At 44.8% G+C, this 144,179-nt stretch overlaps 1 protein-coding gene and 1 pseudogene across 1 annotated transcript; both read right to left on the bottom strand.

Annotated features, from left to right (window-relative positions):
• Positions 1–9,403: 9,403 nt before the first annotated feature.
• On the bottom strand, positions 9,404–80,604 carry Cwh43 (cell wall biogenesis 43 C-terminal homolog). The gene is made up of 14 exons (XM_045161239.1): positions 80,568–80,604; positions 78,292–78,498; positions 68,343–68,538; positions 65,744–65,832; positions 64,896–65,153; positions 59,760–59,885; positions 53,993–54,072; positions 47,765–47,870; positions 44,789–44,924; positions 39,090–39,239; positions 30,468–30,612; positions 25,593–25,654; positions 18,897–19,052; positions 9,404–9,482 (listed from the first exon to the last, which is right to left on the bottom strand). The coding sequence occupies exons 2-14, from the start codon at positions 78,458–78,460 to the stop codon at positions 9,404–9,406; spliced, it is 1,752 nt and encodes a 583-aa protein (XP_045017174.1). The 5' UTR covers positions 78,461–78,498; positions 80,568–80,604.
• A 51,961-nt stretch (positions 80,605–132,565) lies between these two features.
• Positions 132,566–133,721, bottom strand: LOC123453265 (annotated as a pseudogene).
• Between the last annotated feature and the right edge of the window lie 10,458 nt (positions 133,722–144,179).

A 144,179-nucleotide genomic window follows, 5' to 3' on the forward strand; every position in this document is an offset into this window, starting at 1 on the left:
CCCATAGTTTGTTAAAGCACAGTAGGGTTGAGATAGGACTGAAGAATTTGCATTTCATTTTTATTGATTTTTATTGTTTGTTTTTTTTAAGAGAGCAAGAGTGATAGCAAAAGAGAGAGAAAGAATTGGTGTACCAGGGCCTCAGCCACTACAATCAAACACTAGATACTAGCGCCACCTAGTGGGAATGTGTGACCTTGTGCTTGCCTCACCTTTGTGCATCTGGCTTATGTGGGATCTGGAGAGTCCAGCATGGGTCCTTAGGCTTCGCAGGCAAGCACTTTAGCTGCTAAACCATCTCTCCAGCCCTTTTCCTTTCTGTTTTTTTTTAATTCTTTTTTGAATTTGCATTTCTAACAAGTCCCTAGATCTCCTTTGAGAGCCATTGCTGCAAAAGTAACCCACAAGCAGACATCCAAAGTATTAGAATACAGGGGATAAAATAGTAATTCTACTGAATATTTTTTTTTTTCTTGCATCCTAGAGATCTTGGGCAGATTGAGAAGCAAGCGGGGTTTTGAAAACCATTACACTTAACCTGAGGCACACACTAGATTCCTGACCAGAGAGGCCAGCTATGTAGATGGTTCAGTAAGGCAGACAAAGAAGGGCCGCAGACAGGCCCAGCTCCTGCTCCTTTTGGCACCCCTCCCCCCTCCCCAGTGCCATGGCCCTCTGCCTTTTCTTCTTCACCTAATTCAGCCTTCATTTTTCTCCCTTTATGATAACAGCCAGCATCGCTTTTGAGTAATGCAATCCAGCGCGTCTGTTGTTCCCTTCATGGAAATTCTAGCCACTGTAAGTGCATGCGCTACTTGATAGCCACAAAGCAAACGGGGGAAAAAAAGAAAGAAAGAAATGTTCTGAGTGAACAGCGCTTTGATTGAACCTGAATTGGCCGTAACTTTGAAGTCCTGGCCCTGCGTAAGTGATGTGCTTTTGCACAGCCTCTGGCAGGACGCTCTCCCTCTCGCAGATGGTCAGATTTCCAGGTATTCTGCGGTGCTTTGGGCCATTTGGTGAAAAAACGAGGCAGTAAATAAAGCAAACCTCGGAGCTTTGAAGGAGAAGGGAGAAGTATTTGTAAAGATCGAGAGCAGGAATTTAAATTTCTGCCAAGAGGCTCTGCCTTAAGAATGAAGGGACATTTCCTTTGATATTCTGAGATAAAGGGACATGGAAACATAGTTTATTAGTAAGGGAAAAGGGCCTCATGCCACAGATAACCACAGGATTTCCTACCGCCAAATCTGAGAAACAGAGCCCATGTCTTGTGTTGGGAGGTGCTTCTGCAAAAAGCTGTTTGTGCCAGGCATGGTGGTTCAGGCCTGGAATCCCAGCCTTTGAGAAGCTAAAATGGGAGGCTTGTGGTGAGTTCAAGGTCAACCTGGGATACATAATAAGTTCCAGGCCAGCCTGTGAAACCCTGTCTCAAAATAAACAAATAAATAAATAAGAATAAGCTATTTGTATGTGCAAGAAAACAAACTGCTGGAAAAAAATGTGATGTTGCTTTTATTGGACAATGGACAAAGTCTTAATTTAAAAACCAGATACTGAGGGACTAATTGGTTATTACGGTCACAAAAGGCTTCATACTTATTTCTTCGCCCCATAGCCATTTGCTGCCTACCTTCCGCCCCATCAGCCACATAAACAGTGCTCATATTTAAGTGGTGGGAGCTCCTTGCTCACTCAGAACTCAAGGTAATCTTCACACAGCAGCAGACACTGACTCTCGTACCCCCAACTCCTATGGAAAGGGTCTCATTTCCACTGTCGAAAGGCCCGTAATAACAAGGAGAGAGAAGAACCAGGGGAATGTGTCAGACATAGACACATAAGGACCCATTTGTCTCCTTCATGGTGCTTAGCACAGGATCTTTTTTTTCCAGAAAGAGGATTCCCACTGCTATCCCGTGTTGAGCACTGTTCATGTCGGTTCCCTTTGCTGGGACAAACACAAGACCAGAAGCAGCTTATAGGAGGAAAGGGTTTATCTCATGCTTACAGATTCCAGGGTGTTGCAGTCAGATTCACATTGCTGGCAGAAACCACCCGACCAAGAGCAGCTTTTGGGGGGAAAAAGGGGGGTTTATTTTGGCTTATAGGCTTGAGGGGAAGCTCCCCAATGGCAGGGGGGAAATGATGGCATGAGCAGAGGGTGAACATCACCATCCCAGCCGGCCAATATAAGGTGGACAATAGCAATAGAAGAGTGTGCCAAACACCGGCAAGGGGAAACTGGCTATAACACCCACAAGCCAGACGTAATAATACACTGCCTCCAGGAGGCATTAATTCCCAAAAATCCATCAGCTGGGGACCTAGCATTTACATGCATCTGGAGTCCGTTCAAAGTGGCTGGAGGCCCTGGTGTACCCATTCTCTCTCTCTCTCTTTCTCTGTCTCTCTCTCTCCCATTCTCTCTCTCTCTCTCTCTGTCTCTCTCTCTCTCTCCCTCTTTCTCTCTCTGTCACTCTCAAATAAATAAACTAAACTAAAGAAAGAACTGGGGCTGGAGAGATGGCTTAGTTGTTAAGGTGTTTGGTTCTAAGGGAGAAAACGCACTTCATTGGCCCCTACTGTATAGAACATGCTGTTATGGAGGTCCAGTGCTGCACAACTGAGACCATCAACTCACAGAATGTGAGGCAAAGTTTTACTGGGTAAAAAAGAAAGAAAAGAGGGCTGGAGAGATGGCTTAGTGGTTAAGAGCTTGCCTGTTTAGCCTAAGGACCCTGGTTCAGGCTCAATTCCCCAAGACCCATGTTAGCTAGATGCACAAGGGGGCGCACGCGTCTGGAGTTCATTTGCACTGGCTGGAGGCCCTGGTGTGCCCATTCTCTCTCTCTCTCTTTCTGTCTGTCACTCTCAAATAAAAATAAACAAAAAAAATTTTTTTAAAGAAAAGAAAAAGAAGAAAGCCTAGTATACAATGCCTGCACCCCAGAATCTCAGAGTACAGCCCTGAACTGTTTGGAGTGTCAGCTTTTATAGAAAAAGAAACAGGATGGGAGTTAAACCATAAATCACAATTCACACATGACAGTTACAGCCATAAAAGTAAAAAAAGGGACTTGTAAACAGCCCTGTTGGTCAGTTACAGGAAGCGCCAGGGGGGTTCGAGGCAGGCCTGTGACCAGGAGTCCCGCTTATCTTAAGGAGTTTGCTCCACAATGCAGGCCCCAGGTAATGTTATTCAGACCAGCAGAGCCTCCTGTTCACCTGCCATTAGCTAAATAACTGTTTCATTCCATCCTTTTATGAGCTCCTACAAGGAAGTGACTTCTATTTTTCTCTAACCTAAGTACAAAAGAATGTAGAGAAGCCGGGCATGGTGGCACATGCCTTTAATCCCAGCACTGGGGAGGCAGAGGTAGGAGGATCACAGAGTGTTCGAGGCCATCCTGAGACTACATAGTGAATTCCAGGTCAGCCTGTGCTACAGTGAGACATTACCTTAAAAAAAAAAAAAAAAAAAAAAAAAAAAAAAAAAAAAAAAAAAAAGAAATGTAGAGAAATATAACATTTTGCTCACTTTACAATGTAACTTCGGGGAGTCTAGTGGCCTGACTGAAGGGAAGCATCCCATAGCTGTCATGTGCAGCCATGAAGTGTCATGGAAGTATGGGAGAGGAGACAGTGGTCACCACCACGTAGGAAAGGTGGTGCTGGTGTAGCTGTCACTGAGTCACTGAGAGTCACACTCAACCCACGATCCTTCTCACAAGTTTAACCTGTAAACATCTGTCGCACTCAGGTTCGCATTGCTGGCAGAAAACACCCAACCAAGAGCAGCTTGTGGGGAAAGAAAGGTTTATTTTGGCTTATAGGCTCCAGGGGAAGCTCCACGATGGCAGGGAAAATGATGGCATGAGCAGAGGGTGGACGTCATCTCTTGCCCAACATCAGATGGACAACAGCAACAGGAGAGTGTGCCAAACACTGGCAAGAAGAAGCTGGCTGTAACACCCATAATCCTGCCCCAACAATATATGGCCTCCAGGAGGTTTTAATTCCCAAATTGCTATCAGCTGGGGACCTAATATGCAGAACACCTAAAATTACGGGGGACACCTGCATCAAACCACCACATTCCACCTCTGGCCCCATAAATTGATGACCATACATGATGTCAAGTGCAATGCATTCGTCCAACTTTAAAAGTCCCCATAGTTTTGTGGTGGTGGTGGCTGTTGTTGTTTTTGTTTTTCAAGGCAGGGTCTCACTCTAGCTCAGGCCGACCTGGAATTCACTCTGTAGTCTCAGGATGGCCTCAAACTCACAGTGATCCTCCTTCCTCTGCCTCCTGAGTGCTGGGATTAAAGGTGTGCACCACCATGCCCAGCTGTCCCTATTGTGTTTAATCAACCCCATTGATATTCAAACATTCACATAGACCAAGATCTTTTAACTAGGCCATAAAGTAAAAAAAAAAAACATAATGGCACCGAATAAAAATTCACACTGCAAAAGATGGCATTGGGCATAGCAAATAAATATTAAACCAATACAAGATTTAAAACAACAGGGGCAAACATCAAACTCTGTAGTTCCAAGTCCAACAACTCTAGTCATTGACAAATCTCCAAGTCTAATAATTCTAACCAATGACAAGTCTCTGGAGTTCCTATTCCACCCCTCCATCTAGGCTACTCACAGTCCAGGAAAACTTCATCTAGTGCCAGCAGCTCTCCTTGGCAGCTATCTCATAGTCCTGGCATCTCCACTGGGTCTCCACTGCAACCAAGGGGTCAACCTCATGACTCCATTAGGCTCCTCACAGGTAATTCAAAAAGCTTGCTTCACACTGCCCATGGCCATTTCCAAAATACAAAACCATGTTGCAAATTTGATGATTCTCTTCCCTGCATTTGTTATACTACATAATACCAGGTGGGTTGCCAATTTGTTAGTCCAGGGGAAATAAAACTGACTTCAAAAAATAGGATACTCCTTTAGTACTCGAGCCTCTTCCAAAGAGTCTACATTCTTCCTGTTCTCCTGATGTAGGTCAGCTGGTCTAATCTCAAAGGTTATAATCTCTTTTACAATTGCAGTTGAACAGGTAGCACTTTTGGCCCAAAGGTTTCTTTCTTTATTTCTTTTTTTGTTATTTATTTATTTAGTTGAGAGCAGCAGACAGAAAGAGAAAGAGGCAGAAAGAGAGAATGGGTGCACCAAGGCCTCCAGCCACTGCAAATGAACTCCAGACTCATGAGCCCCTGTACATCTGGCTAACATGGGTCCTGGGGATTCGAGCCTTGAACCAGGGTCCTTAGGCTTCACAGGCAAGCACTCAACTGCTAAGCTGTCTCTTCAGCCTCTTTTTTTTCTGTGCTATATTCCTCTGCTCACACTAGTCCATTTCTACACTTTGCAACCCTGCACAAGTTCTCAGGACACAGCCATAACAGCAAGCCTCTCACACAAAGTGCTTCTAGCCCAGTCCATGCAAAGATCTTTCTCACAATCCATAGTTCTTACTGCCTTCAGGTCCTTCAACTCTGACCAGAATAGTCCATCAAGCTGTACTTACAGCACTGCAAAGCATCTCTTAGGCCAAGGTTTCAAATCCTTCCACATTCCTCCTGAAAATCAACTCCAGAGGGCCAAAAGTTACACAATCAGGTTTCTAGCAGCAACAATTCCACTGCTGTGTACTAACTTTACTGTTGAAGTCAGGTTCACATTGCTGGCAGAAAACACTTAACCAAGAGCAGCTTGGGGGAAAAAAAAAGAGGGGGGTTATTTTGACTTATAGACTCCAGGGGAAGCTCCATGATATCAGGGGAAAATATGACATGAGCAGAGGGTGGACATCACTTCCTGCCAAACATCATATGGACAAAGCAACAGGAGAGTGTGCCAAACACACTGGCAAGTGGAAGCTGGTTATAACACCCATAATCCTACCCCCCAAAATATATGGCCTCCAGGAGGCTTTAATTCCCAAATTACCATTAACTATGGACCTAACATTCAGAGCACCTAAGTTTATGAGGGAACACCTAAATCAAACCACCACAACATTTTTGCCCTACTTCCTCTCAAGAAGGATTTCAGGCTGCCTGAGTCTTTTAAGCAGTTCTTCCAGTCAATCAATAAATCAATTTGCTATTTTAAGCATTAAAAAGCAAGTTATGAGCTGGCACAGTGGCGCATATCTTTAATCCCAGCACTGGGGAGGCAGAAGTAGGAGGATTTCGATGAGCTTGAGACCATGCTGAGACTATATAGTGAATTTCAGATCAGCCTGAGGTAGAGTGAGACCCTACCTCAAAAAAAAAAAAAGAAAAAGAAAAACAAGTCATGGAGCTGAAGATGAAGGTGCTTGCCTGCAAAGCCTAATGACCTGGGTTTGATTCTCCAGTATCCACATAAAGCCAGATACACAGGGGGTACATGTACGTGGAGGTCATCTGCAGTGGCAGGAAGCCCTGGTGTGCCTATATTCTCGCTCTCGGTTGCAGTCAGGTTCACATTGTTGGCATAAATCACCTGACCAAGAGCAGCTTGTGGGGAAAAATGTTTATTTTGGCTCAAAGACTCGAGGGGAAGCTCCACAATGGCAGAGGAAAATGATGACATGAGCAGAGGGTAGACATCATCCCATGGCCAACATAAGAGAGACAACAGCAACAGGAGAGTGTGCCAAATACTGGCAAGGAGAAACTGGCTATAACACCCATAAGGCTGCCCCCAACAATGCACAGTCCTCAGGAGGTGTTAATTCACAAATCTCCATCAGAACACCTAAATTAATGGGGGACACCTGAATCAAACCATAATGTTCTGTCCCTGGCCCCCATAAACTGATAACCATCCATGATGTAAAATGCAATGCATTCAGTACAACTTTTAAAAAGTCCCAATACTTTTTATCAATACTAATGATGTTCAAACATTCCCATAGTCCAAGATCTTTTTTAAAACATATTTTATTGATTTATTTAACAGAGAGAGAGAGAGAGAGTGGGTACACCAGGGCCTCTAGCCACTGCAAACAAACTCCATATACACACGCCACCTGTGCATCTGGCTTACATGGGTCCTAAAAAGTCGAACCAGGACCCTTTGGCTTTGCAGGCAAACACCCTAATGGGTAAGCTATCTCTCCAGCCTAGTCCAAGATCTTTTAACTGAGCCATAATACCAAAAAATCCACACACAAAAAAACACCTGTAATGGCACAGAATAAACACACTGCAAAAGATGGCATTGGGCATAGCAAAGAAATATTTAGCCGATACAAGATTTAAAACAACCAGGGCAAACATCAAACCCTATAGCTCCAAATCCAACAACTCTAGCCAGTGACAAGCTTCCAAATCCAATAACTCATCCTCATGGTCCCATCGGGTCTCCACGGAGGCAATCCTGCTTCACACTGCCCACAGCCATTTCCAAAAGATAAGACTGCATTGCAAACTCAATGACCTCTCTTTCCTTCATTTCTTATGCTCCACAATACCAGGTAGGTTGCCAATTTATTTCTATTGCCCCAGTGCAGGTAAGCAGTTCATGTAAAGATTTCATTTTTTTCTATGCCGTATTCCTCTGTTCACACCAGTCTGGTTCTACGTAAAGCAACCCTGCACAACTTCTCAGGACACAGACATAACAGCAAGCCTTTCATACAAACTGCTTCTAGCCCAGTCCAAACAAAGCTCTTTTTCACCCTCATAAGCCAAATCTCACAGTCCATAGTTCTTACTATATTCAGGTCTTTCAATTCTGACCAGAATAGTCCATTAAGCTGTACTTACAGCACTGCAAGGCATCTCTTAGGCCAAGGTTTCAAATCCTCCCAAATTCCTCTTGAAAATCAGCTGCAAAAGGCCAAAGTCACACAGTCAGGTGTCTATCAGCCAGTGACAGCACTCTTTGGTACCAACATTACTGTTGCAGCCAGGTTTGCACCCCCAACAATACACTGCCTCCAGGAGGCATTAGTTCCCAAATCTCCATCAGCTGGGAACCTAGAATTTAGAACATCTAAGTTTATGGGGGAAATCTGAATCAAACCACCCCTATCTCTCTCCTCTCTCTCTGTCTCTTTCTCTCTCCTCTCTCATTCTCAGATGAATAATGAATAAAATACCAAAAAAGTAACTTTAAAATTATTTTACCTATCCAGTAAGACTTTCTTACATTATCACATACTCTTAAACTCTGTCTCTCTGTCTCTGTCTCTGTCTGTCTCTCTTTCTCTCTCTCCCTCTCCCTCTCTCTCTCTCTCTCTCTCTCTCTCTCTCTCTGTGTGTGTGTGTGTGTGTGTGTGTGTGTGTGTGTGTGTGTGTGTGTGTATGCATATGTATGAGTGTCCATGTGGGGGTAGGTCAAAGGACAACCTCAGATAACTTCCATAGGAACACCTTCTACCTTTTTTGAGACATGTTCTTTCACTGAACCTGGAGGTCACCAATTAGGATAGACTGACTGGTCATCAAACCCCAGGGATCCTCCTGCCTCGATATCTCCAGTGCTAGGATTATGAATGTATGCCATCACACCTGGCATTTAAAAAATATCTATTTATTTATTTATTTATTTATTTATAAGCAGAGAGAGACAGAGAGAATGAATGCAGCAGGGCCTCCAGCTGCTGCAAACAAACTCCAGATGCATGCCCCACTCTGCGTATCTGGCTTTATGTGGGCACTGGGGACTTGAATACAGGCTGTCAGGCTTTGCAAGCAAGCGCTTTTAACCACTGATCCATCTCTCCAGCCACAACACCTGGCATCTTTATTTTTATTTATTTATTTTTGTTTGTTTGTTTCTTTGAGGTAGGGTTTCACTGCGCAGGCTGACCTGGAATTCACTACGGAGTCTCAGGGTGGCCTCAAACTCACGATGATCCTCCTACCTCTGCCTCCCAAGTGCTGGGATTAAAGGCATGTGCCACCATGCCCGGCTACACCTGGCATCTTTATATGGGTTCTGGGGATCAAGCAGGTTCTAATTCTTGTGGGACATCTCCCCAGACCATATATATCATTTTTAACAAAAAAAATTTATGAAAAACAATTGAGATAAATGCTTTTTATTAAACAACATATTTTATAAGTCAATGGAATTTCATCCCTTTTGAAAATTGAGGTTTTCATTAAACTCTTATTTTTTAATATTTATTTATTAGAAGGAGAGACAGAAAGAGGACATTTGGATATTCCAGGACTGTCTCTAGCCGCTGCAAACAAATTCCAGATGCATGCACCACTTTGTGAAGCTGGTGTTACATGGTACTGAGGAATTGACCCCAAGGTGTCAGGTTTTGCAAGCCAGCACCTTTAACCACTGAGTACCTCTCCAGCCCAAAACTCTTCTTTTTTAATCTCACACTTTTTTCTTACACTTGCCCAGGCGATGACTTCTTGCTTTAAATATTAATATTTCATACAAAGTATTTGGGAGTATTCATATGAAAATGATGATTGTTCTCATAATTATGTCCTTCTTTGTAGGATCCAAATCTAAAAGATGAAATGATTGACATATGAAAACTATGTTAAAAGGTATAGTCTTATGTGCAATTTCAACCATAATTTGCTGAGGTCTTACCTATGATAAAACTTAAAATGATGCAGTCAACTTATAAAACAATGAACTGAAAACCAAATGAAACAGAAATAAAAAGGAGCCAGGCGTGGTGGCACATGCCTTTAATTCCAGCACTTGGGAGACACAGGTAGGAGGATTGCCATGAACTCTAGGCCAGCCTGGGACTACAGAGTGAATTGTTACAGGTTGTTACCATTGTTACAGTTTAGGCTAGAATGAAACCGTACCGCAAAAAAACAAAACAAAACAAAAAAAAAAAGGAACAAAACAAAAATAAAATAAAAAGGAACTGGGCATGGTGGCACATACCTTTAATCCCAGTACTCGGGAGGCAGAGGTAGGAGGATCGCTGTAAGTTTGAGGCCACCCTGAGAATACAGAATTCCAGGTCAGCCTGGGCTAGAATGAGACCCTACCTTGAAAAAACCAAAAATAAATAAATAACTAAATAAAATAAAATAAAAATAGACCCATGGGAAAGACAGATTAGAAACTTAACCCCAAGGCTCTCTTCCATTACTATGGCTCATTTAAAAACACAGTGCAGGGCTGGAGAGATGGCTTAGTGATTAAGGCCCCAGGTTCGATTCCCCAGGACCCAAAACCAAATGCACAAAGTGGTGCATGTGTCAGGAGTTTCATTTGCAGTGGTTGGAGGCCCTGGAGGGCCCATTATCTCTCTCCCCCTCTTCCTCTCTCAAATAAATAAATAAATAAAAATTAAAAGCACAGTGCTTAGGAATTATTAGCTTATAATACTGCTGAAAAATAAGTCTTTTTTTTTTCTATAGCCCTGAGATTGAATGCTCTCTATATCACAGGTAAAGGGATCACAATATCTGAAAGCCAACTGCTGTTGCCTTTGCACATGTCTAAAATGTATCTTAGCTTGACTTTTCTAATTCATCTACAAAGGCTCATGTGTTGCACATATCCATTTTTTTTTTAAATTTTATTTTTTCAAGGAAGAGTCTCACTGTAGTCTGGGCTGACCTGGAATTCACTTTGTCTTCTCAGGCTGGTCTTGAACACATGGCAATCCTCCTGCCTCTACCTCCCGAGCGCTGGGATTAAAGGCGTGCGCCACCACATACAGCCATTTTTCCTCCTGTTGTCCTTTTTTCTCTCTGCTGATGGGTCACTCACCACATGGCCCTGGCTGGTGTGCTGACAAACCAAAGTCTCTGGAAGCTGAGGCCTGTCAGGCAAGTGAGGCCATGGATGCCCTCTTCCTCATTAGCAGACACAATTTCTATCAAACCTCCACAGTGTAAGAGATGGGAGATCTATTTATTCTATCCTCTCAAGGCCACAGTGGTAAGGAATAGTAAAATGCTGTAGAACCTTTGACTCTGTTGTTCCAAATCTACAACTAAATCCCAAAGAAGTAACCAAGGAGATTCCCAAAGATACAATAAGAAGTTCTTAGAAGACCTTTTGTAATAAATTAGAGAATGAATGCACTAAGTCAACTAAACTACATGCTTAAAAAAAATTTTTGTTCCTGAGACTCCATAGTGAATTCCAGGTCAGCCTGAGCCACAGTGAGACCCTACCTCAAAAAAACAAACAACAAAAAAATGTTTATTTTTATTTATTTATTTGAAAGCAACAGACAAGAAAGAAAGAGGCAGAGAGAGAGAGAGAAAATGGGGGCGCCAGGGCCTCCAGCCCCTGCAAACGAACTCCAGACACGTGCGCCCCCTTGTGCATCTGGCTGACATGGGTCCTGGGGAATCGAGCCTTGAACCAGGGTCCTTAGGCTTCACAGGCAAGCGCTTAACCGCTAAGCCATCTCTCCAGCCCCAAACTACATGCTTTAAGAGCAAATATGGGGAAAGGAACTTCGTAACACATGACTGGGATTTTACAAAGCTTCACAGATAGTATGAATTTGGGGATAGATATGCATACATAGGGGCTTCCTACATTTACAAAATTGGGAAAATAGAAGAGGAACAAGTGGGGAAGAGGAACACAGTCAGCCAGAGCAGGAGGAGGACAAGAGAGGTTAATGGGAGGTGAATAGGATCCAATACAGTACGTGCAGGGGAGACACTGTCACAAGAGACAGAGGAGATCATTAATGGCAAAGGGTCAACTCATTAATGCAACATAGCAATTATACATCCATGTGCACCCAACATCAAAGTGCCTAACTATATGAAGGAAATTACAAAAAGATTCATTAGTAGTAAAGGACTTCAATATTCTTTCAACAAAGGATCCAGACCAAAAAAAAAAAAAAATTAATGTGGACAAAGTGGCCTCAACTGAACACTATACTTCAGACAAAGGAACTAATAAACATTTATACAGATAATATTCCATCCAACAGCAGCAAAAGGAACATTCTTTCAATCTCACATTGAATATTTTCTTTTTTATTTAATGTATTTGAGAGAGAGAGAGAGACAGGTAGAGAAAGAAAGAGAGAGGGAAGGTGGGAGGGAGAGAATGAGCACATCAGGACTTCTACCACTGCAAATGAACTCCAGATTCATACGCTACCATGTGCATCTGGCTTTACGTGGGTATTGGGGACTCAAGCCCAGACCCTTGAGCTTTTCAGGCTAGTGCCTTAACCACTGAGCAATCTCTCCAGCCCCTCACACTGAATAGTTTCCAGATAGATCCTATGTTAGAACATAAAACAGATCTTAACAAATTCAAGAATACTTTAATTGCGCCAAGTATCTTTTCTAACAATAGTATGAAATAGGAAGTCAGCAGCATACATAAAATTGGAAAAATTGGGGCTGGAGAGATAGCTTAGCGGTTAAGGGAGCTTGCCTGCAAAGCCAAAGGACCTTGGTTCGATTCCCCAGGACCCACATAAGCCAGATGCACAAGGTGGCGCATGCATCTGGAGTTTGTTTGCCATGGCTGGAGGTCCTGGTACGCCCATTCTTCCCATCATTCTTTCTCTCTCTCTCAAACAAATTAAATAAAAGTAAAATATATTTCAAAAGATAAAATTGGAAAATTTACAAATATTTGGAAACTAAACAGCACACTCATGAAAGACCAGTGTCAAAGAGGAAATTAAAGAGACAGTTCAGTCCATACAGTGCTTGCCATACAAGCATGAGGCCTCGAGTTTAGATTCCTAGCACCCACATAAATGCCAGGAGGGTGTGCTGGCCCACCTATAACATTCAGGAGGCAGACGGGGGATCCTTGGGGCATCCTGGCTGGCTAAACCAGCCAAAGCAGTGAGCATGGATTCAAGTCAGAGACCCTGTCTCAACAAATAAGCTGAACGATCAAAGAAGGCACCTAATGCCAACCTCTGGTCTACAAACACACATGCAAACATGAATCCACACATACACCCATGAAAACACGAATCCACACATCATATACACATGCAAAAATAGTCTTGACATGAATTAAAATAGAAACAAAACACACTGAATTTAGGAGATATCACAAGCATTTTTAAAAAAATTTATTTTTATTTTTATTTATTTATTTGAGAGCAACAGTCAGAGAGAGAAAGAGGGAGAGAAAGAGAGATAATGGGTATGCCAGGGCTTCCAGCCACTACAAACGAACTCCAGATGTGTGCGCCCCCTTGTGCATCTGGCTAACGTGGGTCCTGGGGAATCGAGCCTCGAATCGAGGTCCTTAGGCTTCACAGGCAAGCGCTTAACTGCTACGCCATCTCTCCAGCCCACAAGCAGTGGTCAACAAATGTCTGAATTAAGAAAAGGAAAGAGGAAAGTGGGGGGGGGGAGGGAGGGAATTAACATGGGATATTTTTTTATAATCATGGAAAATGCTAATAAAAATTTAAAAAAAAATAGAGCCAGGTGTGGCAGCACTTAAAGAGGCTGTGAGTTTGAGGCCACCCTGAGCCTACATAGTGAATTCTAGGTCACCCTGGGCTAGAACAAGACCCTACCTTGAAAAACCAACAACAAAAAATTAATTAAATTATTTAAAAAAAAATAGGACAGGAGAGATGGCTTAATGGATAAAGTACTTGTCTGCAATGCTAATGGAACCAGTTTCAATTTCCCAGTACCCACGTAATGCCAGAGGCACAAGGTAGCAAATGCATCTGACTTTGTTTGCAGTGGCTAGTGGCCTTTCATGCTCATTCTCTCTCTCTATCTGCCTCTCTCTCTCATAAATAAATAAATATATATTTTTTAAACCAAAAAAAAGAAAGGAAAGGAAAGAGGGCTGGAGAGATAGCTTAGCAGTTAATGCACTTGCCTGCAAAGCCTAAGGACCAATGTTCCACTCTCCATGTTCCACATAAGCCAGACACACAGAGTGGTACAAGCGCTCAAGGACATGCACACTAAGGGGCGCACACGTCTGGAGTTCAATTACAGCAGCTGGACGCTCTGGCATGCCATCTTAATCTCTCTCTCTCTCTCTCCCTCTCTCTCTCTTTCTCTCTGTCTCATTCTCATTCCCACTCTCACTCTCTTGCATTAAAAAAAAAAAAAAAAAGCCAGTCTGTTGGGGCTTTCCTCAAAGAAAAGAAAAGATTTCAAGGAGTCTAACTTTATATTTTAAGAACCTAGAAGAAAAATAAACCAAGAGTCAAAAGCAGGGAAAAAGTCAAGATCAGAGTAAAAACTGATAAAAGAATGTAAAAATCAATGATCTATGACAAATCTTTAGCTAGATTACAACAAAGAGAAGTCTCAAAAAGATAAAATTATCAATGAAATAGGAGACATCACAACTGATACCACAGAAACAAAAGATTTTCAGAGATGACTAAAAATAATTGCACACTAACCCTGAATAATCTAGATGCAATGGATTAATATGTAGAAATGTATAACCTAATAAAACTGGATTATGAAGAGATGTAAACTATGAACAGTTAAGGAATGCGCAGGGAGATTTAATCAGCCATCCAACGCTCCCCAACAAGAAATCAGCCCAAGACCTAATGACACTGGTGTCATTTATGTAACATTTATAGAAAAATTAAATCCGGCCCTTTTCAGACCCTTCCAGAACACTGAAGAAGGCATAACTCTTGTGAGTGAATTTTGTGGGCTGGCATTATCTTGATACAAAAGCAAAGGGCCTGAAAAGATAATGTTCAGAAGAAGATACCCAAATGTACATGAAAAAAATATTATACATTATTAATCAGGGAAATGTAAAATAAAAATCACAGAGAGAGAGAGAGAGAGAGAGAGACTACTGTATAACACCAAAGCAGAAGAAAGGCTATGAGGAGTGGGGAACAAGGTCAAGGCTGGAGAGATTGCTCAGTGGTTAGAGGCACTTGCTTACAAAGCCTGATGGTCCAGGTTCGATTCCCCCATCTCCCATATAAACCAGATGCACAAAGTGGCACAAATGTTTAAAGGTTGTTCATAGTAGCAAGAAGCCCTGGTGTGCCTCATACTTTTTCCGTCTCTCATTCTCTCTCTCAAGTAAATAAATAAAAATACTTTTTTTAGTATATTTTTAAGGGAGGGCTACAGAGATGGCTTAGCAGTTAAAGGTGCCTGCTTGAAAAGCCTCATGGCCTGGGTTTGATTTCCCAGAACCCACATAAAAAAAGTCAGGTGCACAAAGTGGTACATGGTTCTGGAGTTCATTTGTAGAGGCAGGAGGCCCTGGTGTGCCCATTTTCTCTCTTTCTCGCTCTCTCTCTTTCTCTTTCTCTATTTTCAAATAAATAAATAAAATATTTTTTTAAAGACTTAGGTTTCTTATTTTAAAATAGAAAAGGCTAGGTGTGGTGGCGCACGCCTTTAATCCCAGCACTTGGAAGGCAGAGGTAGGAGGATTGCCATGAGTTCGAGGCCACCCTGAGACTACATAGAGAATCCCAGGTCAACCTGAGCTAGAGAGAGACCCTACCTCGAAAAAAAAAAAAAAAGCATATTCAAATATCAACAACAAAAAAATACATAAATAAGCATGACCACAATGTCCGAAAACTTTGGGATTTGAATCTAAGAATACACAGGTTAGAAGAAAGAGCCGAGATAAAAAACCAGAGGCATAAAGAATATATCCTGTGAAATTATGATAGATAATTTCTGGACTCTAGAGAAACAGACACCCAAACACAAGATCATACAAGATGATCTGTAAGGCATGTTGACTGCATGCAATAATAACATATGATTGAAACAACTCAGAGCAGATCTGAAATGCTCTGGCCATAATTTTCCAATGAAAATTTGAATGTCATTCTTCGAACTAACTGAGTGGAAAAGCAGATCTCATTCAGTCACAGTTGCCTTGGCTCAACAGGCAATTGTGGGTAGCCAAAAGTATTTTATTTGGATTTCAACACATTCCTCGTCTATAAGGAATAAAGAAAAAAGTACATCTTTTCATCCAAGATTTTCTACCCTCCATTTAAGAAGTCATTTTAATCAGCAAACTTTTCACACCTACTGTTACCACCACAAACACCACAGCTGCGATGTGAACGCTTGCTGGGCATGCTTCTGAGAAATTTCTGTGTCATTTGACCCTCCAGTCGTCTTAGGAGGCAGAGGCCACTATTGTCACCAGTTTTAGCTGAGAGACCTGGGGCTAAGCAAATGGCTTACTCAGTCCCTGGCAGTAATACAGAGCCTGACTCGGGGAACTATGTTCCACTTACACAGAGCAAGAGGAGCACAGCAATGGAAAGAAAGCAAGACTTGCTCTCCTGACATCCACTGCCTACAGTTAGTTTTTCTCATAAGGGGAGACAAAGATGGAAAAACGTGTTTGTTTGTTTGTTGCTCCTGATAAGGAAATCTGAGGGCTGGGGAAATGGCTTAGCAGTTAAGGTGTTTGCCTGTGAAGCTTAGGGACCCCAGTTTGATTCCCCAGGACCTACGTAAGCCAGATGCACGAGGGGGCACATGCATCTGGAGTTCGTTTGCAGTGGATTGAAGCCCTGGTGTGCCCATTCTCTCTATATATATATCTGTGTCTTCCTCTCTCTCTCTCAAATAAATAAATAAAATATTTTTTTTATAAAAAGAGAAATCTGAGAAATTTCCTCAGCTACTAACTGGAAAGGTACTAGAGATCTCACATGACAATAATAACTTCCAGGACATGTTCAGGGTTTGATTTTATGTGGAAGATCCATCTCATTAATTACCCATGACAAGAATCACATACTCCAAATCCTATCTGCCTACAAATAGAGTTTGCAGGTAATCACTTTTAAAAAACCAAGCAAAAACAAGATGGGTGTGGTGGCACATGCCTTTAGTCCCAGCACTCAGGAGGCAGAGGTAGGAGGATTGCTGTGAGTTCGATGCCACCCTGAGACTGCATAGTGAATTCCATGTCAGTCCGGGCTAGAGTGAGATACTACCTCGAAAAAACAAACAAACAAGTAAAAAAAAAAAAAAAAACCTAAGCAAAAACAGAACAAAATTTGGGCTGGAGAGATGGCTTAACAATTAAGGCATTTGCCTATGAAACTTATGGACCCAGGTTTGATTTCCCAGTATCCACATAAGCCAGATGCACAAGGTGGTGTATATGTCTGGAGTTTGTTTGCATTGGCTACAGACCCTGGCATACCCATTCACTCTCTCCATCTGCCTCTTTCTTTCTCTCCCAAAATAAATAAAATATATATTGTTTAAAACTGACCAGGGTTGGAGAAATTGCTTAGTGGTTAAGGCACTTGGCCTGCAAAGCCCAAGGACTCATGTTTGATTTTCCAGGTCCCACTTAAGTCAGACACACAAAGTGACGAAAGCACGCAAGGTCATACATGCACACTGGGTGGCACATGCGCCTGGAGTGCGAATATAATGGCTGGAGGCTTTGGTATGCCAGTTCTCACTCTCTCTCTCATTAAAAAAGAAAAGAAAAGAAAAGAAACTAACCAAAATGAAATCCAGCATTTTGTTTTTGTTTTTTGAGGCAGGGTCTCACTCTAGCTCAGACTGACCTGGAAATCACTCAGTAGTCTCAGGGTGGCCTCGAACTCACGGCGATCCTCCTCCCTCTGCCTCCCCGGTGCTGGGATTAAAGGCGTGCGCCACCACGCCCGGTTGAATCCAGCATTTTTTACATGATACAATATCTTCAATGCACTTCTAACTGCACATTAGAATAACCTGTGTGAGAATTCTTTAAGCCTCAACCCTAGGCGTGGCTACATAGGGTCCTGATGAATTGATCTGGACTGGGCGAGTTCAAGTGATGGCTTTTATTTTTTCAAATATTCTTTGGCTGAGCCCAAAGTGCAGCAAGCACCGAGAAGCCCGCCGACCCCACAGAGCTAAAGGCCCCCTTCCTCCTTCCCAGCGCTGACGTGAAGCCGGGTGCAGTTCACCTCTCCCACCCCGAACTTCCTCATCAACGACACAGTGGAGCCCAGCCAGTGACAATGCAAGAAGGATCTAGAACACGGCTAGCTGGGGTGTGGGAACACGCAGATATTTACCCCTGTGATGATGCTAATAGTGACGAAGCTGATGATGGCTGGATGAAGATGTTGTCACCGTTACCACCGCTGCTGATTGTAAGGAAGCTGATGGAAGATTTTGTTTTTTAACCTGAGGCCATAACTTTCTCCAGTTCAGAAACCAGAGACCATGATTTCTACCCAAACCGAATTTTGTAGTTTCTTTTTAAAAAATCTTATTTTTATTTATTTGAGAGAAAGAAAAAGAAGCAGAGAGAGAGAGAGAAAGGGCATGCCAGGACCTCTTGCATGTGCCACCTTGTGCATCTGGCTTACGTGGGTGCTGGGGAATTGAATCTGGGTCCTTTGACTCCACAGACAAGCACCTTAAACACTAAACCATCTCTCCGGCCCAGAACTTTCTAATTTTTACCATGGGTTCCCCATAAAAGTCCAACAAGTCTCTAGAACCTACCACAGTTTTTTTTTTGTTTTTATTTATTTATTTATTTGAGAGCGACAGACACGGAGAGAAAGACAGATAGAGGGAGAGAGAGAGAATGGGCGCGCCAGGGCTTCCAGCCTCTGCAAACGAACTCCAGACGCGTGCGCCCCCTTGTGCATCTGGCTAACGTGGGACCTGGGGAACCGAGCCTCGAACCGGGGTCCTTAGGCTTCACAGGCAAGCACTTAACCGCTAAGCCATCTCTCCAGCCCTGTTTGTTTTGTTTTTGAGGTAAGGTCTCACTCTAGCCCAGGCTGACCTGGAACTCACTGTGTAACCCCACACTGGCCTGAGACTTGTGCCAAATCCTCCTAAGTGAACCTTGCAAGGGCTGGGACTAACGGTGTGTGCCACCATTCTTGGCTCCTACCACAATTTTTAGTTCATTTTGAGGAACGATCTGGATTTTAAAGGGATGTGATACCTTATTGATGTAGCCTATAGCATAAAGGAACTCACCTGGGATTGAAATGAATTTTCTTGGGAACTTCTCTGTGATCTATGACCACTCTCTGGTTATCTCTATAATTAGCAGGATCATCAGGGATCCTAAATTTGGCCATCTGAATTTCAGAATCACTCAGTCCAGCATGAGAAATTCTTGCATAGCCCAACCTGGAACAGAAGTAGGAATAGTTTGTAAAGGTTTTATTAAAAATCTGATGAATGAACAAAGGCCAAGGGTTAATCTCAAAATTCAAAATATAATAGATAACACCCCGATATTATTAAGCTAGTTTTCCACTTCTAACTTGACTAAGATTAACATATTTATTACCTTAAATATTAAAAGAAATTTTGCTTTAATAGGATAGTAAATGAATAAGGGATATGTACCTAGATAAAATTAACTCCACTTAGCAGACACTACTCCACTTTTGTACAGTAATGAATATTTTGTCTATACAAATTGCTTTCCATATAATAATGTTTTGAATTAATAGCAGGATCTCATCAGAATGACAAAAGCGCATGCGAAAATGTTCTTACCTTTAAAAACCTAAATATAAAAGCCAGGCAAGGTGGAGCATGTCTTTAATCTCAATACTCAAAAGGCTGAGGTTGGAGACTTGCTGTGAGTTTAGGACCAGCCTGGGCTATAGAATGAGTTCCAGGTCAGCCTAGATTAAAGTGAGACCCTGCTTCAGAAAAAAACAAACAAAAATCCAAATACCACTTGCATATTTTCTGGCACACTTGCTAGCCTAAAGTCAACATTATTATATGTGTGATAAAAAACTCCACAATCCTGTTTTGGCTTAGAGTGTTCAATTTGCTGGCAAAGTTGAAATAGGTTCTTTTTTTTTTTTTTAATTTTTATTTATTTATTTGAGAGCGACAGACACAGAGAGAAAGACAGATAGGGGGAGAGAGAGAGAATGGGCGCGCCAGGGCTTCCAGCCTCTGCAAACGAACTCCAGACGCGTGCGCCCCCTTGTGCATCTGGCTAACGTGGGACCTGGGGAACAGAGCCTCAAACCGGGGTCCTTAGGCTTCACAGGCAAGCGCTTAACCGCTAAGCCATCTCTCCAGCCCTCTTTTTTTCTTTTTATTGTTTTTTTTGAGGCAGGGTCTCACTCTAGCTCAGGCTCTCCTAGAATTCACTATGTAGTCTCAGAGTGGCCTTGAATTTATGGCGATCCTCCTACCTCAGCCTCCTGAGTGCTGCAATTAAAGGCGTACGCCACCATACCTGGCAAAGTTGAAATACTTTATACATGTGATCCACATAGTTCTTCCTGAAGCTCTCAGATGGAAAAATGGGAGAGTCACAACAACCAATAACTCATTTTGATTTATTTATATTTTGCATCTTAAAATAAAAACAAACAGGGCTGGAGACATGGTTTAGTGGTTAAGGCATTTGCCTGTAAAGCCTAAAGACCCAAGTTCGATTCCCTAGGACCCATACAATGCAGATGCACAAGGTGAAGCCTGTATCTGGAGTTTGTTTGCAGTGGCTAGAGACCCTGGCATGTCCAATCTCTCTACCTGCCTCTGTCTCTGTCTCTCTTTCCAATAAATAAATAAATAACATTTAGAAACCAACAACACTGCATCAGTTTCAGTCACTTAACAAAAGATGTACAGCCTTGTTCTAGGTACTGGGGACAAATGGTAAACAAAATGAAGTCCTTGCCATCTCCAGTTTTTTGCTGTAGTTAGAGAAGATAAATTAAATGAGTGTGGATATGTACCATCTACACGGTGGTGACCATGGGAGAAACGCACAGAGGGCAAGGAGTCTCGGGTGGCAGATACTGCTATTTTATGACGATGGTCCCATATAACTAACTCCCTGAAAGGGATCACTGGAAAAGCAAAATGGAATGAAAATTGAGGGAACAAGCCACACAACTTCTGGAACGCTGGTGTTTTCAGGGAAAGGAGTGACAAGCAAAGAGCTTTGAGATGGAAATGGGCTTGGTGTTTGGGGAACCAGTTCCACCAGGACTGGAGTGATGGGAGACGTGAAGGGGTGGACTTAGGGTGGATAACACAAATCCTTCCTTGTGGGCCCTTCGGATTCTGTCTGTGAGTGAGATGGGAATCCACCAGAGGGCTTCAGGCAGGGATCTGCCATCACCACAGTAAAGAACAGCCTTCATGGAATGAGTAGAAGCAGGGAGACCTTTGAAGAGGCCATTGCCATAATTGAGGTACAAGACCATGGTGACTGCAGCCAAAGAAGTATCAGAAGGAGTCTTGAAACAAAGCTTTGATTCCCCAGGACCCACGTAAGCCAGATGCATGAGGTGGCACATGCATCTGGAGTTCATTTGGCGCAGCTGGAGTTCCCTGGTGCACCCATTCTCTCTGTTTCTCTCTCTACCTCTCCCCCTCTCTCTCTCCCTCAAAAATAAATAATAATATACAAAATAAAACCAACAAAGTGAAATAGACACAACCCACAAAATAGAAACAGAATCCTGCAGTCAGAGCAGGCAGAGACAGCAAGTCTATCGACCACTGAGGACAGGAGGAGAGCAGCAAGTGAGCATTAGCTATGGATTTGTGCTGTCGGACAGGGAAAGGTATTCCTCTATGCTCACGAACTGTAACTCCACGTAATTGGCTTAGGCCACTGTCTCTGATAAATCTAGGTTATCTGTTTCCCAGATCTCTGAGATCAAAGTTCTAAGCTGTTTCATGGACACCACTTCAAGGATATTCCTTGTCCTGGAGGACAAACGATGTGACAATATAAACCTCCCACTAAAAATAGGAAATCTGTATTTTTATCCAATTAGTTTTTCATACCTACCAAGTGAGAGCAGTAAACTGGGCAATTGAGACCAAGCACTAGACAGGTAAGTACAAGGAAGGACCTATGTACCCATGACAAGGAGGTGGCTATGTCTCACCCAAGGGTGGCGTTTTCAGCAGACAGACATTAACCTGGCTTTGATCTTTGAGGTACAGTCCCTAGATCTTGGGGAATATGTAAATGACTTTTATTTAAGCCACCCATTTTATGATATTTTACTAGGGCAGCCATGGTAGATAAATGTGTATGTATGTATGTATGTATGTATGTATGTACATATATATGAAACTACTTGCCATTTTGATACATAGGGAATGGTATAAATATATATGTGCTATGTAGCAGTTAGTTTCTCATTACTGGGGAAAAATACCTGAGCAGAAGCAGTTTATAGAAGGAAAGGGCTTATTTCAGCTTATGCTTTTGAGGGGAAATGCCCATTGGTCGGAGCAGACAGCCAGCGTCACACCTTCACACCAGCAGAGAGCAAGCAGAAAACTGCAAAGGCACCAAGTGAACATGAACTATAACACCCCAAGACCTGCCCCCTAAAGACACACCTCCTCCAGCAAGGCTCCACTTTCCCAAAGGCGCCACAAACTTCCCAAATAGTTGCCACCAACCAGGGACCAAATAATTCAAACATGTGGGTCTGTGGGGACATTTCACAGTGACTGATAATAACAGTAATTTTGGCAATATGAAACAATTATCCACTTAATTCAGTTGACATGAAAAATTTCTTTCTAGGCCTGGAACGTGGCTGAATAGATAAAACTGTGCTGCTGAAGCCTGGATATGTGAATTTGGATTGCCAGACCCCCATGTAAAAGCAGGAAGCAAGGGAAGTCCAGAACATCTACGGCAAGAAGACAGACACAGGCAAGGAAATCGCCTGGAAGCTCACTGACCTGCTAGCCTGGCAAATGAAGTGGTGGACAAAAACCAGCGAGGCACCCTGCCCCAAACAAGGTAGAAGACAAGGACTGGCCCCAAAATTACCTTCTGCCCTCCACATGCAATGGCACCCATGAGTACGCATTCATAGACATATGCATACATACATATTATTCACATACACACCCACCCAAAATAAATCAATCAATAAATAGTTTATTAACATTCTGATATCCCATTAAAACAAATACTTTTTTTGTTCATTTATTTATTTATTTATTTATTTGAGAGTGACAGACACAGAGAGAAAGGGAGAGAGAGAGAGAGAATGGGCGCACCAGGGCTTCCAGCCACTGCAAACGAACTCTCCAGATGCACGCGTCCCCTTGTGCATCTGGCTAATGTGGGTCCTGGGGAATTGAGCCTTGAACCGGGGTCCTTAGGCTTCACAGGCAAGCGCTTAACCACTAAGCTATCTCTCCAGCCCAAAGCAAACACTTTTAACAGAGAATCAAACAGAATATTTTGTTTGTTTGTTTGTTTTTGTTTTCTGAGGTAGGGTTTCACTCTAGTCCAGGTTGACCTGGAATTCACTATGTAGTCTCAGGGTGGCCTTGAACTCACAATGATCCTCCTACCTCTGCCTCCCGAGTGCTGTGATTAAAGGCGTGCGCCACCACACCCAGTCCACTCTCATCCCTTTCTATGATGATAATGATATCGTGCAATTAGATATCACCTTTGTCATCCACCTTCCCTCTGCAGGGAAGGGGTCTTCTGGGCTGTGGCTTACTGGGAAACATGGTGTCCGTTGTTCCCATCAGTAGCTGCAGGATGACAGGCTACAGAACAGGAACACCAAAGAGGGTGACTCAGAACCGAACTGCCCTGCCATGCCCACTGGCACCATCGCTGGCTCTGTGGTTGTGGGACATCCCACGAAGGAAGCCATTGTCTTCCGTAAACACCGACCACAGATCATAGGATGCAAGGTTACGCAGGGGGCATCAGTTCAATGCCAGCCACTGTCATCAAGCAGGCAGTGCCACGGTGCTTCTAGGGAATGCACTGTATGGACGCAAGAGAGACTGGTCCAGAGGACCCATCTTACATGTCCATTCCAGGGTACCACCTTGTTCCTGGAGGCATCCTGTCAACTACCTCCAACCTGCTTCAGAAATAACAAGATGAAGCCAGGCATGGTGGCACATGCCTTTAATCCCAGCACTCAGGAGGCAGAGGTAGGAGGATCACTGTGAGTTCAAGGCCACCCTGAGAATACATAGTGAATTCCAGGTCAGCCTGGGTTAGAGTGAGACCATACCTTCAAAAACTCAAAAAAAAAAAAAGAAAGAAAGAAAGAAAGAAAGAAAGAAAGAAAGAAAGAAAGAAAGAAAGAAAGAAAGAAAAGAAAAGAAAAAGAAATAACAAGGGGAGCCCATAAGGGTCAAGGAAGCTGTGCTCTCCACTATGAACCCCACAAGTGAAGGGATCTGTGTACCAACCCACTGTCTATACATCTGGGGGTGACCTCTTGGCTACCTCCCTTGGGATACCTCCATCCCACTTCATTCCTAACACACTGGCTTCCTCATCATTTCCTAAGAACACCCAGCACTTTGCTTTCCCCGTTTCTGTTCCCTTAGCCAAGTGCCCATGCAGGATTGGTTCATTTCATTCAGGATGCCCCCAGACATTCTGTGGAAGCCAACACCACCTCCTACGCAGTGGGCTAGATTTTCATTCTTATTGTTACCTGCCACACTCTATCATTCCTTCCTTGCTTATGTTCTGTCTCCTTTTATCAGAATGTAAGTTCTATGATAATCAAGAACTGGGGGGTCTGGAGAGATGGCTTAGTGGTTAAGGTGTTTGCCTGCAAAGCCAAAAGATCCCGGTTCGGTTCTCCAGAACCCATATAAGCCAGAGGCACAAGGGTACACATGCATCTGGAGTTCGTTTGCAGTGCCTGGGTGCCCTGGTGCGCCCATCCTCTCTCCCTCTCCCTCTCCCTCTCTCTCTCTCATTCTCTGCCCGCCCCTTCTCTCTCAAATAAATAAATAAAGTAGCCAGGCATGGTAGTGCATGCCTTTAATCCCAGCATTCAGGAGGCAGAGGTAGGAGGATCACCATTTGAGGCCACCCTGAGACTACATAGTGAAATCCAGGTCAGCCTGAGCTAGAGTGAAACCCTACCTCAAAAAAATAAATAAATAAATAAATAAATAAATAAAAATATTTTTTTAAAAAAAAAAGAATTTTGTTTTGCTCCTATAATGTCCCCCAACTACCTACAATGCCTGGCACATAATAGATATTTAATAAATACTTCTAGAATGAGCAAACGAATGGAGACTTTATTTGCTTGGGTATTAAATGGCTCCCCACTTTACTTAAAGAAAGCCTGCCTCCAAAGCTACCGGGGGTTACACAGAAACCAAATGAGCTTAAAGTCACACCCAGGACTGTCTTGTTCCACAGTCCGTGCTGTTTCCACCTTGACATGTAGTCAAAAATGGGACCATGTCCTGGAGAGATGGCTTAGCGGTTAAGCGCTTGCCTGTGAAGCCTAAGGACCCCGGTTCGAGGCTCGGTTCCCCAGGTCCCACGTTAGCCAGATGCACAAGGGGGCGCACGCGTCTGGAGTTCGTTTGCAGAGGCTGGAAGCCCTGGCGCGCCCATTCTCTCTCCCTCCCTCTACCTGTCTCTCTCTGTTTCTGTCGCTCTCAAATAAATAAATAAAAAAATTAAAAAAAAAAATGGGACCATTCTTACAGTGTGTTCACCGGGCACCATCATGCTTACCCGCATGTGGGGCTCTCATGACATCACTACATTTGCTCAACCAGGAGGCCATGCCTTGGAAAATGTTAAACAATTGAATCAACAAAATTAGCGCTCACGTTCATAAACAGGAGCAGCAAACACTGATCGCTTCCATAAAGTTTTACCTTCTAGGATTAATAGATCATTAAAATACCTGTGCTCACCTGATGAGCCCTCGGTACATGATGTATTCGCACCATCTGTCCCGATCTGAGCTGTCGATGTCCTGCGAAGAACAAAGAGGAGAAGATTTACAGAGGAGCACACAGGGCTGCCAAGACAGTTCAACAGCTAAGGCACTTGCTCGCAAAGCCCGTCGGCTGTGGTTTAATTTAATAATTCCCAAATATCCATGCGAAGCCAGGCTAAGAGTGGTGCCTGTGTCTGGAGTTCATTTACAAAGGCAGGAGACCCTGGTGTGCCCATGCATATACCACATACACATATGTGAAATAAATTTTTTTAATTATTTAATGTATCATTTTCCTCTTTTTTTTTTTTTTTAATTTTTTGAGGTAGGGTCTCACTCTAGCCCAGGCTGACCTGGAATTCACTTATGTAGTCTCAGGGTGGCCTCAACTTACAGCGATCCTCTTACCTGGGCCTCCCGAGTGCCGGGATGAAGAGCATGTGCCACTATGCTGGGCTGATTTTATTTTATTTTTTGAAAAGATAAAACATGATGCTCTGTTCTGAATTGCCCCAAAAGAAAAAAAATGTCTTAATGACTCCTACTGATCCTTTACGGTGCAGATTCATTCGTTCACTTTTTCTCCAAGCAGCCATCCCAGCCTATGCTCCTCACGTGCCAGCTACACCCAGTGCCACAGCGTCTCCTTCTCGCCCTCCTGGGCAGAGGGGCCGCCTGGTACTCAGCAGAAGCCTGACATTCAGCAGGTGCCTCATCTGTGCACATTCAATTGGATCATTGAAATGATCCAGAGGCAATCAGGTGTCCTGTGGCTGGTGGAGGCTTGGAAGAAAGGCTCATTTTTCATCGGAGGATGAGAACGGAGCATATTTTTCCCACAATGTATTGGAGAAGCTATAAATATGGTGTTTTATGCTGAAGGAAGAAATCTCTATTTTCTCCTTTTCAGATATCCTATAAATAAAAACACACTGGACTTTTCCCACTTCTGAATCTTACTGTGAATTTTTATTTTAAAATACATTTCATATCGTTAAAAGAATAACACCATCGTTTATTTTTTTCCTTGCTATATGGAGGACACCTGAATGCCTGCTTAATCTTTATTATTATTTATATCATATGCACTATTTTTAAATTGTTAAATTCATTTATTTATTATTTACAAGCAGAGAGAGGTACAAGAGAGAAAGACAGAGAGAATGGGCACACCAGGGCCTCCAGCCACTGCAAATGGATTCCAGATGCATGTACCACTTTGTGCATCTGCATTTATGGGGGTTCTGGGGGATCAAATTCGTGTTGTCAGACTTTGCAGACAAGCACCTTAACTGCTGAGCCGCCTCTCCTGCCTCCCCCCCCCCCGCTTTTTTCCTCTTATGTGTGTGTGGTATGTGCATGTGTGTGTATGCATGCCCACATGTGTGGGCACACGTGTGTGCAGGTGTGTGTGGAGGTCAGAGGTTGATACTGAGTGCCTGACTCCATCACTCTCCATTTTATTTACTGAGGTGAAGTCTCACTTGGACCCACAGCCCACAGATTCTGCCAGTCTTGCTAGGCAGCTTGCTTCAGGGGTTCCCTGCCTCCACTTCCTGAGCACTGGGGTCCCAGGGGCGCACCTTGCCCACTGATGCCAGTGTTCTGAACGCCAGTCCTCACACATTTGTGCTTTATTCTCTGAGCCATCTCCCCAACCCCTGCACCTACCTTGTATACACATGGAAAAGAATGTAAATAAATCTTTAAAGTTACATTTAAAGTTTGTAATAATGATAAAAAGCAAATACGTTTTAAAAAGCATTATTCTGTTTTGCCTTGGGAAGAGATAAAAATTCAGCTATATCAGTTGGGAATAATAGACGATGGGTCTACTTAATGATTACTTTATTAGGTTTTGTAAAGATGCTGTAAAATTTTAAGACCTCAGGATTTAAATACTCATTTCTCAGAGAGAAAAATCATTCATCCAGATATATATGATTAAAATTCCTCTTCACACAAATACATTTCCCAGTGAAAAATCAGCATAGGAACCCACTGCCAATGTTTTTATAAAAAAAATTTTTTTTAATTTATTTGAGAGAGAGAAAGGGAAAAAATAGGCATACCAGGGCTTTCAGCTATTGCAAATGAACTCCAGACTCATGTGCCTTGTGCATCTGGCTCATGTGGGAGCTGGGGAATCGAATCTGAGTCCTTAGGCTTTGCAGACGAGTACCTTAACTGCTAAGCCATCTCTCCAGCCACCACTGGTAAGCTTAACACAGCTTTTGGACCATGCAACTAGAGGCCAGCAGAAGATGACACAGAAGTCAGGCCTTGAGGCAGTTTGTTACGCGGTGGATATAGCCCAGGTTTCCATATCCTGGGCTTTCCTTGGACCCTGCTGAGTTCTCCTGGGCCTCTTTTTTTTTTTTTTAATTTTTTTTTAAAATTTTTTTTTTTAATTTATTTGAGAGCGACAGACACAGAGAAAAAGACAGATAGAGGGAGAGAGGAGAGAGTGGGCGTGCCAGGGCTTCTAGCCACTGCAAACGAACTCCAGACGCGTGCGCCCCCTTGTGCATCTGGCTAACGTGGGACCTGGGGAACCGAGCCTCGAACCGGGGTCCTTAGGCTTCGCAGGCAAGCGCTTAACCGCTAAGCCATCTCTCCAGCCCTGGGCCTCTTTTCTAAAACAGTCTCTCTCCTCTACCCTCAGTCGCCACCCCTTTGACAGCCATAATTTGGATGTGATTTGAGGGCATCCCCCAAGGACTTTGTGGTAGTTTGAATGGATGCTCCCCAATAGAGTCAGGAGTTTATTTAAGCTTGTAACTTATTAGATTTGTAGCTGCCTGGCTGGAGGAGGTGTCACTGTGGGCAGATGCTAGGATCCAATCATAAGGGGTGCTTGGGGGTGGATCTGAATTCCAGCCTAAGATATGCAGAGTGCTTCAACTCGGCCCTGGAGTGCGCTTGCTTTTTTCTCTCTGCATTGACCTGTGAAGGGGGGCCAGCTTCTTCTGTAATTATGGAACTTCTCCTTGACCCATAGGCTTCAAGAAATACCTTTTTCCTCCCATAAAATGTGGCTGGTTTGAAGTTCATCCTAGCAACGTGAAGCTGGCAGGCTCCTAGGTTGGAAGCCTGGCCCCCAATATTGTGGTGTTGGTGGGAGGCCTGGCGGAAAGAGATTATTAGGTCACAGTGGGCAGGTGGGGGACAGCCACCATCAGTGGGGATAAATGCTGATCTTAGACACAGAATCACAACTTGCTAGAGCGGACGGTTATTGTGGTAGTTTGAATGGATGTCCCCCGATCGATTCAGGAGTTTTATTCAAGTTTATAACTTGGTGTCTCTGTGTACAGACATTTATCACACCATGTTGTCACCTGTCTTTCCAGTGTTACATTTTAAAATGAGTTAAAGGAGGAAAATCAATATAAAATGCCTGTTTTATTTCTTGGCAGACATTCTTCAAACATAAAGTTAATACATAGTGTGGGGGGGGGCAGGAAATCTGCATAGATCTTAATTAAATAAACAATTACATTTCTCATTATAAATCAAACGCATTTAGTACCCTGATGGATATACAAGTCTCTTAAGGATTTGATTTGCATTTAATTTCTCTTGAGTATGATTATGTCTGGGTACACTGATGAATTCGAGTGTTTTAGACCCAGAAAGCTAAGGCTAAACTGTGTCACTGGTGAGGCTCTGTGTGGGTCCCTTGACCATCCTCTCTACCTGACCTTTCATTTCCTTTCTTTCTGTTAGCATCATCATTAACTTTCACAGTGTGGCGGGCTGGATTCGCTCAGCATGGCTACAATCCCTCACTTACCATACAGTAGTATAATATCACTTCGATATTCTGCCCATCAAGGGGCAAGCTTTGTGCCTCTTCTAGCGAAATGTGGTCAGACTTGTGACAAGAGCAGAAGAGATGCAGAGACCCGTACAAGGCGCAGTTCCCTCTCGGAAACTCATTCTGCAATCTAGAGCTACCTTGAAAGAAAGGAAACTCAAGCAGCCCCTGAACAGAAATCAGGATCCTGAGTCCAAAGCACAGCTGATCACCTGTGATCTATAACAAGGATCCTCCAGTGCCCGGAGAAGCATTTCACCTGCCCTGTGGGAAGCAGAGCTGATCTGTCCCCACTGTTACATTTTACTTTTGCTTTTTTTTTTTTTTAATTATTTATTTATTTATTTGAGAGCGACAGACACAGAGAGAAAGACAGATAGAGGGAGAGAGAGAGAATGGGCGCACCAGGGCTTCCAGCCTCTGCAAACGAACTCCAGACGCGTGCGCCCCCTTGTGCATCTGGCTAACGTGGGACCTGGGGAACCGAGCCTCGAACCGGGGTCCTTAGGCTTCACAGGCAAGCGCTTAACCGCTAAGCCATCTCTCCAGCCCCACTGTTACATTTTAAAACGAAGCCCACTTGAGGCTAGTCAGAAGAGAGTTTTGTTTCTCCAAATCAGTATGTTTGGTGATGGTTTTCTTTTCTTTTTTTTTTTTAATTTTTTTTTGTTGTTTATTTTTATTTATTTGAGAGCAACAGACAGAGAGAAAAAGAGGCAGAAAGAGAGAGAGAGCGCATGCCAGGGCTTCTAGCCACTGCAAACGAACTCCAAACATGTACGCCCCCTTGTGCATCTGGCTAACGTGGGTCCTGGGGAATCAAGCCTCGAACCGGGGTCCTTAGGCTTCACAGGCAAGTGCTTAACTGCTAAGCCATCTCTGCAGCCCGGTGATGGTTTTCTTTGCAGCAATAATAGAAAACAAAGTAAGTTATCAGACTGGATTTTTTTGTTTTTGTTTTGTTTTAGGCATGAAAGACACAGAGAGGCATTTTAATTAATAAATCAGTTCCTGCCGAAATTACATTACCTTCACATTGCCATGTTCTGTGAGCTGTAGATAATCTCGGGAGCCAGGTGCTGATGTGATATATCCCAGAAATATCACTTGATTGGAGCAATTTTTCAGTAGTTTTGAAACAGCAATAGCCTGCAGCTTCCTGTCAAGGTCGTCTCTGAAAACATTTTTTTAAAAATTTGCCTCTTTATTTTATTTGCCAAACAACTTCTTAAAATAGGTAACTGAGTTGTGAAAGAACACACTGAATCAGGGTACAACCCCAGATCATTTCCTCTTTGGGTACATCCATGCCATGGGCAAGGATAGATACAATACTGCTGAACAGGCTGCACACTGTTACATTAAAAATAAAATAAAATAAGGACTTCACAGATCATTTGGGATGAAGTTTTCTTTTTAAATATCAATTGTAGGAGCTGGAGAGATGGCTTAGCAGTTAAGGCGCTTGCCTGCGAATTCTTTTTTTTTTTTTTTAATTTTTTTTTTTGTTCATTTTTATTTATTTATTTGAGAGCAACAGACACAGAGAGAAAGACAGATAGAGGGAGAGAGAGAGAGAGTGGGCGCGCCAGGGCTTCCAGCCTCTGCAAACGAACTCCAGACGCGTGCGCCCCCTTGTGCATCTGGCTAACGTGGGACCTGGGGAACCGAGCCTCGAACCGGGGTCCTTAGGCTTCACAGGCAAGCGCTTAACCGCTAAGCCATCTCTCCAGCCCGCCTGCGAATTCTTAAGACCCATGTTCCAACTGTCCATATCCAACGTAAGCCATACGCACAAGGGGATGCAAGCGTGCAAGGTCGCCCATGCGCACAAAGTGGCTCACGCAACTGGAGTTCAATTGCAGAGGTTGGAGACCCTGGCACGCCAATTCTCTCAGTCTCCCTCTCTTTCTTTGCCTCTCTGTCTCTCTGTCTCTCTCTCTCTCTCTCTCTCTCTCTCTCTCTCTCTCTCTCTCTCTCTCACGTACACACATAAAAGGCCAGTCTATTGGGCTTGCCACCCTCCGCAAAAAATAAATAAATATCAATTGTAGGTATAGAGAGATGGCTTTGCAATTAAGGCACTTGCCTGCAAAGCCAAAGGACTCAGGTCCAATTTTCTAGGCTGAAGTCCCTGGAACACCCATTCTCCCCCTCCATATCTATACATACATACATATATATTTTCCTCTTTCTCTCTAACACATAAATAAAATATTTTAAAACATCAATTGTAAATACAGAAATTTGTTCAACCTTTCATTGGAAGAAATCGTGGCACGTCTGGGGACACGGTGCAGTGGTGGAGCCCTTGCCTCACATATGCTTTCAGTCCTAACATTGTGAAAAAAGTAACTATGGGCTGGAGAGATGGCTTAGCGGTTAAGCGCTTGCCTGTGAAGCCTAAGGACCCCGGTTCGAGGCTCGGTTCCCCAGGTCCCACGTTAGCCAGATGCACAAGGGGGCGCACGCGTCTGGAGTTCGTTTGCAGAGGCTGGAAGCCCTGGCGCGCCCATTCTCTCTCTCTCTCCCTCTCTCTCTCTCTGCCTCTTTCTCTCCCTCTCTCTCTGTCACTCTCAAATAAATAAAAATGAACAAAAATATATATATATATAAATAAATAAATAACTACATCCATGAAAGAAAACAGTGTGGCAGTAACGTGAGACCTGCTCATCACTATTAAAGCTTGTGAACTAGTAGTCAAAAGATTCAGGGGTAAGAAGGGGAGTCCTAACACTTATAGAATACCCCAGACTTATGGAACTGGGGTGGTGATTTTGAATGTAATTTTGCGGTTAAGTTTCCAGCTTAGTTCCCAGCCATTGGAGCCTCTGGGAGGTGGAGCCTTGCTGGGGGAGGTGTGTCTCTAGGCGTAGACCTTGGCTCACTGGAAGGTCAGCGCTAGCTCACTCTTGCTGTTCCCTCCCTGCTGCAGACACGTAACATTGTGAGCTGGCTGGTGTTGGAGCCTCCCTTCAAAACTGGGGAGCTTGAAATAAACCCTTCCTTCCCATAAGCTGATTTCTGGTGGAGAGACTTGTCCCACCAATGAGAGGGTGAACTGCTATAGTAACAGTTGCCTACCTACTTCCCTTGACTGAACGCTTGCTGAAATCCCACTTCCGCTCTTCTCCTACCCAAACACTGGCCAGAAATGTTGCTTTGATTACACTAGTCACTGTAGACAGAGAACAGATAAGTAGGCAAGTTTTGAGGAGTTGACAATTAGTCTGGGGGGAAGGGGTAGAATAGGACAGGATAGTTTACAAGATCCAGGCAAGAGGGCTGGAGAGATGGCTTAGCGGTTAAGCGCTTGCCTGTGAAGCCTAAGGACCCCGGTTCGAGGCTCGGTTCCCCAGGTCCCACGTTAGCCAGATGCACAAGGGGGCGCACGCGTCTGGAGTTCGTTTGCAGTGGCTGGAGACCCTGGTGTGCCCATTCTCTCTCTCTATCTCCTCTTTCTCTCTCTGTCTGTCTCTCTCAAATAAATAAATAAAATTAAAAAAAAAATAAAATTAAAATTAAAAAAAAAAAGATCCAGGCAAAAAAGGCAAAACACTTCAAGGGTTTCAAACAAAATGAAGTTCATGTAAGAACTCAGCTGCTTGGGTGATGGGAACAAAAGCTAGCAACAGCCCAAAGATGGACAAGCAGAGGTGGTAATAAGGAGTTTAGAAGCCAGCACTGGTTGGAGGGAGACGAAATATTGAAGGGGTGTCTGTGGAGGCGCTGGAGACCAGCCAAAGCAGAGCTGCAGCCACAGAAGAGACTTAGCCACTGCCAGGGTCGCCAGACGCAGGACGAGAAACATCCTGGCTTTTCTGCCTTCCACCCTTGAGCCTCCCATTGGCTAAATCCACCCAGGAGCCAGAAGGCTAGGGACTTTGGGAAATGCGACTCCCTACAATGCAGAGCCAAGAGGAAGAGTGAAGAACGGCTCTGAGGGTGAACAGAGGGTAGACTAACTTGGGGATCTATGTCCACCAGAAACTAACAAGTCAGTTAAGGAAAGGGTTACGGAAAAAGCTAGAAGGAGATCACTAACAGCCGAAACTGGAGAAGCCCCACTGAACGAGGCTCTGAAGACAGGACCGAGTTGAAGAAAGGTGTGGAAATAGCCAGCTGCTTTTGAAATTCATCTCATGAAGCAGAAAGGGAAAACCAACATGGGTTAAACAATTAGGTAGCAAATTCTCACAATAGGTCAGCACTCCATTGTTACTTCTGTTTTTGTTTTTTAATGAGAGAGAGAGAATTGGCACTCTAGGACCTCCAGCCACTACAACTGGACTCCAGATGCATGCGATACCTTGAGAACATGTGTGACCTTGAGCACCTATATCACCTTGTGCGTCTTGCCTACATGAAGCCTGGAGAGTTGAACATAGGTCCTTAGGCTTCACAGGCAAGTGCCTTCACTGCTAAGCCATCTCCCCGGCCCATCACTCTGTTTTTAAGTGAGGCTAAGTGTCTCACCATGATTATTTTCTGTTTCCCATGCCCAAATCCATTCTGCATCTCTCTGTAGGCACTAGAGACTACTATGGACTTCACCTGTTGCAGATAAAAGTGACACTTAACTAACTAAAGATCCCCACAAATGACAAGGTATGAGGACAGTGAGCCAAAAGGGGCATAAAGTCTCCAAGCAGCAGGCTCTGTACTGGTGTCTCTATGTAGATGATGCAAATTGTTGACTACCTGATAGCTCAGTTAAAGACCTAAAACAATACCAGTTTTTCAGTTATGGTATTCATTTACCTAAATGACTTTTGAGAAATGCTATTAGTGAGCTGGAGGGATGACTTAGTGGTTAAGGCACTTGCCTGCAAAGCCTAAGGACCCAGGTTTGATTCCCCAGGACCCATGTAAGCCAGGTGCACAAAGTGGCACATGCGTCTGGAGTTCATTTGTCGTGGCTAGAGGTCCTGGCGTGCCTCTTTTCTCTCTCCCATAAATAATTTTTTAAAAAAGAATTATTGCTACTCAATACGCCTTAGGTTTAAAAGCGATATTCTTGTAGTTAGTAAATTAAATTGAGCGTCCTTGTTGTATTAGCTAATAACATGTGCAAGCATTCTGTAATTCATTCCTAATAGGATTTTCACACAGTCACCAGAAAATGAACTCTCTAAATATTTATTCACTTATGTTGACTATTGTAGGATCAGGCAAGTGGCATGCAAAATGACGGCTCCACAAATTGAGGTTTTAATTAGCCTGTCATTTGTTGGGATGCTACTGTTCATGGACAGACTTTCTAAGAACCAACAAGAGTCATATCACTAAGGACAAAGACTATTCCTGTCGGATAAATACATTCTTTTTTTTTTTTTTCAAGGTATGGTCTCACTCTAGCACAGGCTGACCTGGAATTCACTATGTAGTCTCAAAGTGGCCTCAAACTCACGGCCATCCTCCTACCTCTGCCTCCCAAGTGCTGAGATTAAAGGCGTGCTCCACCACGCCAGCAATACATTCTTTTTTAAGCTCCCCAATGTACCTCGTACTTAGGGTTGTCTGGCTGGGTTTAGCAGTAGCCTGTGTTAATGGGACGCCTACTACAGTCATGTAGCTTATCTAAACTAATACATCCTATGTTATTTTTTCTCAAGAATCTTATGAACTACATTATATATTTTTTTATATAACTTACAGATAAGGAAACTGTTTCAACATAGTTAACTGGGTGAGGGATAGATCACAGTACTAATTTAGGATTCAAGCCAGACTGATTCTAGGGCCAGGAACCCCATGTTCCTATCCATTAAATCTCACTGCTTCTCTCTTTGGAGTTATATGTCCTCAAAAAGTGAAATGTATTTCCAGGTGTGGTGGTGCACACCTTTAATCCCAGCACTTGGGAGACAGAGGAGGATCACTGTGAGTTCGAGGCCACCCTGAGACTCCATAGTGAATTCCAGGTCAGCCTGGCCAAGAGTGAGACCCCACCTCAAAAAACCAAAAAAAAAAAAAAAAAAAAAAAGTGAAAGCTATTGCTACGATTATATTTTATATTATTCAATCAAATGAAAAGATAGAAAGTAAGGGAAGAGTGTAACTAGAGAACTTGAGTGTATGATTTTTTTTAAATTTTGATTTTTCTTTTAATGCCAGAGAGCAAGAGCAAAAGTAAGAGAGCAAGAGAGAACTGGCGTGCTAGGGCCTCCACCCACTGTAACTGGACTCCAGACACGTGCACCACCTTGTGCGCATGTGCAACCTTGTGCACACGTCACCTTGTGCTTCTGTGGGATCTGGGGACTGGAACATGGGTCCTTAGGCTTCACAGGCAAGCGCCTTAACCACTAAGCCATCTCTCCATCCCCAAGGATATGATATTTTTATAGGACATTACAAAAGCCAATCCTTCCCTCATCCAAGCATACCTCCAAGCCTGTCTTTGAATCTTCTCTTCTGTTTAGATTTAGTCTTTAATTTCTTTTGGAGAAGGGAGGGGAGGTAGCTAAGGAGAAGGGAGGAAGCAAAAGAAAATAGGAAGGCATAGGATTGGCTGTTTCTTAGCATCACACCTTGCAGTCTTTAAACATGAAAGCATCTATCTTTTTAAAAGGTGAACCCATGGGCTGAAGAGATGGCTCAGTGGTTAAGGCACTTGTCTGCAAAGCCTAAGGGCCCAGGTTCAGTTTCCCAGTACCCACATAAGCCAGATGCACAAGGTGGCACTTGCATCTGGAGTTTGTCTGCAGTGGCTAAAGGCCCTGGCGTGCCCACTCTCTTTCTCTCACTTCCTCTCTGTCTTTCTCTCTTGCATAAGAAAATGAATAAAATATCTTTTTTAAAGTCTCCTTTCTTTTTAAAATATTTTACTTTTATTATTTATTTGAGAGAGAGAGAGAGAGAGAGAGAGAGGGAGAGAATGGGCACACCAGGGCCTCCAGCCACTGCAAATGAACTCCAGACACATGTGCTACCTTGTGCACCTGGCTTATGTGGGTCCTGGGGAATCGAACCTGGGTCCTCTGGCTTTGCAGGCAAGTGCCTTAACTGCTAAGCCATCTCTCCAGTCCAAATATCTTTATTTTTCAAAGAAGATGGACCCAATTCAAGAGCAACATACACTTGTCTAGATGGATCTTGGGTGCCTGTCAGCGCTTCATGGAAATTACTTGGAGAAATAGAGGCAATGCTCCAAACAGCTTTTGAAAAACATATGGACTGTCCCTGGCTTCTGTCCTCTCCACTCGTTTCTTTCTAAGGAGGCAAGCAAGAGCCTGATGGTGAGCAGTAAATGCTAATCATGTCTGGATGACTGGTTTATATTTCTAACACTCTGACCTATTTGAGAAATCACTCAAGTGCACAATCACAGATTCTTCCTGGCTTAAGAAAAAGTGATGTAACCACAGCCATTAGGGCAGTGGGCAAACTGGTTTAGTCCACGTGAAACCAACACCGTTGTTTTCCTGGTGCTTTGCCGGTTTATAGTTCTATGGCCTTTTGCGTCATTAATGTGGGCAGGGTCTGTGTTATTGCACATTAGCACTCTGGCCCTAGGCTTTAAGTGACAATGGTTTAGCATGGTAGCATATGAACTATAAACTCTATGCTACCATTGGCTGGTTTGTCATTACAACATATTATTGACATGTTTACCATGGGTCCGTGAGGAACTTGGGACTGTCGCTGGTCATTACTGTGGTCCTCAAGGGCTGAATACTTTCTTTGCTCTTCCAGGTGGAAGGACTGGCTTTGGATGTCATCATTGGCCTCTCTCCACCCTTAACCATCAGGAGGACTTGTCCAACTAACTATGCTTAGAGGAATTAACTGAAAACGGAGAGGCTCCAACCCTTTCTCTCTCTTTTTTTTTTTTTTAATAATTTTTTAAAATTTTTTATTTCGTTATTTTTTTTAAATTTTTTATTTATTTTTATTTGAGAGCGACAGATACAGAAAGACAGATAGAGGGAGAGAGAGAGAATGGGCGTGCCAGGGCTTCCAGCCTCTGCAAACGAACTCCAGACGCGTGCGCCCCCTTGTGCATCTGGCTAACGTGGGACCTGGGGAACCGAGCCTCGAACCGGGGTCCTTAGGCTTCACAGGCAAGCGCTTAACCACTAAGCCATCTCTCCAGCCCAATTTTTTATTTAGTTATTTGAGAGTGACAGACACAGAGAGAAAGACAGATAGAGGGAGAGAGAGAGAATGGGCGCACCAGGGCTTCCAGCCTCTGCAAACGAACTCCAGACGCATGCGCCCCCTTGTGCATCTGGCTAACGTGGGACCTGGGGAACCGAGCCTCGAACTGGGGTCCTTAGGCTTCACAGGCAAGCGCTTAACTGCTAAGCCATCTCTCTCCAGCCCCCTTTCTCTCTCTTCTCCTTTGAATCTGTCATCTTTCAGACAAGGTATTTTTCCATCCTTCTTCCCAACAGAAAAAGAACTGCAAAGGGCAGGTTGTGCCCAGGCAGGGAGGTTTGGTGACATTTGTTCCAGGTACTGTCTAGGGATGCATTAGCATGCCCATGTGTGCAGTGGGTACATCACCTCCACCTAATACCTTTATCTGTAAAAAGGAGCTATGAGCACTCTACAGACTGAAGATGAAAAACACAGCCACGCACTTGCAGAAGGCTCCTCACGATACTATCTCTAAAGTCTGAGGGCTGGAGGGATGGCTTAGCGGTTAAGGCATTTGCCTGCAAAGCCAAAAGACTCAGGTTTGATTCCCCAGGACCCATGTAAGCCAGATGCACAAGGGGGTGCATGCATCTGGAGTTCGTTTGCAGCAGTGGGAGGCCCTGGTGTGCCCATTCCAATCTCTCTATTTCTCCCTCTTTCTCTATCAAATAAATAAATAATTAAAAATATTTTAAAAGGGGCTGGAGAGATGGCTTAGTGGTTAGGGAGTTTGCCTGCAAAGCCAAAGGACCCAGTTTCGATTCCCCAGTACCCATGTAAGCCAGATGCACAAGGGGGCGCATGTGTCTGGAGTTTGTTTGCAGTGGCTGGAGGCCCTGGTGCGTCCATTCTCTCTCCCCACCCCCCCCACCTGCCTATTTCTGTATCTCTCTCTCTCTCAAATAAATAAAAATATTTTTAAAAAATATTTTAAAAGCCAGGTGTGGTGGTGCACACCTTTAATCCCAGCACTCGGGAGGCAGAGGTAGGAGGATCGCTGTGAGTTCAAGGTCACTCTGAGACTACATAGTGAATTCCAGGTCAGCCTAGGCTACAGTGAGACCCTGCCTCAAAAAATAAATAAATAAATAAATAATTTAAAATGTATGGAAAAAATATTTTAAAAGTATGATTGTGGGCTGGAGAGATGGCTTAGCGGTCAAGCTCTTGTCTATGAAGCCTAAGGACCCTGGTTCAAGGCTTGATTCCCCAGGACCCATGTTAGCCAAATGCACAGGGGGTGCACGCGTTTGGAGTTTGTGTGCAGTGGTTGGAGGCCACTCCCCCCCCCCTCTCTGTCACTCTCAAATAAATAAAAATGAAAAAAAAAATTTTTTTAAGTCTTTTTGTTACCACAGGCAACAACACAAGGAAAAATCACTTGAGAGGTTAAAAAAGAGCAGAAAGCAAGAAGGGGATATTTCACAGAAATCAAAGTAATATGCTACCACGATTTCATGGAGATTATATGCTATTAAATAAAAAGAAATCGAAGAAACCCACTCGTGATTTCCAAAGTGTGTCACGACAAAATCCACCAGGTTGTCAGAGATGTTCACCGTCAGGGTGATGGCCGGCGCAATCTCGCCCTCTGGCGACGGCAGGAGGTGATGCTCCGACTTCACAATGGGGTACCTGGACAGCACCATTATCCTGCGGGCCAACGAGAAGGCGCGGCGGGCCAGCATCAGTTTTGGGCTTATCGAATCTGACCATCTAGCACGTCGGGCTGCGAGGACGCGAGATGGGCAGCGCGGATAAAACGCAGAACCCATTTCGCTTGCATCGCCCCTCTGGCAACACCTCTGCACACCCGACTCTATCATCCATCAGCACCTAGGGGATGGTATCTGGCCTCTGAGGTCGCAAAGGAACAGACTTACAAAATTAGCAACTACAGGCTGGTCCACGGACACGGGTGGTCCGCGTCACTCGGAGCCAGAGCTGCAAATGAGGTGACACTGAGCTCAGAGCTCTGCGCCCCTCTCTGCACGCGTGCCACGCTCCGCGCTTCCTCCATGGAGTCCTCACAAGTCCTCTGGACGCCTGCCTGCACGTCTGTCTCCCGCCCGTCCTATCCCGGCCTGCTTGGCCCTCCAGGCTCTAGATTCGACATCACTTGAGTGTCCTGGAGCATGTCACACTTAGCTGTCCTGGGGACTCCCATCTCATTAAGGGAAATAGCCCCTCACAGGCTTTCCAGTGCAAACCCAACACTTCTCCATCCCTGACGCCCAAGCCCGGCAGTTAAGTCCTGTGTTATGGCAGCAGATTCCTCAGCTTTGAAGAGAGGAAGGAGAAACTGAAACATGCCTTCCTGTGGGGGAGAGGGTGGATGTGGTGGTTTGATTCAGGTGTCCCCCATAAACTTAGGTGTTCTGAATACTAGGTTCCCAGCTGATGGAGATTTGGGAATTAACACCTCCTGGAGGGAGTGTATTGTTGGGGGTGGGCTTATGGGCTTTATAGCCAGTTTCCCCATGCCAGTGTTTGGCACACCCTTCTGTTGCTGTGGTCCATCTTATGTTGGCCAGGGGGTGATGTCCACTCTCTGCTCAGGCCATCGTTTTCCCCTGCCATCGTGAAGCTTCCCCTCGAGCCTGTAAGCCAAAATAAATCTCTTTTTCCCAGAAGCTACTCTTGTTGGGTGATTTCTACCAGCAATGCGAACCGGACTGCAACAGTAAAGTGGTACCGAGGAGTGGGGTTGCTGCTAGACACCTGACTGTGTGGCTTCGGCCTTTTGGAGCTGATTTTCAAGAGGAATGTGGAAGGAGTTGAAAGCTTGGCCTAGAGATGCCTTGCAGTGCTGTAAGTACAGCTCGATGGACTATTCTGGTCAGAACTATAGACTGTGAGGTTTGGCTTATGAGGGTGAGAAAGAGCTGTGCTTGAACTGGGCTAGCAGTTTGTGTGAGAAGCTTGCTCTTGTGCCCATGTCCTGAGAAGTTGTGCAGGGTTGCTTTGCGTAGAAATGAACTGGTGTGAGCACAGGGATATGGCACAAAAAGAAAAATCTTTGGGTGAACTGTTGCCCGTTCAGCTGCAACTGAGAGATTACAACCTTTGAGACTGGGCCAGCTGACCTGTGCTGGGGCAACAAGAATAATGTAGACTCTTTTGAAGGGGCCTCAGTGCTCAAGGAGTCCTGTTCTTCAAAGTCTGCTTTATTCCCCCCTGGATTAACAAATTGGCACCTACCTGGTATCGTGGAGTATAAGAAATGCTGAAAAGAGGGTCATTGAGTTTGCAACACGGTCTTGTGTTTTGGAAATGGCCATGGGCAGTGTGAAGCGGGTTTGCTGGTTGCCTGCATAGAGACTCCATGGGGCCATGAGGATGAACCGTGGCTTGCAGTGGAGACCCAGTGGAGATGCCGGGACCATGAGATGGCTGCCAAGGAGAGCTGCTGGCCCCGATGAAGTTTTCCAGGTCTGTGAGTAGCCTAGCTGGAGGGGCGGAATTGGAATGCCAGAGACTTGTTGCTGGTTAGATTTATCGGACTTGAAGATTTGTCACTGGCTAGAGTTGCTGGACTTGAAGCTACAGGGTTTGATGTTTGCCCTGGTTGTTTTAAATCTGGTATTAGTTGAATGTTTCTTTGCTATGCCCAGTGCCATCTTTTGCAGTGTGAATATTTATTCTGTGCCATTATGGGTTTTTTGGAGGTTATTTTTTTTGGTATTACGGCTCAGTTAAAAGATCTTGAACTATGGGGATATATGAACATCACTGGAATTGATAAAAAACTATGGGGACTTTTAAAGTCAGACTGAATGCATTGTATTTCACATCAGTATGGATATCACTTTATGGGGGCCAGGGGCGGAATGTGGTGGTTTGATTCAGGTGTCCCCCATAAACTTAGGTGTTCTGAATACTAGGTTCCCAGCTGATGGATATTTGGGAATTAATGCCTCCTGGAGGGAGTGTATTGTTGGGGGCGGGCTTATGGGCTTTATAGCCGGTTTCCCCATGCCAGTGTTTGGCACACCCTCCTGTTGCTGTGGTCCATCTTATGTTGGCCAGGGGGTGATGTCCACCCTCTGCTCATGCCATCGTTTTCCCCTGCCATCGTGGAGCTTCCCCTCGAGCCTGTAAGCCAAAATAAACCTCTTTTTCCCAGAAGCTACTCTTGTTGGGTGATTTCTACCAGCAATGCGAACCGGACTGCAACAGTAAAGGAAGAAAGTTCCAGAGACTCTGGGAAGTCATTAAGCCTGAGAAAGGCTTGCAAGGCCTCTGCCTTAAGGCTCTGCCCCAAAATTGTTCTTGACTTCACCTTCTTCTCTCCATCTCCACTGTCCCCACAGTCATCCGTCTCCTCTGTGACTGTCCCTATCTTGTCACCTATTTCTAGCTCTCACTGATCTACCAAATCCTAAAACAGATTAAGTCGATCTTGAATATTCTCTGCTGGCGTCTCATCACAACTGGGTAAGAGCTCTCTGTGGTGGTCAGGTGTCCTCCCCAGGCTTCGTGACTTACCAGCGCCCCCCACCCAGGGGAGCCTCTGTACTGCGAGCACCCCAAGCTCTATCCCACCTGCCTTCTACTCTAGCTGCTCTCTCGGCTCTTCCTGGGGGTGCCAGCCCCCCCTTATCATAACATCTTCAGAGAGACTCCTACCGCTGACTTCCTTGGGGGACCACTGTGGTAGCTGGAATGGATATCCCCCAATAGAGTTGGGAGTTCATGAAAGCTTCTAGATCTCCAGCCGCCTGGCTGCAGGAAGTGTCACTGGGGGCGGATCCTAGAGTTCAGCCCTAAGGTGTTAATGGGGGCGGATCTGGATTCCAGCCTAAACTGTGCAGGGTGCTTGAGCTCTGGCCAGGAAGGGGGGGGTGGGTTCCTGGAGTGGGCTTGCTTGTGGCGCTCGTGATGGGATTTCTCTCTGTGTGCACCTGTGCGGTTTCTTCCGTCATCATGGAACTTCCTCTGGATCCGTAGGCTTCAATAAATCCCTTCCTCCCATAACTTGTACCTGGTTTGGTGGCTCATCCCAGCAACATGAAGCTATGACAACCACCATCTATCTCCTTTCCACTCTCCATGCTTTCAATCTCAGAGGCTTGTTATCACAGTCTCAAATTGACATACTTTCCAGTTGTACCTCAGTATCTTCAGAGGACTGCTTCCAGGATGCCCCACAAACACCAAAACCTGTCAATGCTTTAAACCTCGTACAAAACCATGTCCTGTTTACATATGACCCACACGTGTCCTCCTGAGCACTTTACATTATGTCCAGATGCCTTTCAGCACCTAATGCGATGCCTGCGCATCACCTCACACACGGTTTCAGCACCGTGCTTCGTGAGGGGCCAGTTCAAGTTTTGCTCTTTGGAACTTGCTAAAAATCTCTTTTCAAATATTTTCAATCCCAAGACGGATGAATCCATGAACAAAGAGCCCGAGGATCAAATTGCCACGTCTTGTTTGTTCACTTACCCCTCTCCTTGGCTATGAAAACTATAAAATGGAAATAAAATCTCAGCTCAGGGTCAGAGCTTCTTTGGAGGGCGGCCTCAGGATCTTTGGTCCCCAGGGTGATAAAGTCCTCTACTTTCTCTCATACTGGTATTGGAGTGCTCTTTCCAGAAATTTCTACAACAAGGACATGGAGGGCCCACTGCTTTCATGCCCTTTTCCACTAGCATAAAAGCTCCTTGGGCCGGGCATGGTGGTGCACGCCTTTAATCCCAGCACTCGGGAGGCAGAGGTAGGAGGATCGCCATGAGTTCGAGGCCACCTGAGACTCCATAGTGAATTCCAGGTCAGCCTTGGCTGGAGTAAGACCCTACCTCGGAAAAAAAAAAAAAAAAAAAAAATCTCCTTGGGGACAGCAGCCGGTCACACGGGCCTGGTGCTGGAACCTCAGCTTCTGCCTTGAAGTACTTATCATGGTGAAGAACTGACCTCCAGCACCAGGGAGCCATTTCCAGTACAGGGCGAAGGAGACAGACCCAGAGAACACCCAGCTCCTACCAAACCAGAGATCCAGAGACACAGACGCTCCCAAGACCTCGTCACTAGTAGACCTAAAATGAACCCTACATGGCTCAGGGAAGTTCACGGAAGAGGGGGCGGAAAGATTGTTAGAGCCGCAAATTGGGACACTATGCACAGAGACATTGCCTCTTAGCCATGACTGATGGCTAAGCCCACAATGCACGACCCATATTCCCCAACAAAGAGGATCCCTGTGGAAGGGAAGAGGAAGCTAATGATGGTACCAATGTGGTTGTATACACACTGTGTACATAACTAATAATATATATATGGGAATATTGGTCTGAAGAGATGGCTTAGTGGTTAAGGCCTTTGCCTACGAAGCCTAAGGACCCAGGTTTGAATCTCCAGTACCTACATAAACCAGATGCACATGGCGGCGCATGCGTCTGGAGTTCATTTGCAGTGGCTAGAGGCTCTGCTGTGCCCATTCTCTCTAACTGCCTCTCTCTGTCAAATAAATTTAAAAAAATTTTAGGGCTGGAGAGATGGCTTAGTGGTTAAGGTATTTGCCTGCAAAGCCAAGGGACCCAGGTTCAGTTCCCCAGGACCCACGTAAGCCAGATGCATAAGGGGACGCATGTCTGGAGTTCGTTTGCAGGGGCCCTGGCATGCCCACTCTCGTTCTCTCTCTCTCTCTCTCTCTCTCTCTCTCTCTCTCTCTCTTTCTCTCCCTGTCACTCTCAAATAAATAAATAAATAAATAAGAACAAAAATTTAAAAAAAAAATAGGGAATATGCTGGCTGAGGAATGGATCAAGTGCTTGCTGTGGAAGTTGGAGAACCAGAGTTTAGAGTCTCAGCACCTGCATAAATGCCAGGCAGGCATAGCAGGCTGTCTGTAATTCAAGCACTCCGGAGGCTGGCACAAGGTCCCTGGGACAAGCCGACTGGTCAGAACTAACCCCATCAACAAGCTCTGGGTTCAAGTGGGCAACCCTGTCTTAGTAAATGAGGCAGCACTTGATTAGGGAAGACACCCAACATCAACCTCCGTGACATATGCACCCACATGCATGGCACATATGCCGACATGCCACACACACAGAAACACAAAAACAAAATCAGTGAATATGCGTAGTATCAGTGCCACCGCCGCCGGACAAGGACGTGGTAACTTCCCGCCCCAAGCGCACGCTGCTTCCTCTCTCGGGACTAGGATCAGGACTCGTTTCCCTGGGTCTACTCACCCCCAAGTGTGATCCCTTGTGCTTGGACCAAAATCTGTGTAAAAACCCAACTTCTCTCCCAGCCACATGGTTAGGTCGTTGTTACCCATGTAGGGCTTAGAAGCATCGCTCTCCAGAATTGTTATAAAATCTGCGCCTGTTTGAAAATGGGGGGAAAGCACACAGTAAAAATACAGCAGTGGGGTTAGAAGGATGGCTTAGCAGTTGGGGTGTTTGCCTGAGAAGCCAAAGGACCCAGGTTTGATTCCCCAGGGCCCACGTCAGCCAGATGCACAAAGGGGTGCATGCATCTGGAGTTCGTTTGTAGTGGGTAGAGGCCCTGGCATGCCCATTCTCCCTCCATCTCTCTCTCTCTCTCTCTCCTTCTTTCTTTGTCAAATAAATAAAAATAAACAATAAAAAAAGAAAAAATAGGGCTGGAGAGATGGCTTAGCGGTTAAGCACTTGCCTGTGAAACCTGAGGACCCCGGTTCAAGGTTCGATTCTCCAGGACCCACGTAAGCCAGATGCACAAGGGGGCGCACGTGTCTGGAGTTTGGTTTGCAGTGGCTGGAAGCCCTGGCACGCCCATTCTCTCTCTCTCTCTCTATCTGCCTCTTTCTCTCTCTCTCTCTGTCTCTCCCAAATAAGTAAAAATAAAACAAAAAAAAAGAAAAAAAAAAGAAAAAATACCGCAATGCACAAAGTAATAACAAAACTTGATTCATGCTGGGGCGTGGTGGTGCACATCTTTAGTCCCAGCACTGAGGAGGCTGAAGAGGGAGGATGGCTGTGAGTTTGAGGCCAGCCTGGGGCTACAGAGTAAGTTTCAGATCATCCTGGGCTACAGTGGGACCCTACCTCAAAAAAAAAATTATTTATTTTGCTTTTTCAAGATAGGGTCTCACTCTAACCCAAGTTGACTGAATCCACTATGTAATCTCAGGGTGGTCTTGAACTCATGGCAATCCTCCTACCTCTGCCTCCCCAGTGCTGAGATTAAAGGCGTGCACTACCACACCCAGGAAAACTAATTTTTTGTTATTATTGTTTTATTTTGTTGATGCAGGGTCTCAGTTTGTAGCCCAGGCTGATGCTGAACTCATAATCTTCCGGCCTCTACCTTCCGAGTGCTGGAATCGCAGGTGGGCCCCTCCATACCCAGCCTTACTTTATTCTTGACCTCAGCCCTCTTACATTCACTCACAAACCCAAAAGCAAAGTCATTCCTTATGAATCACCAAACGGAGGTGATTCGAATGCGTGCCATGAAGGAAGACGCCTATGTTTAGAATGTCATTAAAACATGAAACACCTTGAGGAAATACTGAGTATAAAAGTATGACTTTCCTATTCAAACATTCTCATCACCTTCCCCAAATTTCCGATAATCTCAATATCATTCATAACTTCAGATACAACAGAGTGGTGCAGACTGGCATTTTAGACCAAGGCAAACAGCTCCACAGGGTTGCCCCGGACATGAAGTTAATGAGCTGTTGTCACCTCTGGCCAGACGTGTCCCCCAGGCCTCTAACCAAGACTGAATAAGGCCCCAAAAAGGTTAGTGACACTGTTCATGAAGACGCCCAGAAGTTTCTTAGGAGGCATGCTTAGCATGAGAAATAACCAGACCCCTGTATCCCTTTACTTAGCTCACCATGTTCCATGTCACTGATCTAACACCCAAATTCCCGCGCATCCTAAAGGACGCTTTATGCAAACATGAACACACAAGAGCACAAAAGCAAATAAAATTGGCCCCAGAGTGATTCAAAACCAATGTTCATCACCTTACTTTTGTCCAATTTTTTTCTGCTTTAAAAAAATATTTATCTGAGAGAGATAGAGAATAGGCATGCCAGGACCTCTTGCTGCTACAAACAAACTTCAGGGGCATATACCACTTTGTGCATCTGGCTTTCCATGGGCACTGGAGAATCAGCTGTTAGGCTTGGCAATCAAGCACCTTTAACCACTGAGCCATCTCTCCAGACCTTGTTTTTCTTTTTAAAAGGAATAAGATAATGTGTATATTTTCAATATAATGTTCTTTGAACATCGGGGCAAAGAAATCTACGCAAGCATTAGGGTTTTTCTTAACATTTCATGCAGTAAAGTTCTCAATTTTGTTTGAAGCAGGTTCCCACCCTAGTTCAGACTGACCTGGAACTCACTCTGAAGCCCAGGCTAACCTTGAATTCATAGCAATCCTCCTACTTAGGCTTCCAAGTGCTGGGATTAAAAGTGTGAGCCATAGCTGGGCGTGATGGCGCACCCCTTTAATCCCAGCACTTGGGAGACACAGGTAGGAGGATCACGGTGAATTCGCAGTCACCCTGAGACTACAGAGAAAGTTCCAGGCCAGCTGGGGCTTGGGTGAGACCCTATCTCAAAAAAAAAAAAAAAACAGTGTGAGCCACCATGCTGGGCCCCATTCTGCTATTATTATTATTATTATTATTATTTACTTTTTAGAGAGAGAATTGGCAGGCCAGGGCGCCAGCCACTGCAATTGAACTCCAGACACTTGCACCACCTAGTGGGCATGTGTGACCTTGCGCTTGCCTCACCTTTGTGTGTCTGGCTTGTGTGGGATCTAGAGAGTCGAACATGGGTCCTTAGGCTTCTCAGGCAAGCGCCTTAATGACTAAGCCATCTCTCCAGCCCCATTCTGTTTTTGAATAGGGAACGTTTCTGGTCTTCAGCAGCAGGTGCCCAAGTCTCGGGAGCTGTCAGCAGCATCTCTAACAAGGACATGACATGAGTCCCCTGCAGACACTCCATATGACATGCTGTTTGGAATCAGTGGATTACTTGCTCTCAAAGACAGATGTGGCGCAGAAGCTGACCCTACACCTGTCTACCAAAACAAAGCCTTTTCAAGAGCTTGTGTGTGTGTCAGCATTCCTTCCTCCTATGACTCGGACACCTGCTGAAAATGAAAGGGAAAACAGCAGTCGGTGCAAACCTGGAACTATTCCCAGAAAGACTCACCTGTCTGCTTGAGCAGCTGCGCCGACCTCTCCAGACTAAGCCATCCTCCGTTGTCATATCCAAACCGGAAGGGCCAGATGGCAGCAGAGACCACTTGGGCAGGTGCCTGAGGAATGGTTGCAAAGTTGATTCAGGGCGACTGTGAACAATGGCTTTCCTCTGTCTTTCCCTATGAAAATCCCCACTTCAGCAGGGGGACTTCTTTAGACATTGACCTATGTTTAATTCATAAAAAAAACTGATGAACTACTCCATGGTTCTCTCCAAATAAATCTTAAAGCTTTGGCAGTCCAGAGGAATGTTTGGGAAGTATTTCTAATAAACATTGCTTATAATAGAAAAAAATAATTAGAGGGGCTGGAGAGATGACTTAGTGGTTAAGGCCCTTGCTGGCATAGCTCGATGACCCACGTTCCATTCCCCATTACCCACATAAGCCAGATGTACAAGGTGGTGCATGCATCTGGAGTTCATGTGCACTGCCTAGAGGCCCTGGCATGCCCATTTTCTCTCTATATCTGCTTCTTCCTCTAAGTCAAGTAAATAAATAAAAATAAAAAATATTAGAAACCACTTAGCTGTCTATGTAGGAAAATAAGAATATATCATAGAATGTTACATATCCCTAATAAGCTCATTCTAAAAATATAAAAAGAAATAAACAAATGATGTTATATACACAGAACTCTACACAATGCTAATAAATATGGTAGAGCTATATATTTCCATGTGAATGAATCTCCCAAAGATATTTTTGTTTTTTGTTTTTTTTCAAAGTAGGGTCTCACTCTGGTCCAGGCTGACCTGGAATTAACTCTGTCATCTCAGGGTGGCCTTGAACTCATGGCAATCCTCCTACCTCTGCCTCCCAAGTACTGGGATTAAAGGCGTGCACCACCACGCCTGGCTCCAAGATAATTTTAAGGAACAAGGTAAGTTGCAAAATACGTGTCAGACGTCAGGTAAGTAGAATTGAAAACAGGAAAATACATTGTCTAGGAATCTTTCGTATGTAGCAACTATGTAAAGGAATACATGAAAATGTCTTTTTTTATTTATTTGCAAGCAAAAAGAGACAGAGAAAAGAAACAGAGAGAGAGAGAGAATGGGTGTGCCAGAGCCTCCAGCCACTGCAAACGAAATCCAGATGCACGTGCCACTTTGTGCCTCCTAAAGCATCTGGCTTTATGTGGGCACTGGGGAATAGATCCCCAGGTCATTAGACTTTGCAGGCATGCATCTTAACTGCTGAGACATCTCTCCAGCCGCAAAACTATTTTTTTAAAAATCACGTGTAGTGTTATGATGTTAATGTGAAATATCTCCATCGGTTCATGTGCTTGAACACTTGGTGACCAGCAGGTGGCGCTGTTTGGGGGTGCTGTGGAGTCTTGGCAGACATGAAGCCTCTCTGGGCTCTAGGGGTGTGGCTTATGGATTATAGCCCAAGAAAACAGCCTGAGTCCCTCTCTGCTTCCTGCTCTGTGAAGAAGAGGGGGACAAACGCCTACCACCACTCAGGTATTCCCAGCACCGCTCCTCTCCTGCCATGAAAGTGAAAGAAATCCTCTCCCCCAGGTGCCTGTCAACCATGCTGTTTGATCAAAGAGGAAAACAGCCAAAAAACTCAGTTGCGCTGACAGAAGAAAAGACAGCCTACAAAGGGATACTGAGAGATCTTGCCAAGATTTGTGAAAGGACTGCCCTGGTCTAACCCGGCCATGGATGGTGATTGCACTAGTTAAGTTACCATCCTAGTGTGACCTGGCCGTGGATGGCGTTACCCTGTGGCTATACTAGTGAGGACAATGGTCAGTACTGCAGACCCGTTTGTGGGTTCTAGGGCTAGTCAGAGGAGACACCACCCCAACCCTAGCCACCCATCCCACTGACTACAACAACAACAACAAAAAAGCTCAGGTTGGGAGAAAGCGCAGTAACATCGCTGTGTAGGAAGGCCACTGCTTTACTGAGAAGGTCAGCAGGCTTTTGTTACCTGTGGTGAACTGTGTCAGCTTTACACACAGATTATGGAACTTAGTGCGAGTCATGCAGAGAAAGAAGCCATCACGATTTGGTTACGCGTACCAGGCTATCCTTTCTCATACAGTTATCCATCTGTGATGAATCTGTTAATACATTTTTGTGTGTGTGCGTGTGGTTTTTCGAGGTAGGGTCTCACTGTGGCTCAGGCTGAGCTGGAATTCACTATGGAGTCTCAGGGTGGCCTCGAACTCATGGCGATCCTCCTACCTGTACCTCCCGCGTGCTGGGATTACAGGCGTGCGCCACCACGCCCAGCTTTGTTATTACATTATTATAACAGCTATTATTGATCTCTGTTATTAATCTTGGATTCACCACGCTGAAGCCTATTACTTTCTTCTTCCAATCTCAGAGATTGTCATCTCCTTCCCTTCAAGACAAGTCACTGGCAAGGAAGTCCCCATAATTCCTCTCTCTACCTCAGCCAGAAATATCCAGCCCATCGGCCCGTCCTGCCAGCTCTGCAATCAAAATACAGTCTAAGTCCCTCCGCTTCTCTCTGGCTCACCAGCCACCAAACCCTCAAATCCCCATCTCCTCCCTCCTGGATCACTAAAAAGCCCTCAAGTGTCCTCTTTCCACCTCCAAATTTATCCACCTTTTTTGCTCACAGCGGCCAGGCCCACAACTATCATTTTCTTCACTGTCCTGCTTGAGACACGGAACTGGGAGCCAGGCTGTGTGGCCTGAGGCCCTGTGTGACCCTGCCCTCCCCAGGTCTCTGACATCACCTCCCACCATGGGCAGCCACACCCGTGGTTCTGATGCACCTCCAACACTCCAGGCTGGTGCGCCCTCAGGCCACTGGCCAAGTGTCTTCCCTCTGAATCCCAGCTTTCTGGATAGCTGCCTGTTTGTCCACTTTCAAGTCTCGTCTCAAATGTCAACAACTCAAAGCCCCCACAACAGCCTTCTCTCGCCTGGCCTGACGTCCTAGTCTATCTTTACTTATTCTAATGCATACTGACTTTCTATGCTGACATACAAAGTGTGGGAGGGCAGAGATTGGGTCCAGCTCTTTTTCCTGGCACTGGGCACATCAGAGATAATCAATGACAACACCACCTGCCAAATGAATGAGCAAATAAACAAGAATCAATTCACATTCAAGCAATTCCATTTAAAGGGAATTTCTGGCTGATCCACTTCAAATGGACATTATGCTGTATACCCGACGATGATCGTTTGATATTGAGTCACTATTATTTACGTAGTAAGAAATAGTTACTGAGTGAGACCTGAGTTTTATCCCTGGCAATACTGAGAGGAAAGAGGGAAGAGAATTAAGAGAAAAGGAAGAGAGAGTTGAATATGTGCCAAGCACCAAGCACTCGGGAAAGTCTTAGGAATACAGAAATTAACCTGAGAAATATGGTCTCCATCCTCAATATATAGTTTTTTTTTCTAGTAGTGCAGATTACTAAAGTTCAGTGATAACTCTCAAATTCTGATTTTTATCCCAAACTGTAACTCTGACTCATCATGAAGTGCCGTGATCTATCTTATCAGAGGAAAACACAGCTGTGCAATGGCTCACTCCTGCTTCAGCCCCTTTCTAGAAGGACAGAGAACATCAAAACATTTTAAATTGCCTGCAGCAAAAGTAAAAAAGGAAACTGTTCACAATCCATCAATATAAATGTACCCATAATATGAAAACTCTGTATTTGTCTGTCAGACTGTTGTTCTTGTGTCAAATAATCTCACAGTGATATTGTCAGCAATTACCTACCAGTTAGAAAACAGTTGTGTATTTTATAATTTTGATATATTAAATCTTAGCAGGAAAATAAGTCTACCAAAGGAATGAGCACTTTTTATCTATTACATGGGTCTATGCTGGCCCAGAACCCAACTTCATAAATAATTCTACTATATTATAAGTCAAAAACTATGAAGGAGATGGGATGCAGGGTCCTAAAGCCATCAGAACCAAGTCTAGCATTAGAATAGCAATGTGCAACCAGCAATGGAAGCGATCAGCAAAGTGGAGATACAGGCTACACCATGGGAGAAAATTGTTGCCAACTCTACACTCAACAAAAAATTAGCATGTAGTATACATAAAGAACTCATAAACCGAAACAGCCTTAAGTCACATCATGCAATCAATAAAGGGGATCATGAGCTGACAGTTCTCAATAGAAGAACTACAAATGACCAACAAATACACAAAAAAAGAGTTCTGGCTGGAGAGATGGCTTAGCGGTTAAGATGCTTGCCTGTGAAGCCTAAGGACCCAGGATGGATTCCCCAGAAGCCATGTAAGCCAGATGCATATGGTGGCGCATATGTCTGGAGTTCATTTACACTGACTAGAGGCCCCGGCGTACCCATTCTCTCAGAAATAAATACAAATAAAAAAATTTTAAAGTTCAACATCCTTAGCCATCAAGAAAACACAAATCAGTCTACTCAGCAGTAAAGAAAAATGAAGTTATGAAATTTGCAGAAAAATGGATGGATCTGGAAAGGATTATACTAAGTGAGGTAACCCAGGCCCAGAAAGCCAAGCGCCACATGTTCTCCCTCATATGTGGATCCTAGCTACAGATGATTGGGCTTCTGCGTGAGAATGAAAATACTTAGTAGCAGAGGCCAGTAAGTTAAAAAGGAGACATAAAGGGAAGAGAAAGGAAGGGAGGAGGGTACTTAATAGATTGGTGTTGTATATATGTAAGTACAATGATTGAGATGGGGAGGTAATATGATGGAGAATGGAATTTCAAAGGGGAGAGTGGGGGGGAGGGTATTACCATGGGATATTTTTTATAATCATGGAAAATGTGAATAAAAATTGAGAAAAAAATAAAATAAATAAATAAATAAAAAGAAAGAAAGAAAATGCAAATCAGGGCTAGAGAGATGGCTTAGCAGTTAAGGTGCTTGCTTACGAAGCCAAAGAACCCAGGTTTGATTCCCAGGTCCCACATAAAGCCTGATGCACAAGGTGGCATATGTGTCTGGAGTTCATCTGCAGTGGCTAGAGGCTCTGCTGTGCCCGTTCATTCTCTTCTCTCATAAAGAAATAAATAACTCTTTTTTTGAAGGAAAGAAAATGCAAATAACTATGTTGGGATTCCAACCACTAGTCTGCATGGCCATCAGCAAGGAAAGGAATGCCAGTAAACATGGGGAAAGAACCCTGATACATTGACCATGGGAATATATAGTTATATATTTATATTATATATATACATATAATTATATTATGTATCCTCTAGTATAGTCTCAGAATGGAGGCACCTCAAAAATACAAAACAGGGCTGGATAAATGATCTAGTGGTTAAGATGTTTGCCTGCAAAGCCTAAGGACCCAGGTTCGACTCTCCAGGACCCACATAAGCCAGATACACAAGGCAGCACACGCATCTGGAGTTCGTTTTCAGTGGCTGGAGGTCCTGGCATGCCCATTCTCTCTGTGTGTCTCTTTTTCTCTCTCTCTCATATAAATAAATAAAAAAAATAATTTTTAAAAAAGAAAATATGATGTTTATATAGAGCTTTATTCCATCATAAAGGAGAATTAAGTTGTGTTATTTAGAAGAAAATGGGTGGAACTGGAAATATCATGTTAAGAGAAATAAGCCAGACTCAGAAAGACAATTATCATGTTTCCTCTCATATGCAGAATATATATGAAAGTAGAAGGGGACTCTGTGGGGAAAGGAAGGGGTCAAAAGTAGGTAATGAAGGGTTAATATGAAAAAAAAAGTATAATGATATGTGTTGCAGTCAGGTTCACATTGCTGGTAGAAAACACTCAACCAAGAGCAACTTGTGGGAGGGAAAGGTTTATAATGGCTCACAGACTCAAGGGGAAGCTCTGTGATGGCAGGGGAAAATGATGGCATGAGCAGAGGGTGGACATCACCTCCTGGCCAACATCAGATGAACAAAAGGAACAGGACAGTGTGCCAAACACTGGCAAGAGGAAACTGGCAATGACACCCATAAACCCGCCCCCAACAATACACTGCCTCCAGGAGGCTCCAATTCCCAAATTGCCACCAGGTGGGGACCTAGCTTTCAGAACACATAAGTTTATGGGGGACACCTGAATCAAACACCACAATATTGTATGTATGAAAATGCCACCATGAAGGCCTTTATTTTGCATGCTAACTACCTAAAACAAAAGAGCCATCAAAAAAAGAAAGAAAGAAAATTGTAATTACTTACCCCTTTGCCTAATTTCATCTCATAGTCTTTGTGCCGCAATCCTAATCCCAACAACCCTATACCAACAAGCAGCCATAAAACTGAACAGAAAGAAAAAAGGGTTGTTTAATAATTAAATTTATCTTTTAAATAACTTTTTAAATTTTTATTTTTTTATTATCAACTTCCCTGATTGTAAACAATGTCTCATGGCAATGCCCTCCCCCCCCCAACTTTCCCTTTTCCATTCTCCATCATATCCCCTCCCCCTCTCAATCAGTCTCTCTTTTATTTTAATGTCGTCATCTTTTCCTCCTATTATGATGGTCTTGTGTAGGTAGTGTCAGGCACTGTGAGGTCATGGATATCCAGACCATTTTATGTCTGGAAGAGCACGTTGTAAGGAGTCCTACCCTTCCTTTGGCTCTTACATTCTTTCCACCACCTCTTCCACAACAAACCCTGAGCCTTGCAAGGTTGTGATAGAGATATTGCTGAGCACTCCTCTCTCACTTCTTCCCAGCACCATAATGTCTTTTAAAATTAGCAAACTGTTGGCCAAGGAGTTTGGATGAATGTCTAATTATTAGGTTTATTTTCACGTGTGACATAGATATATTATTTTTAATTTTGTTGACCTGGAACTCACTCGGTAGCCCCAGGCTGGCTTTGAATTTACAGTGATCCTCCTACCCCAGCCCCCCTAGTACTGGAAATAAAATGTGTGCCACCATGCCCAGCATATCTAAGTTAATACTCATACCTTAAACTCAGATTTTCTTTTTTTTTTTTATTTAGTTATTAGAGACAGAGAGAGGGACACAGAGAGAGTGAGAATGGGCACACCAGGGCTCCAGCCACTGGAAACAAACTCCAGATGCCTGTGGCACCATGTGCACTGGCTTCCATGGGACCTGGAGAATTGAACCTGGGTCCTTAGGCTTCACAGGCAAGTGCCTTAACCACTAAGCTATGTCTCCAGCCCTAAACTCACATTTTCAAAGATTATTCCCTGAAAAATATCCTAAAATCCATGAACTAAAAATGAAAATAAGCTATGAAATATATTTTTTAAATGCATCTGTGAGCAGAAGAAGACATTCTGCAGAATCAAACCCTTCAAGATGTCAGAAACCTAAGAGGCAGGGATTAAAATGAGTTTGCTTAGCATATTTAGAGAAAGGGAGGTATTTGAAAAGAGACTGAGGAATGAACAACTAAAAATGCAACCAGTGAAATGTTTCAAGAAATCAAAGAGATTTCTAGGAATAAAAATATTAGAGGCTGGAGAGATGGCTCAGCAGTTAAGGTGCTTGCTAACAAAGCCTAACAACCCAGGTTCGGTTCCCCAGTGCTCACATAGAGCAAGATGCACAAAGTGGTGCATGCATCTGGAGTTCATTTGTAGTGGCTACAGGCCCTGCACACCCATTCCCACTCTCTCTCTCTTTCTATCTCTCTCTCTCCCCCTCTTCTTTTCCCTTGCAAAATAAATAGATAAAATCTTTTTAAAACACTATAATAAGTGAGATTAAAAAAAAAATTAATGAAAGCCAGGCATGGTAGTGGGTACCTTTAATCCCAGCACTCAGAGGTTGAGGTGAGTTGGAGGCCAGCCTGGGCTACAGAGTGAGATCCGGGTCAGCCTGGACTGATAGGAACAAGATAAAGAACAGATTAGATAATGCTTAAATGAGAATGAATGTACAAAGCAGCCCAAAACCAGGTAAGAAAAAAAAAAAATGAAAGTGGCCAAAAGACATGGGGAACAGAACAAGAAGATCCAACACATAACTAACTGGTTTCAAACAGAAAGGAGAATGGCTGGCAAAAGCATGACTCATCAGAGAGATGAAGACCAAAGACTCCCAAAAAAGTTAAAGGAAGGGTGGAGAGATGACATAGCGATTAACGCACTTGCCTATGAAGCCTGAGGATCCAGGTTCAATTCCCTAGCACCCACATAAGCCAGCTGCACAAGGTGGTGTATGCATCTGGAGTTCGTCTGCAGTGGCCAGAGGCCCTGGCATACCCATTCTCTCTCTCATTCTCGCTCTCACTCTGTGTCTGCCTTTCTCTCTCATGCTCTCTCAAATAAATAAATAAATAAAATTGAAAGAAATAAAACAAAAAAAAAAAAACAACTAAAGGAGATATCCACATCCATGTAGAACATACAGAAACTATAGGATATTTTTTTTTTTAAGTCTTAAGTGCCAGAGAGAAAAAGACAGATTACCTTCAAAAGAGCAGCAATTACAGCCATAGATGTGTTCTGAATAGAAAAGTGAAGCCAGGAGTAGGAAAAGAGTATCCTCAAAGTACTGGGAGAATAATAATCACCCACTAGAAAATAGAAATGAGGGCTGGAGAGATGGCTTAGTGGTTAAGCACTTGCCTGTGAAGCCTAAGGACCACGGTTCACAGCTCAATTCCCCAGGACCCACGTTAGCCAGATGCACAAGGGGGCACATGTGTCTGGAGTTCGTTTGCAGTGGCTGGAGGCCCTGGTGTGCCCATTCTCTCTCTCTTTCTCTCTCTCTCTCTCCCTCCCTCTTTTTCTGTCATTCTCAAATAAATAAATAAAAATAAAAATTTTTTAAAAAGAAAATGGAAATGAAAGACATAATTTCCAAACCACAAAAGAGAAATGGGAGAGATGACAACAGATTGGAAAATGAAAAGAAAATCTAGTCAACCCCAAGGAAATCAAGATGAATAAAGAAAAAAGTATGCCAAGAGAGGGCTGGAGAGATGGCTTAGCGGTTAAGCACTTGCCTGTGAAGCCTAAGGACCCTGGTTTGAGGCCCAATTCTCCAGAACCTACGTAAGCCAGATGCACAAGGTGGCACATGCATCTGGAGTTCGTTTGGTGTGGCTGGAGGTCCTGGTGTGCCCATTCTCTTCCCCTTCATCCCCCCTTCTCTCTGTCTCTCTCAAATAAATAAAAATTAAAAAAAATTAAATATGCCAAGACAAAGGAGAAAGCAAAAAGGCAGAGATGCTAGAAATATCTCATAATACATTAGAAATCACTGACAAACAGACTTCGGCGTGTGTGTGTGTGTGTGTGTGTGTAATACGCATGTTTGTGTTGGGGGATGCACATGTGTGTGGATCCAGAGACTGACCTTGGGTGTCCTCTCCATCAAACTCCACCTTATTTATTGAGAGAGGATCTTTCACTTGAACTTAGGGTTCTCCAGTTCAGTCAGTCTAGCCAGTTGTAGTCTAGCCAGCTAGCCCTGGAAATCTGGTCTCTGCTTCAAAAGCACTGGGATAACAGGCAGCCAGCAATCATCAATCAGAACTCCAGTGTTCATGCTTTATCCTCTGAGCCATCTCTCCAGCCCCTTGACTGAACACTTAAAAGACAAAGCTTGAGCATTGCGGAACAGGAAAAAAAAAAAAAAAAAAGAAAGAAAGAAATAGTAAAAGATCATGGTTGCCCAAGGTGTGGAGGAGAAAGGATGAATAGATGGCTGTGGAGGATGGTTAGGTGGAAAACTATTCCAATTGACACTCAAGCTGAGAGCACATGTTGTTAGCTACATTTGTCAAAACCCACAGAATGGAGCCGGGCATGGTGGCGCACGTCTTTGATCCCAGCACTTGGGAGGCAGAGGTAGGAGGGTCACTGTGAGTTCAAGGGCACCCTGAGACTACATAGTGAATGCCAGGTCAGCCTGGGCTAAAATGAGACCCTACTTTGGAAGAAAACAAATAAACAGAAAACCCTATATAATGGGGCTGGAGAGATGGCTTAGCAGCTGGCCTGCAAAGCCAAAGGACCTAGGTTCAATTCCCCAGGAGCCACAGAAGCCAGATGCACAAGGTGGCACATGCATCAGGAGTTCGCTTGCAATGGCTGGAGGCCCTGGCGCACCCATTCTCTCTATATATCTGCCTCTTTCTCTCTCTCAAACAAATAAATAAAAAATTTTAAAGATTTTTAAAAACCTACAGAATGAACAACACCAACAGTAACTGATGGACTTTGGGTGACAGTGCCGTGTCCCCTGAGGATTATTGATTAGAACAGATGAGTCACTCTAGTTAGTGAATTTGATAGTGCAAGCGGCTTATGTACGTGGAGCAGATGGACTGAGGGAAATCTCTGTGTCATCCACTCGAGTTTTCTGTGAACCTAAAACTACTCTAGTTATTAAAAACTAGTGGGCTGGAGAGATGGCATAGCGGTTAAGCGCTTGCCTGGGAAGCCTAAGGACCCCGGTTCAAGGCTCGGTTCCCCAGGACCCACGTTAGCCAGATGCACAAGGGGGCGCACGCGTCTGGAGTTTGTTTGCAGAGGCTGGAAGCCCTGGTGTGCCCATTCTCTCTCTCTCCCTCTATCTGTCTTTCTCTCTGTGTCTGTCACTCTCAAATAAATAAATAAATAAAAATTTTTTTTTTAATTAAAAAAAAAACTAGTCTGAACATTTTCAAATGCCTCAATTTGATGGGTGAATGAATGGACAGGCTATGGATCTGTGGAAATCAAGATTGTCACAACTAAAACAAACAAACTAACAGCACCAGATTCTAGTTTCAAGGAGACATACCAAAACATAGAGACACACACAGGTGCATAGACCACAAACCCATTGCCCTCAAATATGATTAAATATGATCATTTCAAGTTATGATGAAGCATGTATAACAGTTTTGATGTAGTGGTCTTGCTGCTTTGTGATGTGTCTTTTAGAAATATTTTTGAAAATGCACACCATTTCTTAATTGTTTTTTAGCTCGTTAGATGATAATATGTTCTCTCCTTAGGTAACTATCAAAGTCTTGAAGGGAGAAACCACTTGTTCACATGTCTCTGTAGCCTACACAGTGGTCACCCAAGCTTCACATCAAATACACTCAGTAAATACTTTTACTTAATCTGCATCCTTTATTTTTATTTTATTTCAGAGAGAGAGACAGAGAGAGAGGCCAGGGCCTCAACCACTGCAATTGAACTCCAGACGCTTGCGCCACCTAGTGGGCGTGTGAGACCTTGCGCTTGCCTCACCTTTGGGCGTCCGGCTTACGTGGGATCTGGAGAGTCGAACATGGTCCTTAGCCTTCACAGGCCAGCGCCTTGACTGCTAAACCATCCTTCAGCCCTGGATCCTTTGAAGTGAGCCAAATTTTGACTAATTGCATGTGTGAGTCCCTAGTTTACCAGCATACCAATGCTAGCATATCTAATGTTCCAAAGCAGGAGAATAAGAGAAGGAGACATAGTCTCAACTAGCAGAATGAAGCATTTTAGAAATTCCACCTACTAAATCATCTTATCTGCGTTAGAAGCGAAATAAAGCTGTACATCTCTACTTAAAGTTGTATTTCTGGTTGAAATGCCATAATCTCATGAATTTAATGTATTTAAATAATTTTTTAAGGTGGGCTGGAGAGATGGCTTAGCAGTTAAGGCACTTGCCTGCAAAGCCTAAGGACCCAAGCTCTACTCTCCAGATCCCACATAAGCCAGACGCCCAAAAGTGAGACAAACTCAAGGTCTCACACGCCCACTAGGTGGCGCAAGTGTCTGGAGTTCAATTGCAGTGACTGAGGCCAGGACATGCCAATTCTCTCTCTCTCTCTTTCCCTCTTGTTCTCTCTAAAAAAAGAAAGAAAGAAAGGTGAAAAGACTCTGGTAGCAACATTGGCAACATATTAACAACAACTGGAGAGCTGGATAAAGAGTACCTGAGCTGTCACTGTACTTTTTAATTTTCATCTGTGTGAAAATTTATACAAAGAACATTCTTTTAGAAGAAAGTAAAATTATACTTACAAAGTTTCATGTATTTTTCACTCCTTCTAAAGAGCACTTTAGGGATGCTTTTTGTTTGAAGAAGAAAGTCAAGGCTTTTCTTAGGTCCAAATAACATATTCATACCAATAATTAACATCATAATCCCTGTTAAAGAGAAAAAAGGGGTGTGGAATATACCATAATGGTATAGGACTTGCTTAGCACTAATAATGCCCTAAGCTCAGTAAAATGATGGAGGAAGAAGAAGAGGAGAAACAGAGGAGAAGTAAGGGTAAGATAAGATATAATATGATGGTTTAATAAAAAAAAAATCCTTCCAGGGCTGGAGAGATGGATCAGTGGTTAAAGGTTCTTCCTTGCAAAGCCTGACAGCCTGGAATTGATTTCCCAGTACCCACATAAAGCCAGATGCATAAAATGGCACATGCTTCTGAAGTTCCTTTGCAGTGGCAGGAGGCCCCAGTGTATCCATACTGTATCTGTCTGTCTGTTTCCTCCCTCCCTCTCCCCCCTCCCTCTCTCTCTCCCTTTGCAAATAAATAAATGAATAATTTGTTTAAAATCTTAAATCGTATGTTCCAGGAGCCAAGATTTCTTTTCCCCCGAATGCAACCTGACAATTCACTTCTGAGTTAATTTATCTAGAACTCTCAATCGTGGGGACAGCCACAAGAAATAAGGTTCTCAGAATGGTGCTTAACATGAGAAGGACCCCAGGTTTTTCCTGAGGAGCAATGGCCTTGTTCATTTCTTAGAGGCTGGGTATATGTCACTGACTGTTGACGGGGCAGGACAGAAAGGAACCAACTGAGCTGACATAGAAACTCAGTCTTTGCCACTGGGAAACCTTCACATGCCTCAAGCTCAGGAAGGCAAACCAGCCAGCATATATAAATCCCTAATGGAGTGCTTGTGATAATCCTGCCCAGGCCGCAGGGACTCTGGGCATAGGATCCTTGCACAGGGTGCAGGCCAGAGCTCCAGGGTGCCAATGAGCTGGCCCATAACATTGAGCTAAAGTGGGATGTTACCCAAAGCAGCTTACATATAGTTTGCATATTCCTAAAGTGATTCACAATAAAAATGTAAACAGGGATAGCACAATATGTAAATTGGGAAATGTAAAATAGAAGTTAAGCTTCGGTAGAGGGTTAGCAGAAGAACTTATATCTAACTTTCCAGGAAAGTCCAAGTAAAATCCAGAAAATAAATTTATACTAACTTCTGATGCAGCACAGAATCTTTTCCATCATTAAATCAAAAGCTACCCTGGATATTACAAACATCCTTATGTCACTCTTACTCCTCAAAGGTTTTTATCCAAATCTATAATAAATGCATGGTTTCTGCAATCCTTTGAGTAGCAAGAAGGAACTAGAAATGTTTGTCATAACACCGAGGAAACAAAGTTTGATACAGAAGAGCTCTTACTTTTCATGGTCTGCTTCACCTGGTAGACCCTAAGCAAGCTGAAAGAAAAAAAGCATTGGACAGGAGAGCAGAGCAGGACAGAGTACCCACCTGAAAGAGATCAAAAGAAATACAAGTCTGAGGCTGGAGAGATGGCTTTGCAGTTAAGACGTTTGCCTGCAAAGCCAAAGGACCTCAGTTTGATTCCCTGGGACCCATATAAGCCAGTTGCAGAAGGGGGTGCATGTGTCTGGAGTTCATTTGCACTGCTGGAGGCCCTGGCACACCCAATCTCTCTCTTCCTCTTTCTCTCTCTCTCTCTCTCTCTCTCTCTCATAAATAAATAAAGCTAAAAAAGAAAGAAAGAAAGAAAGAAATACAAGTCTGCAAAGCCAGGGTTACTGCAGAGGAAATGCAGCAATAAATAACTACCTAGACGAAAATTCAGGAAATATCCAGTTCTCAAAGGCTATTTCTCAACAATGCATCATGAAACCAGGCATCTTCCAAAGCAACCTGTCCTGGAAGCATGTAGCTCCTGGGTCAGGAAAGTGGCTGTGGCAAGGAACAACATGGATGGGTGGATTTTAAGCATGCAAGGGAGAACCGTGGTGAAGCCACAGATCTCTGGTGAGGTTCTCACCCCACTGGAAATTCCATAAGGATTTGCTTCATTGATGTATAGCAACCCCATTCCAGGAAAGCTCCAGGTGGGTAGGGACACCAGGTGTTTTTCATCTCCAGCACATAATGCTAGGCCAGGAATACAGTAGGTGCATGATAATTCTTTTTGTTGGTTTGCTTGCTTGCTTCATTGTCTGTTTTTTCAAGGTAGCTTCTCACTGTAGTCCAGGCTGACCTGGAACTCACTGTGCAGTCCCAGGCTGGTGTCAAACTCACATTGATCCTCCTACCTCTGCCTTCCCAGAGCTGGAATTAAAAGCATGCGCCACCATGCCTAGCTGATAATTCTTTTTTTCAAAAAAAATTATTTTTATTCATTTATTTATTAGAGGCAAAGAGAGGGGTGGGGGAGAGAGAGAGAAAGTGAGAATGGGTGCACCAGGGCCTCTAGCCACTGCAAATGCATGTGTGACCATGTGCATCTGGCTTACGTGAGACCTGGAGAATCAAACCTGGGTCCTTAGGCTTCGTAGGCATGTGCTTTAGCTGCTCCCAGCCCTGATAATTCTTTTAAATAAATGATTCATTTGTTTTGTGAAAAATGAAAGCGTGAATAAACAAGAACTGGATGCCCTATTAGCATATGTTGCCTCTTTGTTTCTAAGACTTTTTGTGGAAGAATTTGATGAATTTGATATGTTTGTCTTACACCTTAAAATAACAACCAAGTGTGATGGTTCATACCTGCAATCTCAGCACTTTGGAGGCTGAGGCAGGATTGTCATGAGTTCAAAGCCAGTCTGGTCTACATAGTGAATACTCGGCCAGCCAGAGCTATAAAGTGAGATCCTGTCTTAAAAAAGCAAGGGGGACAAAGAGGAAGAGAGATTGGCAATGTTGGATTTGTATATACCTGGTATACATCAGTAATTTCATTTAAACTCCAATTTTGCTGAGCTTATAACTATTAAAATGGAAAGTAAAATTGAAATTCCATGAGTTGGGAATTTATCATTTACTAATATACATATAACTACATATATATGTATGTATAATTTGATGTTTGTGTAGATATGTGGGTGTTTGTGCATGTTCACACGTGTAAGTGTGAGACGCACATGTGGAGGTCTGAGGACAGACTTAGGTATCAGTTCTCACCTTCCACTTTGAGGCAGGGTCTCTCTGTTTTCTGTTACATGTCCAGGAGCTTCTGGGAATTCTGTCTCTGTTTCCCATCTTGCCCTAGGAGTGCTGGGATTGTAGACATGAGCTACCATGTCCGGTTTTATGTGGGTTTTGAGGAGCTGAACTCAAGCCATCTCCTCAGCCCATAAATATACTTCATTGGTAAAAATATGGGAAATAAAAATCACTGGTGAAATGCAGGGGAATCCAAAATAAATCCCAATACCTGTGTCTATTTATGAGTGTCCTCTTGAAGTGAGGACATGAGCGTCCCAGTCATGCCTTTTCCTCAGTACCAGTCTACGTGCAGCACATACTCTATAGTTTATGCTTTTTTATGGCCAATACATTATTCATAAAGTGCATTCTTCATCAGCAAGAGGACCTGAGTAGGATCACCAATACTCACGTAAAAATGCCAATCATGGGCTGGAGAGATGCTTCAGTGGTTAAGGTGCTTACCTGCAAAGTCTGAGGACCCAAGTTCGATTCTCCAGTCCCCACATAAGCCAGCTGCACAAGGTGGCGCAAGCATCTGGATTTGTTTACAGTGGCTGGAAGCCCTGGTGTGCCCATTCTCTCTCTCAGTAAAATAAATGAATAAAATATTCAAAAAAAGAAAAGATTATTCGGGCATGGTGGCACTCGCCTTTAATCCCAGCACTCAAGAGGCAGAGGTAGGAGGATTGCCATGAGTTGGAGACCACCCTGAGGTTACATGGTGAATTCCAGGTCAGCCTGGGCTAAAGAGACACCCTACCTTGGAAAAAAAAAAAAAAAAGGCTAAAAAAATTGACTGGTGTTCCTGAGGAACCAAAGCCAAGGCTGTCCTATGAATGCACATACACGCACGCACGTGCGCGCGCGCACACACACACACACACACACAAACCCAAAACCAAAAACCATAGCAAATTAAGTTATTTCAAATTAAGTACAATTTGTTAATATTTATTAATCCACAAGCCTTTTAAAAAAATGTGTCTTTGATAGCCGGGCGTGGTGGTGCACGCCTTTAATCCCAGCACTCGGAAGGCAGAGGTAGGAGGATCGCCGTGAGTTCGAGGCCACCCTGAGACTACGTAGTGAATTCCAGGTCAGCCTGAGCCAGAGTGAGACCCTACCTCGAAAAACCAAAAAAAAAAAAAAAAAAAAAAAAAGTGTCTTTGTAGGTGTATGTGCATGTTGTGTGTGTGTGTTTTATGAGGTAGGGTTTCGCTCTAGCCCAGTCTGACCTGGAATTCACTCTGTAGCCTCAGGATGGTCTCAAACCTCGCAGTGATCCTCCTATTTCTGTCTCCCAAGTGCTGGGATTAAAGGCGTGCACCACCATGCCCAGCTTGAATTTACTTTTAATTACAATTTAGATATCTTTCTAGGTCTTTCTTTCTTTTTTTTTTTTTTTTTTACTTATTTTTATTTTTATTGATTTAAGAGTGACAGACAGAGAAAGAGGCAGATAGAGAGACAGAGAGAGAGAATGGGCGCGCCAGGGCCTCCAGCCACTGCAAACGAACTCCAGATGTGTGCGCCCCCTTGTGCATCTGGCTAACGTGGGTCCTGGGGAACCGAGCCTCGAACCAGGGTCCTTAGGCTTCACAGGCAAGCGCTTAACTGCTAAGCCATCTCTCCAGCCCTTGTTTTTTGAGATAGTGTCACACTCTAGCTCAGGCTGAACTGGAATTCACTCTACAGTCTCAGGCTGGCCTAGAACTCACAGTGATCCTCCTACCTCTGCCTCCCAAGTGCTCGGATTAAATGTATGCCCCACCATGCCCATCCTAGGCTTTTATTTCTCTTTTACCAAGAGTCTACCTAAACAGAAAACCAAGCTCACCTATTTATTCCTACCGGTCCTGTGATGTACTAAATAAATCCTAGCCGGTCTCAAGGTTTGTAGAAGTTTCTTGAATCCAACCTGTTCCAGGTACTCACCCAAAAGCACATCAGATCTTTCTCTGGCGTAGACACCACCGGGCACAAACTTAAAAGCTGTGCACCATGCACAGAAGAATGTCCCTAGAAGGTATACGACCATGGCAGTGGTCATGGTTTCCCCAGGGTCTGACCCTGAGCTAACAAGCTGTCCAAGCACTTGAGGCCACATGGACCCAGTGAAGATGGCCAGCCCCCAGCCGGACACAGCCGCTGCCCACGTGTGCAGGTAGAGGAGACCCGCGGCCGCAGCTGCGCCTGTTTGTGAGAAAAAGAGAGAAGAGCAGAGTTCACAGGATGGCCAACTTACAGCTGGTCACAGGCAGAAGGGGGCTCAGGGGACTGCTGGGCCAACATGTCGCAGGGTTAATGTGGTCTGCTCAAGGCCACACAGCAGGTCGCTGGCACAACTGGAAGTGAAAAGTCATATGGAAAAATCCCAGGCCGGTCTGGACTTAGTTAAGGGGCTTGCCTGCAAAGCCTAAGGACTCAGGTTCGATTCTCTGGTACCCAGATAAGCAGTACCTAGAGGCCCTGGTGCGCTCATTCTTTCTCTAAAAAATAAATAAGGGCTGGAGAGATGGCTTAGCGGTTAAGCGCTTGCCTGTGAAGCCTAAGGACCCCGGTTCAAGGCTTGATTCCCCAGGACCCACGTTAGCCAGATGCACAAGGGGGCGCACGCGTCTGGAGTTCGTTTGCAGAGGCTGGAAGCCCTGGCGCACCCATTCTGTCTGTCTATCTACCTCTTTCTCTCTCTGTCTGTCGCTCTCAAATAAATAAATAAAAATAAACAAAAATAATTCCCTTTAAACTCATTGATGGCACCTTAGCAGGTCAGTGCCACATACCTGTCCCCCACCAGGTTAGCCTGGCATCACGAACGCAGGAACAAGCTGAGAGCATCAATCCGCTTGCCAAGCCCAACAGAACTGCACCTCTGTGAAAGAAATAAACAAACGCAAAAGCAAAAATTTAAAAACATGCAACTCCTGCCTCGAGGTGCATCCAAGAGATCATATGAGTATGAAAGCAGTGATCATGAATGCCCAATGAGCACCCATATTGCATATATTCAAATACCAAAGTAGCAAACAACAACAAAAAAAAAACCTCTGACAAATGGCATTTGAGTCCTTCATAGGCAAGGTAAACAGTTAGATTTTCTCAGACTCTTTTTATTTATTTATTTATTTTGGTTTTTTCGAGGTAGGGTCTCACTCTAGCCCAGGCTGACCTGGAATTCACTATGGAGCCTCAGGGTGGCCTCGAACTCACGGCGATCCTCCTACCTCTGCCTCCCGAGTGCTGGGATTAAAGGCGTGCGCCACCACGCCTGGCTTTTTTTTTTTTTTTTTTTTTTTTTTTTAAGGCAGGGTCTCACTCTAGCCTGAACTGTCCTGGAACTCACTCTGTAGCCTAGGCTTACACCTGGGCTCTGCCTGCCAAGTGCTAGGATTATAGGCAGAGCCACCATACCTGGCTGAGTTTTCTCAGACTCTTAAATTATAGCTCACACAGGTCACCCGACCTTTTAAGGGACTCTGCCAAGGAAAAATGTCACGAGCAGTGGTTTTTGTATAGAACTCCTTTGCCCTTTCTCTGCTCGGCCTCAGTGTTGCTTTTATCTACATTCTTGTCTCTGCCTTCCTAAGATCCATGGCAGCTTGACAGTAGTATTTTTTCACAACTACTACAAATTATTTCATTCTTTTGCTATTTTGACCAAAAAAAAACAAACAAACAAACAAACGTGTAGCTGGGTGTGGTGGTGCACACTTTTAATTCCAGCACTTGGGAGGCAGAGGTAGGAGGATCACCATGAGTTTGAGGTCACCCTGAAATGATATAAGTGAATTCCAGGTTGGCCTGGGCTACCTTGAAAACCCTACCTTGAAAACACACACACACATACACACACACACACATACACACACACTCACTTGTAAGAAGAGGAACAAAAAGAATTTAAGGGGCTGGAAAGATGGCTTAGTAGTTATGGTGTTTGCCTGCAAAGCCTAAGGACCCAGGTTTGATTCTCCAGGTCCCACATAAACCAGATACACAAAGCAGCACATGCATCTGGAGTTCGTTTGCAGTGGCTAGAGGCCCTGGTGCATCCATTCTCTCTCTTTCTCTCTCTCTCTCTCTTCCTCTCTCTGTCTCTAATAAATTAATAAAAGAATTTAAGTAAACTTAGGCTGGAGAGATGGCCTAGCAGTTAAGGTGCTTGCCTATGAAGCCTAAGGACCCTGGTTTGATGCCCCAGGACCCAGTAAGCCAGATGCACAAGGTGGCACACGTGTCTGGAGTTTGTTTGCAGTGACTAGAGGCCCTGATGTGCCCATTCTCTCCCTCCCCCCCTTTCTCTCTCTCTCTCCCCCCCTGCCTCTTTCTCTGTCTCAAATAAATAAACAAAATATTTTTAAAAAGAATTTAAGTAAACTTTAGTGAGAAATGCATCAGCAATAATAGCATTTAGTTAAGTAGTTATAACCTAAATTACACTTTTAAAACATTACACTGGGGCTGGAGAAATGGCTTAGCAGTTACGGCACTTGCCTGCAAAGCCTAAGGACCCATGTTTGACTCTCCAGGTCCCACATAAGCCAGATGCATAAGGTGACACAAGTCTCAAGGTCGCATATGTGCACAATGTGGCATATGAGTTTGGAGTTCAATTTCAGTGGCTGGAGGCCCTAATGTGCCCAGTCTCTTTCTCTCTCTTTCTCATACTCTCTTGCATATAAAATGTAACTCTAAATATTAAGCCCTGTTTTAATATTTAATTTTGTTTTTAAAGTTTATTTATTTGAGAGGAAGAAGGAGAAAGAGGGAGAGAAAGAATGGGCACACCAGGGCCTCCAACCACTACAAACAAACTCCAGATGCATGTGCCCCTTTGTGCATCCGGCTTACGTGGGTCCTGGGCAGATGAATCTGGGTCCTTTGGCTTTGCAGGCGAATGCCTTAATAGCTTAGCCATCTCTGCAGCCCCCCTAAGCACTGTTTCAAGTTACTCACTTAACCCTCACAGGTCTGTAAAAGGGATGGCACTGTTCTGCCCACTGGCAGAGGAGAACATGGGCAGAGCATTTTCTCATCATGGTGCTGTGGGCTGTCTAACCAACGCCCATCCTTGCAACCGGAGGGGCTGGAGGGAATGACCTGCAGATGCCATAACTTGCCTGACATCCGGCAGGCTCTTCAAGACAGGGGTTCCTTGCGGTGCCCATATAGGAGTTCAGAACCCCTTGGGCGCAACCCTCGGTTTTCCCTCAGCTACTTTCCCACAGTCCTCTCGCACCGCGCAGACCCCCCCCCCCCCCCAGGCCCCGGATTCTCATCTCTAGACTTCACAACACGTGGAGGAAAGATGTGGATGAGATGCAGATGCCCGGCACAATGGAGACGTTGCAACTTCTCGATGGTTTCCAAACCCAAACTCACCCGAATGGGTTAGGATCCGGCCCCCGATGGGGGTGACCACTCACTGCCCATCTGGAAATAAGAGAGACCTCTCCAAAGATCCAGTGCGTGAGGAATACAAGGCTCCCGAAGGCCGTGCCCGCCAACATGCATCTGGCTCTAGAGGCCACGTGGGCTGCCTGGCTTGTCTTCCCTTCAGCTTTGCCGTGGTCACCGTCTAGCATACACAAGTGAAGGAGGAGAAACGCGCAGTTATGGAGAAACGTGCCCTCCGTGGAGCACAGACTCTCAGCAAGTAGGAAATGGGCGCAAAGAGCTCACGGTACAGCTGGAAACATGCAAGTATTCAGCGGGAGAGATGATTTCCATAGGTCAGACAAAGAGAGTTTAAGGGAGTGTTGGGGTTCAAGGTTGAACTTTTATAAAAAATGTTTTTGTTGGGCTGGAGAGATGGCTCAGCGGTTAAGCGCTTGCCTGTGAAGCCTAAGGACCCCGGTTCGAGGCTCGGTTCCCCAGGTCCCACGTTAGCCAGATGCACAGGGGGGCACATGCATCTGGAGTTCGTTTGCAGAGGCTGGAAGTCCTGGCGCGCCCATTCTCTCTCTCCCCCTCTATCTGTCTTTCTCTCTGTGTCTGTCGCTCTCAAATAAATAAATAAAAAATGGACAAAAAATATTTTAAAAAATGTTTTTGTTTATTTTTATTTATTTATTTGAGAGTACAGACAGAGAGAGAAAGAGGAAGAGAGAGAGAGAGAAAGAATGGGTGTGCCAGGGACTCCAACCACTGCAAACGAACTCCAGACGCATGTGCCCCCCTGTGCATCTGGCTGACGTGGGTCCTGGAGAATTGGGCCTTGAGACACTTGCTTGCAAAGTCTGATCTCCTAGGTTCAATTCTCTAATATCCACATAAAGCCAGATGCACAAAGTGGCACATGGGTCTGGAGTTCATTTGCTGCGGCAGCAGGAAGCCCTACCATAACCATTCTCTCTCGCTCAAATAAATAAATGAATATTAAAATGTTTTTAAAAGGCTGGCACAGTGGCCATAATTTTCCTGCCACCTCACACACAAAATCCACAATTCCTCGGATTCTTTCTCTAGATAGCTCTTGATTAAGTTCTTTCGTTAGTTACCTACTACTTGAACTTTCAACCTATAACCTTGACAGTGAACAAGACGTGCTTTCTCTCATAAAAGGCGAGCTCCCCTTTCAGCTAAGAGCTTCTCTACCCGGAGTTGACACAGTGAAGTCAGTTAAACTCTGTCTGAGATCATATGGTGTCACTGTCCCCCAAATTATTCACTCCTCTTCTCCACTTAGTCTAAATCTTCTTCTACAAGGGAGAAGATTTTTCTGAGGATTTGACAAGTAAAACTGCAAAAAGCTACTTCAATTTATGTGAAGGTTACAATGAGTAAAAACACATGCAGAGAAAAGAATGATATATGAAGGGACGGGTGTCATTCAACTTGACTACAATGACCCAGCACATCAAGTTGCTTGCTCCCAAAAGAACAGGGCTCTCACTGAACCCTCTGGGTACCCAGAGTAACAACTGTAATTTCTTTTTTTGTTTGTGTGTTTGTCGGGTTGGTTGTTTTAATGCTGGGACTCCGCCCATGGCCCAGGTCTTGCTAGGTAAACACTCTACCAGTGAGCTAAGTCCCCAGCCCATGAATACATGTGGATGAGCAGCTGCTGTATGTGAGCCCTTCACCACACGTTTTTATTATATATATATATATGTATATTATATATATTATATGTATATTTTATACACACACACACACACATATATATGGTTTATTTATTTGAGAGAGAGAGGATGGATGTGCCAAGGCCACCAGCCACTGCAAACCAACTTCAGATGCATGCGCCCCCGTTGTGCATCTGGCTTACGTGGATCCCAGAGAGTCAAACCAGGATCCTTTGGCTTCACAGGCAAATGCCTTAACTGCTAAGCCATCTCTCCAGCCTCCACAGGCATTCTATAGAACTCACTTCAGCTTTACAAGCTTAGGAGGTATGCCTAGAGAGATCAAGCAACTTGTCCAAGATCACACAGTAAGTTAAGAGAGCCTAAGATGCTGGCATTGACTCAGGCAGTGTGCCTGCTTGACTGAGAATCAGGCTGCTCCGTTCCTGCGTCCTTGTCTAAGCAAGAGGTTACTTCATCAGAAGCAGTGGCTTCACACACGAAAACACAGCCAGTGGAGAAACGATCCTCAGGAGAAATGTCTTGGTAGCAACACAGAGAACCTGCTGGGGACAGGGTCAGCCTGTGGGGCTGGTGGTCTGACCTACGGGGCAGAAGAAAGCTAAGTTGGCCAGAGTGCAACCAGGGCAAGGAAGAGCCCACTGAAGGAGGAGCTGCAGAAAAGGGATGGGGGCCTGGAGAGATTGCTTAGTGGTTAAGCACTTGCCTGTGAAGCCTAAGGACCTCGATTCGAGGCTCGATTCCCCAGGACTCACGTTAGCCAGATGCACAAGGGGGCACACGCGTCTGGAGTTCGTTTGCAGTGGCTGGAGGCCCTGGCGCGCCCATTCAGTCTCTCTCTCTCTTTATTTATCTATCTGCCTCTTTCTCTCTCTGTCACTTTCAAATAAATAAATAAAAATAAACAAAAAATTTGGGCTGGAGAGATGGCTTAGCGGTTAAGCACTTGCCTGTGAAGCCTAAGGACCTCGATTCGAGGCTTGATTCCCCAGGACTCACGTTAGCCAGATGCACAAGGGGGCACACGCGTCTGGAGTTCGTTTGCAGTGGCTGGAGGCCCTGGCGCGCCCATTCATTCTCTCTCTCTCTTTATTTATCTATGTGCCTCTTTCTCTCTCTGTCTGTCACTTTCAAATTAATGAATAAAAATAAACAAAAAAATTTTTTAAACAAGAAAGAGGATGGGGCTGGAGGGGGGTGAAGGCAGTAGGAGGTCAGAGGCATGGGGTCTAAGTAGAGTGTATGCATTCAACTATGACAGGTGACTCGAGCCCCCCAGGACCTAACAAATCTGCAAATAAAAGGATAGAAAGGGGATCAGTCAATGAAGTGCTTGCAAGCATGACAATCTGAGTTAAATCCCCCCTCCTTCTCCCCATACCCACATAATAATTCTGGGTGTGGTGGCAAATATCTAGAATCCCAATTCTGGACAGTCAGAGATAAGAGGTCCCTGGGGCTGGCTAGAAAGACAGTCTAGCTTCACTGGCGCACTTCAGGCCAATGCGAGATCCTGTCTCAAAGAAGGTGAATGGGGTTCCTGGGGACAATGCCCAAGATTGTCCTCAGACCTCCTCACGCATTCATAATGTGCAAACTATCACCACCTATCTAATTCCAGAACATCCGCATCAGCCCCCCAAAAGAATTCCCATAGCCATTGGCAGTCAGTCACGCCCTGTGAATTCCTCTCTTACCTCCAACCACCCAGCAATCACTCATCTGTCCATCTGTGGGGTTTTCCTACTTTGGGCACTTCATATAAATAGAATCATACAATGCGTGGTCTTTTGTGGCTGGTGTGACCTTCTCAAGGCTCATGTATACTGAAGTCTGGATTAGTGTGTCACTCATTGGCAGTGGCCCAATGATATACCATTGCATGGATCAACTAACTGCATTTTGTTCATCCTTTGATTAGTTGATGGGCATTTCGTGTGTCTATTGCTTGGCTTTTGTGACCAATGTTGCTAGGAACAATTTTGTGCAAGCTTTCCTGTAAATACACACTCTAATTTTTCTTGGACATATACTAAGAAATAGAGCTGGAGCTGGAGGGATGGATTAGCGGGTAAGGCGTTTGCCTGTAAAGCCAAAGGACCCAGGTTTGATTCCCCAGGACCCACATTAGCCAGATGCACAAGGGGGCGCAAATGTCTGGAGTTCGTTTGCAATGGCTGGAGACCCTGGCACACCCATTCTCTCTCTCTCTCTCTCTCTCTCTCTCTCTCTCTCTCTCTCTCTCTCCCTTTCTCTGTCAAAATAATAAATAATAATTACAAAAAAAAATAGAGCTGTGGGCCATAGGATAACTTGCTTACCATCTTGAGGAACTGCCACTTTCCCAGACAGCTGCATCACTATGCATTTCCTCACGTCCCCCAGCCACCTGGGAAAGCCCACCGTGTCCCCCACCTTTGTCATTCTGATTACAGCCATTCTAGTGAATCAGAATATGTATAGTCAGAAATAATCTCGGGCTAGAGGGATGATGTAGCAGTTAAGGTGCTTGCCTGTGAAGCCTAAGGACCCAGGTTGGATTCCCCAGAGCACACATAAGCCAGATGCACGTGGCACATGTGTCTGAAGTTCATTTGCAGTGACTGGAGGCTCTGGCATGCCTATTCTCTCTCTCTCTCTCTAAAATAAATAAAAATAAATAATAATAATAATAATAATCTGGGGCTGGAGAGATGGCTTAGTGGTTTACGTGCTGGCCTGCAAAACCAAAGGACCTCCATTCGATTCCCCAGGACCCACATAAGCCAGATGAACAAGGAGTCACATGCATCTGGAGTTCGTTTGCAGTGGCTGGAGGCCCTGGTGTGCACATTCTCTCTCTCTCTCTCTCTCTCTCTCTCTCTCTCTCTCTCTCTCTCTCTGTGTGTGTGTGTGTGTGTGTGTGTGTGTGTGTGTGTGTGTGTGTCTCTCCCTCTCTCTCAAATGAATAAATAAAAATAAATATTTTTTTAGATCTGAATTGCTGATTATAAACTAGGTTCATAGTTAATTTCATAGTAATTAACCTATAATATCTGAGGTGTTAGAGGTGAGATTACAGATAACACTCAGAGCATCTTTAGGTAAGAATCCCATAGGGCTTATCTATAAACAAAAGGCCTGTCCTTAAGGAGCACGTGAAGGTGGTTTTGGAGAAAAACCATGGCCAAGTATAGCCTCTGCCCAGCATCACTGGGCCCCGTGGTCACAGAAGCAGTGCTTGGCACAGTGGCCTCTTCATCTACCAGTCCAAGTGACTTCCCCATGCTGTCCCACCTCCCCAGATACACCCAGCCAGGACAAGGGGTTTTCTTGAAGGAAGAAGATGGAATGGGACTGACAGGAAGCGTCACAATCAAGTACCTTGCGCGCCACAACCTTATTTACGATCGCGTCCCTCAGAGCGTCATTGACTAGATCCCTGCCTAGAAGCCGACGGGGAGTGTGACCTCGTAAGGTTGAGCCCACAGTGACTCAAGGAAGGACACTACAAGCCAGTTGCAGTGAAATCTGCTGCTATGGTCAGCACAGGGAGGATGGCTCCATTGCTGGGCCTGACCCTTTCCTCACCAATGTGTCCTTCAGCCTGAGGACGCCGTCTTTGTAAAGGGCAGCTTCCAAGAGAGTTTCTGGGCATTCTGGGATGCCCCGTGGAAACTCAGCAAAGCCAGCTGAGCCATGGCAGAAGACGGAAGACATCCAGAATCTTCAGCAGCACAGCCAACCTGTCTTGAATCTAGTGTGTTTTGTTTTGTTTTGTTTTGTTTTGTTTTGTTTTGTTTTGTTTTGTTTTGTTTTGTTTTAAGGTAGGGTTTCAGTCTAGCTCAGGCTGACCTGAAATTCACTATGGAGTCTCAGGGTGGCCTCGAACTCACAGCGATCCTCCTACCTCTGCCTCCTGCGTGCTGGGATCAAAGGCGTGCGCCGCCATGCCCAGCATGTTTTTCATTTTGATATCTTTTTTTTTAAATCTTTTTGAGTGTGGGCACATGTGTGCCTTGGCATGCGTGTGTCGGCCTTTGCCTCCCACCTAATGTGAAAGAGGTCCCTTCTTCACTAATGTGAAAGCACACACCAGGCTGGCTGGCTCTCAGGCTTCCAGGAGTCTCCTGTCTCCACAGAGCATCTCACTATGACAGCGCCGAGATCACCGAGGCGCACTTCCATGTCTGGTATTCACAGGAGTTCTGGGGATTTGAACTCAGACCCTCGCACTTGCACAGCAAGCACTTTACCCACCATCTCCCTCAGCCCTAAATCTAGTCTTCTTTTTTTTAAATTTTTTTTGTTCATTTTTATTTATTTATTTGGGAGTGACAGAGAGAGAAAGAGGCAGATAGAGAGAGAGAATGGGCGCACCAGGGCTTCCAGCCACTGCAAACAAACTCCAGATGCGTGCGCCCCCTTGTGCATCTGGCTAACGTGGGACCTGGGGAACCGAGCCTTGAACCGGGGTCCTTAGGCTTCACAGGCAAGCGCTTAACCGCTAAGCCATCTCTCCAGCCCTCTAGACTTCTTTTAATACCAGGACTTCTCCAAGGTTGTTTAATACGTATTAGTAAGAAAAATCTCAATTCCTCATGATAGCAAGTCCACATTTAAATTTCAGTTATTCTGACAATATATTCAAATTCAGCATCCACAGATTAAAAGATACACGAATGTGAAGCTTCCCTACATAACTGTCTTTAGTTATCCCATGAGTCACCCAGGTGGTAATTAAATGTACCAATATTTTAAATCCTCTGAGAGACATTTAACTACATCTAGCCAAATCCTAAATACATTTCCATCCAAACTTTATAAAATTTTTTTTTTATTTTTGTTTACTTATTTGCAAGTAGAAAGAGATGACAGAGAGAGAGAAAATGGGCCCGCCAGGGTCTCTTGGCACTGCATATGAACACACATGTGTCACTTTGTGTGTGGCCTTAATGGGTACTGAACAATCAAACCTGAGCCAGTAAGCTTTTCAAGCAAGTGCCTTTAATCCCTGAGCCATCTCCTCAACCCCCAAACCTTTTTATACAAATGTTAATATTTCCATTTTATTATATTAAGAATATTTTCTTTAGGTAGCTTCATAGTATTCTATGGTATCCAAGTTTCGTGTTCATTATTTATTCTATCCCTCAGAGATGACATATAAGTTATTTCCATGTTGCCATTATAAATATCCCTAGAGGGCTGGAGAAATGGCTTAGTGGTTAAGGCACTTGCCTGCACAGCCTAAGGACCCCGGTTCGATTCTCCAGCTCCCATATAAGCCAGATGCACAAGGTAGTGCATGTGTCTGGAGTTTGTTTGCTGTGGCTGGAGGCCCTAGAGCACCATTCTCTTTCTCTCTATAATAAATACATATAATAAAAATTTTAAAAGCTCTCCATGGCTTTGACTTGACATGTACACATACACACATCTATCTGGAATGATGAAGGAAACTCATATTTACCATTTTATGTATATGTGAGTATATATTAGTAGTATGTCCATACGACATAGGGTGACAGGCTATGTACATACTTGCAATTCACATAACTACTGCTACATTGTCCTCCATAAATGTTGTGCCAATTTATTTGCCCACCAGCAATGAATAAGTACTTGTTTTCCCATCCTCACAACATAATGTTGTCGCACGTTTTCCTCTGACAAACCCTTTATGACACTACAGATAAATATGTCTGCATAATTTATATTGTATACAACTTGTTATATTTTATCATGATTTTTTTTATTTACTCATGTATTCATTTATTTGAGAGACAGAGAAAGAAAGAGAGAGAATGGGTGTGCCAGAGCCTCTAGCCACTGCAAATGAACTTCAGACACATGTGCCACCTTGTGCATCTGGCTTACTATATGGGTCCTGGGGAATTGAACCTAGGTCCTTGGGCTTCACAGGCAAGCATCTTAACCACTAAGCCATCTCCTGAGCCCCAATTTGTTATATTTGAAGTACTAATTGTATTTCCTTTCCAGAGAATGAGCCTATCTTTTGTCATGTACCTAGTGAGTTGTTGGTCTTTTATTATTGAGATATATGTGTGTATGTTTGTGTGTGTGTAAGAGAGAGAGAGAGAGAGCCCTTTGAGTAAAGCGTTCCTCATTTGCTATCTGACTGTTGGTTGCAATGTTTGTGATACATAATTCTCAATTTTTTTTAATTTTTATTTATTTATTTATTTGAGAGTGACAGACACAGAGAGAAAGACAGATAGAGGGAGAGAGAGAGAATGGGCACGCCAGGGCTTCCAGCCTCTGCAAACGAACTCCAGACGCGTGCGCCCCCTTGTGCATCTGGCTAACGTGGGACCTGGGAAACCGAGCCTCGAACCGGGGTCCTTAGGCTTCACAGGCAAGCGCTTAACCGCTAAGCCATCTCTCCAGCCCAATTCTCAATTTTTTAAAAATTTATCTGTGGGAGCCAAGTATGGTGGCTCATGCCTTTAATTCCAATACTCAGGAGGCAGAGGTAGAAGAATCACTGTGAGTTCAAGATCACCCTGAGACTACATAGTGAATTCCAAGTCAGCCTGGACTAGAGAAAGACCCTACCTCGAAAAACCAAAGTAAAGGGCTGGAGAGATAGCTTAGCAGTTAAGGCACTTGCCTGTGAAGCCTAAGGATTCATGTTCAACTCCCCAGATTCCACATAAGCCAGACGTACAAGGTGACACCTGTGTGCAGTCCCACATGTGCACAAGGTGGCAGATGTGTCTGGAGTTCAATTACAGTAGCTAGAGGCCCTGGTGTGCCAATTCTCTATCTCTCTCTCTCTTTTTCTCTCTCTCTTGCTCTCTCTCTCGCTCTTGGCTGTCCCTCTCTCATAAAAAATAGGCCAGTCTGGCCGGGCGTGGTGGCACACGCCTTTAATCCCAGCACTCAGGAGGCAGAGGTAGGAGGATTGCCATGAGTTCGAGGCCATCCTGAGACTCCATAATGAATTCCAGGTCAGCCTGGGCTAGAGTGAGACCCTACCTCGAAAAACAAAAAAAAAAAAAAAAAAATAGGCCAGTCTGTTGGGCTTGCTTCAAAAAAAAAAAATTCTAAAAAAATTTTCCCTGTGGGGAGAGAGAGAGAGAATGGACACACCAGGGCCTCTTACCACTGCAAATAAACTCGAGATTCATGCTGCTTGACATGAGGCATTGAACGTGGGCCACCACGCTTTGCAAGTAAGTGCTTTTAACTGCTGAGCCATCTGCCCAACCCCAGTTCTTATAGTTATTTTTTAATTTTTTTTTTGTTTATCTTTATCGGAGAGTGACAGACAGGGAAAGAGAGAGAGAGAGCAAATGGGTGCACCAGGGCTTCCAGCCACTGCAAATGAACTCCAGATGCATGTGCCACCTTGTGCATCTGGCTTATGTGGGTCCTGGGGAATTGAGCCTTGATCTGGGGTCCTTAGCCATCTCTCCAGTTCCCAATCCTTATAGTTTTTTTTTTTTAATTTTCTTTGTTCATTTTTATTTATTTATTTGAGAGTGACAGAGAAAGAAAGAGGCAGACAGAGAGAGAGAGAGAGAATGGGCGCGCCAGGGCTTCCAGCCACTGCAAATGAATTCCAAATGCATGCGCCCCCTTGTGCATCGGGCTAACGTGGGTCCTGGAGAATCAAGCTTCGAACGGGGTCCTTAGGCTTCACAGGCAAGCACCTAACCGCTAAGCCATCTCTCCAGCCCCTTATATTTCTTATGAAGCACTATTTATAGGCCTTTTTTTCCCCATTACTTCTAAGTCTGTGTCACAGTTGGAAAGAACACCATATATTCAAGAGTTGACCTGTTCTCCAAGGTACCTTCTCCCTCCTCTTTTCCATGACCTTCAGATTTTTTTTCCAGTGGGCAGAAATATTAAAAGCACAAAACATATGGACAAATCTTAATTTAGTCTTCTAATTCTACTAAAACTTTTCTGACGTGGTAATAAGGAAAAGAAACCTTTGATTTTTAAGATGTAATCATCCGGCAGGCAATGGACAGTCTATATACCATTTCACTTAATTTTTTAAATCATTTATTTGTTTATTTGGGGAAGAGAGAGAATGGCATGCCAGGGGCCTGTAGCCACTGCTAAATGAACTCCAGATGCATACACCACCTTGTGCATCTGACTTTCGTGGACGTTGGGGAATCGAACCTGGATCCTTGGGCTTTGCAGTCAAGCACCTTGACTGTTAAGCTATCTCTCCAGCCCTCACTTTATTTTTAATTAAAAAAACAAAACAAAACAAAACCTCAAACACTCTGAAATCTTACCAACAGTAACGATGCGCAGCAGGGCAAGCATCCACTTCTTGTTAGCGAGTTTCCAGAAAGGAGGAATTGTCAGGAGTATTGGTGAGAGAAAGGCTATGCTGAAACCCTCCATCCCTGTGAGCTCCAGTGTTTGTAGTGGAAAGTAATAGATCATGGGTCCCAGGCCATGGTAGAGAGACCAAGAAACATATCCTGTGAGGAGAAGGAGAGAATGTGACTTTGGCGCTGTTCCCAAACGCAGCCCTGCGACCCTCATCCTACATCATTCCCTACCGCTGGCTTTAAGTGGGCACTGACCTGGAACCACTCCTGCTATCCATCAGTTAGGTGTGGAGAATGGCTCTGGGCTGTCAGGAGTGGCTCAGCGTCTCTTGTTTGTTCCAATAATCATGTGATCATGTGAATATCTGTAAATCGTCCCTCTAGTATGTTCTCCTCCCTCCCTCCCTCTCTCTCTCTCTCTTTTGTTTTGGTTTTATGAGGTAGGGTCTCACTCTAGTTCAGGTCGACCTAGAATTCACTATGTAGTCGCAGGGTGGCCTCAAACTCATGGTGATCCTCCTACCTCTGCCTCCTGAGTGCTGGGATTAAAGGCGTGCACCACCACGCCTGGCATATGTTCTCTTCTTTGGAACATCTGAGTTGAATCTGGTTTTCTATCTAGACCTTGACTCATAAAGCCCCCTTGCCTAAGTTGGCCCATAAATATCACACAAAGTTTTCAATATAACAGTGGGCATCCCTTCACCCAACCTGTTACACCCAAAGCCCTTTAGTTGGGCACCAAACTTTTTCTTATGACTAGACTATATAACACCCAGCCCTCGGGAGATGGGGCAGGAGTGAACACCCAAATTTGAAATCAGCCACACCTCTGCTGCCAGCAACTAGCCCTGTGATCTTGGGCGATAATGACAATTAATTCTAAGGCGCTCTGTGTCAGGCACTGCAGAATACAACCCAGGTCTCTTATTCCTCGGATGATCCCATGCCCTATCAGGTGGGTATTCTTTCTGTTGTCATTATTTCGTGTTTGTTTGTCTGTGTGTGTGTTTGAGGTACAGTTTCACTCTAGCCCAGGCTGACCTGGAACTCACTCTGTAGTCCCAAAACTGGCTTCAAATGCGCAGTGATCCTCCTACCTCTGCCTCCCCAGGGCTGGGATTAAAGGCGTGTGCCAGCACCTCTGGCTTCCCAATCAAGTGTTTCCACCACCACGAAAGAGTAAAAACAGACATGGGCAAAACAGAACTGCAGATAAAATCCTAAGCCTTAGAAAGTTACGCAAATTGCCTGCGGAGCTCACGTAGCTAACGGCTGGGTGAGCTTTAATCCAAGCAGTCCACCAAGGTCGCCCTCAGCCCCTGCGTGGCGGCTCTCTCCCCGTCCCCTCCCTCTGTTAATCGGAAGGAAGGTCATCACCTGAGCGGTCAGAAGAATTGAAGGAGGTCAAGTCCATCTAACCTTGGAGTCACTCGGTATTTCCCAATTTACAAGGTGGGAAAAGAGCACCAGGTCCCACAAGTTCAAGTTCTCCAGGACGCCCTCCCCAGGCCCCATGGATGCTGGTGTAGCAATGCATCGCTGGCCTCAGTTTCCCAAACGTTGCTCTGAGAGCTCAGCTTAATTACACAGCTCCCATAGAGTCACAACAAGAAATCCTGCTAAGCCCACGGACCTAGTTTCAGGGGTGTGATATATATATATATAGTGTATATAATATTATAATATACATAATACATATATATGTGTGTGCATATATATTTATGTATGTGCATATATATATATATATGTATATATATATATATATAAATATTTTTTGTCGTGTCTTGGACTGTACCATCACCACCACCAATTGCACTTACACCGAGGGACCCCCCACCCCAGCTCTCACCTGCAGTCCTTGGGGGAGGGGGAGGGGGAGGGGGGGAAACAAGGGCCCGTTCCTAGGGAAAGGTCAAGACCAGGACTGAGTTGGACTGACTTTAACGTCAAGGTCACGGAGGAGGGCTGCACGTGGAGAAATCGCGTCCCTGGAGGACAGTGCCAGGGCGGCGTGGGAGCGAGAGAACCACCCAGCCTTGGAACCTCAGCCCGGGTCTGGTCTCTTTCCCTTCCGCTGCAAAAGTTCCCAGGGGACCGGGGACAAAAGGCATCAGAGATCCTGGAGCCCAGGGCTCTCTCCTCCCTCCCCGGGGCTCAACGGACCAGGCCGGGGACGCCGGGACCCAAGAGCACGCGCCACGACTGCCTCGACTTACCCAGGAGGGTCTCCAAGAGGATTTCTCTCCACAGGCCGGACACCATAGCTCAGTGGGCCCGGGCTGCCGAGCCGCACAGCCGGGGTTGTGGCTGGGGACCCGGGAGCAGAGGCGGGTGCGGTGAGCCCCTCCCGTCCCCGTCCCGTCCCGTCCCGGTGACACCCGCCCGACGCCCCGCCCGACGCCACCTGTGCGCCGCGGGCGTCTCCCGCGCTTCATCGCAGCTTCCGCCGGGGACGGCGGGGGACCCGCAGGCCAAACCTGTCACCTGTCACCTGTCACCTGTCCCTCCTGCCTCCCCTGTGGAGCCCCCCCCCCCCCGGGGCACCCAGCTAGGAGGGGACCACTCCGGATGGGTGATGGCATCGTTTAAACGAAAGCCCAGATGCGCTGGTTTCAGCCCCGGTAGAGCGCGCAAGAGACCTGATGCTGGGTTTGCGGGGTGGGGGTGGGAGGGGGGTCCTTCCAACCAGGAACTCGATCTTGGCATTCTTCAGGCCCAGGGAACGTTCTCCGGGCGCATGGGCTAGGGGGACAGCCATTGAAGCGTGCTACTTTTTTTTAGCTTTGGGAATAGACACACAGCAGGTCAAACGCGGGGCGTTCCAGCGGTTGTAGCATTTCCTGTGAGTTTCAGAGGCGCTGCAACAATTTGCTGAGGGGACAGAGGTGGCTGGAAATGGAAACTCGGGCCTCCACAACTTAGAAATAATAGGATGGGAATAGGTCACGTTGAACTAGCCTAGGTATTCCTCCCTTGAATATTACCACGCCCAGGGCCGTCTTGAACTTTCTTAGAATCTCCTCAAAGCATTTCGTTTTAATTCACTTTAATCTTTAGAAAGAGCATAACTGGGGCCGGGCGTGGTGGCGCACGCCTTTAATCCCAGCACTCGGGAGGCAGAGGCAGGAGGATCGCCGTGAGTTCCAGGCCACCCTGAGACTACAGAGTGAATTCCAGGTCAACCTGAGCTAGAGTGAGACCCTACCTTGACAAACCAAAAAAAAAAAAAAAAAAAAAGAGAGAGAGAGAGAGAAAGAAAAAGAAAGAAAGAAAGAAAAAGAAAAAGAAGGAAGGAAAGAAAGAGCAAAACTGTTTTCAGTTCTGGAAAGTTTGATCTGAAATTAAACTGTACACTGCTTCAAAGTGAATATTGCTATAAGGTCAAAGTAGTTTGGAACAAAGGGCCACTAATCATTTACTAATGCACAAAGAGCTTTGTAAGCCAGTGGGACAGAATGGAGCGATCAGAAACCACCCATCTCTCTGCTGGTTTGATTCCCCACTACGTGTGTAAGCCAGATGCACCAGGTGGTGCACACATCTGGAGTTCTTTTGCAGTGGCTAGAAGCCCTGGTGTGACTATTCCCCCCCCCCCCCCGCCACACACATACACACATACACAAAATAAATAAAAATAAATACTATTTTTAAAATGTAGGAGACCAAACCATGAAATCCTTGGGGTAGAAAAAATGGAAGAGCTGAATCTCCGTGATCTTGAGTTGGCCAGAGGAGTCTCCAAAACAGTGTGAAAAGCACTAAGGACAAGAGAAATGATAAACTTGACATCATCCAACATGCGCAGCTTTTAGCCAGGTGCAGCAAAGAGGATGCACCTGCAGTCCCTACTGCTAAAGAGGCTGAGATTGGGGCTGGAGATGCCGCTGCAGGTTCCCCAGGACCCACGTCAAGCTAGATGCACAAAATGGCACACGCGAATGGAGTTCATTTACAGTGGCAAGAAGCCCTGATGAACCATAGTCTGTTTATTCTCTCCTCTCTCTCTTCCCCTTCCTTCCCCCAGCAAATAAATAATAAAAATAAATAATGTTTTTGAGGTAGGGTCTTCCTCCAGCCCAGGCTTACCTGGAATTCACTATGTAGTCTCAGGGTGGCCTCGAACTCGTGGCAATCCTCCACCTCGGCCTCCAGAGTGCTGGGATTAAAGGCGTGCACCACCAGAGGCCGGGGCAGGACGACCATTATCCCAGGAGCTCAAGGCTGGCCTTGGCAGCACAGGAAGACTTGAAAAACCTCATCTTGAAAATGAATGAATCAATGAATGAACAAATAAACCAACAAAAACTATGGAGATTTTTTTTGCTCCAAAGGACTCCATCAAGAAAGTGAAAAGAAAACCCGAGTGTAGCTCAGTGGTAAAGAATGTGCTTAGTATGCCTCAGGCCCTGGGTTCCATCCCCAGCATTCACAGGAGCACATACATTCACAAAGAGTGAGAGAGAGAGAAACAGAAACAGAAAAGGAGGGAAAAGAAAACACATAGAATGGAGGAAGAATGTGTAACTTGTACAACTGAGCCAGCAAATCTACATCCATCCCTGCTTTCAGAAGGGCTTGCCAGTATTCTTCCTGTGTCTCTTACACATGTCTCTGTGGATTGTTCTGTTCTGGACATTTCGTATAGATGAACTTGGCTGGAGAGATGGCTCAGTGGTTAAGGAGCTTGCCTGCAAATCCTAAGGACCCAGGTTTGATTCCCCAGAACCCATGTAACCCAGCTGCACATGGTGGTGTATGAATCTGGAGTTAGTTTGCAGTGGCTAGAGGCCCTGGAGCAAGCATTCTCTCTCTCACTCACTCACTCTCTCACTAGCTCTCCATCTCTAATAAATAAATTAAAAAAATAAAATTAGATGAACTCACAAAATAAATGTAGCCTTTCATATCCAATCAGAAGTCCTTGGGCTGTCCTGGGAAAACATGATGTGATTTAAGGAAAGCTGTTGACACTGATCATGTCTTTAGCAAGCAAACATAGTCGTTTGCCCGCTTGGCTTTGGCCTCTCAGGACCCTGCACAGAGATGAAGTTTCTCTTAGAAAACTTTCTTGACCTTAGATGTAATGATGTAATTTTCCCCCAAGTATATGATTTTATCAGTTTGTAGCTGTGCAGAATCACACTGAGTGGTAGTTCTGAATGAACCGTCTTTTTTCTTTTTTTTTTTTTTTTTTCTTTTTTTTTGATTTTTCAAGGTAGGGTCTCTGGTCCAAGCTGACCTGGAATTCACTATGGAGTCTCAGGGTGGCCTCAAACTCACGGTGATCCTCCTACCTCTGCCTCCCAAGTACTGGGATTAAAAGCATGCGCCACCACGCCCGGGGGAACCATCTCTTTATTATAGAGCACAGCATACGCCACAATCACCCGCTGCCTCCTGCAGACGTCCACGGCTGGGGCTCTCCCTGCTGTTCTGAGTCATTCTCAGAGCTCTCCCAGGAATGATCGGATTAAACAACGATCTGGACAATGGAATATTTGTCGAGCCATAAAAGGAAACATGGCGTGGACACATGCTCCAGCAAGGATGATTCTGGAAAGGCTTTATGCTAAGTGTAAGAAGCCACATATGAAAAATCACCTGTGTATTGTCTGAGCCCATCTATGACAGAGGGCCAGAATAGGGAAATTCACAGGGGAAGAAAGAACACTGAGGTTTGCTGGGGGATGGGTGAAGGGGAGAATGGGAAGCGCCTTTTCTTTTTGGGGGGAGGGCATGATGAGCATATTTTGGAATGACACTGGTGGCAGATGCATAACTGTGAATATATGAGAGCCTGTACACTTTGGAAAGTTGAAGTTAATGCCATGTTATTTAAACTTCAATTGAAAAATAAATCAGACTGCTGGTGCCCTAAAAATATTCTAGCCGGGCGTGGTGGCGCACACCTTTAATCCCAGCACTTGGGAGGCAGAGGTAGGAGGATCACCATGAGTTCGAGGCCACCCTGAGACTACATAGTGAATTTCAGGTCAGCCTGGGCTAGAGTGAGACCCTACCTCGAAAAACCAAAAAAAAATAATAAAAAAATAACAATTAAAAAATAAATAAATAAAAATATTCTAGAAGTATTAGCAGGGTGCTGTGGTGCACACCTGTAATCCGAGAACTTGAGAGGTGGAGGCAGGAGTATCAGAAGTTCAAGGCCAGCCTCAGCTACATACCGAACTCAAAGCTAACCCGACCAACATGGTGAAACCTGTCTCAAAACACCAAACTAAAAAAGTGATTAGTAAAATAGATGAGTAACCCAATTTAAAGATGGACAAAAGATGTGAAAGCCTGCTCTCAAATAAAGAAAAGAGCTGGAGAGATGGCTCAGCAGTTAAGGGACTCATTTGCAATGCCTGGCGGCTGGGGTTTGATTCCCCAGGACCCATGTAAAGCCAGATGCTCAAATTGGCACATGCATCTGGAGTTTGTTTGCAGCTTCTAGACGCCCTGGTGCACCCATTCTCTTTCTCTCTCTCTCTTTGTGTGTGTGTGTGTGTTTGCAAATAAATAATATTGAAAATATATTTTAAAAAAAGAAAGATAAACCAGGCATGGTGGAGCAGACCTTTAATCCCAGCACTTGGGAGGCAGAGGCAGGAGGATTGTTGTGAGTTCGAAGCCACCCTGAAAACACATAGTGAATTCCAGGTCAGCCTGGGCTTGAGTGAGATCCTGCCTAAAAAAAAAAAAAAAAAAGAGGGCTGGAGAGATGGCTTAGCGGTTAAGCGCTTGCCTGTGAAGCCTAAGGATCCCGGTTCAAGGCTCGGTTCCCCAGGTCCCACGTTAGCCAGATGCACAAGGGGGCGCACGCGTCTGGAGTTCGTTTGCAGAGGCTGGAAGCCCTGGAGCGCCCATTCTCTCTCTTTCCCTCTATCTGTCTTTCTCTCTGTGTCTGTCGTTCTCAAATAAATAAATTAATAAAAATTAAAAAAAAAAAAGAAAGAAAGAAAGAAAGAAAGAAAGAAAGAAAGAAAGAAAGAAAGAAAGAAAGAAAGAAAGGGCTGGAGAGATGGCTCAGCAGTTAAGCGCTTTCCTGTGAAGCCTAAGGACCCCGGTTCAAGGCTCAATTCCCCAGAGCCCACGTTAGCCAGATGCACAAGGGGGTCCACATGTCTGGAGTTCATTTGCAGTGGCTGGAGGCCCTGGCACACCTGTTCTCTCTCTCTCTCTCTCTCTCTCTCTCTCTCTCTCTCTTTCTCTGTCACTTTCAAATAAATAATAAACAAAAAATTAAAAAAGAAAGAAAGATAAATACATGCTCAGCATGCACAGGTGTTAAAGATCACTTCAGAAAGGGAGGGACCCAGTCATCCACATGCTGGCAAGGTTGTGGGGACATTGGGACCCAGACACTTATGTTTGGCATGTTGGAGTGGAAAGTGACATAATCACCATGGAAAACAGTTTGGCAGTCCCTTAAACAATTGAGGAATTATTATTTTTTTATTCATTTATTTATTTGAGAGGAGGACAGATAGAGGGAGAATAGGCATTCCAGGGCCTCTAACCACTGCAAATGAACTCCAGCTGCATGCGCCACCTTGTGTATCTGGCTTTACATGGGTACTGGGGAATCGAACTTGGGTCCTTTCACTTTGCAGGCAAGCACCTTAACCCCTAAGCCATCTCTCCAGCTCATTAAATAATTAAATATATAGAGGTACTAAAACTATACAACTCAACTCTCCCATGGGTATCTACATGACAGAAGTAAAAACATACAAAAATCATGAGCAAATATTCATAGTGGCATCTTTATGAAAGCCAAAAATGGAAACAGTGAAAACACGCAACAACTGATGAGAGCAGAAAATCCAGACAGTAGAAGACTGTTCCGCAGTGACAGAAGTATGTGAGAGACTGGCATGCATGCACGTGGGCAGAGGCCAGTTACAACCACACATTGTGTGATCCCATTCATCACAAGTGGTCTGGGGCTGGAGGGATGGCTTAGCAATTAAGGCGTTTGTCTGCAAGGCCAAAGGACCCAGATTGGATTCCCCAGGACCCACATTAGCCAGATGCACATGGGGCGCACGCATCTGCAGTTCATTTGCAGTGGCTAGAAGCCCTGGTGCGCCCATTCTCTCTCTCTCTCTCTCTCTGTCTCCCTCTCTCCCTCTCTCCCTCCCTCTCTCTCTCCGTCAAATAAATAAAATATTTTTTAAAAAGTGTTCTGAGGGCTGGAGAGATGGCTTAGCGGTTAAGCGCTTGCCTGTGAAGCCTAAGGACCCCAGTTCGAGGCTCAATTGTCCAGGTCCCACGTTAGCCAGATGCACAAGGGGGTGCATGTGTCTGGAATTCATTTGCAGTGGCTGGAAGCCATGGCGTGCCCATTCTTTCTCTCTCTCTATCTGCCTCTTTCTCTCTCTGTCACTCTCAAATAAATAAATAAAAATGAACAAAAAAATTTTTTAATAAAAAATAAAGTGTTCTGAATTGGCATGTTGATAGTGACTAAGAATCACTTACTGGAGTTCAGGACTATTGAGATAGGTGGGGAGGAGCGGGATGAGTAGGTACAATTTCCTTTAGGAGTAGATGGAAATGTTCTAAAATTAGACTTGTGGCAATGATTGCACAACTGTCAATTTACTGAAAATATCGTGTTGTTCATTTTAATGTGTGAATCATATGGGTGTGGACTATATCTCAAGAGAGATGCTTTTAAAAATGCAGTTCATGCTAGTTACATTTGTTTTTTGCATGCACGTATATCATATGTGTGTGAAGACACATATGGAAGTCAAAGTTGTTGTTGTTTTGAGGCAGGCACTCACTCGAGCCCAGGCTGACCTGGAACTCACTCCGTAGCCCCACGCTTATCTTCCACTCATTGGGATCCCCATGAGTTTGAGGCCACCCTGAGACTACATAATGAATTCCAGGTCAGCCTAGGCTAGATCCAGACCATACCTCAAAAAAAAATTTTTTTTTAATCAGTACTAGAGAAAACCTTCCTTCTATAGAGGATGCAGTATATTTTACTCCTCTCTTCAGTTCCACGTGTTATCTGAGATTTTGTGTGTTATTATTGCTTTGTTTTGTTTTTCTCCTTAACAGTTTGGTCACAGCCAACCGTAAAAGTGTCTAGGAACTGAAGTGAACCTGGGGTAGGGAGAGGGGAAGACTAATTTCAGTGAACAGCAATCAGTCTCTACTTCAAAAACCTTGTCTCTGGGGGGTGGAGAGATGGCTTAGTGGTTAAGGCGTTTTCCTGCAAAGCTAAAGGATCCCAGTTCGATTCCCCAGGACCCACGTAAGCCAGATGCACAAGGGGGCGCATGCCTCTGGAGTTCATTTTCAGAGGCTGGAGGCCCTGGAGCGCCCATTCTTTCATTCCCCAACTTCTCTCAAATAAATAAATAAAATATGTTTAAAAAAAAACTCTTGTCTTTCGCAAGAGTTATTTTGTGGTCTAAGTAGAGAAAATTCTGTGGCAGTGACCTTCTCGTTGTGGGGACAAAACACCTGACCAGAAACAGCTGCCGGAGGAAGGGTTCATTTCAGGATGGCAGCTTTGAGGGGAGCTTTCTTCATGGCGAGCAAAGCATGGCAGGAATAGGAAGCTGGTTCACCTGGCAAACAGCAGCAGCGGGGAAGGGGCAGCAAGAGTGAGCCAGCTGGCGTCCGCAAGAGGGCCCGGTTCTAAAATCTCAAGGCCAGAGGCTGGAGGGATGGCTTAGCAGTTAAGGTGCTTGCCTGAAAAGCCAAAGGACCCAGGTTCGATTACCCAGGACCCACATTAGCCAGATGCACAAGGGGACACACACGTCTGGAGTTGGTTTGCAGTAGCAAGAAGCCCTGGAGCACACATTCTCCCCTCTCTCTCTCTCTCTCCCTGCCTATTTCTGTATCTCTCTCTCTCTCTCAAATAAATAAAACTATTAAAAATCTCAGGTCAGTGACACACCTCCACCAAAGGCCCCACCAGCTGGGGATCAAGCGTGAGGCCAAATCACACACCCATGAAGCTACGGGGAACATTTCGCAATCAAACCACCACCAAACGTTGAGGCATGCAGCAAATGTCCACGGTGTTCCCAGTGCTCGGGAGACCGTGTCGCTATTTGTGTGCCCTTGACAATGTCAGGTCGAAGCCCACAGGAGGTCTTCAGGACGTGTCTGGCAAGGTTATCAGCAGCAACTTTATGCCACCATCTCTTCCCTAACTTCCGGAGGCTTTCTGCAGTCACCCTGGGGACACTCCGCCGGCTCAGGTCCTGTAGGCCAGAAGCAGCTTCCCGGAGGGCCCACCCTTCTGCAGAGAGATCATAACACTTGCCACGCTTCGTCATCTGCCCACTTGCCACTTTGTCCTTCCACGTCTGTTGTGGAAACGTTTCGTGACTCCTGATTGTCTCCCGTGTAACTTCCACGTGGAGTTGGAATGACTTCTTCCATAGCGGGTTAAGAAGGACGTTGCTTTTTTTTTTTTTTTTTTGGTTTTTCAAGGTAGGGTCTCACTCTGGCCCAGGCTGACCTGGAATTCACTATGTAGTCTCAGGGTGGCCTCGAACTAACAGCGATCCTCCTACCTCTGCCTCCCAAGTGCTGGGATTAAAGGCGCGCACCACCACGCCCAACTTGGATGTTGCTTTTGATCCCTTTCCCACATATCAAAAGTTAAACAGAAAGCTCGTAGGAAAGTTTGATTACTTTACTCTCCACCTAGCCTCGCTGCTGTTTAACAACCGCGATTATCTAACGTCTGCACTCAACACACGGGACAGGAGTTATTCTGTAACCGATGACGATATTCAGCTTGGCCTGCCTGGTTCTGGGCCCATTGTAGTCAATCAGCTGCCACCCCCTCCGTCTTGGTTGTCATCTGTACAGGCTGGTTGATCTCGATTTAATTTCAGCTCACTGTGGTTTGGATGGAATCTCATTAGGGGCCTGAAGCTACCATTTGTATTCTTGCTCTATCTGGAAGAGAGTCAAGTGCCTCACATGTGTCCCAAGCTGCTTTCCCTTAAGTTATGGAGCTCCGCGAGTTCATCAGAATGGAGAGGGGACTATTTTCTCTTCATCTGAATGCAAATCTCAACTAGGAGATAACAGTGCATGACCTTATGACCTTGTGCACTCCTAGTGAGCAATAGGCATGCTTTTCTCTTAAATTTTTATTTATTTTTGGTTTTTCGAGGTAGGGTCTCGCTCTGGTCCAGGCTGACTTGGAATTCACTATGTAGTCTCAGAGTGGCCTCAAAATCTCAGTGATCCCGAGTGCTGGGATTAAAAGCGTGCACCACCATGCCCGGCCATGCTTTTCTTAAAAAAAAAAAAAAATATTATATATATATAAATATATATATATTAAATATATATATTAAATATATATATATATTTTTTTTAGGCTGGAGAGATGGCTTAGCAGTTAAGCGCTTGCCTGTGAAGCCTAATGACCCTGGTTCAAGGCTCGATTCCCCAGCACCCACATTAGCCAGATGCACAAGGGGGTGCACGTGTCTAGAGTTCGTTTGCAGTGGCTGGAAGCCCTGGCGTGCCCATTCTCTGTCTCTCTCTATCTGCCTCTTTCTCTCTCTGTCTGTCACTCTCAAATAAATAAATAAAAATAAACAAAAAATGAAAAAAATATTTAAGAGAGATGGAGAGTTATATGGGTGTGCCAAGGCCTCCAGCTACCACAGATGAACTCCAGACACATGCACCACTTTGTGCATCTGGCTTTACTTGGGTACTGGGGAATTGAACCCAAGTTGTCAGGCTTTTCAAGCAAGCACCTTTAATTGCTGAGCCATCTCCCCAGCCCAGGCATGGTTTTTTTCAGAGAGGTACAGTAAGGAAAATCCCCTTCGTGCCATTTCAGGCTTTTGCTTCTTCTCATTCGTTTTCTAGGAAGTATCTCGAGTACTGGAGAGATGGCTCAGCAATTAAGTCACTTGCCTGCAAAGCCCAACGACCCAGATTCCATTCCCCAGTAGCCACATAAAGCCAGATGCACAAAGTGGTGCATGCATCTGGATTTTATTCTCAGTGGCAAGAGGCCATAGCACACCCATTCTCTCTCTCTCTTTCTGTCTGCCTTTCTTTGCTCGCTGGTTCTCTCTCTCTCTCTCCTTGCAAATAAAATATTTGTAAAGTACCTGATGGCTGGAGGGATGGCTTAGCAGTTCAGGCATTTGCCTGCAAAACCAAAACACCCAGGTTCAATTCCCCAAGACCCACGTTAGCCAGATGCACAAGGTGGTGCATGCATCTGGAGTTCATCTGCAGCAGCTGGAGGCCCTGGCATGCCCATTCTCTCCCTCTCCCTCTCTCTCTCTCTCCATTTTTCTCTCTGTCAAATAAATAAAAATAAAGTATCTGAGGTGCTAGAGAGATGGGTCAGAGTTTAAAGGCACTTGCTTGCAAAGCCTTTGACTCAGGATTAATCTCCTACTACCCACATGAAGACAAATGCACAAGGTGGTTCATATGCCTGGGGTTCATTTGTAGTGTCAGGAGATACTGGCATGTCCATTCTCACTCATTCTTTCTCTCTCTTTCTCAATAAATAAATATATAGGGCTAGAGAGATGTCTTAGCATTTAAGGAACTTGCCTGCAAAGCCAAAGGACCATGCTTCAATTTCCACAGTACCCACATAAGCCAGAGGCACAAGGTGGCGCATGCGCCTGGGGTTCATTTGCAGTGGCTGCAGGCCCTGGTGTGCCCATTCTCTCTCTCTCTCTCTCTCTCTCTCTCACAGCTCCTATGGTTTGATTAAGTGTCCTCCAAAGACCTGTTTGTTAAAGGGTTGGTCACCAGCTCATGACCCTAACGGGAAATGGAAGAATCTTTAAGAAGTAAGGCCTGCTGGGCATGGTGATGCATACCTTTAATGCCAGCACTCGGGCAGCTCAGATATAAGGATTGCAGTGAGTTCGAGGCCATCATAGGGTCAGTCTGGGCTAAAGCAAGGCCCTACCTCAAAAAAAAAGGGGGGGCTGGAGAGATGGCTTAGCGGTTGAGCGCTTGCCTATGAAGCCTAAGAACCCTGGTTCAAGGCTCGATTCCCCAGGACCCACGTTAGCCAGATGCACAAGGGGGCGCATGCGTCTGGAGTTCGTTTGCAGTGGCTAGAAGCCCTGGCGTGCCCACTCTCCTCTCTCTCCCTCTCTCTGTCTCTTTCTCTCTCTGTCTGTCACTCTCAAATAAATAAATAAATTTTTTTTAAAAAAAAAAAGGCACAAAAACGTAAGGGAATGCCATTGAATTTTTATCCTATGTCCCTTTTGTCAAAGGAAAGAGAGAAAGAGAAAGAATCAGGCTACGAACTATGAGTCTGGAGTCAGAGCTAATTCCTCCTGTAGGAACCGTGAGGCCGTCCCTGGCGGGTATATTTTTCCAGAATACCATCCAGGGAAAGCAACTCATGCAGAAAGCCAGCCTTCCAACTTCCAGAGGGCTCTGCCAGATTTTCAACCAAGATCACATGTGAATTCACCATGTTATTTTGATCGGGAAACACATGGAACACAGTATAGCAATTAAGAGAGAGGGCTTGGAGATAAAGCAACCTGTGTTTGAAATCTGGCTGGTTGCACTTCTAGGAACAGCAGCCAATGCCAGGCTACGTAGCACACCCAAGCAGAACTGTTTCCTGCACGGGCACCAGATACCACAGCCACCCTTGGCCGGGAATATACTCTCCTGGACATTGGGCGCCAGCGCCAAAAGCCACTGTCCCCAGACCTGGTCTCTCCAGGTACCATTTCCTCCTTTCCTTTTCAGTCTTTCCTTCCTTCCTTCTTTTGTTCTTTCCTTCCTCCCTTCCTTCCTTCCTTGCTTCTCTTTCTTCCTTTCTTTTCTTTTCTTTTTTTTGTTGGTTTGTTTTCACAGACAGGGTTTTGGTGTGTACAAGGCTGGCTTTGAACTCTATATAATGCAAGCTAGCCTGGAAGTTGTAATCCTCCTGCCTCAAATTGGGCATGCCAGGGCTTCTTGTCGGTGCAAACAAACTCTGGATTCATGAGCCTCTTTGTGCATCTGGCTTTACATAAGTGCTGGGGAGTCAAACCCAGGCTATCAGGCTTTGCAAGCAAGTGCCTTTAACTGCTGAATCATCACTGCAGCCCCACCATTGAGGTTTTATAGGGAGACATTTGATGTCCACTTTGTGTTATGAGAATGTCTTAAATCTCTCACAAAGAGGTGTGGAGAGACCCAGAAACAAGAACATTGCTGAAACCATTAAAGCTGAGGTAAGGAATTTGTACATCTTCCCCCCCAACCACCACCACAGATGCAAGGAGGCAGTGACAGAGGCTTGTGTCCAGGTGATGTCAAATGCAGTCACTTCCAAGTTGATTTTAGACCTGGTTTGATATAGCAGTTCTCAGAGGAGTTCTGGGCTAGCAATGCCGTCTCTGTTCCTAGCAACAAGATACAAGGGTGCTGAGTCAGGCACCCACATGTTGGACACTAATATCTGTACCATGTTGAGGTCAGAAAGAGGATACTGGTGTTTTTCTTTTGCACACACTATATAGGGTATCCAGTCACCCACAGTCAATTCAGATAGGACCAGCTCATGGAAAAGGTCTGCATGCCCACTGTAAGTCAGCGAAACAAAGTGGCATGTGTGTCTGGAGTTCATTTGTAGTGGTTGGAGGCCCTGGTGTGCCCATTCTTTCTCTCTTTCTCTCCCCCCCCCTCCATGCTTATGAATAGATAAAAATACTTTTAAATGTAATGAAACTCATTATTTTGTATGCTAAGAATCAGTTAAAATCAATAAACAAAATTTAACTAAACCCACCTCTAATCATAGCACTCAGGTGGCTGAGAAGGGAAGATTGTTAGTTCAAGGTAAGCCTGGGCTGCATACATATGCCTTCTCTCAAAAAACAGTTTTATTAAAGTTAAAGATAAGGCCAGGTGTGGTGGTGCACGCCTTTAATCCCAGCACTCAGGAGGCAGAGATAGGAGGATCGCCATGAGTTCGAGGTCACCCTGAGACTCCATAGTGAATTCCAGGTCAGCCTGAGCTAGAGGGAGACCCTACCTTGAAAAGAAAAAATTTTTTTAATAAAAACTAAAAAGAAGAAGAAGGCAAAAGGTGGTCCTGAGGAACAACTCCAGACGTTGTCTGTTCTCTTGCCTCCACATGTATACATACACACATGCATAAACACTTATGTACCCATGCACACAGAGCCACATAAAAGTTAAAAAATGAGTCACATACTAAGAACATCTTTTCCTAGCATGCCCTTTCCCATCCTTCGTTCCCGTTCTTCAGAGACCATCATTTACATGTTGCTTTTTCTTTTTTCTTTTTCTTTTTTTGCTTATTTTACTTATTTATTTGAGAGTGAAAGAGAGAGAAAGAGGCAGATAGAGAGCAAATTGGTGCACCAGGGCTTCCAGCCACTGCAAACGAACTCCAGATGCATGCGCCCCCTTGTGCATCTGGCTAACGTGGGTCCTGGGGAATCGAGCCTCGAACCGGGGTCCTCAGGTTTCACAGGCAAATGCTTGACTGCTAAGCCATCTCTCCAGCCCTGTTGCTTTTTCTTTATTCTTAAAGATTTTTGCTTTTGGAAGCTGCATATTTTCACTATAAAGACGGGAGTTTAGGGCTGGAGAGATAGTTTACCAGTTAAGGCACTTGCTTACAAAGCCCAAGGACCCATGTTCAACTCTCCAGGACCCACATAAGCCAGATGCACAAGGTAATGCAAGCATGCAAAGTTGTACATGCACACAAGGTGGCACACGCGTCTGGAGTTCGATTACAGTGGCTGGAGGAGCACCAATTCTGCCTTCTATGTGTGTGCATGAGTGTGCACTTTCTTGCACTGAAAGAAAAAATTGCCAGGTGTGGTGGTGCACGCCTTTAATCCCAGCACTCGGGAGGCAGAGGTAGGAGGATCACTGTGAATTCGAGGCCACCATGAGAATACATAGTTAATTCCAGGTCAGCCTCAGCTAGAGTGAGACCCTACCTCGAAAAACCAAAAAAAAAAAGGAAAAAAGGGGGAAAAAGCCAGTCTGTTGGGCTTGCCTCAAAAAAAAAAAAAAAGATGGGTGTGGTGGCGCACGCCTTTAATCCCAGCACTTGGGAGGCAGAGATAGGAGGATAACCATGAATTTGATGCCACCCTGAGACTACACAGTGAATTCCAGGTCAGCCTGAGCTAGAGTGATACCCTACCTCAAAAAAACAAAAAAATAACAACAACAAAAAAAAAACATGGGAATTTAACTCCCACACTACTTTAATACTAGTTACCTACACACATGTACACCACATACTTTCTCCCATGTAATATAGTTGTTTCTGTTATAACAAAGTTTTATAGACTTTTAAAAATTAAAATTGCCAGGCGTGGTGGCGCACGCCTTTAATCCCAGCACTCGGGAGTTAGAGGTAGGGGGATTGCCATGAGTTTAAGGCCACGCTGAGACTCCATAGTGAATTCCAGGTCAGCCTGAGCTAGAGTGAGACCCTACCTCGAAAAACCAAAAAAAAAAAAAAAAAATTAAAATCAGCCAGGTATGATGGCATACACCTTTAATCCCAGCACTCAGGAGGCAGAGATAGGAGGATTGCTATAAGTTTGAGACCAGCCTGGCACTACAGAATGAGAACCTACCTCAAAAAATAAAATAAAGTAGAAAGGGCTAGAGAGATAGCTTCGCAGGTGCTTGCCTATGAAGCCTAAGGACCAATGTTCAACCCTCCAGATCCCGCATAAGCCAGACACACAAAGGTGAGGCAAGCACAAGGTCGCACATTCCCACCAGGGGGCGCAAGCATCTGGAGTTTGATTGCAGTGACTGAGGCCCTGGTGTGCCAACTCTCTCTCTTTTGCATGTGTGCTCTCTAAAACAAACAATCAAAAAAAAAAAAACAAAAAATTAAAATCAGTGGTGTATTTGTTTTGTAATGATGTCATTGACATGCCTCAGCATTGTATTATTTTAGTGCTTATATAATTGTAGTGTTCCTATCAGTTTATAATGGAGGGTTTTTTTTGTTTGTTTTTTGTTTTTTTACTTCCCTGTGGCAATCTCAAGTCTACCCTCAAACTCTCCCTCAGGGCCTCACAGGGTCCAGATCCCAAGGCCTCCCTCAGTTCCCTTCTCTCTGGAGTCACCTCCCCCTCCCCCACCACACACACACACACACACACACACACACACGCACACACACACACAGGTAACCTCTGTCCTTTTGCACCAACCTGAGTGCTCAGTGCTCCTCAGCCACTGACAGCACTGCCCTTCAGGCTGGCTTGGAAATTGGCTTCCTGGGTCTCCTGGCTTGGACTCCCAGCATCCCCAGAATCATGGGCTGAACTTCTTCTTGGTTGGCTTACATCAACAGCATGCTGGAGAGAATGCGCCGGAAGTGAAGCTTTGGAAATCTGCAAATGTCACTATCCTAACTCTGTAAATGTTAGCACAATCCATTCCTATCCACAAATTACTGGAAGAGAAAACACCTTCTTGGTTTGATTGGAGAGATGGTTTAGTGGTTAAGACACTTGCCTGCAAAGCTGAAGGACCCGGGTTTGATTCCCCAGAGCCCACATAAACTAGATGCACATGGTGGCACATGCATCTAGAGTTCATCTGCAGTGGCTAGAGGCCTTGGTGCACCCATTCATTCTCTCTCTCTCTAAAATAAATAAATATATATATTTTTTTAAATCTGGGCATGATGATGCATGCCTTTAATCCCAGCACTTGGGAGGCAGAGGTAGGAGGATCACTATGAGCTCAAGGCCACCCTGAGACTACATAGTGAATTCCAAGTCAGCCTGGACCAGAGTGTGAGAACCTACCTCAAAAAACAAAAAAGAAAGAAAGAGAGAGAGAGAGAGAAAGAAAACACCTTCTTGCAATCATTCATCCCCCAGGCTGATCAAGTATATGATAGTTTCCAAAATGACCATAGCTTGAATGAGCCTGGCATTCTGTCTCCTCTGCATACGCCCTGGTGTCAACACTGGTCAGAGGGCCCCACAGTCTATTGGAAGCCCAGGCATTGTCGACCTTGTTCCTCACTGTCAGATTCTTAAATCCAGGCCTCACATCCACATTCAAATCAACAAGAACAAGAAAAGGAAAGGTCAAGGGTCTACTACCTTTGACAGACATTTCCTAAAAGTTGTACACATTACCTCTGCTGTCTGACTGCGTAGTATCCTATTATATAACATTATATATATTATGTAATGATAATATAATTATAAAATATATATTATATAATATTCTTATATTATCCTGTTTTTAACCTTCTCATGGTATATGCCACAGATTTCCTGGTACTATCTGGCTGCATCATTACTATTTTGTTTTGTTTGGGGGTGCTTTTTTTGTTTGTTTTGGATTGGTTTTGGTTGTTTTTTTTGTTTCTTTGCTTTTTGTTTTTGGTTTTTCAAGGTAGGGTCTCACTCTAGCTCAGGCTGACCTGGAATTCACTCTGTGTTCTCAGGGTGGCCTCAAACTCACGCTGATCCTCCTACCTTTGCCTCCCGAGTGCTGGGATTAAAGGCGTGCACCACCACGCATGGCTGCATCATTACTATTATTAGATATTTTTAAGCACATGGTGTGCGGTAAATGTGGCTCTCACTGTTTATTATTTTTACACCTTTAATTTATACAGATGCTACACGTTGCTAATTACTGCTTTTGTTTTATAAGTTTTGTTTTATAAGTTTGGTTGTTTGATTCAGTTGTCTCCCACAAACAGATGTTCTGAATGCTGGGTTCCCAGCTGATGGAGATTTGGGAATTAACGCCTTAGGTAGACAGCTTATTGTTGGGGGCGGGCTTATAGGCATGATAGCCAGTGTTCCCTTGTCAGTGCTTGGCACACTCTCCTGTTGCTGCTGTGTACCTGATTTTGGTCAGGAGGTGATGTCCACCCTCTGCTCATGCCATTGTTTTCCCCTACCATCATGGAGCTTCCCCTCAAGTCTATAAGCCAAAATAAACCTTTATTCCCACCAGCTGCTCTTGGTCAGGTGATTGCTGGAAGCAGTGTGAACCTGACTGCAACACCAAGTCTAAAGCACAGAGCTCCCCAGGGAAAAACCTGCCCCTCAAGTCACTGGTGATGTTCAAGCTTGGCCCTGTTGTCTTCCTACAAGTGAAGGGACCAAACTGACGCCATGACAGGCTTCAGTAAGGTGCCACTCTAAGTAGGCCTAAGTTTCAGTTTCCCGGAGAGGCAGGCGGGACTTCTGGAAAGGGCCTGCCCTGACATGTGACCAGGAAGAGAGCGGCCCAGAGGCTGAGTCAGCTCCTGGACATGCCCAGACATGTCCCTTTCATGCCTCCTGCCCCAACCAATCAGAGATGCACCACTGTAACCGCTGCTTGCCTAGCCAATCATTTTAAAGATTACCTAACCAGCCTGGAATTCCCCTAGACCTAGCTGGCCAAAACCTTAGGACCAATCAAAAGAATACAAGTACAGTTACTGTTCAAATTAGCCAATCATGTTAGAAAAGACTAAGCCCGTCAAAATTCCTCTAGCTGTGCTTAAAAGTAGCCAGTGAGCTCCTCTCAGGGTCACCATTTTGTATGAATGGTTGACCACCGTATGCTGGCTGATTCTGTAGAATAAATGCTCTTGGCTTTTACATACTATTTGAATCTGGCATCTTTCTTCAATGATTCTCAGACCCTTACACAAGCTCCATCCATGGTAGTCAATAGCTTCCTTGGTGGATATAATAATTACCTTCTTATTGCTGGGACAAAAAATAAATTAAAAAAAACAGATCAGAAGCAGCTATGAGAGGAAAGGGTTTGCTTCCACTTACAGTTGTTTTTTTTTTTTAATTAATTAATTTATTTATTTGAGAGCGACAGACACAGAGAGAAAGACAGATAGAAGAAGAGAGAGAGAATGGGCGTACCAGGGCCTCCAGCCACTGCAAACGAACTCCAGATGCGTGCGCCCCCTTGTGCATCTGGCTAACGTGGGACCTGGGGAACCAAGCCTCGAACCGGGGTCCTTAGGCTTCACAGGCAAGCACTTAACCCCTAAGCCATCTCTCCAGCCCTCCACTTACAGTTTTAAGGGGACATCTCATTATGGTAGGCACCCCCCCCCATAGGAAGCCTGGGTCACATCTTCACATCAATGTTACACTGTCGTGAGCACTCTCAAAGGTGATTGGTTGAGAGGATTCCGCCCATGAAGGTCAATAATACTCAGACGCTGGTGTACTCGCAAAGGAGTTTACTGGGATGAAAGTCACACACAAGCAAGTCCAAACTATCACAACTAATATTATAGCTAATATAATATATATCCAAATTATATTCATCACTACTAACACAATATTTCTAGTGAGTCTAAAATGTATACAACCTGATATCGCGACACTTGGGAGTATCGCGAGACTCGGTCTGTGAGATTTCTGACGTCACAACCTGGCGACGCGGGGGTCCGTGCTCCGACTTTCTCTCGGTTCGCAGTTTTCAAGGCGAGTCTCAGTCGTCTCGGTCGTTCGGACAGCGTGTCGGGCAGATGAATTCGGATCAGCGATGCGTCTCACGGAGGTCTCAGTCCGGACCGCTGAGCAGCCGTTCAGTCAGTCATAGTGTCGGGAGGACTGGGACAACGGCTGCTCAGCGGCTGGGTTTTTTGTATTTTCCACTACTTATCTAGGGTTGCACACACACCTTCTGGTAATCTCTTACTATGTCATTGTACTCAGCTTCTTCTTAGATTTTTGCTTACAAAGGTTGACTTTGCAATTTTGCTCTCACACACAAAGAAAAACAAACTTATTTATCTAAACTGTCCCTGGACCATATGCTGGTCCTTACATGCTCATAACATTACACCCAGTTCTCGGCACCCCCAGTGACCACCAAGGAGAACCAAACACATATGCAAGGGCAAGGAGCTTTACTTCAGGCTTAAGCTCAGTCTCTTGACTTCACCAACACAGCGGATCCGTACAAGAGCCCCAAGTAGTGGGAGGGCAGGGTTTTTATAGGGATTTGAACATAGAAGAAGGGGATGGTACATGATTGGTTGATTTAAACAATAACTGCACTTGTACTCTTCTGATTGGCTTAAGATATTGGCAGGCAGGGACTAGGGGAATTAAACTTATCTATGACTACAAGAATGTATGGCGTAAGTGAAGGACTCAGGAACCAGATGGACGCCATGACAGGCTTCAGAGTCCTCAGTAGGCCTAAGTTTCTGTTTCTCTGCAAGGTCTAAGTTTTTATTTTCCAGTAAAGATGGGCTTAACAGTTACTGGAAACTGATCATGCCATACATTCCTAAAGTCATAAAGTTCAATTCGCCTAGCTCCAGCCCGCCGACCTTGCCGTAAGGGTAGGCTTAACAGTTAAACCGGTTATGCCATACACTATCCCATACAGTCCTGAAGTCATGAGACATTCCCGTAGTCATGGATGAGCTCAATTCCCCTAGCTCCAGCCCACCAACTTTGCCCGCCAAAATCCTAAGCCAACAGGAAGAGTATACTGTTTAAGTCAACCAATCATGTACCCATCCCCCTCTTCTATGTTCAAATCCCTATAAAAACCTTACCATCCCACTACTCGGGGCTCTTGTATGGATCCACTGCGTTGGTGAAGTCAAGAGACCGAGCTTAAGCCTGAAGTAAAGCTCCTTGCTCTTGCATACGTGTTTGGTTCTCCTTGGTGGTCACTGGGGGTGCCGAGAACTGGACATAACAGTAAACAGTTTCCAGTAACTATTAAACCCACCCTTACCAGAAAATAAAAACTTAGACCTTGCCAGGAAATAGAAACTTAGGCCTACTGAGGACTCTGAAGCCTGTCATGGCGTCCATCTGGTTCCTGAGTCCTTCAATCCACAGGAAGCAAGTTGTGTAAGTGAGCTAACTATACCCAGTGGGGCTGGACTAATGAACCTTGAGGCTTGCCCCCAGTGGCACACCTCTTCCAGTAAAGCTCTACTTCCCGAAGGCTCCACCCACTGGGGTTAAGTAGGACACTTGATCACAGATACTTGGGGCTAAGGGGGACATTCCACATTCAAACCACCACAATGGATGAAGCTTCATGGAAGTCAGGCCTCTTAGCACCTGTAAGAAAGAGGTTTGCGGTCAGAGGAAATGAATCCTATGTAAGTTGAGGGGCCAGCAGCAGGAGCTGAGCATGATGGCACCCAGCCACTCCTAGCACGTGGGAGATAGAAACATAGGACTAGAAAGTCAAGACTAGCCCCAGAGCAAGTTCCAATCCAGCCTAGGCTGGATAAAACCCTGTCTCAAAAAAAAAAAAAGGTAAAAATTAGCTGGATGTGGTGACAGAAACCTTTAATCCCAGCACTTGGGAGGCAGAGGTAGGAGGATTGCCATGAGTTCGAGGCCACCCTGAGACTACATAGTGAATTCCAGGTCAGCCTGAACTAGAGTGAGACCCGACATTGAAAAAGAAATTGAAAATTAAAGAGGTGGCTTGTGTTAGGTTGGTTCTAAAATATATGTATACCAACACATTATTCCATCATTTATATACATAGTGCATAATATCTACTGGTTAATTAAGTAAGCAGATTAACGGATGGGTGGGGTGAGGATTCTGGTCAGCGCCTCAGCCCCTTGCTCTGTTTCTAAAATCCAGTTTCATTTATGTTCTTCCCAGGGTTTGGCTGTTCAACACCTCCATGGACACTATTAGTCGATGCATTGCGCGTGCACGTGTGTTTGTGTGTGTGTGTGCATGCAAGCATGTATGACTGTGAGAGCATGTGTGTACAGCGGCACGTGCACATGTGTATGGAAGCAAGAGGGTGACTTCAGGCATGTTCCTTGTTTGGCCTCCACTTTTTTCTAATTTTTTTTTTAATTTTTTTTATTTGAGAGCGACAGACACAGAGAGAAGGACAGATAGAGGGAGAGAGAGAATGGGCGCTCCAGGGCTTCCAGCCTCTGCAAACAAACTCCAGACGCGTGCGCCCCCTTGTGCATCTGGCTAACGTGGGTCCTGGGGAACCGAGCCTCGAATCGGGGTCCTTAGGCTTCACAGGCAAGCGCTTAACCGCTAAGCCATCTCTCCAGCCCTGGTCTCCACTTTGTTTGCCGAGGCAAAGTCTCTCAGCCAAACCCAGAGCTAACCCTGGTCTAGCTAGACGGCTTGTTCCCATCTCCGCCTTCTCACTGCCGGGCTTACAAGCTAAATGCCAGCCAGCTGGCACTTACGTAGGTGCCAAGAGATCTTCTATCTTCACGCTTGTGCAGCAAGCGCTCTATCCACAAAGGCACTTCCCCAGCGCCCTAACCACTGTATTGGTCAGGGTTCTCCCGGGGATCAGTGGACAAAATGGGAAGCGAGGAGAGCAAGGAAAAGCAGTGAAAGATCATATCAGAGGCTTTTATTATTAGGCCTTGGCTCATGTGACTGTGGAAGCAGAGAAGTCCTAGGGTCTGCAGTTGGAAAACGAACCCAGAAGAGCTGATTGCGGCTGTCCCATTCCAAGACCAGCAGGTTCGAGTCTAGGACATTCTAGCTCACATAGGAAGGTAGGAAAGGACCACGTTCCAGCTCAAAGCATTTCAGCAGAAGACTCCCCTTTCCCCAAGAGTGAAGGGGGCAGGATGCTTTACCTAGTCTTAGGGGTACTTGCATAACAGCGTTTCGCATTTATCTGGGTATCCGTAGCCCTGGCAAGTTAACCCATAAAATTAACCATCCAGGTAATAAATGCTCCCTTTAGTTCAAAACACTCAGATTTGAGCTTCTGATAATTTGAAGACGCAATACTCTGAGCTAGTTCATAGTCCTGGTAGCTTTTGGTACATGTCACAGAGTTTCTTTGAGGCGCACACAGCTTTCTTTGTATACTGGGGGAAGAGGAGACCAGGAGGTCTGAATACAGGAGGAAGAAGGTTGGGGAATTTTCCAAAGGATTTGTGACTGACAGGGGAAAGGTGAAAGTGCTCCGAAATGAATGGTGGACATAGCTGCACAGCCTTGCGAACACGGTAGATGCCATCTCATTGTAGGCTTTAACTACATGAATTGCCTCTCAATAGAGCTGTTTGTACAACTGCTCCCTGTGTCTATAAAATCATTCGCAAATGACCCTCCCTATGTCTTCCGGGGAAGGTTTAAACTCTGGCTCCTCTAAGAGCAGACAAAGCAAGCTGTGTTCCCCACAACAGTGAGGCAGGAAGGACAATCCTGTGGCCTGGCCAGGAGGGTTTCCCAAAGACATGAAATGGGATCAGCCACTTTGTCCTCACAAAATAAAGACAATCCGCTCCAGGGAATGGTTTCAGGACAGTCAAAAGTGACCAGAGAATAGGGGAGACTGTCATCAGGGATGGGATCAGCACTTGAGCACCTCGCACCTTCTCAGAGCCTCAAGTTCACTTAGGTGGGGAGTGCAGACCGTGGACCCTTGAAGCCAGCATGAGCATACCTCAGGGCTGGATGCGACTTGCCTATCAAACTTGAAGATAAAGCTTGTGGAAGGCTTCTCTGATACACGTGACTTCCAGAACCTGGGGGGAAACTTGTTCATTCTCTCAGCAATTGAACGTGCATTGTGAAATAAGCATTTTAAGAGACGCAAAGTATACAGATGTCTGACACGGTATCACGTGAACGGAAGCAAAAATACACGAAACAATAAATCCAACAGATACACATACGTGAGTTATGGTGGTTTGAATGTAAAATTTTATCCATACCCCATGTGTTTTATTGGAACAGTTGAATGTCTTGGTTTGTTTTATTTGTGCAGAGAGGGAAAGAGTGAGAGAATGGGTGACTGGGGCCTCTTGCCGCTGCAAAAGCTCTCTAGATGCATGTGTCACTTTGTGCCTCTGGCTTTCTGTAGGTGCTGGGGAATTAAACCCAGGACAATGGGCTTTACAAGCCTGAGCCATCTCCGCAGACTGCCTCCTGTGTTAAATACTTGGTCCCCAGCTGGTGGCAGTTTGGGAAAGTTGTGGAGCCTTTGGGAGATGGAGACTTGCTGAAGGAGGTGGGTCACTGGGGTGGACCTTGAGGTTTGTCGGTCCTGACCCACTGGGTGTTCAGGGCTAGCTCTCTCAGAGAGATGTGACCCAGGCTTCCTGTTCAAGCCTGTCATGATTCCCCACCATAAAGAAACTCCCCCTCTATGGGGCTGGAGAGATGGCTTAGCGGTTAAGCGCTTGCCTGTGAAGCCTAAGGACCCCGGTTCGAGGCTCGGTTCCCCAGGTCCCACGTTAGCCAGATGCACAAGGGGGCGCACACGTCTGGAGTTCGTTTGCAGAGGCTGGAAGCCCTGGCGCGCCCATTTTCTCTCTCTCCCTCTATCTGTCTTTCTCTCTGTGTCTGTTGCTCTCAAATAAATAAATAATTTAAAAAAAAAAAAAGAAAAGAAACTCCCCCTCTATGGGGCTGGAGAGATGGCTTAGCGGTTAAGCGCTTGACTGTGAAGCCTAAGGACCCCGGTTCGAGGCTCAATTCCCCAGGACCCACGTTAGCCAGATGCACAAGGGGGCGCACATGTCTGGAGTTTGTTTGCAGAGGCTGGAGGCCCTGGTGCGCCCATTCTCTCCCTCCCTCCATCTCTCTCTCTCTCTCTCTCTCTGCCTCTTTCTCTGTCTGTTGCTCTCAAATAAATAAATAAATAAAACAAAGGCCAGTCTGTTGGGCTTGCATCAAAAATTTAAAAAATAAAATAAAATAAAAGGTGTGTACCACCCTGTCTGGCCTGGTTGATTAAAAAAAAAAACAAGGAATGCCAGCCATACCCGCCACACACCATGTGCCACAGTCTGAGAGTTCAATGGGCAGCTCTCCGCAGATGTGTCTATGCGGTACAATGCTACCCAGCCAGTTAAACCAGTTCAGCACTAGAGCTGCCCACAGGGTTGTCTCCAGTTTGCTTGTTCTTCTCCTTCCTCTTCTCCTTCCCCTTCCCCTCCCCCCCCTTCTCTGCCTGCCTCTTTCCCTTCTTGCCTCTGGGAGACCCTAAACCATAGCCCTAAGGTGCTCTGAACTTCTATTCACACGCAGCCTCCTTAGGTATGTTTTGTCTCAGCCAGAGAGGGTAGGTCACTCCTGCTGGGTGGGTAGAGGGATAAAGAGTCCTCTTTGAGGAAAAAAAAAAAAAATTGTGGAAAAAGAACCAGGTGTGGTGATGCACTCCTTTAATCCGCAGCACTCCGCAGGCAGAGGTAGGAGGATCACTGTGAGTTCAAAGCCACCGTGAGACTACCTAGTGAATTCCAGGTCAGCCTGGAGTAGAATGAGACCCTACCTGGAAAAAACAAAAAAATTTTTTTTAAAAAGCGTTGTCTTTGCCCACTGTTTGGTGTCGCTTATCCCGGCAAGCATGGAGTTGCTAAAATGTCCCTCCCTGTGGGAAGCGATAGCCTGAGAATTCATTGCCTGGATTAACTTGATTTCCTGCGTGCAACAGCCTGACTCTTAACCAAGGGAGAAACACAAAAGAATCAAGCAGATCAAAGGATTAAGAATTGAGCCTTTGATGACTGCTAAAAGCTGAATGGGAGCATGTGGTTTAAATATGCAGCAACAATGGACATCCTGAGAGCATGCAGACGGGGAAACCTCAGACGGTTGGGGGTGCGGGGGAGACCAGAGACAGAAAGAGGCCAGGGCCGGTATCATCTCCCCAGATTGCCAACACCTCCTGGGATGGATGGAGGTGATCTGAGAGGCCAGACACATCACCAAGAGTTCCTTAGTCACGTGCCGTCACCAGCCACGCGTCCACTGGCTCGTCTGTGCAAGGGGCCACTTACGAAGGACGTGCTTAACAAGAGAGCCATTGAGAAGCCTTCTGGATTTTCCAGCTGGCCCTGGCGCTGATTCTTCTCTCGGGGCAAAGTCATTCCTTTGGCTCCTCGGAGTTAGGAGCTATGTTGTCCCAGAGCCTGTAAAGGAAGACACAGTGGTGTCATAGGGACAATCCTGGCACAGTTCCCTCCTGAGATCTCCGGAATGCGAAGCAGGCCCAGTGGAAACTTGGATAAATGTGCAGGAGGATTCCAAGGTCTTCTGAGAAAAGGGGAGCGCAAAGCCTGTCTTTAGGGGTCTGAAGCTACAACGCTGGCTCATGGCAGTACCATCAACATCAACGTTTTCCAAGAGACAATGGCATTGGGAAATACAAAGCAGACACCAATTTTTTTAAACAAATAAATAGGAGGTAACAACTATTCAGCAATAAAAAAAAAGAAAGCTTTGGGCTGGAGAGATGGCTTAGCAGTTAAGCGCTTGCCTGTGAAGCCTAAGGACCCAGGTTCAAGGTTCGATTCCCCAGGACCCACGTTAGCCAGATGCACAAGGGGGCGCTCATGTCTGGAGTTCGTTTGCAGTGGCTGGAGGTCCTGACATGCCCATTCTCTCTCCCTCTCTCTCTGTCTTCCTCTTTCTCTCTTTCTCTCTGTCACTACCAAGTAAATAATAATAATAATAAAATTTTTAAAGAAAGCTTAATGACACTGGTGTTTGTGGCCCACTCATATACATGAATATTTGTACATTATTCATTTGATAGAATGGTTCTGCCAGGGCCTCTAGCCACTACAAATGAACTCCAGATGCATGTGCCACTTTGTGCTTCTGGCTTACATAGGTACTGGGGAATCAAACCTGGGCCCTTAGGCTTCGCAGGCAAGTGCCTTAACCACTAAGCCAGCTTTCCAGCCCCTGTTCGTTTTTGAGGCAAGGTCTCACTCTAGTCTAGGCTGATATGGAATTTATTTTGTAGCTCAGGCTGGCTTTGAACTCACAGCCATCCTCTTATCTCAGCCACCCCACCAAGGGATCATAGGTATAAACTGAGTATGGTGGCTTAATTAATTAATATCTGGGAAAAGTACATTAAAATAAGTATATGAGGCAGTTTGTTTATTTATTTACAATATTATTTGGGGGTTGGAGAGATAGCTTGCAGTTAAGGCTCTTGCTTGCAAAGCCTAAGAACTCATGTTCAATTCTCCAGGTCCCACATAAGCCAGATGCACAGTGACACAAGTGTGCAATGTCACACATGTGCACAAGGGGGCACACACATCTGGAGTTTCTTTGCAACAGCTGAAGGCCCTGGTGTACCCATTCTCTCTCTCTCTTTCAAATAAATAAAATTTTATTTTTCTGTATTACATGGTGTTTGTAGTAATTATCAGTGTAACTTGTATTTTATTTTTCTTTTTTAAAAATAGGTATTACTCTCCATTGGAGAATCTGCTTCTCTTTTTCAGATAGACGCAAATCCTAAGGAGAGAACCACTCCATCATACCTCAAAAGGGTCCCAGCTGAAACTAAGAACAATTAGCAAAACGAGCAAAGGTGCTGTTTTCTTGGTGAACCTGGTACCAGCACAAGGGTGAAGGAGATCGACACAGAGAACAATCAACTCCTACCAAACCAGATATCCAGAGACCCAGAGGCTCTCAGGACCTCACCACTGAAGCAGACCTAAAATGAACCCAACATGGCTCAGGGAAATTTGCAGAAGAGGGGGCAGAAAGAATGTCAGAGCCACACGTTGGGTCATGATACATAGAGACATTTCCTCCTACCCATAACTGAGGGCTAACTCCACGATGTATGACCCATATACCTCAACAAGGAGGGGCCAGGGGGTAGTGGGGAGGACAGGGAGGAGGCTAACAATGGTACCAACCTGACTGTATTCACTGAGTACAAAACTAATTAATAAATAAATAAAATAGGTATTATCTCCACACATGATTTTGTAATTGTACTTTCACATTCTTGCATTTTAAAGAGATTCCTTAAAACTGAATAAGCCATAGGTCCCACGAATCTGGAGTCTGCCCCTGGATATCAATCAGTGTTTATTATGTCCTTAATAGGAAGAAACCAGAGCTTGATTTTTCAGCCTTTGGGAGGCGCTCACTCATAAACTGACCACTATGGTCTTCTGGATATAGGGTGTACTACATAATGACCAGCAGGTGGCAGTGTGGTCCAGCAATCACAAATAATCACTCATGTTCAAGGTGAAAAATTGCAGCAAGATAAAAGGTTATTTTTATGCTCAGCCTAGTACCAGATGTTTCACTTTGGTGCTCTGGATATTTTAGAGGACTGTTTTAGGAAAGATATGAATCATAAGCATGACTTCCTTATACAGTTAAAATGCTGTATACAGGGCTGGGGAAATGCTTAGTGGTTAAGGTACTTGCCTGCAAAGCCCAAGGACCCAGGTTCGGTTCCCCAAGACCCACATAAACCAGATGCACAAGGTGGCACATACATCTGGAGTTTGTTTGCAGTGTCTAGAGGCCCTGGCATGCCCATTCCCTCTCTATTTGCCGCTTTCTCTCTCTCACTCTTTCTATCTCTATCTCAAAATAAATAAAAAAGCCAGGCATAATGGTGCACGCCTTTCATCCCAGCACTCAGGAGGAAGAGGTAGGAGGATTGCCATGAGTTCGAGGCCACCCTGAGACTACATAATGAATTCCAGGTCAGCCTGGCCTAGAGTGAGACTCTACTTTGAAAAACCAAAAAATAAAATAAAATAATCAAAATAAATAAATTTTTTAAGTTTTAAAAATTGTATACATTTAATAACATGTAGATTCTTACCCATATGGTAATTACCTGGCTTTACCATTATGAATACTGTGCTTTAGAGTTTTATTACACAAAACCACTTTCTCTTAAAAGACATCGTCGTCTTTGTTTCCCTGCAAGGAAGGCCATTGTGTTCTCTTTTTCTCTTTTTTTCTTTAATATATTTAATTTGGGGGGGGGGGGCGGTTAAGGTAGGGTCTCACTCTAGCTCAGGTTGACCTGGAATTCACTATGTAGTCTCAGGGTGGCCTTGAACTCACAGCTATCCTCCTAGCTCTGCCTCCCAAGTGCTGGGATTAAAGGCATGCACCACCACGCCGGGCATATATTTAATTTTCATTTATTTGTTTGAAAGAGTGAGTGAGTGACTGAGTGAGAGAGAGAGAGAGAAAGAGGAAGAATGGGCATGCCAGGGCCTCCAGCCACTGCAAACGAACTCCAGATGCATGTGCCACCTTGTGCATCTGGCTTACGTGGGTCCTGAGGAATTGAACCTGGGTCCTTTGGCTTTTCAGGCAAGTGCCTTAACCACTAAGCCATCACTCTAGCCCACATTTTCTTTGTTTCTTGATTTCGTTTTTGTTTTTTTCGAGGTGGGTCTTGCTCTAGCCCAGGCTGACCTGGAATTCACTATGTAGCCTCAGGGTGGCCTCGAACTCATGGCGATCCTCCTACCTCTGCCTCCCCAGTGCTGGGATTAAAGTCGTGTGCCACCATGCCCAGCCATTGCATTTTCACCTACAGTCAGCCTCTTTCATCTTGAAAAGTAAATACTATTTGCAGGGTCTGTTACATGCAAAACTAAAGGCATCTTATGTGACAAGGACAGCCAAAGCCATTATCAGGGCAAGATGTGCAGCAACAGGTGGAAAGCTTACAGTCAGTTAAGCCCAGGTCCTTCCCAATGCTAATACCCAAGCTCCCCGGAAGGGAGGAAATATCAACAACAGGAGTTAATATGTCAATGTTTCATATCACTGTATCAACACCACCGCCAGGTGACACCAAATCTACTTTTTTCAGATGAAGAAGGTAGGTCTTCGATACACTAAATAGCCCATTGCTGTAGCTTGGATCTTACACGGCCCCCTACAGCAAAAGTTCCCAGTGCTGGTGGATGGAAGTTAGGTCACTTGGGTATGCGGCCCCAGCCCCTTCTCCTTCCTCCGTCTCATGCTTCTGAGCAACATTGTCTGACCAATCCCCTTCCCTCCTCTCCCCTCTTCTCACTTTTTCTTCTCTTCCACCTTGAGAAGCTGTCATACTGTGAACCCAGAAAACCAACAAACCAACTAATCATGGGCTGAGGCCTCTAAAACTGTGAGCCCAAACAAACCTCTGTAGCCTCTAGGCATAAGTCGCTTTTGTCATAGGGCTGAAACGTCGACTGACACTCCCACAGTTGAGCTTAGGATCACAGCCTGCTTCAAGAATTGGGGCCCTTCGCCACCAGCCTTGTTCTGCTGTTTGCTCTAAACCCAATCTATTCTGCTTCCTCCCCAAGAAGGCTTTATGTATCTTTACATCTTAGGCATTGAATCATGCCTATAAATATATTCAGGGGGAAAAAAATAACAAGTGTGTTATCTACTTTCAGTTTTAGCATGACCCCAGAAATTAATGAGAAAGATACTTTGTGTTGAGTGACCTGGGCATTTTCAACTTTCCTTTCACATTAGGAATGATTACCCATCTCGATATAATACAACCTTTTGAAATTGACCTCCTTTCTGGAGAAAAGTGGCTTTGAATGTCCCTTGTTTACATTTTCTGAAACAGTTGGTTACTAGCCAGAAAGCAGCCATTGTTTTGTGTCATCTTAACAAATGGGTCTGTTTGGTGTTTCAAGGTAGGGTCTCGCTCTAGCCCAGGATGACCTGGAATTCACTGTATAGTCTTAGGCTGGCCTTGAACCCACTTCCGCCTCTCCCTCCCAAGTGCTGGGATTAAAGGTGTGCGCCACCCACCACCGCCTAGCAACATGTCTGTATTTGTTTGTTTTATTTAAATTTATAAATATCCATTTTTTTATTTACAGAGGTCTTGTTCCCTGTCTCCTGAAGGGCCCCTTCAGTAGGATCCTTGGTGTTCCTTGTGGGGTAATTAGGGTCTCTGTTAGTTTCGGAGGGGGGCGAGTCTCACAGTATTTCTACCCACCCTGTGGCTTTTACAAACGCTCTTCCGCAACAGTCCCTGAGCGTGGGGTGTGTCAGCAGGTGGTTTTGAGTGTTAAGTTCATTGTAACCTTTGTGTTTCTGTTACGGTGTGTTTCAGTTCATTGCCAAGTTCGTCAACCATTTCCCGGGAGGTGGTCGCTCTTCAGATGATGTTTGCCCACGTTCATTCTGTAAACGCCACATTCATTTCTGCTGCTGCGCCTCCATTTGTCTCCTCCTGGCGACACTGTAAAAGTTCAAAGAGCCGGGAGGCTTGTTTGACTCACTGGCTGCCCACAGAGCCTAAGCCAGTGTTGAATAAGACTTGCTGGCGAAATGAGGAAGGCATGAAGAGATGTTGTCTTCCATTGTCAAGAGACTCTTAAGTCATGAAAGCATAATTGTGCGCATCCTGGTGTTTAGGAACTTTGTAGGAATATAACCTGGGCGGTCCAATATTTCTGAATAGTTCCATTTGTGTGACCCACCAACACCTCAAGCGTCTTCATGACAGCTTGAACGGCTGGCCCATGATCCACATTTGTGCACCACGCTTTGAACCCAGATTCCACTTGCATCTCCACCTGTGGAGCTCACTGTCTGTGCTTCTTGGAAAGATTTAACCACCTGACATGAGCCTTCTTAACTTCCCTCTTTCCTGTTTGAAAAGTCTTTTGGGGGTGGGGGAGTTGTGAAGGCGACACTTTTACTCTGGTGAGAATTGGAATTACTTTCATACAGAAAATGTGTGTGTCGGACTGGAGAGATGGCTTAGTGGTTAAGCACTTGCCTGTGAAGCCTAAGGACCCTGGTTCGAGGCTCCATTCCCCAGGACCCATGTTAGCCAGATGCACAAGGGGGCGCACACATCTGGAGTTTGTTTGCAGTGGCTGGAGGCCCTGGAGCACCCATTCTCTCTCTCTCTTTCTCTCTGTCACTCTCAAATAAGTAAATAAAACTGAGCCAAAAAAAAAAAAAAAAAAGAAAATGTGTCAACCTTCAGTCACTACAACAAACTTTTAGCATTATCTCCTTGCTCATTTGATTAGTAACACATACGTGTACTTTTAAATTGGTTTAGAAAATAGTTACTGTCTGGAACTTTCCTCGAGAATACAGTGATGATAGTTTATGAAACCAGCTCCTGTTAAGTGAGGAACTTTATCCGAAGTACCTGGCACATATCACAAGGCTCGTGTTTTTAGAAATGTACAGAATTACCTTATTATCCCTGGTTGGTGAAGGCATTTTTTCCTTTATCTATTTTCAAGGAGAGAGAGAGGGGGAATGGACACATGTCAGAATCTCTATGCACTGCAAACTATAGGCATCTGATTTTATGTGGGTTTTAGGAAATAGAACCCAAGTCATTAGGATTTGCAAGCAAGTGCCTCAACCACTGAGCCATCTCCCCAGCCCCATTCTTGACTGTTTGAAAGGAAGTTAATCCTCCCCTCTGGTCATGGCTGCCTTCCCAGGCCTCACACTGTTTCTCTCTGCACATTTCCCTCTCTTCCGGCACTCTCTTTCCAACTCTGCGAGCTTGAAATAAGGTCACATTTTCCCTATGGATTTCTCTTGAATCTACCTTCCAGCTGCCTTCTTTTGAACTTCTTACCCATTTCTCTTTGAGTTAGGGGATCCTCATGAAAATAAGACCAACTTTATACAAAACATGTCAGGCAAGGGTGAGAAAACATGGGTCCAGCCATGGAAAGATTTGCTACCTCCAAGGACTATGATCAAACAGGTAACCATAAAAATAATAATAATAATAATTAGGGCTGGAGAGATGGCTTAGTACTTAAGCACTTCCTTGTGAAGCCTAAGAAGCCTGGTTCGAGGCTCGATTCCCCAGGACCCACGTTAGCCAGATGCACAAGGGGGTGCAGGCATCTGGAGTTCGTTTGCAGTGGCTGGAGGCCCTGGTGCGCCCATTCTCTCTCTCTCTCTCTCTCTCTATTTGCCTCTTTCTCTCTCTATCACTCTCAAATAAATAAAAATGAACAAAAAAAAATTACACAATGGGCTGGAGAGAGGGCTCAGAGGTTAAAAGCACTTGCTTGCAAAGTCTGACAGTACCTACATAGAGCCAGGTGGACAAAGTGGCACAGGCATCTGGAGTTCATGCGCAGTGTCAGGAGGCCCTGACGTGCCCATCCCCACTCTCTTCTTGCAAATAAATAAATAAAATCTTACAAGAATGTTCTGGATCTCATCTTAGAACACCAGCTACTAAAGCAGCTCTGGCATTCCACATGCCAGCTTACAGCTCATAACTGAGTAAATGCATATTTCAAGGTTACTTCAGAAAATTCTGATTTTCTGCACATACACACACACAAAAATATGCTTACCTGTCCTTCAGTTAATATTACCCTAAGGAAATCTTCCACCATCATTCTCAGAATAGGGAAAGTTTCCCTGTGACCAGTCAGCAGACAGATGAGAAAGCCATGTGCTAAAAAAAGAGATGGTTCCTTCTTATTTTTTTTAATAACTAGCCTGGAAGAATTGAAGACTGGAGCTGAAAAGGAGAAAGAGGTGAGGGATGCGATGGTTAAGACGTGCTAAAACTTCAGGAAAGCTGAGCAGGCAGTTGACTATTTTCCATAAGCAGAGAAAGAGAGAGGAAGAGGGAGAGGAAGGGAGGGAGAGACACAGAAGGAGAGAGAGAGAGGGCTGGAGAGATGGCTTAGCAGTTAAGCGCTTGCCTGTGAAGCCTAAGGACCCTGGTTCAAGGCTTGATTCCCCAGGACCCACGTTAGCCAGATGCACAAGGGGGCGCATGCGTCTGGAGTTCATTTGCAGTGGCTGGAGGCCCTTGCATGCCCATTCTCTCTCTCTCTCTCTCTCTTTCTCTCTCTCTGTCACTTTCAAACAAACAAATAAAAAAAAAGAAGAAGGAGGAGAGAGAGAAAGAGCCAGAATGAATGCAAGTGCCCACAAACCAAGGCTAAAATAAACTACTTACTTGTAAGAATACATTGTTATTTTGCCTGTCAGAGGTTAAGTAAATGTTGTTATTTTTATTTTTTTATTTTATTTTAGAGAGAGAGAATTGGCATGCCAGGGCCTCAGCCACTGAAATCCAACTCCAAACACTTGCGCCACCTAGTGGGCATGTGCGACCTTGCACTTGCCTCACCTTTGTGCAACTGACTAACGTGGGATTTGGAGAGACAAACATGGGTCCTTAGACTTCGCAGGCAAGCGCCTTAACTGCTAAGCCCTCTCTCCAGCCCGGTTGTTTTGTTTTCTTAATGCATGCGTGTGTATGTATGTGTGTGTAGGTATATTGTGTAGTTGTATGGTATGTATGTGCATGTGTATATCTTTGTGTCTGTATGTGTGTGTATGTATGTGTATCTATGTGTATACATTTTTGTACATGTGTGTGCATATGTGTTTGTATATAGGTGCATATGCGTGTGCACATTTGTGCATGTGTGTGCGGGCCAAGGGACAACCTCAGGTGTCATTCCTTGGTGCTGTATCAGTGACTTTCTCATTAGTGGAACAAAATAACTGACCAGAAGCAACTTGGGGAAGAGAAAGATTTTGGTTGGCTCACAGTTCCAGAGGGTGGATGGAGTCCATCATGGTGAGGTAGCATGGCAGGATCAGAGAGCCGGAGTCACGAGCCGGGCGTGGTGGCGCACGCCTTTAATCCCAGCACTAGGAGGCAGAGGTAGGAGGATCGCCGTGAGTTCAAGGCCACCCTGAGACTACAGAGTGAATTCCAGGTCAGCCTGGGCTAGAGTGAGACCCTGCCTCAAGAAACCAAAAAAAAAAAAAAAAAAAAAAAAACAAAGAAAGAAAAGAAAGCAAGCAAGCTGGAGTGACATCGTCACATCAGCAGAGAGGACATAGAGAAAGAGAGAACAGCAAACAGGGCCTTGCTGTGAAACCTCAATGACAAGATTTCTACCAAGACTCTACCTCCAAAAGACTCCACAGCCTCGCCAAATCGTGCCACTTTGCTGAGACCAAGCATTCAACCACAAGTCTATGGGCGGGAGGGGCATTAAATTTAAACACCACAGGTGCCATCCACATATTTTTTTTTTTGGGGATAGGGTGTCTCACTGGCCTAGAACTCACTTAGGGTGGACTGGCTGGACAATGAGCCCCAGGACCCACCCGTCTCGGCCTTCCTAGCACTGGGGTGAAAGCTCACATATCACCCACAACCAGCATTTTTACAGAGATACTAGGGTTCAAATTCAGATCCTAATGCTTGTGAAGACCCTATTCCCACCCCTGACTTTTTCTTTCTTAAGAAGAATATGAGTGTGTTTTTAAAACCATTTTGGTTGGGGTTGCCACAGAACACGGAAAGGGAATGGGCAGTGACCAACAAGTGTGTGGCTTCTTTGGGGGACGAGAAGAGTTAGTGTTCACCAAGTGGCCTTCATAATCATGACCTCACAGTGGCTGACACAACCCACACAAGACATGCATGTCAAAATAGAAGAGAGTCTATTTAGAAAGAAGAATGGGTTCAGTGGAGAGGGGATTTGGGAAGGGAAATGGGGGTCATGGGAGGGGATTACGATCATGGAATATTGTCTATACTTAACAAAAGTTTGTAATACAAAGTTGTTTTTTTTTTTAAAGAATTGGGCTGAAGAGATGGCTCAGCAGTTAAGGCACTTGCCTGTAAAGCCTAAGGACCCAGGTTCGATTCCCCAGAAACTACGTAAAGCCAGATGCACAAGGTGGCACATGCATTGGTAGTTTGTTTGCAGTGGCTGGAAGCCCTGGTGTGCCCATTCTCTCTCTATGTGCATCTTTCCTTCTCACTCTCCAACAAATAAATTAAGTATTTTTTAAAAATTCTCAGGCTGACCTACAGAATGGGAAAAAATCTTCGCCAGCTATATATCTGATAGAGGATTAATATCTAGGATATACAAAGAACTCAAAAAGTTAAATAATAAGGAATCAAACAAGCCAATCAAAAAATGGGCTATGGAGCTAAATAGAGAGTTCTCAAAGGAAGAAATACGAATGGCATATAAGCATCTAAAAAAATGTTCTACGTCACTAGTCATCAGGGAAATGCAGATTAAAACTACATTGAGATTCCATCTCACTCCTGTCAGATTGGCCACCATCATGAAAACAAATGATCATAAATGTTGGCGGGGATGTGGAAAAAAAGGAACCCTTCTGCACTGCTGGTGGGAATGCAATCTGGTCCAGCCATTGTGGAAAACAGTGTGGAGGTTCCTAAAACAGCTAGAGATTGATCTACCATATGACCCAGCTACAGCACTCCTCGGCATATATCCAAAGGACTCATCTCATTTCCTTAGAAGTACATGCTTAGAAGTACAACCATGTTTATTGCTGCTCAATTTATAATAGCTGGGAAATGGAACCAGCCTAGATGTCCCTCAACAGATGAGTGGATAATGAAGATGTGGTACATTTATACAATGGAGTTCTACTCAGCGTTAAAGAAAAATGAAGTTATGAAATTTGCAGAAAAATGGATGGACCTGGAAAGTATTATACTAAGTCAGGTAACCCAGGCCCAGAAAGCCAAGCGCCACATGTTCTCTCTTATATGTGGATCCTAGCTACAGATGACTGGGCTTCTGCGTGAGAATGAAAATACTTAGTAGCAGAGGCCAGTAAGTTGAAAAGGAGACATAAAGGGTGGAGAAAGGAAGGGAGGAGGATACTTAATAGGTTGATATTGTATATATGTAAGTACAATGATTGTAATGGGGAGGTAATATGATGGAGAATGGAATTTCAAATGGGAAAGTGTGGGGGTGGGGTGGGAGGGAATTACCATGGGATATATTTTATAATCATGGAAAATGTTAATAAAAATTAAAAAAAAAATTCTCAGGCTGGAAAGATGGCTTATCAGTTAAGGTGCTTGCCTGCAAAGCCTAGGGACCCATGTTCGATTCTCCAGATTTCACATAAGCCAGATGCACAAAGGTGAGGCAAGTACATGGTCACACATGCCCACTAGGTGGCTCAAGTGTGTGGCATCCAATTTCAGAGGCTAAGGCCCTGGTGCACCAGTTCTCTCCCTCTCTCTCTCTCTTTACCTAAAATAAATTAAAAAAAAAATCTCATGGATAGTCAGGCATGCTGACGCATGCCTTTAATCCCAGCACTCGGGAGGCAGAGGTAGCAGGATCGCCATGAGTTCGAGGCCAGCCTGAGACTACATAGTGAATTCCAGGTCAGCCTGGACTAGAGTGAGACCCTACCTCGAAAAATAAAAATAAAATAAAATAAAAAATCTCAAGGATAGAAGACTTCTTGGTGCTTGCTTGCAAAGCCTGCTGGCCTGGGTTCCATTCCCCCAAACCCACAGAGAGCCAGATACAAAAAGACTGTGACAATGGGAAGTGGAGCCAGGAAAAATCAGTTTACATTTGCAGAAGCGTGCACACGCGCGCGCGCACACACACACACACACAGAGAGAGAGAGAGAGAGAGAGAGAGAGAGAAAGACAGAGAGAAAATAATAGTTTTTAAAATTCTCCTTGACATGACTCCTCCTTAGTTCTCAGTTCTTAGTTCTCTGCCCCACAGGCAACCAGACATGGACTTGTAAACAAAGTCTACCGACACACGGCACATATACCATCCAGCCACTTCTGACTGGGACGGCTTCCTGGGTAAGCAATTGGCCTTGCACAGAAGAAAACCAGCAGTGGCCAGGTGTGGTGGTGCACACCTTTAATCCCAGCACTCAGGAGGCACAGCTAGAAGGATCACCATGAGTTCGAGGCCACACTGAGACTACACAGTGAATTCCAGGTCAGCCTGGGCCAGAGTGAAACCCTACCTCAAAAAAAAAAAAAAAAAAAAAAAAAAATCGGGGGCGGGGGTCTGGAGAAATGGCTGGCTTAGTGGTTAAGGCATTTGCCTGCAAAGCCAAATGACCCAGGTTCGATTCCCCAGGACCCATGTTAGCCAGGTGCACAAGGGGGCACACGCATCTGGAGTTTGTTTGCAGTGGCTGGAGGCCCTGGCACGCCCATTCTCTCATTCTCTCTCTCTCTCTCTTTCTCTGTCAAATAAATAAATATAAAATATTAAAAAAAACAAAACAAAACAAAAAACAGTGATGCTTCTAGCTACCTCCCCTCCACCAAACTATGTCACGTAAAAGAACGCGCCTTCTCTAAGCAAAAGGTCTACTCTGCTACTCTGGGGTTCCTTTGATCCTCTGTTTTCTCCCCATGACTAAAATCCCTTTCACTGGAGCCTCTCATGCACCAGGGAAGATGAAAGGCTAAAGTGTCAGTGTTGAGTGAACCGGAGCGCTGGGCATCAGTCACGCTACAGGGCGTGACTGGTCATGAGTTAGCTCACCGCGGGGTGCGGGGTGGGGGGTGGGGGGCGGGTGTCCAACCAGTCATCAAGCATCTCTCTCTAGTCTTACATTTCCCTGGTTTGTGGTTGACTTCAGGGTTTTGCTGTTGTTTGGTTTTTGAGGTAGGGTTTCACTCTAGTTCAGACTGACCTGAAATTCACTATGCAGTTTCAGGTTGGCCTCGAACTCACGGTGATCCTCCTACCTCTGCCTCCAGAGTGCTGGGATTAAAGGCGTGCGCCACCATACACGGTTTAGCTTCAGGGTTTTTGTTTTATCCATGTATTCTGTTACATTTTTTTTTCTTTAAATTAATTCACTTTTTTTTCTTCTTAAATGCATTTTGAGGAAATTTTCTTTTTCAGTTTTGTTTTGTTTGCATTAATGTTCTGTTTGGCACGTGGAAGTTTGAACCCAGAACTTTGTATATGTAAGGCCAGTGTTCTACCACTGAGCTGCATCCCTAGGCCGTTAGTTTATACTTGAGTACAGTGTTTAACATTTTAAAATATATCCAATTCCCTATAGGTTGTGTTTGAAATACTGAACAGCAGGGAATGGAGGAGGCAGCCTGGGTGACAGGAAGCCCTTTCACTCTTAGTCCTGTGTTCTAACCTCACCTCAGTCACTCCATGCCAATGCTGACACACACGCCTCATTTGCCAGGAGCTGTTCTGGAATCCCTACTACATTTCTTGGCCAAATTAATCTCTCTAAAATCCAAATCTTCTGTTACATTCCTAATAAAAAAAAAAATTTTTTTTACACTGCCCCATATTTGCTTACAGCAAGACATCCAAACTCCTTGAATTAGCATTCAAAATTTTGTAAGATGACTTCAGCCTATCTTTAATTTATTCACTAAATGGCTATTGATTTATTGAACGTCCATTATGTGTTTTTTATACGTTGATCTTCCACTGCTGCCTGTAACCTACCTAGTCAAGCTTCGATCCCAAAACTTGCCGGATTCCTTTCCATCCTGGTCCCTTTGCTTACTGCACCCTGCTTCCCCCTTGCCACAGCTCCCTTCCCTAGCCAGCCACCTCCATCTGTCAGAATGCTACCCATAGGCTGGAGAGGTTGCTCAGTGGTTAAGGTGCTTGCCAGCAAAGCCTAACAACTCGAGTTAGATTCCCCAGGACCCATGCAAAGCCAGATGCACAAGGTGGTGCGTGTGTCTGGAGTTTGTTTGCAGCAGCTAGAGGCCCTGGCATGCTCATTCTCTCCCTCTCTGTCTTTTTCTCTCTCCCTCCCTTCCCCTCTCTTTCTGTCTGTCTGTCTGTCTCTCTCTCATCTCTGCTTGCAAATAAATAAACTTTCTTTTTTTTTTTTTGGTTTTTCAAGGTAAGGTCTCACTCTAGCCCAGGCTGACCTGGAATTCACTATGTAGTCTCAGGGTCTCAGGGTGGCCTTGAACTCACGGCAATCCTCCTGCCTCTGCCTCCCGAGTGCTGGGATTAAAGGCGTGCACCACCATGCCTGGCCCCAAATAAATAAATTTTAAAAGAAACGCTACCCATACTTCAGCTCACATGTCTTTTCCTCTATGAAGCTATCCCACGTCCTTCTAGATGAGAAATAGTCCCTTCTTAAAAATAAAATAAAATAAAATAAAAGGACAAAAGAAAAAAAAGAAAGAAAGAAATAGCCCCTTCTTCCTATACCTTCCCATAGCTTTGGGCCATCTAACAAGAGCATGAGAGATTGGAATCATCATGTGCAAGCCTGACTTCATGTCCTTTCAAAGTGAATATGTTCCCGAAAGTGATCTTGCCTCACCCACCTCCCCAAGCCTATGCAATGTCTAGCCCAGTTCCTCGCATCACTTCATATGTTTCTTGGATTCAATATGCAGACTGTATCCTAGCAACGGCCCTACCTACTCAACAATAGCTCACGCTTTAAAAATGCAAGCGAGTTCCAGGAGCTTGTCCAAGGATACCTGCATGGGGAAGGTGTCCAAATTGTCCCACGTCCAGGCCACCCTGGTGTGTTGTTCCGTTGGATCACAGCTGGGAGCCTGGCTGGGCTGTGTCAGAGAACACAGCAAAGAAAGCATGGAGAATCGAAAGATTCATAAATCTTATTTGTGCCAACAAGTTGCAACGAGCTCTCGGCGGAAAAGATGCCAAGAGGGAGAGTCCCGTGTGAGTCAACCATGGTGCCCATGAAAACAAAGGAAAAACACTTCCAGGCGCCTGGCCCTTGGGAACCTGCAGGGTCACTCCTTCTTGGCTTGAGATGCAGCTGGAAAGGGCATCAAGGGCTTTGCATATGCAGTTCTTGTTAAATGTTTACCCTGTGAATTTTTCTTCTTGGTTTAAAACTACAAAGCAGCACAAATTAAGCTTTGGTTAAATGATAGCTCAGCGCTTCCCAGATCTGCACCTGCCTTATAGCATGATAAAAAAAATTTTTGGCAAAATTTGTAGGAAGGAGCTAGAGAGATATCACTTGCCTACAAAGCCTAAAGACCCAGGTTCGATTCCCCAGAATCCATGTGTTGCAGTCAGGTTTGCATCACTGACAGAAAACACCTGACCAAGAGCAGCTTGTAAGGGGGGAAAAAGGTTTATTTTGTCTTATAGACTCCATGATAGCAGGGGGAAATGATGGCATGAGCAGAGGGTGGATGTCACCTCCTGGGCAACATCAGATGGACAACAGTGACAGGAGAGTGTGCCAAGCACTGGCAAGAGGAAACTGACTATAACACTCATAATCTCACCCCCAACAATACACTGCCTCCAGGAGGCGTTAATTCCCAAATTGCCATCAGCTGGGGACCTAATATTCAGAACACATGAGTTTATGGCAGACACCTGAATCAAACCACCACACCACGTAAGCCAGATGCACAAGGCGGCACATGCATCTGGTGTTCATTTGCACTGGCTGGAGGCCCTAGTGCACCCATTCTCTCTCTCTCAAATAAGTAAATGTTTAAAAAAAATGTAGGAAGAACACATAAGCGCATAAGCAAAGGCACCATCTCTTTCATTTATTTATTTTTCTTTTTGTTTTCCCTTGAGAAAAAAAAAAATCTCACTATGTAGCCCAGGTTAGTCTCAACCTTGCAATCCTCCTGCCTCAGGATCCCAAGTGCTGGGAGGCCAGGCAAGTACCACCACACCCATTCTCCTCAGACCTTTTGTTGTTGTTGTTGTTGTTTTTCGAGGCAGGGTCTCACTCTAGCCCAGGCTGACCTGGAATTCGCTATGTAGTCTCAGGCTGGCCTCGAACTCACAGCGCTCCTCCTACCTCTGCCTCCTGAGTGCTGGGATTAAAGACATGCGCCCCAGCCCTTCGTAACAAGCAACCTCCAGTTGGGCCAGCTGCTGTTTCGTCTCCCTGTAGGATTCTGCCACTGGGCTTTCTTCTCCCTCCCCAATGCCTGTAGAACCCAGGTCCGCTGGCTCCTCCTGTAAGGATGTGTTGCATGCCTAGACAACAATTGTTCCCATACTCATTAGCACAACGGAGACAGAGTTTCCAGAAAGACTTTACAAAATGCCAAAGGGCACGCAGGGAATTAAACACGGAAAACCTAAGAAACAGTTAGGTTCGGTTCTTTCTGACCTCAGCCCTTCTAGGAAGCACCTGGCAATGTCTAGAGACATGCCTGATTGTCACCCCAGGAAGGCGTGATCTGTGTACTCAGTAGAGAAGTCCCTTCCTCTGGGCTGCAATTGCTACAGTACAGATGCTGCCAGCCTTCCTACAGCGCCCAGAATGACCTCTGTCTAACAGATCGTCGGTGGTAACAAGATTGACAATCCTTCGTCATCTTACTCAGTTCCTCCGCGTCTCCTTGCTAAGTTATTCTAATTATGCTCTGGAATCACTAGTTCTGACCTTAAGAGGTCAGGTGGGACTCTCCTTTCTTGCCTGCTAATCTGCACCCTCGTGGAGACTCTTGTGTAAAGACCTCCTTTCCGCAATCTCTAGTCATTTTACGTGCAATAAAGTCCAAGAGAAAGGTAGATCCCTCGGGTTAGCCACCTGCGCTCTCCCCACTCAATGCCTACTTGAAGACATAAGGGATCATGTCATCAGGTTTATATCCATGCAAAACACAGCTCTCTTCCCAAAGGGGGGAAGACATGGCTTATCCTGAAGTAAATGGGACCGTGGCTTAGGAACACAGATTCAGGTTGGCCCCAAACAATGCATTCCAATGTGAAAACCCGTTTCCTGAAGCTTTTCTAGTAAATCAAGAAGACGCTTTGCAAATACACAGTTAGGAATATCAGGCAGGTGAGTTACAGCCAAGTCAGGAAATCACTGCTGTAGGGTTCACTTGTTCCCTGACAATATTTCTAGCTTTGGGTTTGGTGGACACTAAAGACCCGTTAGTGCATTCCAAAAGGGTTTACTTGGTCTTTACTGGATGTGGAGGTTTGAACTAGGGGTCCCCCCATAAACTCATGTGTTCTGAATGCTAGGTCCCCAGCTGGTGGCAGCTTGGGAATTGGAGCCTCCTAGAGGTGATATGTCGTCAGAGGCAGGCTTATGGGTTTTATATCCAGGTTGCCCTTGCCAGTGTTTGGCACACTCTCCTGCTGCTGTTGGCCAGGAAGTGATGTTCAGCCTCCGCTCATGCCACGTTTCCCCCTGCTATCACGGAGCTTCCCCTCAAGTTTGTAAACCAAAATAAACCCTTTCCTCCCACCAGCTGCTTTCTTCTCTCTCTCTCTCTCTCTCTCTCTCTCTCTCTCTCTCTCTCTCTCTCTCTCTCTTTCTTTGAGGCAAGCCCAACAACTTGTATCACCTTGCATACCTCTGTCACCTTGTGCGTCTGGCTTACATGGGCCCAGGAGAGTCAAACATGAGTCCTTAGTCTTTACAGACAAGCACCTTAACCACTGAGCCATCTCTCATCTCATCATCCCATTTACCATCAGCCGCTTCTGTTCGGGTGCTTTGTGCCAGCAATAAGATGCTGACTACAACACTGGATATTAGGTCAGACAAAGAGGTAGGCATTGGATGGCTATTAAGTCTACAACATCCCATCTCTCTAGAATCACAGAAGTTCTGTCAGTCAATCCGTCTTACAGAATTTCTAAGTAGGTGTAGCTATGGGGAGGAGACTTCAGTGCATACATATAACTGTGACTTTACCTCCAAATCCAACAGCATAAATGTATGTTATTCAAAACCGTCTCTACAGCATCCACAGAACACCATACATCTATCTATGGGTCCAAGCAACTCACTCAGGTCCAAGGAGTATTTAACATCCACAGTTCTGGTAGCTGAGGAACACTGACTGTCAACACTAAGAGGAGTCAATCATTCAAGAGGGTTTTGTTTTTAATATTTATTTGAGAAAGAGAAAGAAAGAGGCAGAGATGAGCCTGCTTTCTATTATCAAACTCCCACCAATCATGGGCTACAAGAAGGCCTGCACCTATTAAATTCTCTCTCTAAAAAAAAAAAATGATTATTCCATTTACCTGGCACTAACTTCACTATCCATTGGAGAATTTGCTTCTCTTTTTCAGATGGACAGAGATCCTAAGGAGAGAACCAGCCCATCACACCTTCAAAGGGTCCCAGCCGAAGCTAAGAGTAATTGGGGAAATGAGAAAGAATGCTGCTTTATTGGTGAACTTGGTAAAAGCACAAGGGTGAAGGAGACAGACACAGAGAACACTCAACTCCTACCAACCAGATACCCAGAGACACAGAGGCTCCCAAGACCTCATCGCTGAAGTAGACCTAAAATGAACCCACCATGGCTCAGGGAAGTTTGCGGAACGGGGGCCGGGAAGATTGTTAAAGCCACAAGTTGGGTCATTATGCACAGAGATATTGCCTTTTACCCACAACTGATGGCTACCCCCACAATGCACGATCCACATTCCCCAATGAAGAGGATCCCTGCGGAAGGGGGAGGGCAGGTGGAGACTAACAGTGGTGTCAACATGACTGTATACACACTGTGTGCATAACTAATTTTAAAAAAATTTGTTCATTTTTATTTATTTATTTGAGAGTGACAGACACAGAAAGAGACAGAGAGAGAGAGAATGGGCAAGCCAGGGCCTCCAGCCACTGTAAATGAACTCTAGACACGTGCTCCCCCTTGTGCATCTGGCTAACGTGGGACCTGGGGAACCGAGCCTCGAACCGGGGTCCTTAGGCTTCACAGGCAAGCGCTTAACCGCTAAGCCATCTCTCCAGCCCCATAACTAATTTTTGAAAAGGCTGGAGAGATGGCTTAGCGGTTAAGCGCATTCTTTCCCTATCTATGTACCTCTTTCTCTGTCTGTCGCTCTGAAATAAATAAATAAATAAATAAAATAAAATAAACAACAAAAACGGGGGCTAGAAGGGTGGCTTACCAGTTAAGCACTTCTCTGTGAAGCCTAAGGACCCCAGTTTGAGGCTCTATTCCTCAGGACCCACGTAAGCCAAATGCACAAGGTGACGCATGCATCTGGAGTTCATTTGCAGTGGATGGAGGCCCTGATACGTTTTTTCTCTCTCTCTCTCTCTCTTTCTCTCTCTCTCTGTCTGTCATTCACAAATAAATAAATAAAAATAACAAAAAAGAAAGGAAGGAAGAGGCAGAGATAGAGAGAAAATGGGCATGCCAGATGCATGTGCCACCACCTTGTGCATCTGGTTTATGTGGGTCCTGGGGAATCAAACCTGGGTCCTTTGGCTTTGCAAGCGAATGCCTTAACCACTAAGCCATCTCTCCAGTCCAAGGAGTCAATCATTCGAGAGGACCTGGTGGCAGGCCCGGCCCTGTGCTGGAGATATCCCTGAAGCAAGATATAGACAGACATCAACAAACTGGCCATTACATTGAGCAGAAATTACAATAATCACCTCAAGAGTTGAGTGCACAAATGTTGAGAAAACAAGATTGGCAGTTGTGATTTGAATGTAAAATGTCCCCCATGGGCTTATGTACTTGAGCACTTGGTGGGATCATCAGGAGGTAGATCCTTACCAAAGGAAGCCCATCAGCATGAGTGTCCTGGAGCCTTTACAGCCTGGGCCCACGTCTTGTTCCCTCTCTCTCTTCCCTTTCTTCTCTCCTCTCTCTTTTGCTTCTTCTCTCTCTTTTTCTCTTTTCTCTCTCCTCTCTTGTCTATGTCTCTGTCTTTCTCCTCCTCTCTCCCTTTTTCTCTCTTCTCTCTCTTCTCCCCTCCTCTCTTATCTATGTCTCTCTCTCTCTCTCTCTCTCTCTCTCTCTCTCTCTCTCTCTCTCTCTCACAATGTAATGTGATTCGCTGGTCTCCTGTTCCTGCAACCATGGCCTCCCCTCCAAGAAGGAACGTATCCACTGGATTTGTAAACTAAAATCAAACTCCTACCCTCTGTAAGCTGTTTCTTGTTGGGCATTTTATCACAGCCACAAGAAAGTAACTCAGGGCTGGAGAGATGGCTTAGCAGTTAAGGCCCTTGCCCAGGAAGCCTAAGGACCCACGTTGGACTCTCAGATCCCACTAAGCCAAAGGTTGCACAAAGGTGAGGCACACACAAGGTCGCACATGCCCACTAGGTGGCAGAAGCGTTTGGAGTTCGACTGCAGTGGATGAGGCCCTGGCCCATCAATTCTCAATCTGTGTGTGCATGCGTGCGTGCGTGCATGTGTGTGTGTGTGTGTGTGTGTGTGTGTGTGTGTGTGTGTGTGTGTGTAAAAAAGAAAGTAACTCACACTGTCCTACAGTTCTGGTCGTCTTAAGTTATGGAGGCAAGATTCAAATCCATATCTGATTCCCTCCCCCACCCCACTTCTGGAAAATGCCATGAGGCACCCACTGTCTTCTGCCCCCATTCCTTCAGGAGCAGGAATAGGAAGGAAAGAGAGAGGAGAGAGGAGCAGGGGAAGCTGACTCATCGTTCTCCCCGCTCCTCCGCAAGCACACTGGGCGCACATTTATTTTCTGCATCCAAGATCATATCCAGAGAGAAGGATGCGAGGCCTCCCTCATGCAGACCCACATCTGCTGTCCTGCTGCAGGCTTTGGATGAGCCTCAGCCTGCCCGCGATCAGAAGATAAACATGTAAACGTCTTTAAATTACGACCAGACTCAGACACAGGCATTCAAATGTCAGGCAAGAGGAGGAAATGAGAGAATGTAGAATTGAATCCTTCGGCAAATCAATTTGTTATATGTGACCCAGGAGGGACTTGCAAAACTCCCTCTTTACAAATGTTTCAAAAAATATTAATAAATTAAGTAAATAAATCAAGAGGTCCTCCTTGGTGCTCTGTAGGAGAAGGTCTGGTGTCCTGCTCTGCATTCTGACCGCATGGCCAGGAGGCTCGAGCCCTGCCCTGTGGACCAGAAATGAAGCAATGACGCCCTGTGATTGGATCGGTGCCTTTCCGATGCTGAGAGAGATCCAGACTGAAAAGAGGAGCTCTCCAGGACGTCTGCAAGCTTAATTAAACATTCAGAGAGCAAGCAGATTAGAAAATCAGATGTGTTCAAGTTGTGATTTCAGTGAAACATGTCATTGAGTTCTGACTCATCATTTTAAGTTGGAAAGCATAAGAAACCTTGAACAAATTTTTAGCCAGTGTTGTAGGCAGCTCCACATTGCTGGGGTGAACATCTAAGCGGGATACAGTTTATGGGAGGAAGGGGTTTATCTCAAGCTTACTGACCCAGGGGGGATGTTCCATCAATGGTAGAAGATGCTACTTCCATATCCTAACAGTGAAACAACCAATCAGCCTGTAAAAAAGAAAAGCAGCCAGGCGTGGTGGTGCATGCCTTTAATGCCAGCATTCAAGAGGCAGAGGTAGGAGAATTGCCATGAGTTTGAGGCCACCCTGAGACTACAGAGTAAATTCCAGGTCAGCCTGGACTAGAGCGAGACCCTACCTCAAAAAAAACAAAACAAGGGCTGGAGAGATGGCTTAGCGGTTAAACGCTTGCCTGTGAAGCCTAAGGACCCTGGTTCGAGGCTCACTTCCCCAGGACCCACGTTAGCCAGATGCACAAGGGGGCGCACGCGTCTGGAGTTCGTTTGCAGTGGCTGGAAGCCCTGGCGCGCCCATTCTCTCTCTCTCTCTCCTCTCTCTTTCTCTCTCTGTCTGTTGCTCTCAAATAAATAAATAAAATTTAAAAAAAAAAAAAAAACCTTCAGCAAACAGGACCCAGGCAGAGCTTAAATGTCTCTATATACATTTTGGCTGCAGATGTACCCCCAAACACACCTTAGGGCTGTACTCCAGGGTCCCCCACCAATGACAACTCCAGCCATGTGGCTGGAGAGCCAAGTTATAAGCTTTAATAAAACATCTGAGCCTATGAGGGATGTACATTCAAACCATCACAACCAGCACTGAAATATTTAAGAGAACAAAAGGGTTACTATGTTTATAGACTTAATTTATTAAATGCACAAGAGTTATCTGAATATTTAGAAAGGACATAAATCTGCCTGCTCAAGCATTAGAAGCACTTAAGAAAATTAAATATATTTTCTGTATAAATGCAGTTTAGAATGTCTAAGCGAATTTAATTAAATTTGTAACTGAGACTAATGTCTAAGGCAATTTAATCTTTCCAAATGGAGTTACTTTAACATGAATCTGAAAACAACTTAAGGGTGATTTTATTATTTCACTAGCTTTCAAAAAGTCTAACAAGCTATATAAATTTAACATAAAGACTTTAAAAAGCCTTAATATTTTTACTTTTAAATATTCAAAAACCCTAATAAGCAGTTATTTCCAGATACAAAGACTCATCATCAAGCATTAGAAAATTCTAGTAACAAGTCATGTGAGGGAGTGCTTCTCAGACAGTCTCAAGGACTCTAGTGGAATGGATGGGAGTTGAAGTGGGCCATTGAAAGTTTGTTTACTTGGACATCTGAGATATTATCTTTAAAAACAAATTATATGCATAATGCATTTTAATAGAAAATAATTTTCCTGAGACTCTTCCAAGAAAATTGGCTGTCCACAAAAATATACCATAGCTGGGCGTGGTGGTACGTACCTATAATCCCAGCACTTGGGAGCCTGAGGCAGGAGGATCATGAATTCAAGTCCTGCTGGGCTACACTGTGAGATCCTTTGTCAAGAAAACATTTGGCCAGGCATGGTGGTGCATGCCTTTAATCCCAGCACTTGAGAGGCAGAGGTAGAAGGATCACTGTGAGTTCAAAGCCATCCTGAGACTACATAGCCTGGACTAGAGCTAGACCTTACTTCGAAAATATTTTTTAAAAAGGAAAAAAAGAATAAAAATTGGGATTGGAGAGATGGCCAAATGGCTAAGGCACTTGTCTGCAAAGCCTAAGGACCTGATTTTGATTCCCCAATACCCACGTAAAGCCAGATGCATGTGTATGGAGTTCGTTTGCAGTGGCTGGAGGCCCTGGTGTGCCTATGCTTGCTTTCCGACTGCCTCTTCCTCTGCCTCAAATAAATAAAGAGAAAAGAAAGAAATTTTCGAGGTAGGGTCTCACCCTAGACCAGGATGACCTGAAATTCACTATGTGGTCTCAAACTGGTCTCAGCCTCACAGTGATCCTCTTACCTCTGCCTTCAGAGTGCTGAAATTAAAGGTGTGTGCCACCATGCCTGGCTTTTATTTTCTTTATTTTGATACAAAAATATTTTTTAAAACATTAGATAATGCAGATGAAACTTGGCTTCCCTGGCCTAGTCTAGAGGCCACCTGTGCAGGTGATTAATATATATACAGTAGCTCCAGGCCACCTTTTCATGAACTACTTTGTGATGGTGTGACTGGAGTCCACACACAAACCTTTTCTTCTGCCCACTTACCACCACATTGAGTTCTGCCAGCAAGAAATGAGAGAGAGGGCTGGAGGGATGGCTTAGGGGTTAAGGCATTTGTCTGCAACGCCAAAGAACCCAGGTTCGATTCCCCGGGACCCACATCAGCCAGATGCACAAGGGGGCGCACGCATCTGGAGTTCGTTTGCAGTGGCTGGAGGCCCTGGTGTGCCCATTCTCTCTCTCCTCCTCCTCCTCTTTCTCTGTCAAATAAAAAAAATAAAATTAAAAAAAAATGAGAGAGACACCAGGGCCAGCAGCAGCAGCTGTTTCAGAACCCCAGCTCTGCAATTACCTTCTCACTGCTGAGCCCAAACACCTGAACAGAAGCCACTTGTGGAAGGAAAGTCATTTCTGCCTCACAGGCTTGAGGGAGTAGTTTCATTATGGTAGAAAAGGCATGGCAGGGCTGGAGAAGTAAGTGGCTTACCAGTTAAGGCACTTGCCTGCAAAGCTAAAGGACCTGGGTTCAATTCCCCAGGACCCATGTTAGCCAGATGCACAGGGGGGCGCATGCATCTGGAGTTCATTTGCAGTGGCTGGAAGTCCTGGCGGCACCCTTTCTTTCTTTCTTTCTTTCTTTCTTTCTTTCTTTCTCTCTTTCTTTCTTCCTTCCTTTCTTTCTTTCTTTCTTCCTTTCTTTCTTCCTCTCTCTCTCTCTCTCTCTCTCTCTCTCTCTCTGCCTCTTTCCCTCTCTCAAATACATAAATAAAAATGAAAATATAAAAAAAGGAAAAAAAAATACATGGCTTCCTCCTTGAGGTTCTGCACCCCAGCTGCAGCAGGTCCCTCAGAATGTCCATGTTCTTGTCAAGTCAACTCAGTTTTTACTTTGTCCCTACAGCCCAAGAGGACAGAACTGCTTCCTATAGTGATAATCTCTGTTTATACCAGTGTTCCTTTCTTTAAAAAAATACTTTATTTATTTATTTATTTATTTATTAGAGAGAGGGGCAGATACAATGGGTGCACTAGGGCCTTCAGCCACTGCAAACAAATTCCAGACACATGCGCCACCTTGTGCATCTGGCTTACATGGTTCCTGAGGACTTGAACCTGGGTCCTCAGGCTTCACAGGCAAGCACCTTAACTGCTAAGCCATCTCTCCAGTGCTCTTTTTTTTTTTTTTTTCCTTCAGCCCTGCAGCTCTTGTCCCTTGCATTCTATTTTCTCTATTATATCCAGTGGTTTGTTTTCCTGGCTGGACCCTGACAGCTACATTAGAATTCGTTCCTGTTCCCCCTTCCCACTTAATAAGGTCTTGATCCAACCTTACAGGGAATCCTGTGCTCAGGGCATACACTGAATACTGAATCTGGGCTCGCTGGGCTACCACAAGCCACCCAGGCAGTGTAGTGATTCACAACTTTAAGACCTCAGTACAGAGGTGCTTTCTGTACATCTTTGGGGATGTGCAAGAAATTTCTCATAAGAGCCTTTCATTCCTTCCTGAGCTCGCCTGGACCAACTCATGGTAAATCCAAGCGTTTTTATTTCTTCCCTGCCCGGCTGGTGGGATGCACTTCATGCATTGATTTTGTACTCACCTGTATTGCCAAACAGCAAATGCCACAAGCTTAAATGTACAAGACAATACCCATTACCAGGCGTGAAGGCACACATCTGCCAGAGACTCACAGGTTCAAGGACAATCTGGGCTACAGCCAATGTGACATCTTGTTTCAAAATAAAGTTTTAAAAATCCTTTTTTTTTTTTTTTTTGGCTCACAGGATGACACAGTTGAGGTCTCTACTCCCTGGGTGTCATGGAGATGAAATCAAGTTGTTCATTGTGATAGCATGAAGAAGAAAATCATTTCCAAGAGCAGATCATTCTCGTCGTTGGCAGAATTTCGTTGCTTGAAGCTATAGGGTCAGGTCACTTTTCTATTGTTGTCTGATATGGTGGGGGGTGGGCAGACGGGAATGCAGAGAGGCCTAGTCATTTCTTCTTCAGGCTAGAGACTAAGCTAGTCTTTTCTGAAACAGGATTGAGGAAAGGGCAGCCTTATGATACAAGTACAATTTGGGGACTTAGGAGATGGCTTAGTGGTTAAAGCGCCTGTCTGCAAAGCCAAAGGACCCAGGTTCAATTCCCCAGGACCCACGTTAGCCAGATGCACAATTTGGCACAAGCTTATGGACTTAGTTTGCAGTAGCTGGAGGCCCTGGTGTGCCTATTCTCTTTTTCTCTCTTCCTTTCTCGCTCACTTAAATAAATAAAATTTACAAGTACAATTTTGGAATGTTGTTCTGTTTTGTTCTGTTTTGTTTTGTTTAGACAGGGTCTTATGTAACCTGGACTGTCCTCAAACTCCCTAGGTAGCTGAAGATGATCTTGAACTTTTTCCCTTCCTTCCTCTACCTCCAAAGTCTAGGATTACAAGTGTGCACCACCACATCTGGTGTTATGTAATACTAGGGGTTGAATTTGGCTTTGTGCGTGTTAGGCAGGATCTCTACCAAATGAGCTAGATCCCAGCTCCGGAATGACCAGTATTATTTTTAATACTTTTTATTAATATTTAGTTTATTTATTTCAGAGAGAGAGAATGGGCATGCCAGGTCCTCCAACCACTGCAAACGAACTCCAGACACGTGCGCCCCCTTGTGCATCTGACTAACATGGGTCCTGGTGAATTGAACCTGGGTCCTTTGGCCTTACAGGCAAGCACCTTAACTGCTAAGCCATCCCTCCAGCCCATGGAATGACTATTATTAAGAAGGGGTTTAATTCTTGTGCATGCCTTTCAATAGGCATGTGCACACCTTTCTGTTTTGTGTATATCTGGGAATAAAACTTCAGGGTTTAGGAGCAATGCTCTATTCAACTTGGTCAATTGTACTTTTGAATTCCCTATGAGTATTCTTTGTACTATAATTGTTGGGCAGTATGTGTGTTACTATTGATTTGCATTGCTCTATTTATTCTGGGTATTAATTCTGTTCTATTCAGTTGTAAATATCTTCATAAAGTGAACATTAAAATTTTAAAAAAAAAACAAAAAAAAAAAAAAAAAAAAAAGAAGGGGTTTAAAAAAGGGTTTTGAGAATCATTCAGACTCCAAAAGTATCATGTGATTTATAAGTAGTCATTTATCAACCTTAGCAAATTTCTCCTCCAGGGAAGAAAACTCCTGGAAGATTGATATACATGCATATAGTGATTGCCAACAAGCACATGACACCACCGTCAATTTAAAAGCAGAGAATCTGAGATCATTAAAAAGAATTGTCTTCATTGACCGGGACAGATTTACATGACCTACGGAAAATGAACTCCTGCCATGTGCATTTGGAGTATAACTTCAAATCCATCAATAGTGTTGCAGAACCGCCAGGCACACAGAGAACCCTCCTTAGGTATTGCAGTAATCACAAAGTAATAAATAACAAAACACACATCTTCCTGTCTCAAGGACTTACTTACTCCTGCCTGGCTTGCAACATCCCACGGAGCACCATTCAAATATATTGGAACCAATAGCCAAGAGAGAAATTAAAAATGTTTTGAGAGAAATTGCTTCCATAAGTGAGCTTCGGCACCAAGCGGCCACCCTGTCCACACTCACTTTGAGGGAACAAGTATTTCCAGTGGCATAGAAAATGTTCCAGGATATAAGGAGAGATTAGAAGTAGCCAATTTGTTTTATGAAGCTAACATAACTGATAGCAGACCCTGACGTGACCAACACAATAAAAGAAAACATCTCCTCTAGAGAGCATGTTTGCGTATGACTCAGCCACATTGAATACGCAGGTGACCTCTGACTCAGAAATTCCACTGTTGAGCGCAGGCCCTGGGCCGGCCAGACAGGGGAATGTCCACAGCTGACCATTGCAGCATAAGGGGTGGTAGAAGGCACAGACCTGGTACGTGGGTAAAACATGATAGGTACACAGTAGTTATTTATTATTATTATTATTATTATATTATTTTGATTTCTCAAAATAGGAACTCACTCTAGCCCAGGCTGACCTTGAATTCACTCTGTAGTCTCAGGCTGGCCTTGAACTCATGGCCATCTTCCTACCTCTGTCTCCCAAGTGCTGGGATTAAAGGCGTGTGCCACTACACCCAACCTGATGCAGTTGTTTTTAACATTATTTTCAAGTCAAGTTATGCAACAAAGAAAACCCACAGAAAACAGATTTTTCCCATCACAATCTGTTGCTTTACCAGATAAATATATTGAAAGCACATTCCTTCAGTCACTGTAAAGTTCTTAAACTACCAAAAAAAAAAAAAGTAAATCTGTAGAAAGTCGAGTAGACCAGGTGCTGTTATCAGGACTTGTGCATTGGTGGCTTTGTCTTCCATGCCATCCACCTCCGTTCATGCCACTTTGCCCACAGTAACCTCCACCACAACCGCCCAGGCCATCAGGACCGCCACATCCTCCATTCCCGTTCTTTCAACAGACCCGCATCCACCCTGGTTATCCATTCCTTCTCTTCCCATTCCAGAGCCTCCTATTCCAGAGCCACCTCCAAGTATAGAATTTCTTAGTTTATTTTTATTTATTTATCTGAGAGTGACAGACAGAGAGAGAGAAAGAGAAAGAGACACACAGAGAGAGAGAGAGACAGAGAGAGAGACAGAGAGAAAGAATGGGTGCTCCAGGGCCTCCAGCCACTGCAAACGAACTCCAGATGCATGCACCACCTTGTGCATCTGGCTTACGTGGGTCTTGGGGAATGGAGCCTTGAACCAAGGTCCTTAGGCTTCACAGGCGAGCGCTTAACCTCTGAGCCATCTCTCCAGTTCCATAGACTTTCTTTTATTGCTTATGTATACAGCCATGTTGGTACCATCGTTAGCCTCCTCCCTGTCCTCAGCCCTCTGTGGGGACTCACCTCATTGGGGAATATGGGTCATGCACCAAGTATAGAATTTAAGAAGACTTCAATGTATTGATGTTGTATGCTATTTTTCTCTTTCGACATGGCAACCACTGCATCTTCATGTGTCACAAACTCTACATCTGCTTCTCCTGTGGCTCTGCCATTAGCTCCAATATTAAAATAAGCTCGTAGTGGATTTAGTGGTGAGAAGTTAGAAATGTCATTTTCAGTTGCACAAAAGGGTAATCTTCTCATAGGTACAAAATGACCATCATGAAAACCCAAACTTGCATGACCAGCTCCACAGGAGCCATGCCCCCCCATACCTCTTCCATCTCTCATTCTGTCACCAAAGCCATCAGTTCCACAATTATTATAGCCTCCATAGTCGTCCAAACCACCACAGATTCCGCGCCCAGCTCCATAATAACCCCTCTTCCGCCTACTGGTTTCTCACATGGTCACTGTCCCAGCAATCTTCCTGGTGGATCATAAAATCCTTTGATTTCATTCCTGCTTCTCCTGAAGATCTCAACATATCTTAGAAGAACTATTTCCTCTTTGCTGCAACCAAATGGCAGTCCACAAAGTCATACTGCCCCATCACTAGCATCATTTGGGCCATTATGTTTCATAACCCAATCCATCTCAATGCCATTTGATTTAAATGCTTTAAAAATGCAAAACCAAGGGGCTGGAGAAATGGGTGAGTAGTTAATGTACATGCCTGAAAACCAAAGGCCCTGGTGCATCCATTCTTTCTCTCTCCCCCTCTATCTGCCCGCCCCCTCTCTCCAGATGCACAGTATTTTGCAGCAGGTAGACGTAATGGGTTAGACATGTGTATAGCAAATCAATTTCATCTTATTTTACTTTATTTATTTTAGAGAAAGAGAGGGAGAGAATTGGCACACCAGGGCCTCAGCCACTGAAATTGAACTCCAGACGCATACGCCACCTACTGGACATGTGCAACCTTGCACTTGCCTCACCCTTGTGCATCTGGCTTACATGGGATCTGGAGAGTCAAACATGGTTCCTCAGGCTTTGCAGGCAAATGCCTTAACTGCTAAACCATCTCTCTAGCCCCAATTTTATTTTTGAAATATTTTTTATTTATTTGCTAGCAAAGAGAGAGTGGGTATGAGTGCCCTAGGTCCTCTTCCAAGCTCCAGATGCATGCATCACTTTGTGCATCTGGCTTTACATGGATGCAAGGGAATTGAATCTCAGATTGGCAGGCTTCACAAGCAAATGCCTCTAACCATTGTGCATGTCCCCTGCTCAAAAACCAAAGCAAGGAAAGGACAATCCTATTTTTCCCACCTACCACACATGCTCAAAATGCTCTCTCCTAATCCAAATTAATGTCACCCTTTCTCTCAAGACCCTTTTCCCAGCTGCCAGTCAGGTCCCAAGATGCCCGGGCAGGACACACTCACTGCCTCTTGGATTCAGAGCTATTGATGTGTGAATTATGTTTCCTCAGAAGTTCTTCCTTGGGCTGGAGAGATGGCTTAGTGGTTGATATGCTTGCTTGCTTGCAAAACCTAATGACCTGGGCAACTCAGGTTCGATTCCCCAGTACCCGTGTGAAATCAGATGCACCAGGTGGCACATGCATCTGGAGCTCCTTGTGATGGCTGGAGGTCCTGGTGCACCTATTTCCCACCTCTCTCCTTGAAAAGAAAGAAAGAGAGAAGAGAAAAGAAAGAATGAAAGGGGGCTGGAGAGATGGTTTAGTGGTTAAAACACATGCCTGGGAAGCCTAAGGACCCAAGTTCAATTCCCCAGTGCCCAGGTAAGCCAGTTGCACAAGGTTCGCCCATTTATTTTCTCTCTCTCTCTTTCTCTCTCTCTCTCTCTCTCTCTCCTGGACATGGTGGCATATGCCTTTAATCCCAGCACTCAGGGAGCAAAGGTAGGAGGGTCACTGAGTTCGAGCCAGCCTGAGACTACATAGTGAATTCCAGATCAACCTGGGCTAGAATAAGACCCTACCTCAAAAAAAAAAAAAAAAAAAAAAGTACTGTTACTGTGAAAGCCACACTCATCCCCAGCACCCCTCAATGGCAAGGCTGATATGTAAGTACCATGTCCTTGCTAGTCCTTCTGTGTACGTTCCTCCCAAAGTTTCAGGCATGCGTGGAGGAGGAGACCTATGGGTCAGTCTCCCGGACATAGGGCAGAGCAGAAAGGGAACAGAGGATGGATTTGCTGGGGTTAAGTTGAGACTACACCAGAGTCTGAGGTGAAGTATTTAGGGAGTCTCAGATTTCTCTCTGGGAACTCTGGGATACCATTGCTAAGCTGGGGACTTTGATTTTCCTAAGGACTGAGCTCATGGCTTACTGGCTCTGTGTGATGGGTATGCACATGTTTCCTGACATTGGCATCATGGATCTAGGACAGAGAAGAAGAAGAACTAACTTACTTTCATTTTTTTCTTATTTTATTTATTTATTTAAGAGAGAGGGAAAGAGGCAGAGACAGAGAGAGAGAGAATGGGCATCCCAGGGCCTTCAGCTATTGTGTCTGTAATTTTCTTTTTTTGTTCTATCTTTGCCTGGTTTTGGTATCAGGGTGATGCTGGCCTCATAGAAGGAGTTTGGTAGAATTCCTTCTTTTTCTATTTCCTAGAAAAACTTAAGAAGCAATGGTGTTAGCTCTTCCTTAAAGGTCTGGTAAAATTCAGCAGTGAATCCATCTGGGCCTGAGATTTTTTTAGTTGGGAGATTATTGATAACTGTTCGGATCTCCGTGTTTGTTATAGGTCTATTTGCTTTCAGCTATTGTGAACGAACTCCAGACACGTGTGCCACCTTGTGCATCTATGTGGGTCCTGGGGGAATTGAACTCTTGGTGTTAGGCTTTGCAGGCAAGCACCTTAACCACTGAGCCATCCCTCCAGCTCAGCAACAGCACTTTTATACCCAAATATAGCAAGTGGCACAGTGGGCTGGAGAGATGGCTTAGCTGTTAAAGTGCTTGCCTACAAAGCCAAAGGACCTAGGTTCAGTTCCCCAGGACCCATGTAAGCCAGGTGCCCAAGGTGGCTCATGCATCTGGGGTTTGTTTGCAGCAGCTTGAAGCCCTGGTGTGCCCATCCTCTCTCATCCAATCTGCCTTTTACTCTCTCTCTCCCTCTCTCAAATAAATAAATATAATATTTAAAAAAAGAAAGTGGTACATTGAGAGAAGGTTATCTGCTTAGCATGATGACATCAGAGTTAAGATAAGAGGCCTCACCCCTTCCCTTGTAGCAATCCCTGATGGAGAGAGATGGAGTTAACTAGATTTTTACTTATTTATTTATTTATTTAAAGAGAGAAAGACAGAGACAGAGAGAAAGAAAGAGAGGGAGAGAGACAGAGAATTGGCATACCAGGGCCTCAGCCACTGCAATTGAACGCCAGATGCTTGCGCCACCTAGTGGGCATGTGCGGCCTTGAGCTTGCCTCACCTTTGCGCTGCTTACCTGGGATCTGGAGAGTGGAACATGGGTCCTTATGCTTCACAGAACAGCGCCTTGATCACTGAGCCATCTCGCCAGCCCATGTGCTTGGGTTTTATTTGTGACTGAATGACCCATCAGTCCCTTGCGTGGTCATCTTCCTGAGGCCACAGGGCTAGGCCATTCTCTCCCGCACGGTTGCCCTTGCATGGTATGGGCAGTTTCAGCTCACTGTCACTTAGGTAAAAGGGTGTCTAGACAAGTAGGTCAAAGAAAGAGCAAGGAGGGAAGTCGCTCTTCCCCCATGGGACTGGGGGACAATTGGCACAAATCCCAAAGCATTTGGAACCTTCTGGTAAGAAGTGACTTTCAGTCAGGTGAAGGGTGATTGGGGGCTACACAGGAGCTTGGGCTTAGTAGAGTGCTCGTACCGTCTCTGTATTGACATCCTTTCCCTCATTCTCCAGTCGTAAGGAAGCCATCTTTAAAACTATACATGGGCTGGCTTTGTGGTTAAGGTACTTGCCTGCAAAACCTAAGGACCCAGGTTCAATTCCCCAGTGCCCACATAAGCCAGATGTACAAGGGGGCACATGCTTCTGAAATTTGTTTACAGTGGCCGGAGGCCATGGCATGCCCATTCTCTCCCTCCCTCCCTCTCTCTATCCGTCTAGCTCAAATAAACTAATTAATTAAATTTTTAAAATCATACATGTGCTGGGTGTGGTGGCGCATGCCTTTAATCCCAGCACTTGGGAGGCAGAAGTAGGAGGATCACCATGAGTTCAAGGCCACCCTGAGATTACATAGTGAATTCCAGGTCAGCCTGGGCTAGAGTGAAACTCTACCTCAAAAAAAAAAATTCATACAGTGGAGGAATTAAGAGCCAGGAATTTAAGCCTCATCCTCTCCACCTGTGCACAGAAAAGGATCCCATGAGGGTCAGTCATTGAACAAGACAAAAGCCAGAAGTCCAGGTGAGAAAACATAGGCAGATACAATAAATACTGGGGTTTCATTTAGAAACCGCTAAGGGACAGCCTGAGAGGAACTAATTTCCGGTAACAATAATTCGGATTAAAGGTTATGGGCTGGAGAGATGGTTCAGTGGTTAAAGGCACTTCCTTGCAAAGCCTGCCAGTCTGGGTGTGATCCCCCAGTACCCACATGAAGGCAGATGAACAAAGTGACCCATGCATCTGGAGTTAGTCTGCAGTGGCAAGATGCTTTCTCTCTCTCTCTCTCTCTCTCTCTCTCTCTCTCTCTCTCTGTCCTCACAAATAAATAAAATATTTAAAGGCTGTGCATTTGTTCTGTTGCTATAACAGGTTACCTAAGGCTGAGTGATGTTCAAAGAAAAGGGGTTTGTTTAGTTCACAATTTTAGCAGTTAAATGTCTGAGGTCAGACAACCTCATGTGGCCAGCCTCATGGCTGGAGTGTGAAGGAGAAACCACATGACAAGACAGGAAGTCAGACAGCATCACAAAAACCAGGTTCAATCTTTGTTTATTAATTTTTAAAAAAAATTTATTTATTTTTAAGCAAAGAGAGATAGAAGAGAAACAGAGAGAATGAGTGTACCAGGGCTTCCAACTGCTGTAAACAAACTCCAGATGCATGTGCCACTTGTGCGCCTGACTTTACATGGGCACTGGGGAATCAAACCTGGGTTGTTAGGCTTTGCAGGCAAGAGCCTTAACTGCTGAGCCACCTCTCCAACCCCAGGCTCAATCCTTTAATAATAACTCATTCTCATGGGAACTGATCAAGAGAGCAACCCCCCCCCCAAGTAACCTAACCACCTCCCACTCGGCCCATTTCTTAAAAGTCCCCAAATGTCAACACTACCACCTTAAGGATCAAGTTTCCAGCACATGGACCCTTGGGGGACATGCCACATGCAAAGCACAGCAGGCGGGATACACGGATTCAGGTAATTCAAAGAGGCGCATATTGGTTACATCTAACCTTGAGACACTCGGTTAAAATTTGAGGCATTTGACTCTAAAAACATCACTGTAGCCAGGCATGGTGGCACACGCCTTTAATCACTTGAGAGGCCAAGGTAGGAGGATGGCTGTGAGTTTGAGGCTAGCCTGGGCTACGTAGTGAATTCCAGGTCAGCCTGGGCTAGAGTAAGATCCTACCTTGAAGCATCCCCTGCCCCCCCCCAAAAAAAAATCACTGTAAATCACACATGATCATCTTTCACCTAAGGCTCATGCAGCGCAAATCTAAAATCAGTCCGTTAAAATTCTATCCCTGTATTGGAACAATTCGAGAAAGTTACACTCCCAACAGCCAACTCGATGGGATGTTATAAATAGATGAAAGCCCTTTCAACAGGCGTCTCCCTGAACCTCTCACGTCCCTGGGATGCTGAGACAGTTAAATGGATTGTGTGCTACTTGATCAATGATCTCTGGCCATACATAATACTCCTCTCAAAGTGTATTCAGGCCACCCGTTAATGGCAGAGTCATGAATCACGAGTCTGCCCAGAAGAATGGGACAGAGGTAATTATATCGGGTAATAAAGGCAAGAAATAGCCAGTCATTTTGGACTTGGGAAGCTATTTTTGTACAAAGGGAGTATCCAAACTGCAGGATCAATGTGACATATTCAGGCCAGCAGCAGCAGAGGTTTGGAACGTCCAACCCCATTGTACACGTTTCTATTTCATAAGGTCCAGGCGGACTTAACGTCCAAAATCATTCCTGGTGGGGCATAGCACCCAGTAACTGGGACCCAAACAGTCATTTCACCTCTCTGGAATTCAGAATCAATACCGCCAAAGTTTCTCTCTAGCTCTAATCTTCTCCTTATAACAGGTACAGAATTCGTTCAATACTTGGAAACCAAAGATACACACCTGAATGCGGTTGTAGGCTCTGGTGATCTTGCCCGGGTTCTGTTCCTTGGCGTCCACCTGACCTTGTAGGAGGTGCCCCCAACTGCTGGTTCTGACCCTGTGGATATGCAGTAGGCACCAGACCATGATTCTTGTGGCCTCTCAAATTTTTAAAAAATACTTTTTTAATTTATTTATTATTTGAAAGAGGCAGAGAGAGAGAGAGGGAATGAAAGAAAGAGTGGGCATGCCATGACCTCCAGCCACTGCAAACAAACTTCAGATGCATGTGCCACCTTGTACATCAGGCTTATGTGGGTCCTGGGGAATCGAACCTGGGTCCTTTGGCTTTGCAGGCCATCCCTCCAGCCCTGGAATATTTTTTTTTAATTTTTAAGAAGATTTTATTTATTTGCAAGGATAGAGACAGGGGGAGAGAGAAAAGAAGAACAATGGACAAGCCAGGGCCTGTAGCCACTGCAAACAAACTCCAGATGCATGCGCCACTTTGTGCATTGGGCTGTACATGGGTCCTGAGAAATAAAATCCGGGTTGTTAGGCTCTGCAGGCAAGTGCCTTAACTGCTGAGCCACCTCTCCAGCCCCTCTGATTTTTTTTTTTTTTTTCGAGGTAGGGTTTCACTCTAGTCAAGGCTGACCTGTATTCTCAGGATGGCCTCAAACTATGGCGATCCTCCCACCTCTGCCTCTAGAGTGCTGGGATTAAAGGTGTGCACCACCACGCCCAGCTCCCTCTGAAATTTTTTAACATATTTATTTGAGAGAGAGGAAGCATGGGTATGGCAGAACCATATGCCACAGCAAACAAGCTCTAGATGCATGTGCCATTATGTGCATCTGGTTTTATGTGGTCCTGGGTAATTACATCTGGGTCAGCAGACTATGCAAGCAAGTGCCATTAACTGCTGAGCCACCTTCCTAGCCCAGAACTCTAAAATTTGAGAACGCTCAGAACTTCTTGCTCTGAAGTCACTAGAATGGTGATCCATTATTGGAAGGGATTTTGGAGGAAGTGCTTGGCTTTGTGAAAATCCTTAACATATATTTAGGATTTTTCTTCATAAGAGTTTTGGTTCAGAAAAAAAAAAGGAAATATTTTCTTAGATGGAAAACTCAACCACAGATAAAAATGAGGCAATAATACAGAATTGTACATAATCCGATAAATTAATGTCTTTCATTGATTCTTGCAAGGTTGGATGAATAAGTTAATTGTATGTATTTTTGCACATTTTCTTTCTTCTTGGGTGGTCCTCTTAAGAAACCATTCATTACATTCAAAGTGATGTCCTTTTACTACAATTACTGTGTAAATTAATGCATATGTATTTATTGTAGCAACTTTTGATAAATAAAGGGAGAAACAGATTTCAACTATTCACATAAAGACAACATGCTGGTTTTACATGTGAGCTAATTGAAAGAACAAGAGAAGCAACAGTGTGAATTAGCACCATTCATGGGCAACTGAAATTTGTCTAGGCATGATTCCATTATATAATTCATTTCGTGTGGGCCAACCAATATGCCAGACAAAGATTTATGTAGCTATAGCCAGGCGTGGTGGTGCACGCCTTTAATCCCAGCACTCAAGAGGCAGAGGTAGGAGGATTGCTGTGAGTTTGAGGCCAACCTGAGACTACAGATGAATTCCAGGTCAGCCTGAGCTAGAGTGAGACCCTTGAAAAATGAAAAGATTTATCTAGCTACAGTCAAAAATTAGAAGCTCTTGCCGGGCGTGGTGGCGCACGCCTTTAATCCCAGCACTCAGGAGGCAGAGGTAGGAGGATCGCCGTGAATTTGAGGCCACCCTGAGACTACATAGTGAATTCCAGGTCAGACTGAGGTAGTGTGAGACCCTACCTCAGAAAACAAAACAAAACAAAAAGTTAAAATCTCAGGCTGGAGGGATGGCTTAGTGATTAAGGCATTTGCCTGCAAAGCCAAAGGATCCTGGTTCAATTCTCCAGAAGCCAGATGCACAAGGTGGCGCATGCATCTGGAGTTTGTTTGCAGTGACTGGAGGCCCTAGCGCACCCATTCTCTGTCTCTCTGTCTCTCTCTCTCTCTCCCAAATGAATAAATTAATTAAATATATGTTAAAATTTAAAATCTCTAATATCTTACATCTTATAAATAAACTGTTAATTAAATGGTGTTTATATCATTTTCACCTCACACATGCCAAAAATAAGGGAAGACATCTTAAAAATTTCAAAGGGCTGGGGAGAGGCACTTTATAGGCACTTGCTTGCAAAGCCTGCCAGCCTGGGTTCGAATCCCCTGTCCTCACATAAAGCCATACACACAAAGTGGTGCATATGTCTGGAGTTCTTTTGCAGAAGCAGGAGGTCCTGGTATATCTTCATTCATTCTCTCTCTCTCTCTCTCTTCCTCTCCCTTTTCCTCCCTCCCTCCCTTTCTCTTTTTCTCTCAAATAAATAAATAGTTGTTTTTTTTTTTAATTAGACTTCTGGGCTGGAGAGATGGCTTAGTGGTTAAACACTTGCCTGTGAAGCCTAAGGACCCCGGTTCAAGGCTCAATTCCCCAGGACCCATGTTAGCCAGATGCACAAGGGGGCGCACGCATCTGGAGTTTGTTTGCAGTGGCTGGAGGCCCTGGCATGCCCATTCTCTCTATATATATATCTGCCTCTTTCTCTTTCTGTTGCTCTCAAAATAAACAAAATAAGCGAAAGAAAAAAAATTAAAAATTAGACTTCCAGGCTTCAGGCTGGTGAGATGGCTCAGTGGGTAGGAGCGCTTCCTCCATAAGCATGAGGCTCTGAGGGTCTGAGACCAGTACGTTCCACTCCCCAGTGGCCTCATCAACAGCTGGGTGTGGCCACACACTTCTGCCACCCAAATCCTATGGAGAACATACATTGGAGAACTGCTGAAACTTCCAGAAACATCAAGCTCCTAAATCAAGGAGAGGTTCTGTCTCAAAGAAACACAATGACCGGTGGTGGAGGGGGAGACACCCAGTGTTGTCCTGTGGTCTTCATGCACATTGCACATATACACCACAAACACGACACCGCCCATACCACACACGCATGCCAAAAGAAAATATCAAGCTTTCTAGAACCCGTTGTTTATGTGTTCTGAGGTGCAAATCTCTCTTCTCGAATACACTAAGAGAAATTATCATCACTAAGAAATCTTGAGGAATACTCTCAGTGCTTTATCCAAAATACATACTCAAATACCACTACTCTTTGAGGTTCCATGTTTCTTTCTTTTTAGTAACTTGGAGCAGTGTGCATCATGTAGTTTCAGAGTTAGCATTTGATGAGGCCTTTACACTCCACTGGTTCTTCAACCACCATAGAAGGGGCATGGGAAGACATTTTGAAAGATCAGAGTAAAAACAGAATTTCAAGCCGGGCGTGGTAGCGCACGCCTTTAATCCCAGCACTCGGAAGGCAGAGGTGGGAGGATCACCATGAGTTCGAGGCCACCCTGAGACTACATAGTGAATTCCAGGTCAGCCTGGACTAGAGTGAGACCCTACCTTGGGAAATAAAAAATAAAATAAAATAAAATAAAATAAAATAAAACAGAATTTGACCCTTGGAAGGGTGGGGTGAACAGAAACATATTCAATATTTGTTTTTTGTATCCTTTCTGATCTTAGGTCATTATGATCAGGAACATGAAAACTGAATTATGATTAACTGACTTACCAAATTATTAATGTGTAGTTTTTACTTTTTAATTAATTTATTTACATGCAAAGAGAGAGAGAAGAGAAATAGAAAGAATGGGTGCGCTAGGGCCTCCAGCCACTGCAAACGAACTCCAGACGTGCGCGCCCCCTTGTGCATCTGGCTAGCGTGGGTCCTGGGGAATCGAGCCTCGAACCAGGGTCCTCAGGCTTCACAGGCAAGTGCTTAACTGCTAAGCCATCTTTCCAGCCCTAAGTAATATATTTTTAAAGAATAAAAGAAAATGTGACTCACTCTTGATTACATGAGTGAGCGGGGACTTCAGTTGAGTCTTTCTGGAGCCTACGGATCATGCAGAAGAGGAGTTCCAAGCTGGTAGAATGGATCCTGTTCGCTGCCAGCTGTCCCAGCTAGTTGGAAGAGGCCAGTCTACAAAAGGAAGCCAGAAGCACGAACCAACAGAGAGCAGAGCAGAGATTTGGCAGCTCCTGTCGCAAATCCCCGGTCCTGTGAGCTGCTGCAGGAACAACCTCAGTCCCCCAAACCCACAGATTCGCCATGGCTTTGGGCCAGCTGGTTTTCAGTCTCCTGGAATCGGCAGAACTTTCAGAAGTGCGCTTGGTTATCTTTGCCAGGAAACAAAAATTCTTTGGGTTACAACCATGTCTCCAGTAACTCCTCACCTGATTCAGCTTACAACGCCCCACAATGAGCTCTTGAACTTGAATCATATTGCCACTCATTAGGGCTGTCTATTGACTCATAAAGAAATAAAAACACCCTGCAAAAACGATGTTCTGGTTACAATGTGTGGTGAAGGTCATAAAATACACACAGGGAGCTGCAAAAGAGTGTTTGCCTACCATGTAGTGCAAGGTCCTAGGTTCCATCCCCAGCCCCACAAAATAAAGATAGATGATAGATATTACACTTATAATGTGCATGAATGCACATCCCCCACACACTGATGACCACTGAGCGGGCACTGGTAGTTCAAGCCCACAGCTGCGTGGTGTCAGTTTTCATTTCAGTTTGGCATCTGTCCTCACAGGATTTCAGCTTCATTACCTGATCTCACTCACAGCACAGTGCATTTTGCCCTTGCC

This window comes from Jaculus jaculus, chromosome 11, assembly GCF_020740685.1.
Source record: "Jaculus jaculus isolate mJacJac1 chromosome 11, mJacJac1.mat.Y.cur, whole genome shotgun sequence".
In the NCBI taxonomy this organism is placed as follows: Eukaryota; Metazoa; Chordata; class Mammalia; order Rodentia; family Dipodidae; genus Jaculus; species Jaculus jaculus.

Coding starts and splice junctions, on each gene's coding strand:
- Cwh43 (XM_045161239.1), bottom strand. CDS start 78,460: ATGATCTATTACTTTCCACTACAAACACTGGAGCTCACAGGGATGGAG. Junction 54,073..59,759: donor TGAAAAATACATGAAACTTT/GTAAGTATAATT, acceptor CTTTCTGTTCAG/TTTTATGGCTGCTTGTTGGT. Junction 25,655..30,467: donor CAGAACATGGCAATGTGAAG/GTAATGTAATTT, acceptor TGTTCTTCGCAG/GACATCGACAGCTCAGATCG.